Source organism: Balaenoptera musculus, chromosome 8, assembly GCF_009873245.2.
Source record: "Balaenoptera musculus isolate JJ_BM4_2016_0621 chromosome 8, mBalMus1.pri.v3, whole genome shotgun sequence".
Taxonomy (NCBI): Eukaryota; Metazoa; Chordata; class Mammalia; order Artiodactyla; family Balaenopteridae; genus Balaenoptera; species Balaenoptera musculus.
Window position 1 is genome coordinate 74,692,247 of NC_045792.1, and position 141,827 is coordinate 74,834,073.

The following is a 141,827-nucleotide window of genomic DNA, read 5'->3' on the forward strand; positions in this document are numbered from 1 at the left end:
CCAGTAGCTAGGTAAAGCCATGTGAAATTAGTATAGAATTTATAGATCACAAATGATCAAATTTGGGACGTTCATATAATTCAGTGTATACTTAGAGATGTGCTGTGCATAAAGCATCACAACTCTTTACTACCTTTCTTGCTTCCTTACCTTTTCCTTTACTTTCTCAAATTCACAGTTTAACATCCCATAGGTATTGACACTGATTTGAATGGAACATCATTGGAAAGGATCTTGGAAGAATATAAGATACAGTCTTTGCTCTCAGATGACTACAGTCTAGTTGGGAAGAAAAGACACTCACAAAAGAAACTATCAAAGAGCAAAACAATGGAGAGATGCATTTGGATATCAATTCATCTGAATATTCATATGTCAAGCCCTGTGCTTGCCGATGGTGGATGCAGCGATGCGATGCGTAAGAGACATGGTTCGAGTCCTCAGGGAGTAATGGAGGAGAGATTAGTGAACAAATAATTGAATAATCACAGATGTAAAATATGCTCAGAGTGCTTATCTGTTCTTTTTTCTTCTGGCTGAACACCCTACCTGGACAAGTCCTGGTCCTTCAGACCCTGCCCTGGGGTCCATCTGCAGGACCTTCTCTGACCTCGGTAGAGTGGGTGTTGATCAGTAAACTTTTGAAGCAGCTTGTTTTTCTTTTACAGACTCCCATTTCTTCGTCTTTGAAGATGACTTTTCTGGCAATTCTGGGATAGAGCCAACCCCTTAATGTAAAGCAAGTATGTAATCAAGCAGGGTGGGCTCATTTTCTCTGTGAGTGACTGCTTGCAACTACAAATAAGTATCTAGCTTGGGGGAACTAAATAAAGAATGTGATTAAGAACTTTCTTCTTAAAACATGAAATTACAAGCCACAGCAGGCTCAGTTACAAGTATGCTCATGATTTGCGGAGAGTCAAATATATTCTTGATGTTTCTTATGCTACTGCTTAAAACCATGTAGCCTTTGGGTGGAGTACTAGAAAGAGGATTTAATTAGGTAGATAAAATGCCAGATGTAACCACTGAGGCAGTGACACCCTTTAATTGCATTTTCTTTGTACTTATGGTTGAAATTGTAACCAAATAAGGTACTTTGAAAATAGACTAAATTTGCACAAACATATTTTATAAAAGGCCTGACAGATTTTAGTGTACAAAACTGTATGCTTTCACTAACTTGAAGCTCCTGTATTTCAGTCAAGTTTGGTTTTCCATTTAACCCAAGTTTTAAGGACTCCTTTAAAATTTCAATAGTGGGTATATTTTAGGGAACATGAATTGGATGACAGCATATTTAAATCCAAGCATTAAATCATCTTTTAATGGGAAATTACTGTTTCTCAGAAGCTTTTATTTCATTGCCACAGCACAAAAGATCATCTGAACGCTACATAATGGAGCACTTTAATCAATATGTGATTCTGCTGGGTCTTAAGAGTTCCTTCCATTACTTCAAGCAATATTTGTACCGATATTTTTATGCGTGATGCATTTGATTTCAAAATCCAGAAACCTTTCGTTTGCTTCATAGATTACAAAAAGTTTTAGACTAATAAAAATAAATTCCTTCATAGAACTTAAAGGCATGGATATATATTTAACAAAAGGCTCCATCCTCTCAAAAACTTTACCACTTAAAGTCAACTCAACAACAATAACAAATACAATAAAGTGAAAATGGCAACCCATAGTTTAATATTTGAACAAGTGAAAACACATGAGTTATTATATTCATTGCACCAAACAACCCTGTGAGTTAGGAATTATTTTCTCTATCTTATAAATAAAGAAACTGAGGCTCAGAGAGATTGAGTCTCACCAAATATCACATGGTTTAAGAACTGAGAGAGCTAAGATTTAAGATCAGTTTCATCAAACCCCAAAGCCGACACACTTATCCATAAACAGTATTGCTTGATGGGAAGGAAGAGAATCGACTATTAGGCTATCATAGTAATCAAAGATGGGGGCTATAAAGTGAAAGCAGTAGGAGATTACCCAGCATGACTTCCAGCTGGATGAAATAATTTTCAATAACTGAAGAGTGAAACATTTCAAAAGATGAAATAACAAAAAATTGGTAATTTAGACATACATTTTAAAAATATTGCACAAAATCAAAGCTGATTTTAGTTTCCACCTTGAAAAGCTATGTGGTGATTAAGAACACAAATTGTGGAATCAGGTTATGATGGGTCCAAGCTCTCGCTCTTTTAATAGCTACGCAACTGTGGGCAGTTAACCTTTTTAAGCCTTAGTTTACTAAATCATTTTTTAAAATAGGGATAAAAATAATAATTTCATCTTAGCCTGGATTTCCCCTAATAGCAGAGCCTGAGGTAAGACTTATATACAGGAAGATCATTTTGGTAGGTGATCTTAAGGAAGGTTTGGGGGTGGTTTGGGGGTGGGAAGAGTCAAACATGAACAAACATGAAAGGAAGACAAGCCAATCCAAGGGCTAAAGGGGGTAGATCCCTCTGATGAACGCTTGAAGAGCTGTGTTAAATGCATCTCAGAATTGCCCCTCCAAGAAATAAAAAAGGGGAATATTTATCCCTCATTCCCAGTTGGTCAGAGTAGCTTTATGTTGTGTTAACGTTCTCCTACTTAAAGGTGTGCATGTGTGTCAGAATAGTGTGGAGTGGACAAGCATAGGAAACCCACTTCATGGTGATGGAAAAACCCTAGGTCAGGAAGTATGAGATACTCAGTAGAGTCAAAGCAAGATTCTTTCAAATTGCACATGTGCATAACTAATTGCTATAGTAAAAACTGGCATATAAAGGTGAGCCAAAAAATTAGTGATAGAAAGAATATCAGCAATTGCCAGAGGCTGGTAGATTGGATAAAGGGATTGACTACAAATGTGTTGAATAGTTTTGGGAAATGTTCTATATTGTGAATGTGGTGATTGTTACATAACTATATACATGTCACAAATATATCTGATTGCACACTTAAAATTAGTGACTTTAATTATTAATATAATTATAATTACTAATGTACATTATACCTCAGTAAAGTTAATTTTAAAGGAGGGTGAGCCAAGATGTGTAGTACATACAGAGGTGTCTGATAATAAGTACCTACCTCACATCATCATGAGGAATAAATGTAGTCATATATGCAAAGCACATTAATTAATACATATTTGAATAATAGTAGCTATTATAATTACTAATCACCAACTTGAGATAATCCTGGTGACTTTGAAATAAGTGGGAGAGTTGGGAACTTGAACTAGTTTGGAGGAAATTGATTTAGCCTTGTATCTGTTCAAATTAGAGTAATATTAAAACATAGAAGTGACTTAAGACTTTAGAAATTTTCAATAAGCAGTTAGTGTGGAGCTGGATATTTGACTGGGTGCCTCAAAGAATGAGAGAGTTAATAAAAAAAAAAGAGTAAATGAGAATAACAAGGGAGATTTTGCTGAAAGAAGATGAAAGAGGCAAGGAAATCATTGAATGTACAAAAGAAAGATGAAAACTAGCATTCTTTTAATGTATGTTATGTGCCAAGGACTTAGCATTATTATTTAATTTTCATAACCACACTGTTTGTTGGATATGACTGTCTCCATTATACAGATTAGGAAATTAAGGTTTAGAGAGGTTAGCCCACTAGCTAAAGTTTATGCAGCCACTTCGAACTTGGACAGGTCTGCCTGATCCGGAACCTCTGACTTTAACATAAATGCTCTTTCTTCCATATCATACTTCCTAAAGAGTGCGAGAGTCAGAATTATGGATGGAGACTCAGAATGGCACAGGTCTATTGTGAAGATCTGGAAAGAGGCACTGGATATAATGGCTGATACAAGGCAATGAAGGATAACCTTTAAGGGAACAGTTTCTTTCAGTTGCATGACAAGGTTCAAAAAAGATTTGATGGTAAAGAAAATCTAGACCCAGTGGGTGTAGTTTCCCTGATGGAAAACTTTATCTGTGAAAGATGAAAGGGAAATATAGTAATATAGGTATCTCCACTCAAGGCCCAAGATCCAGATTCTTATTTGATGCAGCCAGTGTAGACCATATGGGTTCGTTTGTTTTTTTATCTCCTGTTTACGTGTATGCCAAAGAAAAATAACAATCCTAAGCATCTGGCATTTAAACAAGAGCATGTGATTGCTTTATACCAAAGGACACTCGTTATTACAAGAATATAGTAGCACTAAAGCACAGATGAGTCTTTCTTGCCTCTTCTTGTCATCTGCTGCCACTGCTTGCCAAAGGTCTAGAATATGTCTTCAAAGAGAAGCCAAGAGATTGGTGCTCAGATGGTGAGGCAAAGTCCTGATTTACTGTCTCTATCTCTGCTGATTCTAGTTGTTTCTTTAGGTAAATTTTATGTTTTTTTTCAGAATTAGAAAATTATTTCTCAGAATGGCACTGAGCCACAAGCCGCTGCAAGTATGTAATCAAATTAGTCTCTCAGATTCAGGAAAGCAAGGGAGGAGTCAGCCACTGACTCAGGGAATAGGAAATGTGATGATAGACCTTTGACGTATCATTCATTAAACAAATATTTATGAGAACCTTTCTATGCCAGGCACCATTCTAAGTGCCACAGGTACAACAGAGAAGAAAACTGAGAAAACCTCAGGCTCCATGGATCTTATACAAAAATAAATATGCATCAGCAATTAAATATGCAAAGTCAGAAAGAGATAGCAGCTATGAAGAAAAATGCCGGCTAAGAGGATAGCAATGTGAGGTTATTTTCTTAGGGTGGTCAGCAAAGTTCTTCCCAAGGAAGTGACATTTGCACAGAAAACTAAATGATGGAAGACAGTGAACCACCAAGCATCCGTGTGAAGATCTTTATGGGGACAACAGTCAATGCAAAGTGCTCAGGAAATGATGGGAAAGTGCTCATTTGGTTTGAGGAACAGCAAAAAGACAGCATGGTTAGAACGTGATGGGAGAGGAGGTGGGAAGTGGACTTAGATCACATAAATATAGTGTGGCACTCCTACTGACAAGAAAGGTGTTTAGATTTTCCCTTATATGTGACAGAAAGTCATTGGCAGACTGCAGGAAGAAGGGCGTCATTTGTAATCTCAGTGGCTGTTGCAAACAGGCATGGGAGAGATGAAAACATTCTTGTTCCTGGCCTTCTGCTGAGACAGTCCCTCATCTCTTCAGTCTGGGAACCAACTGCATTTTTCTAGTTACAAGGCATAGGAGACATACCACCCAAGTGCTCAGAATTGTACTGGCTTTTCTGATGACCACAATAGTTCCAGAGGCCAGCCTGTAAAACGAGCATTTTTTTAGGAAAGGGAAGAATGTCAGATGGTAGGAGCGATGAAGGTCCTAGTAAACAGGACTAGGGCTTATTGTAAAAGTCCAGGGCCTAAATAAGTCAGGATTCAAAGAAATAAATATTGCAAATAAGGAGACTTGGCCCCCTCCTCTGAAACCAGTATGTAGTGAGTGAGGAATCTGTGTGGAGTGAGAAAATGCCTGCAAATCCCAGAGAAATGGTTGAAGCAGCATTTTGTTGCAGGGGAAACAATATCCCACAATTAGTATCCTTACCAACTGGTAAATCTATAACTACCTCTGCTAGTCAATAAAACTGTCTCATGTTTGTTACATTTTTATTGTTTCCAAAGTCCTTTCATGCATAAGATTTGTCTGACTTTCCCAACAACTTTGGGAGATGGGTGGAACAAGTTAAGAGCCTTAATATTCACAGATGAGGAAGGAGGGATGCAAAGTCATCCGTTCAAGGTCATTGTGCCTTTTAGCTCATTAAGGGACAGAGACAAAGATAAAATGCAGGTCTTTTGACTCCTGATTCAAAGATCCATACCCTAGAGCATGCTATTTTATATGGATTGTAATGATGTTGAAAATACATGGAATAAATGAAACTTTTAGGGGTTAAAAAGTAAATGATTGCCAAGTAGCCCAAAAGGAGACACTTACTGTAGGAGTTAAAGCCTTGGCATGCAGAGAAATCGAGAAAGCTGACTGATCCAAACCCCACTGGAGCTGCCATACCCTTGCTTTAGATACCAGCAGGGAGAAGGATTCATTAGATGACTTTGCAAGGTCTTTTCTGGCCTCCAGAGTGTAGCTCATGAACTTGTCCTCTTCAGAGTTAAATCCATCTATTTAATCAGGCTGCTAGAATAAAAAATGTTCACATGCAGGTGTTGCTCAGTTTTATACACTTAACTTTCATACAGCTCAGGCTTTCATGCATTATATACTGACACCCCTGAAGTGCTTTCCTACAGAGAATTCATACTTTTACTTACCAGTTGGCAAACAAGTATTTTAAGCAATCATTTGACAGTTTAGTTACCAAAGTATCGCCATTTTTATATCTACAGCTGTGTTTCTATTGTCATTTAAACACTTTTGCATACCACCCTTACTGTCGGACACAAGAGGCAAATTAAAAAAAAAAAGGCACTACCAGATGATGCAATAACATTGAAACAAAGGCTGAATAATCTGGAAACAAAGGCTGAAATTATTTGGAGGGTTAAAAAAGATAACTTTTTGGTCTCAATACAAAACTGTGTGTTCAATTACATTAAAAGAACATGTATTCATTATTCATAACATAATTCTGGAAATGTATGGTTAAAGATTGTGTCTCAAGAGGCAGGGTGTAGCAATGGAGGAAATTGACAGATCCTAAAATGATGAATGGATAAGCAAAATAAAGTATTTCAGTGATAAGAATTCAGAGAAAATTTCTCAAGATCTCAAGAGTTATGGATAAGATACACACCTTTATCAAAAGAACACAAGGAGGAGCCAACTTTTTGTTAACAAAGTTTAGAGAAGTTGATAAAATATTAGCAAATTTGGCATCAAAATATTCCATTTAATTTTGCACAAAATCATCATTAAATGTCTTTTCATATATCACTTCAAATATGGTACAGAATCAAGACTAGAAAACATAATTATATAAAATTATAGAACAATAATTTTATTGTTTTTATTTTTATTTAATCTACATAAAGCAAAGATTGTACCATCTGTTAAATCACAATATCTACAGCACCTAGCAGAGTACCTGGTATATGGGAAGAACATGAAACAAATCACATCGTAAACCTTTTATTCGACTCAAACAATGATTAATCAAGAAGTAAAAACCAAACACTTGTATCATAACTAGCAATTCATTATAATTACATGTAAGTCTATTGCTTGACTTATGTATATTCACATTTCAAACACAATTCCAGAATGCATCAAGTAAGGAATTGCCTATAGTCTGAAATCACTTGACCAGAACTGATATACTCCTAGAGGTTTAAATAGAGAACAGATAGCAATGCATAGGAAAACAAGGTGATTTCCATTTCCACAGTTAAGCATGACCTTCACCAAAACACTTGTCTCAAGGCCTATTTTCTCATCTGTAAAAGGTAATTCTTGGTTCTAAAGTGTCAATAGAAGGGGGGGAAAAAATAGAGTAACATGAAAATTAAGAAAGGTCAAGTCTTCCTTGGTTATGTCCTTATTCTTAAATCATCCCATGCCTGCCCCAAACTCAAAGTCATGCCCTCCTTAGCACTCTCAAGGCCCTCAGTTCAGACCTCTACCTCACCCTTAGTTCATCATCACTTATCTATTTTTCCCTTGTTAGAGGGTAATTCTTCTTATCTCCCAATTATTGGGGAGGTGGCAGTTGATAAGGTCTCAGAAACCTAGAACCAATTCAGAGGAGCCTGTGAAGAGTGTGACCATTCGCTCTGCTTGAGGCTGAAGTTCTCAAGGCACTAAGACACACTTTGAGGTGGAGCAGGGCTCAATGGAAAATGGGTTAGTCTTGATAGCAGCTAAATTTTTAACACATTATGCCCGCACTGTATAATGTGACCCTCAAAAGTCCCCTAGGTGGCTACTGTTAGGCTTACAGAAACTTGACCACAACTTTTAAGGGGCAGAGGCTGAATTCGAATTCACGACAAACATGTTTGACTTCCCACCAACCGTATTAGAAATCGCGTTTGCGTCCCGGAAGCGGACCCTGCCAGCTGCGAAGTTAATACCCACCCGCAGGACTCGGGAGGGAGGGGGCTGCTAGAACCTTGGAGACCTGGCCACACGCGGGCCTTAAGGGGGTGGGGTCGCCTTAAGGAAGGAGGGCTTTTTCTCACCCGACAAAAAATAACTCCTCAACTGGGAAGGGGTTCTCTTCGAGTGCCGCCCATGCTAGGCGGAGGGCTGGGCAGATGGAAGAGGACCAGGCCAACTGGCTGAGGACGCAGCTGGCCCGTCGGCTGGCATCGGAGGATAGTTCAGAGAGAGGGGAGGCGGCAGCCTGGGAGAACCGGGAGAACCAGGAGCCCGGGACGAGGGCCAACCCGGTGGGATGGGACCAACAAGGCCTGTTGAGAAGGGAGCTGCCCGGCCGAGGGGCCCGGGAGACAGCGGGCCCCAAAGAGGGACAGGAGGCGGCGGAGCCGGGGCCGAGTGAGTCAGAGGGCGGGAGCGAAGAGGGGCGGGGTGGCCTGGAGCCCGGCGGACCGGGGGGCGGGGAGATGGAGGCCCCCGTGGAGGACTTGGGGAGGAGTAGAGAGAGGCGGGGAGAGAGCGCCCAGGCGGACTCAAAAGAAGCGCCGCCAGAGAGCCAGAGGAGACAGGGCTCGTGGAAGCCGGGAGACCAGCAGCCCGGCACGTTGCGGGAAACGTACTGGGAGAGGTCCCAGGAGCGCTACAGGGAGAGGGCGGTGAAGCCGAGGGTCAAGGGCCAGGTCGAGTGGAAGTACCCGCTGGAGAAGAAGCCCAGCTGCCTGAAGCCCCCGACGCTGGTGGAACCCGAGGAGAATGAGGTTTATAAAGAGGATCTCTTGATCCCGGCGCAAGTGCGGCGGCCCACGATCAGATTCAGTCTCCAGGCCAGATCTCGCCTCCAGTCGCGGCGGTCGGCAGTCTGCTGCCCCTCCAGCAGTGTCATCAACGAGCTGGCGAAGATGGGCGACCCGGATGTCCTGGAAATGGTGCAGGAGGAAGGTAGGAGCCGGCGGGGTGGCGCGGAGGGGAGGGTCGGGCTCCGTGAGTGGACCGCGCCACTCTAGGCGCGGGGACCCCGGGGGACGTTGGCGGCCCTGCGGCCGGGATCCCGGGGATGTTCGCGTAGCGGCGTGCCCTGCGCGAGACGGGGACTGCAGGCGAACACTCCCTGCCCGGGCCGGGGATTTTTTCGGGCTGCTCCCGCGAGGCCAGCACCTGTTCCGAGCGGTTCCGAGACCGCCCTCCTTGCTCCTCTGGACGCCGCGGAGCGGTCGCACAGTGCAGGGAGGCGAGGCGAGCACGCCGGGCGAGTGAACTGAGGTGCTCGGGCCTCTGAACCCAGGCAGAGGAAAGAAGGAGTCTCCCACCGAGAGAGCCTAAGCTTAGGGCGCATGACAGCAGTTCCCTGTGTGGGGAGCTGGCTCTCGAGTCTTGCTGCCCCTTTCTATTCGCCGACTACTGCTCAAGCTTTGAGATGATCGTTAATTATGGAAGGGCAGACCGAACCCTAAGGTCCATCAGTTTGAGATTCTTATGCACTTGGGGAGGATGCTGTTTTACAAGCTTTCATTGAATCTTTAGTTCCGTTGAAAAATGTTTGCCCATTGTTTGCTTCGGGGTTTCCCGTCTCCCAGTACCCATGATACTTGGACTTTCTTCCTGAGCCATGCCTGAGGCCCCAGGAACCGGCCAGAAGCTAAGCAGGTGTGGGTCCAGGGAAATACCAAGCCCTCTGGGACAGGACGGAATAGAGAGAAGGCCAACTCCTGGAAACTCCCGTGTGGCCACCCCGGACCTGTATTCTGTGGGTCTATTTTAGTACACGCATTTTCCTGAAAATGCATGTATTTTTCTGGGTCTATCTCCATGGCCCTCAATGATACTCAGTTCTCTCAATGACACTCTACTTTCATGTCTTGTTTAGTGTTAGATCTAAACATGGAAACAGTTTTTTTTTAAGTGATAAATGATCTAAGAAGTCATACTATTTAGTCTTCAAAGACACCAAGAAATAAAGTGCATTATTGCATCCTCCTCCTCCCCTTTCTTAACAGCTTGAGATATACTTCATTTACATACAGTGAAAGTCAGCCATTTAAAACATACAATTCAAATTTTGGTATATTTACAATTTTGTGGTCACCATAATCTAATTTTAGAACATTCTCATCACCCCAAATAGAAACCTCTTAGTAGTCATTCCTCCTCCCCACCCCACCTCCCCTACCCTCAGCTCTAGGCAGCATCTAGTCTATTTACTGTCTCTCTTGATTTCGCTATTCTGGACACTTCATGTAAACAGACTCATACAATATGTGGTCTTTGTAACTGGCTTCTTTCTCTTAGCATAGTGTTTTTGAAGTTCATCCATGTTGTAACTTGTATCAGTTCATTATTCCTTTTTATTGCCAAATAATTTTCCATTGGTGCACATTTGGATTATTTCCACTTTCTTGGCTACTGTGAATAATGCTGCTATGAAGATTTATTGCAAGATTTTTGTATGAAAATATGTTTCTATCTTTCTTGGGTATACACCTAGGAGTGGAATTGCTGAATCATATGGTAGCTCTATATAAAACATTTTGAGAAACTGCCAAACTGTTTTCCAAGCGTCTGCGTCATTTTTCATATTTTCACCAGTAATATAAAACAGTTCCAATTTCTCCACATCTTCACTAACATTTGTTATCGTCTGTCTTTTTTATTTATAGCAACCCTAGTGGTTGTGAAATGCTATCTCAACGTGGTTTTGACTTACTTTTTTTCAGTGACTAAATGTGTTAAGTACCTTTTTCAATGCTTATTGACCATTCATATATCTTCACTGGAGAAATGTCTTCAGATTCTTTGCCCATTTAAAAAATTGAGTTATTTGCCTTTTAATTATTGTGTTGTAAGTGTTCTTTATATATTCAGTGTATATGGCTTGCAAATATTTTCTTCCATTTGGTGGGTTCTCTTTCCATGTTCTTGATGGTGTCACTTGAAGCAACTCCCCTTTTTTTAAACAAAAAATAATTTAAAGATAGAGGGAAATACAACTATTGAAAACTTTAGACTAACGGCTCTGCTAAATAATGCAGTAAACTTGTTAGGGAAAATGATTGATGTTCAGTGTGCAAAAGAAGTCAAATGTCTTTTAGACAAATAAAATTAGAAGTCCTATTCTGTACTTATTCAGTGGTTTCCTCCTTTGCAGAGAATTGTTTCCTATTGTAATTTCAGTAATCTGAAGCTCTTAATAGATTTTTTTTTTCATTTGAAGCATTCAGTATTTACTTATAATCAGTCCTTCTGAAGTAAAGCTATGAGAAATATATTCTTCATTGAAGGAAGAGTGGAGGGAAAAAATGTGGAGTATGTAACTTTATACATATAATGAAGGAAAAAATATATCAATATGGCACTACAGAGATTGACCATTACTCTCTCTCAGATGTTAGAAGATCTAATTTAGCCTCAGGATGATTTTGCTTACTAGAATTTATACGTAAATCAGTGTTACTTCAGCTTGAGGTCATACTGAAGCTTCAGTCCATCCCAGGAAGGTTTTAGAACTTTTCCTGAAGTAATTTCAGTTCCCCTTTTCTTGGCAAAGACTTTTGTAATTGATTTATATTTCCTCTTGTTGTGATAGAAGCTTTGCCTCTGATTTGGGTGGAGGTAGGAGAAAAGGATATTAATGTGGAATACATGTATTTGATGGCTGGGTCTCACGAATGCACCCTGCCCAAATTCCTATAACCTGTTTTGTTCATAGATCCAGAATCCAAATAGCAGAAGACAGTGGCATTGGTTAAGAGCAGAGCCTAAGGAGCAGGGTGGTCCAGCCCACTCAGATGACTCTTATTTTTCTAAATGTCTTTCAATATGTTGATTAATTTGCTGAGTTGGTTTTATTGCCCATTATTAGGATTTCTGTTACTTCTAGGGTTATATGAAAAGTGCATTGCAATGAGGGTGTATTTTTTAACATTGGCAGTCACGTGGAATTTTGGAAACCCAGTTCTAAATATATGTTTCTTTCTGGAGTTTAATGACACAGTTATGAAAACAAAAGTGTTGGTTTCAGAAGGCTGAACAATGCTGGGTTCCACAGCATGAATTTTTAAGAGCTACTTTTATTCCTGTGTTTTAAAATACAAATGGATTTCTTAGAGTAAATTCCCCAATATAGGTAAGTCTGGATCTGTGTATTATGTATTTCCTAAATCACCTTTGAAGAGTAAATATGAGAAAGTTAAACAATTGATTTACATGTGATAAAATTTCTTCCCGGAGAGAGAATGTTAACATTGTGTCTTTCAGACATAACGGATGTTTCTAGGACTTGTTATATTTTCTCAGTTTATTTTCTTAACAGTTGAACATTTAAGCAATCAGTGATCTCCAATTAGCTGTTTTCCCACAATCTAATAATTTTTAAAATGAAATTATAAGGGCAATGTGTAATAGACCATTTAAATAGTTATGTAAAGAAACATTGCTAGTAAAATATCAATGTTGCTGAAATTGAACTATTGACTGGTTGACATTGTAAGGAAGTTCTGATTTGAAATATTCTTTCTTTGGCTGATTTATGACACATTCAGCATTGGAAAAGAAAGTTTAAGGGTTTAACATTGGAAAGGGCAGTTTTAAAATTGAATGTAAAGTTGCTTGCGTCTTTACAACTACATCAAGCATTGTATTTAACCAAACCACCTATCCTTTAGTAATATGAATATTTGATTGCATATATGTTATTTTATGCCGCTGGAAGAAGTGTAAACTGAGAAGACCATTTGGTAAGTGCAAGGGCTATTTTTGGGTTCTGGGTTTGCTGCAGTGTGTATTCTTAGTAAGGTGCTTTCAGTGAAAACTCCAAGCTGTCTTTGGGCTGGCTTAAATTTTAGCTCATATTTTATGATTCTCCAAAGTGATTGATATTAAACCCTTCGTAGTTCTGGTTTCTAGCCCACAGGAAAAGTACAGTCAATTCTATTGACTTTAGAGGAAGTTGCAGGAATAATGAGAAGCTGATCTAGAGTTGTTGGCTTCAAATCTTGCCTCTTCAGATAGACCTCTGTTTTGACAGGTTGGGAGATTATGCACAGTTTCTTCAACTTTATACTCTCTGAGTGAGTGTGAAAGTGTATCTGGGTCTATGGCATGTGTGAACATCTGATTGTGTGTGTGAGAGAGAGTGAGTGAGAGTGAGTTAGCACTATGTGTGAGAGGGAGCATGGTGTGTGAGGAAATACATCTATCTTCTTTCATCTTTCTGCTTTTCAGAAAGGGATACGGTTTACAAAGTGCGCTCTACCTGGCTCTCAGAGAGCTTGCAGTCTTGTGGAGGGAGGTATAACTGGGCTAGGTACCCACAAAAGGCTTAAGTTCAGGGTGGTATGGGGGCAGGGAAGAGGCTAATTGTGGGGCAGATGAGGAGGTTTCAGGCAAGGCTTGAAAGGAGGATGTCAAAACCGATATAAAGTGAAAAATAAGCAAGAATTAGCCAAAAAAGATAATCTTGTTAGATCCAGGGCGAGGAAGCAGCAAGTTGAAAGGCGAAAGCATAAGAGAGAACTAGTAGGGACAGGAGATAATCTGGAGGAACTGTATTGACCCCTTTCCACATTCTCAAATAAACGCATTGCATCAAGTTCTGATAGCAGTTTGAAAATATTTTTTAACTAGGTGTTTTACGTTAAATGCAGCAAAAATAATTAGAGGAAGGAGGGGTTAATGCTTCCAGTTTTTCTACTTTCTTTTCTAAAATACAGAATTATAAAATATAACTGTAGCTTAAGGTGTGCATTTGTTTGCTCTGTGCTTGGAACTATATTTAGTTCTATGCACAATAGTGACTGTTTTTGCCCTCAAGAAAATAAAAGCCTCCTTACGTCAGTGTGCAAGTATAATACGTTGAGAGACAAAGCATGTATTTCTTAGAATCCTGTTCTTTATCAACTTATTATAAGAGTTTGCTAGGGGCTTCCCTGGTGGCGCGGTGGTTGAGAATCTGCCTGCCAATGCAGGGGACACGGGTTCGAGCCCTGGTCTGGGAAGATCCCACATGGCGCGGAGCAGCTGGGTCCGTGAGCCACAACTACTGAGCCTGCGCGTCTGGAGCCTGTGCTCCACAACGAAAGGCTGCGATAGTGAGAGGCCCGCGCACCGCGATGAAGAGTAGCCCCCACTTGCCGCAACTAGAGAAAACCCTCGCACAGAAACGAAGACCCAACACAGCCATAAATAAATAAATAAACAAATTAAAAATTAAGAAAAAAAAAAGAGTTTGCTAGATTGGTTTCCTTTTTATTGGAAAGTCCAATGAGAGGTGGTCAAGACATTATGGAATTTTGAGCTGTACATCTAGACAGTATTCATGGGTAAAACCCTTAGATGATGGTACTGCATAATATTTTATATTTTTCAAATAATTTTTACTTATATTTTTAATCTTTTAGATGAGAAAACCTGTACTTAGAAAAGTTGTGATGTGGCTATAGCTATAGTTTGTTAGTTTTCAAGCTTTGCTTATGCTAGCTATTAACTTTTTAATAGATCTTGCAACAAAAAGACCTGAATACAAAAGATATTCTTTCATCTTTATTCTGACACTCTAAAACTCATCCCAAAGAATTTAAAACAGTTCTGAAAATTAATAAAAGAATAGAATATATCCTAATAATAGTAGCAATATCAACAAGAATAACTAATATTCATTGATCACTTCTGTGCCAATGACTGCATGAAGCAATTTACACGCATTTTTTTCATTTAATGCTTGCACATATCTTAGGAGATAGACATTAATGCCATTTATGTGATATTTGGTAACTGAATTTATGTCATATTCGTAAGTTGCAAGGAGGCTAGGAAATGTGTTTTTTCGTTTTTTGTTTTTTGTTCTTTTTTTGCTAGAGCTCTTTGCTGTACCATATAATTAGTATTTTGTTAGTAAAGAACAAGGAAGAGAAAGGATATTTGTGGGGAGCCAACAGCATCTGCTGTGTTAATTGCCCACCATTAATAATCTTCCCCGTTTCATTAAATGAAATCTCGAATTGCTCAAGCCTAGGAGTCTTTACTCTTCTTTGTCTCTCCACCTGCACATCTGAAATTTGATAGCAGTTTGTTTCCAATTTTTACTCAAATATCTAAAATCCATTTATGTGCCTTCATTTGCACTGTTCCAACTCCAGGCCAGACCGCCATCATCTCTTGTGATTCATTGCAGCAGCCTCATAATTTGTTTCCTTTCTCCATTCTTACTTTCTTTTATCCCATTCTCCAGTCAGCAACTAGTGCTTTTCATAAAATTTAAATGTAAATTCTATTTAAAAGCTTTTTGGGGCTTACTATTTCTCTTACGAAAAAATACAGGCATACGAGGTCCTCCACAAACTGTCTCCCACTCCATGCCTGTCCAACATCTTCTCAGGCCTCTCTGCCATTTACCTATTCATCTCTAGCTTGACCTTCGTTTCTTTCAACACCTAAAACTGTTCCTGTCTTACAGCCTTTATGTGTTCTTATGTGACTTGTATCCTCTCAACTTTCACATCTCAGTATAAACATTACTCCCTCAGAGAGATTTTCTGAGTTTCTCATGTCTAATTTGCACCTCCCCCTGTTTCTCTCTCCCTCTCTCTTTGCTCTTTTTGTCTCTTTTATAGCATTTATCACAATTTTTGGTCTGTCTCCTCTACTGTACTGTAAATCTCTTAACAACGGAGAATCAATACATGTTAGCCATTATCACCACTGTCATTATCAACATTATACTGACGATCAATGTCAAGAGCTGTGAAAAGTCTGAGATTTTACCACACATGGAAGTTAACCAAGTAGCCTGTTACAATTTCATGGTTACTGGTAGAAGATATGAGACACCTGGATCAGAGACAAAGGACAGTTTACTATTCACAGCATTAACAATAGGATGAGTAGCAGCGTGTTCCAGTTTCCTGAGCCCAAGTTGCCGCAGATCAATGCAGAGAGGGCCTGCACATTCGGTGGGTGGTTTGCAGTACAGGAGAGCAATCTGAGCTTAGGGAACTTGAGTCTTTTTTATTGGTCAGTAATTTGCCTTCCCTTTGCTCTGGAGGGAGACACTGATCCAGTCTTCCAAGACTGTAAGCGAACGTGTCCTTTGCTCCTGAAGGAGTCTCTATCTCTATCTCAACAAAGATCCTTGAAAAGATAATCCAGAACAAAGGGCAGTCCATGTCTCATTTGCAAGATGTGCAGAAACCTGAAAGACCCAAGGAGAATTGTATCCCAACATCTACCCTTACCTGTTCATCCCTAAGTAACATACTTTGGTTTTGCATAGCTAACTTTATATAACTGAAATATTACTAAATATTTCTGCCTTTTTTGCTGAACTATTTTTGGGAGATTTATCTATGTTTTTGCATGTAATTAAAATTAATTCACTTTTGTTGGTAACTATAAAACATGGTATGATTATACCACATTGTATTGATCCATTTTACTATTTCTGGATATTTGAGGTGATGTTGGTTTTCTAGTTAACCCCAATAATACTGTTATGAACATTCTTGTACGTTCCCATAGTGCATGTATTTCTACTGAGTTTATACCTAAGATAGCATTTTTAAACTTTTTGATCTCAGAACCCCTTTATACTCTTAACAATCATTAGGAACTTCAAAGAGCTTTTGTGTATGTGAGTTAAGTTTATTGGTATTTACCAAGGATATCCACTTTTCCACTTCTAGTCAACATAGTACTGGAAGTTCTACCCAGAACAGTTAGGCAAGAAAAAGGAATAAAAGACATCCAAATTGGAAAGGAAGAATTAAAATTGCCTCTGTTCACAGATGATATGATCTTTTATGTAGCAAACCCTAAAAATCCCATAAAAAACCTGTTAGAACTATAAATGCAGTCAACATTTATAAAGTATCATAATATGAAGTCAACACACAAAAATCAGTTGCATTTTTGTATATAAACAATGAACAATCTCAAAAGGAAATTAAGAAAATTTTTTTACATTAGTATCAAAAAGAATTAGATACTTAAGAATAAATTAACCAAGAATGTGATGACTTGTACAAATAAGACTACAAAACATTGCTGAGAGAAATTTTAGAAGTCATGAATACATGCAAACACATCTCTTGTTCATGGATTAGAAGACTTAATATTGTTGAGATGTCAATACCACCAAAGTGATTTATAGATTCAGTGCTATCCCTATCAATTTTAATTATGTTTTTTGTAGAAATAGGAAAATCCATCCTAAAATTCATATGGACTCTTAAGGGACCCCAAATAGCCAATTGGTCTTGAAAAAGAAGAACAAAGCTGGATGACTCACTGATTTCAAAATTAACTACAAAGCTAAAGTTATCAAAATAGTATGGTACTGGCATAAAGACAGATATATAGACCAATAGACTAGAATGGAGAGCCCAGAAATAAACTCTTACATGTGTATGGTCAAATTATTTTTTACAAGGATGCCAAGGCCATTCAATGGGGAAAGGTCAATCTTTTCAATAAATGGTGCTGGGAAATTCAGATATCCATGTGCAAAAAAGTGAAGTTGGGTCCTTACGTAACACCATACACAAAAATTAACTCAGAATGGATCAAAAAGACCTAAATGTAAGACATAAAACTATAAAACTCTTAAAAGAAAACATAGGACAAAGGTTTCATGACATTGGATTTGACAGTGGTTTCTTGGATATGACACCAAAGGCACAGGCAAGAAAAGAAAAATAGACAAATTGACCTCACAAATATGAAAAAAAATTGTGCCTCAAAAGACACTGCAAGTAAAGTAAAAAGGCAAACCACAGAATGGGATAAAATATGAGCAAATCATATATCTGGTCCAGTTAGAGAACTCCTAAAACTCAACGATAAAAAACCAAACAACCTGATTTAAAAATGGGCAAAGGACTTGAATAGGCATTTCTATAAAGAAGATATAAAAATGGCCAAGAAGAACGTGAAAAGATACTCAACATCGTAATCATTAGGGGAATGCAAATCAAAACTACAAAGAGGTACCACCTCAAATCCATTAGGATGCCTACTATCATAAAAAAAAAAAAAAAACACAAAAGTTGGAGAGGATGTGGAGTAATTGGAGACCTGGTGCACTCTAGGGAAATGTAAAATGGTACAGTGTGGTGGTTCCTTAAAAAATTAAAAAAAGAATTACCATATGATCTAGCAATTCCACCTTGTGTATATACCCAAAAGAATTGAAAGAAGGATCTTGGAGATATTTGTACACCCATGTAGATAGCAGCATTATTCACAGCAGCTAAAATGTGGAAGCAACAGAAGTGTCCATCAGTGGATGAATGGGTAAGCAAAATGTGGCATACATATACAATGGAATATTATTCAGCCTTAAAAGGCAGGAAATTCTGACATATGCTACAGCATTGATGAAACTTGAGGACATGCTATGTGAAATAAACCACTCACACAATGAAAAATACTACATGATTCCACTTATATGTGGTACTTAGAGTAGTCAAAATCATAGAGACAGAAAGTAGAATGGTGGTTGCCTGGGGCTGGGAAAGGGGAGAAGGAGGAGTTGGTAATGGGTATAGTGTTTCAGTTTTACAAGATGAGAAGAGTTCTGAGATGGATGTTGGTGATGGTTGCTCAATATTATGAATGAATTTAATACTGTTGAACTGTTTGCTTGTTAATGGTTAATATGGTAAATTTTATATTATGTGTATTTTATCACAATGAACAAAATTGGGAAAGAAAAAAAAACTATACAAATGGTAGGTTTATATTTTCTGTATTTTCAGAATATATACTAACACTGCCTAAAATTACAGTTACTGTGGATGACTCTTAAGTGGTAGCAATATTTTATTCCATTCCCATTGTGATTTTCTCCCCCAAGTTTTTGACTTGTAAAATATTTCTCAGTGTTTTGCAAATTGGAGTCCCAAGAGAATAAGAATCAGAATTCTATATTTAACAGTTTTTACCGTCAGAAACTTATTTGAAGATGTATTTCAGTCCAAATGACTCAGCACATAACTATCATGAAGACATCTGTGTCAGGAAAGTAATTTGGCCTATTTAAAACTGGTAGTCCTCTGTTAGTACTTTACTTGTAACTAGTGTGGTTCAGTTCCAGGAAAACACACTGATAGAATAATAAATCTCACATGGTGAGAGCTAAGAGATAAGGATGGACATCCCTACTGAATGTTTTCCTCTCAGCAGTTGTGTGGCTATGGAATTACAACTGTATTCATCAGAGTTAAGTTTATTTCTTAGTGGGTGAGATTACAATCTACACATTAGTATTTGATGATTTTCCTCTATATTATAGACAGTTTTTGGTGCTGAATTATTTTGAGTTTGTTTTGAACAACTTAGCTCCAGGAAGATCTTGGGTGTTTTCTTCCAACATTATTTTCTTTGGACTTCTTTTGTTTAAATTTTGAATTCCTGTTTTCTCCTTCTGCAGACTTTTAACATACTGTGATTGATTGGCCGTTTTAACATGATTTTGTTGTTGTTGTTCTTTAATTTAGAGAGAAGAGCCGGTAGTGAAGAACGTTTTTTTGAAGTAAGTGAGGTAAGTTAAATATATGTGTTAGCCTCCTATAAGTCAGAACAAAAAATTGAGCCAAGGTTAGAAATGTACTTCATATGAACACTTAGGTCTTTGTACTCCAGTTATTTACTCATACTACATTCTTAATGTTTTGTCCTCCAACCTATTCATTTTTAAGTAAGTAAAGCAAGTTCCATGTTTCATGCAGATTTAATATTGAATCTTTCTGGATGTTATAAGGGAGCAACCATAAGTTTGGACTTGTTTTGAGGCTTTCTGTGATATAAACTCAGAAATGCTGAGACTTGATATGCAAGAGAATAGTACTTGGCTTAATACTTTGCTTGACTATAATGCAGGTATAATATTTGATAGCTTTTTTTGTTAAAGTTATTAGTAGTATGTGATTAGTGCATTTTTACTGAGGTATAATTGACATATAATATATTAATTTCAAGTATACAACATAATGATTCATACCTGCATACACTGTGAAATATCACCACAGTAAGTCTAATTACCATCCGTCATCATACAGAGTCACAGATTTTTTTTTCTTGTGATGACAGCTTTTTTTTTTTAAACAGCTTCAGTGAAGGCTCCTATTTTTTTTATAAAGTCTTTATTGAATTTGTTGCAATATTGCTTCTGTTTTATGTTTTGGTTTTTTGGCCCTGAGGCATGTGGGATCTTAGCTTCCCCCCAGGGATCGAACCCGCACCCCCTGCATTGGAAGGTGAAGTCTTAACCACTGGACCGCCAGGGAAGTCCCTTGTGATGATAGCTTTTAATATTTATTCTCTTAGCAACTTTCAAATATACAATACGGTACTACTGACTATAGTCACTGTGCTATAAATTACATCCCCATGACTTATTTGTAACTGAAAGTTTGTACCTCTTGACACCTTTCACCCATTTTGCCTACCTCCAGCCACCTCTCCTCTGGCAACCGCCAGTCTGTTCTCTGCATCTGTAAGTTTTGTTCTATTTGTTCATTTGTTTTGTTTTTTAGACTCCACAATAAGTGAAATCATAGTCTTTTGTCTTTCTCTGTCTGACTTATTTCACTTAGTGTAATACCCTCAAGGTCCATTGATGTAGAAATTGGCAAGATTTTATTCTTTTTTTAAGACTAAGAAGTATTCCATTGCATATATATATATATATATATATATATATATATATATATATATATATATATATATACATCTTATTTATTAATCATCCATTCATGTATACTTAAGGTTGTTTCCATATTTTGGCTATTGTAAATAATGCTGCAGTGAACATATGGGTGCATGTATCTTTTCAAATTAGTGTTTTCATATTCTTTGGATAAATAACCAAAAGTGGAATTGCCAGATCCTGTGGTAGTTCTGTTTTTAATTTTTTGAAGAATCTCCATACTCTTTCCCATAGTATCTGTACCAATTTATATTCCCACCAGCAGTGGACAGGGGTTCCCTTTTCTCCACATCCTTGCCAACACTTGTTTTTTCTTGTCTTTCTGATGATAGCCATTCTGACAAGTGTGAGGTCATATCTCATTGTGGTTTTGATTTGCATTTCTCTGATGATTAACGATGCCGAACGTCTTTTCATGTGCCTGTTTGCCATCTGTATTTCTTTGGAAAAATGTTTATTCAGATCCTCTGCTCATATTTTTTAAATTGGATTATTTATTTTTTTGCTGTTGAGTTGTATGAGTTCTTTATATATTTTGTATATTAACCTCTTATTAGTTATATGATTTGCAAATATTTTCTCACATTCAGTAGGTTGCCTTTTCATTTTGTTAATGATTTCCTTTGATATACAGAAACTTTTTAGTTTGTTGTAATCCTACTTGTTTATTTTTGCTTTAATTGCATTTGCTTTTGGAGTCAGATCCAAAAATTATCTCTAAGACTGATGTCAAGGAGATTACCACCTATATTTTTTTTTTCTAGGGTTTTATGGTTTAAGGTCTTACATTTAATTCTTTAATCCATTTTGCATTAATTTTTGTGTATGGTGTAAGATAGTGATCTAGTTACATTATTTTGCATGTGACTGTCCAGTGTCCCCAACAGCCCTTATTGAAGGAGACACTATCCTTTCCACATTGTATTTTCTTAGCTCCTTTGTCATAAATTAATTGACCATATATACGTGGGCTTATTTTTGGGCTCTCTATTCTGTTCTATTCATCTATGTTTCTGTGTTTATACCAATACCATTATGTTTTGATTACTATATCTTTATAATATAGTTTGAAATCAGGAAGCCTGATGCCTCCAGATTTGGTCTTCTTTCTCAAGATTGGTTTGGTTATTCAGGGTCTTTTGTGGTTCCAGACAAATTTTAGGATTGTTTGTTCAGTTCTGTGAAAAATGCCATTGGAATTATGATGGATTGAATTAATCTGTAGATTGCTTTGGGTAATATGGACATTTTAACAATATTAATCTTCCAGTCCATGAACATGGATATCTTTCTATTGTTTTGTATTCTCTTCAGTTTCTTTCATCAGTGTGTTACAGGTCTTTCACCTCCTTGGTTAAATTTATTCCTAAGTATTTTATTCTTTTCGATGCAATTGTAAATGGGATTGCTTTCTTAATTTCTCTTTATGATCTCATTGTTAGTGTATAGAAATGCAACTAATATTTGTGTATTGATTTTTTTTAACATCTTTATTAGAGTATAATGGCTTTACAATGGTGTGTTAGTTTCTGCTTTATAACAAAGTGAATCAGCTATACATATACATATATCCCCATATCTCTTCCCTCTTGTGTCTCCCTCCCTCCCACCCTTCCTATCCCACCCCTGTAGGTGGTCACAAAGCACCGAGCTGATCTCCCTGTGTTATGCAGCTGCTTCCCACTAGCTATCGATTTTACGTTTGGTAGTGTATGTATGTCCATGCCACTCTCTCACTTTGTCCCAGCTTACCCTTCCCCCTCCCCGTGTCCTCAAGTCCATTCTCTAGTAGGTCTGCATCTTTATTCCCGTCCTGCCCCTAGGTTCTTCATAACCATTTTTTTTTTATGTTCCATATATATGTGTTAGCATATGGTATTTGTTTTTCTCTTTCTGACTTACTTCACTCTGTATGACAGACTCTAGGTCTATCCGCCTCACGACAAATAACTCAATTTCATTTCTTTTTATGGCTGAGTAATATTCCATTGTATATATGTGCCACATCTTCTTTATCCATTCATCTGTCGATGGACATTTAGGTTGCTTCCATGTCCTGGCTATTGTAAATAGAGCTGCAATGAACATTGTGGTACATGAGTCATGTGTATTGATTTTATACCCTGCAACTTTCCTAAATTTAATAATTAGTTCTAACAGTTTTTTGGTGGAGTCTTCAGGGTTTCAGTTATATAAACTCATGTCATCTGTGAATAGTGACAATTTTACTTTTCCTTTCCAATTTGTAGGCCTTCTATTTATTTTTCTTGCCTAATTGATCTGGCTAAGAATTCCAATACTGTGTTGACTGAAAGTGGCAAGAGTGGGCATCCTTTTCTTGTTCCTGATCTTACAGGAAAAGCTGAAAGCTGTTTAGTACGATGTTAGCTGGGGGCTTGTCATATATAGCCTTTATTATGGTGATATATGTTCCCTCTATACCCACTTTGTTGAGAGTTTTTAATCATAAATGGACGTTGAATTTTGTCAGATGGTTCTTCTGTATCTTATGATTTTTATCTTTGATATGATCGTATGACTTTTATCTTTTGTTTTGTCAATGTGCTGTATTATGTTGATTGATTTGCTGATGTTGAACCATCCTTGCATCCCTGGAATAAATTTCCACTTAATCATGGTATATGATCCTTTTAATGTATTTTTGAATTTTGCTTGCTAATATTTTGTTGAGGATATTTTCATCTGTGTTCAAGAGGTGTATTAGCCTGTAATTTTCTTTTTTTTTTTTTGTGGTGTCCGTGTCTGGTTTTGTTATCAGGATAATGCTGGCCTCCTAAAATGAGTTTGGAAGTGTTTCCTCTTCTTCAATTTTTTGGAAGAGTTTGAGAATGATAGATATTAAATTTTCTTTGAATGTTTGATAGAATTCTCCAATGAAGCTATCTGGTCCTGGAATTTTGTTTGTTGAGAAGTTTTTGATCACTTATTCAATTTCCTTATTAGTAATCAGTCTGTTCAGACTTTCTATTTCTTTCTGATTCAGTATTGAAAGATTGTATGTTTCTAGGAATTTGTCCATCTCTTCTATGTTGTCCAATTTGTTGACATATAATTGTTCATAATAATCACTGAGTCTGCTTACATTTACATTAATTGTACTTATTGCCATTTTGTTCATTGTTTTCCTCTCTGTTCCTTTCTTCATCTCTTGCTCTCTCCCCTTGTGGTTTGATGAGTTTCTGTAGTGGTATGGTTGGATTCCTTTCTCATTATCTTTTTTGTGTCTACTATAGTTGTTTGCTTTGTGGTTACCATGAAACTCACATATATTAGCCTGTGTGTGTGTGTGTGTGTGTACACACATACAGTTCATATTAAATTGGTAGCTAGTTGTTTGAATACATTTTAAAACTCCACATTTTTACTCCCTCACATGTTTTATGTTTTTGAGGTCACATTTTACATCTTTTTATTTTGTGTATCCCTTAACTAAATATTGTAGTTATAGTTATTTTTACTACTTTGTCTTTTATCCTTCATACTAGCTTTATAAGTGATTAATCCACTACTTTTACTATATATTTATCTTCACCAGTGAGATTTTTACTTACATATGTTTTCTTGTTATTAATTAGTGCTCATATTTTTTCAGCTTAAAGAAGTCCCTTTAACATTTTGTGTAAGTCTGGTTTAGTGGTAAGGCTTTAGAGGCAGCAGGAGAGCACAGGGCTGGGGCACACCCACTGCTTTTAGTGATGGAGCAGGAGAGTGCAGGGACGAGGCACTCCCGCTGGCTTTAGCTGGACAGTGGGAGAGTGCTACTGTGTGCACCCACTGGTGCTAGCAAGGTAGAGGGAGAGGGCAAAAATGGCCCCCACCAACACCTCTATCCCTAGAGAGAGTCCTAACAGGCCCTGCCCCTCTGATAGATGCTTTAAGATTGGCAAATGAATCTTTTTCACATATAGTTTAGGTGCTTTTCAAACTGCTTCTTTTGTGGTGGGTCCCAGGGTGAGTGAGTCTATAGATGAGCCCTTTAAGAGTAGAATCTTAGTTCCCTATAGCCCTTTGGGTCTCCTGAACATAGGCCCTGTTGGTTTTCAAACCATTCATTTTGGGGGCTTGTCCCTCCAGTGCTGGTCCCAAGGGTTGGGGTGCCTGATGTGGGGCACAAACCCCTCACTTCTCAGGAAGAAGCTCCATATTTGTGAGATCCTTCCTGATTATGGGTGAGCCGCACCCAAGAGTGGGATTTTTGGTGGGATTGCATCTCTGTTTTTCCCACCCTCATCATTGTGGCCCTTTTATCCTTTGTTTTGGAGGTGCTAGTCAGATAGTTTTCATTTTTTAGAGGGAATTGTTCCATTTGTAGCTGGAGATTTGGTGTGTCCGTGGGAGGAGGTGAGTTCAGGATCTCCTTCTACTGCCATTTTGAACCTGATAAGTGCTTACTGATGACTATGCCAGGGTTTAAGTTACTCAACCTGAATTAAGTAAATATATTAAATATAATTACAAATAATAAAGTTAAATACAATTTGTAAAAATATAGGATTCTCTTAAGCAAAGTCCTTATTTTATTTATATAAACTTGCAAATAGATACTAACAACTTAAATTTTTTTTTTTTTTGTATACAGAGTGTAAGCATTCTAAAAGTATTTCAGATAAAATAATCTTTCTGGTAGGCTCTAGTTGACTCAGAGCCACACTCATAGAGTTGGATGTCCTTGAATTGGGTTAGGGATGAACAGCCAAATAGAAAAAGTCTCCTTAAAAATAGCTTTTTAGGAGTGACTGAAATTCCCACCATGGGAAACACAACTTACCAGAATAGGTTGGCTGTGTGCTACTTAGCTGGATAAACTGGCTCATTTAGCTGGTTGACTTAAGATTTCTAGAAGTTCTGGGATCCTTTAGAAGCTCAGTGACTAAAATGCTGAGAAAAATAGAATATGAGAATTGAATAAACTATGAAAATCATTTGGTCCGGTTATTTTTACAGTGTAATTTGTAGGCCACCTGAATAAGGATTATATAAAGAATTTCTTAAAAATGCAGACTCCTGGGACCAACCTCAGACTACTAATCAATATTGTTGGGGATAAGGTTAGGGAGTCATGATTTAAAAAGAACACCCCAGGTTATTCATATTGCCATTAAAGTTTGGAAACCACTGTCATAAAGCATAGGCTCCACAACTAAAATGATGTAATATGGCACAGAGAACATACTTATTGAGTGAGTTAGTGAATTAAGACAATTATCTAGAAAATAAAGAACATCAAAAATTAAAGTTTACATGTCTTTGGAGCAGAATGAGGAAAGATTTATCTTATGAGATTGACTAATGCAACTTGAATGATAATAATAATATTGTCATTTTCATTTTGTTCATATTGACATAGCAATAATATACTTCTTGCAGATCTTTATATGTATTGCTCAAGTTAAGTTCAAGTAATTATGAATTACTTCTTATTCTTTGCTTCTTTGTGTGTCTTTCATATTTATATGTATATTCCAAACTTAAACTTCTATAACAAAAAACATTCTCAAGTCATATTTATACTGTTCCTTACCTCTGCACATTTCAAGAGCAATCATAGTATTTTAGAGATAACATGTGTCATAATTTTTAGTTTTGTTTTTTTTTTTTAGTTTTACTTTTATAGGAAGGCAGTAAGTGACAGGGGAATGTTCAACCCTATGAGAATAGCACTATCATACCAAACTCCCTTTAGACTTAACCTATAGTTAGGTCTAGCATATATATTTTTTTAATATAAAGTACGTTGGAATAAAAACAGCACTTCTCCAAAACAAAGATGAAGAATGGCTGATAAGGTTTAGAGTTATTAAATGGGTATATTATTGAATTAGCTCCAAAGTGTCTGTTGCTCTTACTTCCAGAAAGATGGAGTAGACAAAATTTTCTCTATTTCTTTTGCTAAGTATAGCTAAAAACCCTGGACATTATATGTAAAACAAACATAATAAGACTGTGAATGTTAGAGAAGAAGACAAACTGGCTAGGGACTTCGGGACCCAAGGAACAACAGTGAAGTTAGTTCCATGGATTTTCTCTTTGCTTCCTATGTTGCAGACTGGGTGCTTGAGAAGCCAGTAATACAGAAATACTAACTGGCACAGACAAATAAAGCATCAAGAAAAACCTGTACTCCCTAGCCAATGGTCCAGGAACAGGGTGATGCAGGAGGACAGACAATTTTTGGTCAGTAACTGCTCGTTGTAGCCAACCACCACAGGAAAAAACTGTAGTCCTGCCACCATCCCCTCCAAAAGAGCTCACGTGGGGAGACTAGACTTTCACCCCTGCCTGGTGTAACAAGGCGTCCCAACTTCCCATAGAGTTGGTGTCAGAGAAGGCTGAGTGGGAAGCCAAGACTTTCATCCCGCACTGGGTGATAACGTGTCCCTCTCACACACTGCCCTGCATGGTGTCAGTGGAGACAAGGTGGATGGCCTGGACTTCCACTCTTATCAGTGGTAACAAGGTATCAACCCTTTTTTGCTGTGTTGGTGTCAGCGGTGGCCTGGTGGAGAGCCAGGAGTTTTACCACTGTCTAGAAGTAGAAAATCCATTCCCATACCACTCCCTGCCATGGTGACAATGAGGCCATGTGGGGAGCAGCAGGTGGCACCCTTGCCCTTTTCAGTTAGGTTGGGATCAGGAAAGACCTAATGATAAACTTGAACTCCCACCCCCACACAGCAGTAATGGGAGACCATCCCACCACCTCACCACCCGCTGGTGCCCACAGAGGCTGAGTGGGGAACCTGGACTTCTACTCCCACCAGGTAGTGAGGCATCATCCCACTGACCCGACCAGAGTGGTGTCAGAGGAGACTTGGTAAAACAGAAGATTTAAATAGAATCTAGAGTCTTATAATAGCCCCAAAGCCCAGATTTCTGTAGAAAATCACATATAATGCCAAGAACCAGAAGGATATCAACTTGAATGAGAAAAGACAATCTCGAGATACTGATGTTGAGGTGACACAGATGTTAGAATGAGCTGATTAGGATTTTAAAGCGACAGTCATAAAAATGCTTCAATGAGCAATTATGAACATTCTTGAAACAAATAAAAACTAAAAATTCTCAGCAAAAAAAAAGATGTTTTAAAGAAGAACATAGTGGAAATTTTAGAACTGAAGAATAGGATAACTGACAAAAGAACTCAACAGCAGAGGGGAAGGGATAGAGGAATGAATCACTGAATTTGAAGATAGAATAGAAATTACCCAACCTAAACAGCAGAGAGTAAGAAACTGAAGAAAAAAAAATGAACAGAGCCTCCGGGACCTGTGGAACTATATCAAAGGTCAAACATTTGTGTTATTTGTAGTCCTAGGAGAAGAGAGTGGGCTGAAAAAAATTTCGAAGAAATAACAGCTGGAAATATCTCAGTTTGTTAAAAGACATAAACCTTATAGATTCAAGAAGCTGGGGGAACCACAAATAGGATAAACCCAAAGGAATTCATACCAATCAAACTGAAACTTGTTCAGAAAACGAAAGACAAAAAAAAAATCTTGAAAGCAATGAGAGAGAAACAACACCTTAACTCTAGGAGGAAAGTCATTAAAATGACAGTAGATTTCACATTAGAAACCATGGAGGCTAAAGGAAGCAATACAGATTTTTTTCAAGAGCTCAGTGCCAAATCAGAATTCTATAGCCAGTGAAAATACCCTTCAGGAATGAACAGAGAAATCAAGACATTCACAAAGGAAGGAAGGCTAAAAAAAGTTTTCACCAGCACATCTATTCTAAAAGATTGGCCAAAGGAAGTTCTCTAACAGAAAGAAAATGATAAAATAAGGAATTTTGTAGCATGAAGAAGAAGGGAAAAATCAACAGAAAGAGTAAAAGCATGAGTAAATGCAATAGACTTTCTGTCTCGATTTTTCAAAATTATGTTTTGACAGTTGAAGTAAAAACTTTACAATGTCTGATGTGGTTCTCAATATATGCAGAGAAATAGTTAACACAATTATATTATAAACAAAGAAGGTTTGGGATTGTAAAGGGAAGTGAGGGGTTTATACTTCATTTGACAAGTAAAACATGTATACTGTAAACTGTGATAAATAATGTATATATAATGTAATTAATATCAAAGCATCCATTTAAAAAACTATACAAAGAGATATACTCAAAAACTGTTTAGATAAATCAAAATGGAATTATAAAAATATTTCCAATAACCCACGGGAAGTCATGAAAAATAAAACAGAGAAACATAATACAGATGAAACAAACAGAAAACACAAAAATAAAATGGCAGAACTTTTAATTCCTAATACACCAATAATTACATGAAGTGTAAATAGTGTAAACACACAAATTGAAAAGAAAAAAGAGTTTGGCAAAGTGGATTAAAAAATGCAAGTAAAAGGATTAAAAATATACATTATGGATGAAAATAAATGCAAACACTAACAAAAAGAAAGCATGAGTGTTATATTAATATCACATCATTAATATCGATTACACTTTGGAGTAAAGAAAATTACCATGGACAGAGCAGGACATGACATAATGATAAAAGGAGTCCATCCAACAATGAAACATAGCAATGCTAAATTTGCATGCACAAAATAATAGCATCATAATATGTGAAGCAAAAACTAATAAATGGGAAGGAGTAATACACAAATCTATAATTATAACTGGAGACTTCACTCTTTTGTCAATAATAGATGGAACAACTGAATAGAAAATCAGTAAGATATAGATGAACTCACATCAACTAACAGGATGTAACCAACATTTATATAATATTCCACCTGACAGCAGCAAGATACACATCTGTTTCAAGTGCTGATAGAACACATGCCAAGACAGACTATATTCTGGGCAATAAAACAAACCTCAACAAATTTAAAATAATTGAAATAATGGAATGTGTTCTCGAACCACAATGTAATCAAACTAGAAATCAGTAACCATTGTTAACAGGAACATCTCCAACTATTGGAAACTAAACAGCATACTTCTAAACAATCCAAGGGTCAAAGAAAGCCTAAAGGAAAAAACAAAATGGAAACAAACAGACAAAAAAAAAAAGTGACCTGAATAAAAGTGAAAATGCAACATATTAACATTTGACAGATGTAGCGAGAGTAATGCTGAAACGGAAATTTGTAGCACTAAACATTTATGTTAGTAGAGAGGAAAAGTCTTAAATCAATAATAAGCTTCCGTTTCAAGAAATAAGAGCAAAATAAACCCAGACAAAACAGAAGGAAGGCAATAATAAAGATAAGAGCAGTAATCAGTAAGTTGAAAACAGAAAAATATTAGAGAAAAGCATTAAAACAAAAAGTTAGCTCTTTGGTAGATAATAAAATTGGCAAACCTCTAGCTAGACTGACAAAAAGAGGAAAGAGAGATAGGGAAGGAGAGAAAGCGAAATATTTGAGTGATCTCAGGAGTATGTGCTGTGGTGTGTGGGCTCTCATGGAACGTGAAGATTTAAATCCACCGTACACCAAGGGAGGCATCACTATTACTTTAACTACAAGTGGTTTGTGTGTATTTATATCTATGTATGGCTTTTCTCTTGGGTTATAAGTATAAATCCTTAAGAATTCTGGTGATGCATTTTCCAGGGTATTCACTTTAATAATTTCAAACAAATGGTGAAAGGCCTAAATAAGCCAATTAATTCTGTCCTTCCTTTTGGTCCCATTCAGGATTCAGCATCATTAAAAGATTGGAGCTCCTTGTTATTTCTCTGTAATATAGTACTTCTTAATCATTTCTTGTATCTCAGATTTTTTTTTTATGATTTGTTAAAGCTACCTCCAAAATTGTCATTCTTTCTCAAGCGCCCTCTCTCTCTCTCTCTCTCCGCATAAACATATACACACATTATACACCCACACATGCACATGTATACACATATATACACGCAGTTTTGCATCCAATTTCAGGTGCTTCATAGCTCCCCTGAGTTGTAGGTTTAGTACTTCTGCACAGAGAACCTAGAGTTTTTATTGTTAAAAGTTATATACTCCCCACTTGCATTATTATTATTAACAGCGTTCTATCTTCTCCATGGTGCTATTAGCAGGACCTGAGCAGCAGAGAGTCCAGTTTTCTCATCAGTGAAGAACCAAGGGTAAGCAGCCATCTGTACTATACTTTCTTGCATGGACATGATGGGGTGTTTTTTTTGTAGTCAGCAATCGTGACTATTTCTCAGTTCACAGTTGTTTTTCAGGTTCTTATACATGATATTAGAGAATTTATTACTTTGGAAAAAAGTCAGTTTCTTATGGGAAAAAAAATGTCATCAGATACATTAATGAGAATGACACATAAAGCATAGCACTTTGCTAGCATTTTACTTTCTCACTTTTACAGATGAGAAAATGAAGGATCTGAGAAGTTTAATGACTTAACCAAAATGATCCATATGTTTAGGGGGGCAGATCCTTCACTAGATTAGAACTCAGGTTTCCGAGGCCTAATTTAGTATTCTCTCTCCATACATCTTTCTTCTTACCTGTAAGTACATACCTAAGAATAATCATGAAGAAGTACAGTTTATTTAAAAATCAAATTTGAATATCAATTAAGAGGTTAATAAAGGGATTCAGAATTTTTTTTTAGTTGCGTAGTAAATAAAAGATGCTGTTTGGGAAGATGGAGAAATAGAGTTACATTCTTATACTGACAGTTTTGGTACAGATGTTTCCCTTTTCACTAGAGTACTGATCTTTATGTTCCAGAATGAAGGTTGTGGGATTGATCAAATTATAATACTTGAAATTTTGTTGTTTTTATTTTCCTTTTTAATTTATGTTTATTTTTTGACCATGTAAAACATTCACGATTCCAAAGTTGAAAACCGTAGATTGAATAAAGTTTAGTGGAGCCTAAAGCTTATGCCATTTTGGTGTCACTTTTTAAGAAGAATAATGGGACAATAATTTACTTAAAATTTTTACAAAAATGCTTGACTGTGAGAACACATTGCTAGAATCCTTCCTAAATCCTTGAAGGGACTGGTGCAAGTAAGAGGCCCTGAAGCTTAGACTTTATGAGCTTGAAGGTAAATCTATCTCAGTTTGAAACTATGAAACAAAGCATTTCAGAGAAAAATTTCTTCCTTCTTTTTCCCCTTAAACCTTCTGCAGTAAACATTTTTATTTAGTTTATCTTTCCAATGTATCCTTTACTTTTCTGTGTGTGTGTGTGTATGTGTATGTGTGTCTACATACATAAGTATATTTATATTCTTCCTGCTTTTTTTTTTTTAAATAAACTCGTTTACTTTTTTTTTTTTTAATTTTATTTATTTATTTATTTATTTATTTATGGCTGTGTTAGGTCTTCGTTTCTGTGTGAGGGCTTTCTCTAGTTGCGGCAAGCGGGGGCCACTCTTCATCGCGGTGCGCGGGCCTCTCACTATCACAGCCTCTCTTGTTGCGGAGCACAGTCTCCAGACGCGCAGGCTCAGCAATTGTGGCTCACGGGCCTAGTCGCTCCGCGGCATGTGGGATCTTCCCAGACCAGGGCTCGAACCCGTGTTACCTGCATTGGCAGGCAGTTTCTCAACCACTGCGCCACCAGGGACGCCCCCTTCCTGCTTCTTTAAAGGCAGCATACTGTATATACTGAGCTGTTCTTTGGTTTTCACTTAAAAACATATCCTGGAGTTCACTCTATACTGTGTATCAATTTCACTCTCATTTGTTAGTATGTGGCATAGTATTCTATTGTGCAGGTTTAGGATAGTGTATTCATCCAGTCCCTTTACTGATGGATGTTTGGGTTGTTTTTAATCTTGGAAATCTTTTCTATTTTTAGTCTTTAACCCTTGGGAATCAGTTTTATAATATTTTGGCCAAATGTATCTTTCTAAGTAGGATTTAAGTATCAAAAAAAAAAGGCATATGTAATTTTACCGTATATTGCCAAATTCACCTCTGTTTTGCATTTATAAGAAATATATGAGAGTCCTATTTCTCCATAGCTTCATTAACAGTGTATTAATAAGTTTAGATGTTTGCCTGTCTGTTAGATAGATAGTGGACCTTTTTCAGGTGAGAGCTTTTTCAGTTAGCTCTGTATCCTAGGATAGTTTAAACTTTCATTTCTCTCAATATGAGTGAGATATTTTATCTTTTTCTACATTGATGGTCATTTTAATTTATTTTGCTGGGTCATTCTGTCTATATTTCTTTGTCTATTTTCCTGTCAAGCTGTTAGGTTTTCTTTTTTTTTCTTGATTTTTTTGGAGCTGGTCATATATTTATTATTATCCCCTTGTCCGTGATATGTTGCAAATAATTTCCCCAATTAAGTCACATACTAACAATTGAAGTTTTAAATTCCAAATGATTTTAAAGTGGTTTATGGTATTTCATTCTTTATGATGACATTGTCTTTGGTCAAACAGTAAGTTATTAAAATTAAACAGTAGGTTTTCCTTTTTTAATCAACCTTGTAATTTAATATAGTTTTAGATTTACAGATATATGAACATAGTACATAAAGTTCCTTATACGTCAGGTACATTTTTCCCTATTTGCATCTTGCATTAATATGATACATTTGTTGCCAATAATGAACCAATATTGGTACATCATTATTAACTAAAGTCCATACTTTGTTCACATTCCCTTAGTTTTTCCCTGGTGTTCTTTTTCTGTTCCAGGATCCCATCCAGGACACCACATTGCATTTAGTTGTCATGTCTCTTCAGGCTCCTTTTGGCTGTGACAGTGTCTCAGACTTTTCTCGTTTTCAATGACTTTCACAGTTTTGAGGCGCACTCGTCAAGTATTCTGTAGAATGTCCCTCAATTATGGCTTTCCTGATGTTTTTCTCATAATTAGACTGGGGTAGTGCATTTTTGGGAGGAAGACAATAGGAGTAAAATGCTTTTTTCATCACATTATATGAAGGGTACATTGCCTACCCACATGACTTATCATTCTTGATGTTAACCTTGATTGCCTGGCTTGAAGTCATATTTGTCAGCTTGCTCTACTGTGAAGTTTTTCTTTCTATTCTCCCTTTTTATACTGTACTCTTTAGAAGAAAGGCACTATGTGCAGCCCACTCAAGAATTGGGGGATTTTGCTCCACTTCCTTAAGGGTAAATGAATTATTTGGAATTCTTCTGTATGAGAAATAGGTATCATTTATTTATTCATCAATTTATTTATACATTATTTGTATATTTATATCAGTTTGGGCTCAGAGATATTTACTTTATATTTTGCATTATAGACTCAGTACTACTTCATTTACTTTGTTGCTCAAATTGGCCTTGCTTTGATTATTAAGAGCTTTTTTGATTGATCCCTGTATCCCTTTGATATAACCCTATTGATTTTGCTTTGTTTTTAGCTTTTCTTACTTTCTGGCATTACAAGATGCTCTAAGCTCATCTCTTCTTGTACTTTTCCTGTGTCAGTCCCAGAATCAACCATTTTTCCAGGGAAATTTTCTTTTAATGTTATAGAAATATCACAAAAGAAAAATCTGTATCAATCAGGGTCCTATTAGGCATACTCAAAATAGGATAATTTGAGGAGGGCTTAATAAAAAACTTTTACAAATATGGGGTGCCATAAAAGCCCAGTGTGTATAGATCTAGTAACCATGAATCTATTATCACCCATAGAACTGAAGGGAATTGGGAGGGAACAATTATTAGATCCTAGGAGAGAGTCATGTACTTGAGACATTCTTGAGAGGCTTAATGACCTTCAGTGGAAGGATACAACCTTCCTGAATCCAGCCTCAGAAAGGAGGACATTTACACTCTTTTCCCTCCTTCCAATCATTTGTGGGAAGGCAGAAGTCAGAGGAGCTCTTTGATACCTATCAGTATAACCAGTCGCCCTCCCAAGAAAAAAAGCAACGTAGAGATGGATAGAGAAGGGTTCTACTGAGACAAGCCAAAGATATCCAGCAGGATATCATTGGATATATTTTCCTTTTGGAAAAAAATGTAATCCTACCATTATTATGATAGAACTTCACTACTAATGATTCTATAAATACAGAGGAATTCACATAATTTAACCTTTTATTTTAAATAAAGTAGTCAACAGTGGATTTGATTGAGTACCTAAATGGCTAGCTAAATTGCTAGAAGGATGCTAAAACCATTAAATGAAACACAGAAAAATGGAGAAAATTATACCTAAAGGAACCTGTCTCAGAGTGAGTGCCATTTGTGTTGGGAGGAATAATTTGAAAAGTACTTAGTGTTTAAAGAAGGAGGAATGGGAATTGGAAAGGCACACTAGAGGCATGCCTTAATAACAATCAACATGCTGTTAACAGGTTTTGAAGGAGTGTGGATCTTGTTCACCTCAGGGATGGTATTCCAAATATTTAATGACATGCTTGGCCTAGGCACAAGCCAGCCAGAATGTACCTTTGAATAAATGAGCCAGAAGCAATAAGTATGAATACAGATTAGTATTTATAATTGATCTACATTTGTATTTAGATATGATTGCCCTAGGACTCAGACATTTGTCTCCTAGAGATCTTACTCAGTCTCATGGCTTTAAATACCAATGATATGTTGTAACACTTAAATTTAAGTTTCTAGTATAGACATCAGACTTAAATATTAAGACCTTCAGACTTAAATATCCAAGCCATTTCCCCATCATATGCATTTAAATATCTAAAGACATCTCAAGATTTACATGTTTAAAATGTAATTTTTTCCCAGACAAAAAACTGCTCTTTTGAAGTCTTTCATATCTTAGCTACATACAATCTATTCTTCTAGTTGTTCAAGTTAAAAATTATCATCTTTATTGTTTATACATTACATACAATGAAATGCACCCATTTTAAGTGTACGGTTTGACAAATTTTAACAAATCACAACAATCAAGATATAGATTTCCATTACCTCAAATAAAGCTTCCTTTTGCTGTTTCACCCCTGCCCTAGGCAACCGCTGATTTGTTTTTTTAATTTGTTTTCTAAAGTCGTATGTTAATGGAATCATACTATATGATGTATGTAATAGTATATACTATTTTGTGTCTGGCTACTGGCTTTTTCTGTTCAGCACAATGTTGCTGAGACTCATCCAAAACGTCAAATGATACTGATAAATTGAATCTTGTTGAATATATCTGTAGTTTTTTGGTTTCTTTTATTTTGTTTTATTGCTAAGTAGTATTCCATTGTGTGGATATACCAAAATTTGTTTATCCATTCACCTGTTGATGGGTATTTGAATTGTTTTCAGTTTGGGAACCACTATAAATAAAGCTGTTAGGAACATTCATGTAAGAAGTGTTTGTATAGACATATATTTTCATTTCTTTTCATTAATTTCCTAGGTGTAAAATTTCTGGATCATATGAAAAATGTATGTGTAACTTTATATGAAACTGCTAAACTATTTTAAAACATGGTTGTATATTTTTCATTCCTACCAGTAATGCATGAGAATTCTAGTTACTCTACATCCTCACCAGCACTTGATATTGTCAACTTTTTAATTTTAGTGATTGAATGGAGGTTACCTCATGGTTTCAGTGCTCATTTTCCTGATGAATGATAATGTTACACATCTTTTCATGGGCTTATTGGCCATTCATACATCTTCTTCTGTTAACTATATGTTCAAATCTTTTCTGTACTTTTAGAAATTGGATTATCTTTTTATTGACTTGTAAGAAGCTTTTATGTATTCTGAATGCAAAACCTTTGTCAGTTGTATTTATTGCAAACATTTTCTCCCAATCTGTGACTTTCTTTTTCTTTTACTTAACACTATTTCTAAAAATACAAATTTTCAAAGTTTCAAAGTTCACTTTCTCATCCTTTTTCTTTTATGATCCATGTTTCTTGTGCTCTATCTAAGAAATATTTGTCTGCACCAAAGTAGGGGAGATTTTCTCAGATTTTCTTCAGTTTTATAGTTTTAACTTTTACTTTTGGTCTAGGATTCATTTTGAGTTAACTTTTGTAGATGACTTGTGGTGAGAATTAAATTTATTTACTTTTTAAATATGCATATTTAGCACTACCTGTTGAAATGACTGTCTTTTCCTCATAAATTACTTTAGAACCTTTGTGGAAACTGACCGTTTATGTGTGAGTTTATTTCTAAACTCTCTATTCTGTCCCATCATATGTCTATTCTTATGCCAATATTACACTGTCTTGATTATTCTCACTTTATAGGAAATATTAAAATCAGGTAGAGTAATTATTTCTAATTCATTCTTCTTTATCAAAATTGCTTGGCTACTCTAGATTCTTCACATTTCCAAATAAATTTTAGAATCAGCTTGCCAATTTCTAAAAAAAAAAATCTTATTGGTATTTTGATTGGTATTGTGTAGAATCTATAGATCAATTTGAGGAGAATTTACATCTTAACAATATTGATCTTTCAATACATGACCATAAAATATATCTCTATTTTGATCTTCTTTAGTATATCTCAGCAATATTTTCATTGTCAATATACAAGTATTGCACATATATGTTAAATCTGTCCATATATACTTCATATTTTTGATACTCATGTAAGTATTGGGTTTTTTAAATTTCCAATTGGACATTGCCATACATATATATAATTTTTATCTTGGGTTTAAAAAATATGCAGATTTAAAACACATGGCAGAATAATAATTCAAAATTTAGGAGTAAAGGTGTTCACATTAGCATAATGAGAGAAAGATGCTATTGACAACTTCTATGTAGCACCAATAATATAGGTTTTCAACTCTATTCCTAGAGAAGAGACTCTAAAGAATCTTTTTACAAAAAGATTAAAATTAGATTAAATTTAATGAATTGAAAAGATATAGACAAATTATGTTTATGGCAAGTTTATAATATATGAGAATTTATTTTAATATTATGGTAATATTAAAAAGTCAAGAAAAATGTGTACATTAAATATAACCACTTATTATATTAAAAAATTCAGTGCTTAGACAAAACCAGAAGTAAATACACCAATTAGTTATTGAAGTAACAAGGAAATAGGAATGATTTTTAAAATACCTTTTAATAAAAATACCTTTTAATAAAACACTAATAAGTTTTAGTGTTATCCATTTGTAATAAAACATGCACATATTCAGCACATGTTGGAAATATATAATGAAGTTATTAATTCTAAAATTTTAGTCTATAGAATGTTAATTTTATCATTTTGTAATCAAGTCCTTTGGTGATCTTCGTTTAATATATTTAAAATCAAGTTTAAAAAATATTAACTATTAAGTCAGTACTTTTTCAGGACCAATTGTTGATATTGAGCCCATTGGTTTTTGTACCATGAGGGTATCCGGTATTGAAAGAGCTTCAAAGTAACTTGCCATTAGATGTGTTGATCACAAAGGGCTTTTTATCAGTCATTTAGGTAACTTTTTATACCCTGCATTCTCAGTACTCTTAATGTGGTGGCACTAGTTAACCCGTGACTCCAGGGCCAACTTATTCTTTAGGCACAGTAGGCACAGGATACTTTTTGGAGCCCATGGAAATGCTTTAATTTTAATTTCTTTTAAAATCAGAATTTAAAAAAACAAAAAAAAATCATATTATTTTTTTAATTAAAATTTTTTAATAGAGGTAGGGGCCCATGAAAGTCATAATAGGGTCCTATGTGGCCTCTTAGTGTGTGACTCTTTCACTTGCCTTAACAATTCTGTGATGACTTTAGGTAAAACATCTGAGAAAAACAGTAACTTGTGAATCTCATGAAGGATCCCAAGAAAATCAAAGTGCTAAAGTGAAATGTTTCAGCCCAACAGAATATAACAGTTTAAAGTATGCATTATACAATGACCAACATCCATCTTGTTTTTAATCCATCTGTTGTTTTTAAATAACAGCAATATTAACTCATCTATACATAGTAAGCTCATCAGTTTACAGAGCAGGGACTTTCCCACCTTAGTCACCAGTTGCTTGGGTTTCTTTAGCCTATTCCAGGAAAACAACAGTTTAAACAAAACTTTGCATGACAAGAACTGAAGCTCTTTATTGATAATTTCGTTAGATAATTTATCATTTCATTATACTATAAAATACAATACTTGCCTTTTTTGTGCCATAGGTTTTCTTTCAAGTATTATTGATTATCCCAGATGTTTTTAATTAATTGCTTTGGTATTTTAAAAATAATGGTCATGGTAACTGAAGACTGAAGACAACTCAGCATTTAAATAATCAAATGACTTTTCCTTTTTTTCTTCAGTATTTTGGTAGTGAAATATTTTAATGGTAATGAAAGATTCTTAATCTTTTTTGGATCTGATTAAAGCTTTGGAACCTCTTCCTAAAAAAAAAGTAATTACACACACATGTACATGATAATGGTAATTTCAGTGTTTTTTCAGTAATGAAGTATTTTACACTATTGGGTAAACTTTGCATACCATACATGGTCCCAGAATAACTGTAGTAATTTTGCTTTCTTTGTCTGATGTGTATAGGCATACTTAACAGAATACCTATTATACCTATTTTACTTTACATTTCCATTCTCATGTTTTCCTTCATTATTCTTTTTTTTTTTCTTCTTAATCCAGGTCCACAAATGTGTATTATTTAAAGTTATTGTAAAGGGATTTAGGGAAATTTACTTTGAAGTCTCCTTTTTTTTTTTTCTTTCCTTTATTTTTTATTGTTTTCTTCCTATTTTTTTTTGTTCTTTTCTTCTGTCTTCTCCCACCCTCCAATTTAATTATTACACATACACATGCATATTCACATGAGTGATCATATTGAGGGTCTTGTTTGTTTGCGTGTCTGTTTTTGCAGGGGATCTTTTCTTTAATCCTGGGCAGGATTTGCTAACTCTCTATTGATTGCTTTACAGTCTGCAAAGCGATACAATTTGTTCCTGAGGCGGCGTCTTATGGTAACCAGTGCTGAATGCTGCTGCTTATGCTTTGGATGCATTGCTAGTGCTGCAGTGCTAGCCCGAGGCATTTTTGTTGCAATGAATACTACTGATTTGGGGGACTTTGTCACTGATTCCTATTCCCCAGGCAACTGGGGTTTTAGAATGGTGATTCTTAATCTTTTTTGGGTCTGATTCAAGCTTTGGAAACTTTTCCTAAAAAAATGTAATTACATACACACATAAATACACTCACACGCACATACACATATACACACATGCAGTTTACATACAGTTTCAGAAGTTTACGAATCCCCATCAAGAATCCAAGTTTATAAACCTCAGAAAAACGACCTCATTCAATAGCCACCCAGATATTTGCTTCACTATAAACAGGCATTTCCAAGAACAAATCAAACACAAATACAAATATAAATACAAACCTTACACACACTGCAAAAAATGATCTTAATGTCATGTCTTGAGCAAAACAAAAGAATGATGTGTTTTAATAGTGTTCAATTATATGGAACAAAATTATCAGGTTTTTCTGCCCCAGTTGGCTTCAACCAGTTTTTGTTAACAGTCCTAAGACATGTACCTCATGGTGATTTACAAGGCTACCAGTGATTTCTCTGTATTTAAAAAATTTTTTACAGTTTATGGTTAGGGCATGACATAATGATAGAAATTTGGGTTTTTCTAGGTAGCCAAAGGCTACCTTGGCTACCTTTCAGGAGAAGGGAATTACATATACCCATTTTGACTGAACATTCAGGAAATAATTAGATTCAATATTCTAGTTACTTTGTTTGTTCCCTAATAGACAAAAACTCTTGAGTGTGATTTTTGTTGATTTCTATGTGCACATCTTCTATCACCAGAACTTCTCTCTGTGGACCTAAATTTAGCTTGTTCAAACAATATGACCGCTTATAAATATATACTTTTTAAAAAAACCCTCTACCAGACAGAAGATGACTGTCCCAGATTTACAGCAAAAAGATTATTGTTTTTTCCCTCTAATTTTTTGCTTTGATTGTATTTAATCTAATTAGTAGTTTTTTTCCTTCCCCAGTTGGCTCCACAAATTTTGGTGAATTTCATAAGATATGCTAATACTGTGATGATTTACAAGAGCTCAAATAATTTTTTTTGTTTTGTTCACCTTTTTTTAGTGATTTATAATCAAGATATAACATGATAACAGTTTGAATTTTTTCAGGAATTTTTTTTGTTTGTTTTGTTTCACTTTCTTTTAGCAAAAGAGAGATGATTATGTATCCTTTGACTGGGGTGTAGAGAACTCAAACATATCATTTGAATTACTGTATTTTGATATGTAATCTCTAGACTCCCTGAATATTTTTTGTTTCTTCATTCTTTTTTCCACTCATTTCCTCCTGTGCACTGGGAGCTAGTTCTTTCTGAGACACATCAGTTATGCATTCATATAGATAAAATACAGTTATTCTGTTCATAGACCACAGATCAAACATGAGATTTTTGTCTTATTCTTACTTGACTGATCTACAACCAATCCTTTTTATGGGTGATCTGCCTGGCATGACTTGAATGAAAAACAGCATAGAGTACCATAAAAGAAACTCATAAACTAATATAAATACCAGTTATGAAAATTAAAAACCCAGTTCCCCATTCACAGGTTAGCTAAATCAGTTGGAAAGTTGCCTATGTTATAAATTTGCATCACAGGGTTAGAGAGATCACTGACATGCACTGCATCATCTATTTACATCAGTCTAGGTATTATATGTGGCCTATTCCAAATATTAACTATTACATATTATATATAAACTATAAAGAAGGCCAAATCAGTCAAACATGAAATCTCTTCTTTCTGAAGCTCTCTAGTGTTTTTGCAGTTTTGAAAGGGGAGGAATTAATGAACTACACATGTGAAAGCTGAATTTGTAAGTTTGACGATTATACTGAGAGAATTGATAACACAGATTTAAACAGCGGATTGCTTTTAGCTCACTTAGGAAGTTGATGTTGAAAGGAAATTTGCATGAGAGTTTACTTGTAGTGAAGTCAGCTGGCAAGCTAACTTGCTTTCTAATTTTTAACTGCATCTTGATTTCATTTTAACCCTTCAAAAGTTGAATTAGAAAGTAGCAATTTTATGAAAACATACATATAAGCATTTATCATAAGTTTATGTTCTTGCAGTGAGATTCATTAATTGGTCTATAATTAATCATACCCCCAAAGTAGTGTGTGACCATGAATTATTTGTTGGACTAATTGGTACGTTGTTTAATGAAGATAACAAGCCTCTCTGAATATGTATTTTGGATCAATGTATACATGTATTCATTTTGTGTTTTGGTATAATTGTAGCATTTTTATTGTGTGTGCATGCAGTAAATATGCTTAGCTTCATCTTGAGTCTTTGTTGTTTAATATGTAACTTCTTTATGGCATTTCACTTTCTAAAATAAGCATGATCTTCTGTTGATGAAAACTCTGGTTGTCTTCATCTGTCATTTCAGGACTGAAAAAAATTAGATGACCAGTGACCAAATTTTAGCTAATTTTAATCAATTTCAGTGACCAAATTTTAGCTAATCCCTTTCATGTTTTTGCCGTCTGAAAATAAAACTGTAATTTAAAGTTGTGTCATTCATGTCTCCTGCAGTTTAAAAAAGATGAACAAAGCAAAGATTCTATCTTCTTCCGAGATGGGATTAGGCAAATTGATTTTGTGCTTTCCTATGTTGACGACATAAAGAAAGAAGCTGAACTGAAGGCAGTAAGTACTTACGTAAGAGAGATGGGAATAATAAAAAGAAGCACGTTCTATACTTTGACAGGGATGTTTCCTCTGAATTATGTTGTAAAAGTTAGCAGCCCCAGAGTGTTACTGAAAGCTGAAACTGAGTGAAAAGACTACAAAATACGCAGCCTAAGAATGGATGTGTAAAGTCAATTTTATTTTTTGGGTATTTTGGACAGTGACTTCTTTTTCTTCTCCCAAGTGACTGATATATTTTTTATATAGCTCACCTTTGATATTAAATGTGACCTCCAGAATTTGAGGTGTATGTCTGAATATAATATTTATCTTTTGTGTTTACTTTTCATTTCAACTTTCATTAATCCATTTTATCTGAATAGCCTTGATATTATGTTCTTTCTGACCTTATCACTTTCTGAACTTACATTATTTATTCATTTTTTTTACTTGTTTACTGTCTCCAACACCATAAATTAAGTTCACAAAACCAAGGACTTTGTCTTGTTCATTACTGTATACTCAAATGCTTAGAACAGCAGTTAGAGCATAATGGATGCTTAATAAATATTAGATATTTGAAATAATGAATTAATATATTAATTCATATGGGTAAGCATATAAACACACATTTGCTAACATACTTACATAGGAAATAAATGTCACATAAAGTAAAAAACTGTAGCTATTATCCCCATAAGGCCCTGTACATAGCCATTTCTGTCCATTTCTTCCACCCTTTGCCTGGAAACTCTTCCACCAGGCCTCTAAAATTCATTCACTATCATCACCATATTCAGCTCTTCTCTGAATGTCCCCTTCAAGCCTAGCTTCTCGGGTGGGTCTGGTGCCTTCCACAGCAGACCTCTCAAGCGGTGGTGGTTTTTCCCTTACACTTTTTCTGGAGATGGATGAATGCCTGCTCTCCTTTTATCGTTTTGTTGATTACAGCCTATCCTCCCTCACTCAGCCTTGAAGCTCCTGAGTTTTAAATCTCATCGGAGTTATCGCTACCCTGCATTGTTGCTGTCATTAATCTGTCCCTGGTCTTCTGTTCTATTTCTCAACAATTTTAGCTCCTGGATCACTATCACTCTCTCCACAAATACTCCCTTTTTAAGTATTGATTATCTCAATGGTTATCTAGATGATTATTTTGGCATCCTAGCCTCTCTGTTCCTTGAACTCCCTTTTGCAAGTATCTTAGTCTCTAACTCAGCCATTCACTCCCCTAGAACTTGTCATTACTAACAACTACAACTCTTTATAATCTCATTCAAAGTATCCAACTGTCTGACCAATCCCTCGAATATGTCTGACAAATACTCTTCTTCCTTCAACTGCACCAGGACCAGATAAGATACAATTATCTTAACTACCTTTTTACTGCTTCTCCTTATCTTTATGCTCTTCTTTATGCTTATTCAGTTTAAATCGCATATCAAATTATACTCTATTGCATGTGCCATCAAATCCCTTGCCCATCTCTCAATTGTACTTAACTTTGAAACACAATTTTAGTTAAACCCAACTCTCCACCTGCTAATGCTAGAACCATGCAGAAAGACAGGCATACAATTCACTTACTGGTTTTATCTCATATTTGTGCTGATAGACCTCAACTCGGTCCTTAATGCTATCTGGCAGTCATACTTTACTTCCTTAATTTATTCAGTTTCCCACTCTCCTGGGTGACTGTTTTATAACTTTTTCTCTCTCACACCTTCTATGTATCCTCCCCATTTTCAAGCTTAGCTGACCACTTTTCTAAGTCACTGAGAAAACTGAAGCAAGTAGAAAAGAAATTCTTAATTTTCATTACCACATTTGTCTATCTACCAGCATCTTCCACCTGTATAATCTACCTTTCTTCCTTTTACCATAGATGAACTATTTATCCTTCTATCTAAAGCCAACACATTTGCTTGTGTTCTGGATCCCTTTCTTCTTGCCTACCATTTAGGAGTCAACAAGACTACCCCCAGGTTTGCTGACTCACTAAAAGGACTCACAGGACACAGCATGTAGCCATACTCAATGGCTATGTTTTATTGCAATGAAATAATAAAAGCAAAATCAGCGAAAGGAAAAGATGCATGGGGCAAAGTCCAGAGAAAACCAGGAGCAAGCTTATAAGAGTTCTCTCCCAGTGGAGTCACACAGGATGCAGTTAATTCCTCCAGTAACAATGTATGACATCACATTGGAAGTACTGTCTACTAAGGAAGCTCATTAAAGACTCAGTACTGTAGGATCTTATTGGGGGCTGGTCCTGTAACCTTCTGCCTATATCATACCAACATTTCGCAGTCCCGGAAGAAAGCAGATGTTCAGTATGAACTACATAGTTTGTACAAACAGTTGAGGTAAAGTGAGCCACTCTTAGTAGTTCTGGGAATGGTGGGAACCCTCACAAAAACGAAGTTCCCAGACACCAGAACCAACCTTGCAGGCAGGCCTTTCTAAGGATAGCAGTTTCAAGCCTGTTATATTAACTCTTTTCTGCATACCTACCTAGGGATATTGCTTTTAGGATTCTTTCCTCTCTCTTAAAATTGCATTTTGTGTTGTTCTTTACCGGATCATTTCTTTCAACAAATAAATGTGCTGTTAATTCTTCCGTATTAAAAATGAATTAAAAAGCAAGCACGAAAACCTCCTTTTAATCTCAATTTCCCTGCCAGCTAATGTCGATTTCTCAATTTCCTTTTTGCCCAGTTTTCTCTTAAACCCATTCCTATCAGGCCTTAACGTCACCCACTCTGCTCATCTTCAGATAAATGAATCCAATGATCAAGTTTCAACCCTCATCTTGCTTGACCTGTTAGCAGCATTTGCCACTGCTTACCATTCCCTTCTCTACAGTTATGTTCTTCACTAAGCTTCCAGGTCTCCACATTCTCTTAGTTTTCTTCTTATTTCACTAGCCACACCTTCTCAATCTTTTCTTCTCCCTGATTTCTTGTTATTGTAGTGCCTCAGGTTCAGTCCTTAATCCTCTTCTTTCCTCAGCCTACATTGATTTCTTTGGTGATGCATCCTGTCTCACAGTTTTAAAATTTAAAACAATGTTTGTGCTAATTCCAGCGTTTACCTTTCCAGTTTGTACTTCTTTCCCATGTGACTATTCTGCATCTCTACTTGGAAGTCTTACAGAATCTCAGACTCAGCAGGTCTAAAATGAACTCCTGGACTTCCCCTGAAAGCCTGATTCATCTACAAGTCTTCCCCAACTACAATTATTTATCATACATTTCAGTAGTTGCAAAGGATATAATTTATAATATTTTGTAAATGGTCCAGATTTTAGCCTATATCCCTAGAAGGTAAATACCATGGAAATTTGACACTCACCATCATTTATTTTAAAAAATGAATTATATGAAGAAACTTTTTTTTTTTTTTTAAACATCTTTATTGAAGTATAATTGCCTTACAATGGTGTGTTAGCTTCTGCTTTATAACAAAGAAACTCTTTTTTAACACTTCGAATTTTACATCATTTATTTTTCTCCACCTAAAATTTTCCTTCCACTCTCTCCACATAATTTTTTCCTAATTTAAGTGTTTTATCTTTGGGAGTCTTTTATTGTTTGTTCAGTCTTAAGTTTGCTACAACAAATGTGTATATACCTTGAAATGTTTTTATTTCCTTTCACCAGAACAGTCTAAGCCTTAAACTTTTTCTTTTGTTTTGAGGGTTTTGTTTTGTGTTTTACAATTGTACAAGTGTATAATTGATAAAACATCATGAATATACTACAATATTTGACAGGTAGTTATCAAACATCAAAAGTAAGGTCATCCTAAATGCATCAATTAATGAAATGAACACAGGGGCTTTAAACAATATTTTCCACATCTTACTCCTCTGCCATCTAGTGGGAAGCAGACACATAGCACAGGGAGATCAGCTCGGTGCTTTGTGACCACCTAGAGGGATGGGATAGGGAGGGTGGGAGGGAGACGCAAGAGGGAGGAGATATGGGGATAGATGTATATGTATAGCTGATTCACTTTGTTATAAAGCAGAAAGTAACACACCATTGTAAAGCAATTATAGTCCAATAAAGATGTTAAAAAAAACCCAAAAAATAATATTTTCCTTATTCATAGATGAATGAGAATTATTCCTATAATGAGATGGTTCAGCTTCAAGTATATTCTATTTTTATATATGTTTGTATAAATTAAGCTTGTTCGGATAAATAAGTAGATTGGAATAGAAAAGGTACTGTTTTAGCAGTTTGAATCTTTTTTGAGCTCCTGAATTATAGCCCCAAATTACAAAGTGATTTATCATAAAAGTAATGTTTAATGGTCTGTCGCCTAATAATCCTCTTAGCTCGGCCTTCAGTTTTACTGAACTCAGAGAATTGGTGTCCACATGACTTGCAAAAAGCATTTGTTACTACAGTGAGAAGATTTACTTTTTTTAATACTGATAACAATATTTTGAATGTCCCTCTCTGCCCCTTGTTGTTTTGTTTTGTTTTTGTTTTCCTGGATGTTCACAGCCTGCCTTTTCTTTGGTAACCTAGGAGAAGGGCAATTGTGAAAGGGTATCAGAGAGTGAGAATTATTCATAGACATATTCTCACATGTAGTAAACTTTGGAAATGGAGAAAAAGAACCCATTAAAATTATATTTTATTCCTTGTAAAGTTTGAAGATCTCTCAAGGTGGACATATCCATTTGAAGATGTGTCCTGTAATATCCTAGTGAAACCTTTTAAAATTTCAGTTACTATTTTTCACACTTAAATCATAATTTTTTACATTTAAGTCACATTTACAGTTTTTCACACTTACATAAGAGTTAAATCATACTTGAATTATACTTAAATCACTGTTACAATTTTTTCACACTTAAATCATAAAGCCAAAAGATTTTTTGACAATTAATAATTGTTTTAAAGCCCACAGTAAATGATTATTTGCATTTAATTGAATTAAATTTAATTTTACTTTTTCTAAGTGAAATTATTCTTCATGATTAAAAAGTCATGATGATATTTCGGCTTAAAATTGCATTAAATATGTCCTTTATTTGAAGAATACTGATATCTTTGTAGTACTGAATCTTCCTGACTAGGAGTATAATATGTCTCTCTGTTTATCAAATTTTTTATGTTAATTAGTAAAGTTTTCTGCATTTTTTTCAGATAGAGGTCCTGCATATTTCCTGGAGATTATTCCTAGATATATTGGATTTTTATAGTTATACTGTGATTCATAATATAGGTGAAAAGCAGGCCATGGCACTCAGATGGGGGTAATACATAGAGTACTTTTACATACAACCAAGGGACCATCTGGAGGCACAGTCATTGTGTAACAAGTCTGTTTATCGCTGGGCAAATAAAAGGGTTTTACATAATTCTACTAATTTGTTTTTCCATAGGAAAGAAGAAAAGAGTTTGAACAAAATCTCAGAAAAACAGGTCTTGAGTTGGAAATTGAAGATAAAATGGTAAATGTAATTGTTAATCTATATCAGAGTCTTGGTTTTTTAAGTTTTGTTTTCTCCTCTGACCTTTGACTGGCTAGACTTTGTGTTTGGGAGTAAAACAATAGCTTTTTTGGCTACTGACATGTAACTGGGGATGGTAGGACCTGTGGTCTTCCAGGTAAATAAGTAGGTCGGTGCTCTGAATTTGAGATGATAAGGGATGAGTGGAACACTTTAAAAATAGGCATTGGGGGGCTTCCCTGGCGGCGCAGTGGTTGAGAATCTGCCTGCTAATGCAGGAAACACGGGTTCGAGCCCTGGTCTGGGAAGATCCCACATGCCGCGGAGCAACTAGGCCCGTGAGCCACAACTACTGAGCCTGCGCGTCGGGAGCCTGTGCTCCACAACAAGAGAGGCCGCGATAGTGAGAGGCCCGCGCACCGCGATGAAGAGTGGCCCCCGCTCGCCACAACTAGAGAAAGCCCTCGCACAGAAACGAAGACCCAACACAGCCTAAATAAATAAATAAAAGATTTAAAAAAAAAAAAAAAAAAATAGGCATAAATAGTTCTAGTCAGGATCCAGAGAAAGTAAAGACATGGTTTTTGTTTCATATCTGTGTCATTTTGAAGGCAGCCTATAATCTAGCACCCTAACTAGTTAACCTGGCTATCTTGCAACACAACCTTCTAGTTAAGCCAAGACACTTTTTGTGCTCATGAATATGCCAAGTTTTTGGTTTTTTTTTTAACCTCCTACCATTTACTGGTTTTCTAGAATTTCCTTCAAAATTACTTTTAAAGACCTATTTCAGATCCCACCCTGTCCATGAAACTCTAATACTCTCTACTTCTTAATTAATAGTCTCTACTTCTTATTTATCCCTGTTTTTTACCGAACTAGTAAATATGAATTATACCACATATTCTATCTGTAACTTAATTATTCTCCTGTGTAATGAACCCTTATTACCTAAAGTTCCTCCTTTAGGTGTAGGTGATACATCAAAACTGGGTAAGAAGAGGGAGTATATCTTATACTTTGTATGTATTTCTCATATACCCTAAACACAGTTCTAAGCTTATAGCTAGTTGCTAAAAACTTGAGAGATTTCCCAGAACCACATGTGTTTCTATGGACTTCAGACTAGTGTACATTGACCCTGAAATATATTTTTTAAAATATTCTTTGTCTCTTTCTGTCTCTATGTCTCTCTCTCTCTCATACACACACACACACACACATATAGTATACACATATATATATGTAAATATAATATGTATAACTGTTTTGAGCATTTGCAAAGTTTTGCTGAAATTTTTTAATAAATTGAGAATACTTGATGTCTTTAATTTGAGATTTTGTAAAATTTTCTTTCTTTAATCAACTCAGTAATCTTTCTTTTATTTTGCCTCCATTTTATACAGAACTCCGAAGATGGGAAAACTTATTTTGTCAAGATCCATGCCCCTTGGGAGGTATTAGTTACTTACGCTGAAGTGTTGGGAATCAAAATGCCTATTAAGGAGAGTGATATTCCTCGAGCTGACAAAATCCCTTTTAGCTGTATGCTTGGGCCTCTGAAGCTCCCAAGGAATGTGAAGCATCCTCATGCTGAATATTTCACTGCCCAATTCACCAGACATCGGCAGGAGCTCTTCCTCATTGAAGATGAGTCAAGCTTCTTTCCATCCTCATCAAGAAACAGAATTGTAGGTAGAGAAGACCTTTGGGCACATCCCTTGGAGTAAGGGATGTGTGCCTGTGTGTGCTTTTATATGTGTGTGTGTGCGATACTATGTCTATAAGGTGTTTCTGTGTAAATTTCGATAAGTGTTCGGTGGTATTGGGCAGGTTTGAAAGGCTACTTGGACCGCTTAACCCTGTTAACCTCCCTACTTCTCCAGCTGTCGTTTAAAAATGAGTGGTTGACAGTGTGGCCACAGCAAAGAGAGACCTCGTGCAATATTGGGGAAATCACTTAATTGAGAGCCAGAGGACTTTGGTTTTGTAACATTTTTGTAAAATGGTTTTATAAACTTATAGTTTGGTTTTATAAATTCAGTGCATAGCAGAAGGAATATTGGTCATTCCAACTGGAAATGGAATGTTTTAATTTCTTTGTATATGGTGTTGACTGAAAAAAATGCACAACCTAAAAGTTGAGAATTATATTTTATTCAAGGACATTACTGCGAACTCTGAGGAACTGTTATAACAGGTAAGGGAGGAGCCAGGATATATAGGACTTGTTGCTGGAAAAAATACATATAGTGGGACATTGAAAGATTACTGCTAATCACAAAAACCAGATATCTCAAGTTAATGATTTTAGTGCTTTTCTACGCATGGGAAGATGCAAGCGTCTGGGCTCATTGAAATTATTCCTTTGATATGCCTCTTAACTACGTAGGACGTGTATCCTGTTTTTCTCCATCCTGAATCCCCTGTTGTGGGGAGGCTACAGTGGCTGATGGCTTGGTGGCAGGCAACATTCCTTGTTTACTGAAATGGCAGGTGCCATATTACTTTGTTCACAATAGATAGCATTTGAGAAACATCTGAACTTTTTCCTTTCGTTTAAAACTGTTTTCAATCTTTCTTTTTTTTAAATTTTTGTTTTAATTTTTGTTTTCAGTCTTTTGAATAATAATATTTCCTCTCCATTTGTAGTCCTAGGGTCTTGAAATTTCCCATTGATAACCTCTCTCCTAATCACAGTTTCTGTGCCACTGTCTCTTCCTGTTAAGATAGGAGTATTAGCCACCTCATAAGTTACCCCGAGAATTCAATGAGTTAAGGTATGCATGACTTTGAATAGTTTCTGGAACATACTAAGGGTTCAATAAGTGTGAGATATTATTATTGATCTGACTTCATAGGAAAAAAAATTCAGGTTCTTTGTTGCTCTTACTGCATGTATCTGTTACCTATTAATGAAGTTACCAGGGTCCTAACAATCACAAGACCCTTCCCCTTGAGACTACTTACTCTCTTTCCCTGAAGAATGAGAGACTTCATTCCCTTTAGGTTCAGCACTCTTAAGTGTCTAAGAAGGATTTTGAAATAATCATTTTTCTAGGCCCTAGTTATATTTTTTTTAAAAAATTCACTGACAGGAATATTAAACAAAATGTAGTGCCTAGAATTTACATAAAAATTGCAAATCCACAGACTAAAAATTTCCTTCCTTTTCCTACCTGGATTAAAAAGTAGCAGCAGGAACAACAAATATAAGAGGCAACTTTAAGGGAATGTTGAGCACACGGCATGGAATCAGAAGGCCTGGTTTCAGTTAATAGCTCTACTGTCTAAACAAGATAACCTCTTAAAACAGAGAGAATGGTAGACTGGCATTTTTCGGAAGATCAAATGAAAGAATGTACATGAAGCACTCTGCAAACCGTAAATCCTTCAGATATACTTGTTGCATTAAAAAGTTGCTAACAAAAGGCCAGTGAACCTGTAGGAACAACTTAGCAACTTGCTCAAATATAGAAATGTCAGTACTCATTTATCTTTACTTGTTCTTTGTAAAGAGTGCCAATGTCTTAGGTTAATTCAGCATTAAAACTCAACAGTTGGGATGAATTGGGAGATTGGGAATGACATATATACACTAATATGTATAAAATAGATAACTAATAAGAACCTGCTATATAAAAAATAAATAAAATAAAATTCAAAAATTCAAAAAAAAAACCCACAACAATTTCCTCTCCTTCATAGTGGAGCAGTACTGTTCTTGCTCTGTTCAGGAAATTATTTGGAAGATTGATGTAGAAAATACCCTTCCTTTCTTTTTTTTTTTTTTTTTTTTAAACCCCAAACTCCCTGAAGGGTTTCAGCAAAGCATTTTTATTTATTTATTATTTATTTTTTTTTGGCTGTGTTGGGTCTTCGTTTCTGTGTGAGGGCTTTCTCTAGTTGCGGCAAGCGGGGGCCACTCTTCATCGCGATGCGCGGGCCTCTCACTATCGCGGCCTCTGTTGTTGCGGAGCACAGGCTCCAGACACGCAGGCTCAGTAGTTGTGGCTCACGGGCCTAGTTGCTCCGCGGCATGTGGGATCTTCCCAGACCAGGGCTCGAACCCGTGTCCTCTGCACTGGCAGGCAGATTCTCAACCACTGCGCCACCAGGGAAGCCCTACCATTCCTTTCTGTCTTCATCCAGAATACTGTAGTTCACGTATGTACAAATGTACAGTATTACAAGAGCATCTTACATTGGTACAGAATTTCATACTTTACAAAGCATCTTCACAATCATCATGACATCTTAGGCTCATGATATATATTTCTAATATCTAATTTATAGATGTAACATAATTTTATAAAACATTTTCACTTCTGACAGTTTTTGAGTTTGTTTCCAATTTTTCTGATGTTGCAAACATTTCTGCTGTTTACTACATATTTCGGCATATATGTAAATTTTTCTGCAAAATAGATACCACATAGAAAGTTTCTGGATCTAAGAGCATGCACATTTAAAAATGTATATGTGTTACACTATCACCCTTTACAAAATTATGTACTAATTTAGAGTCCTATTAACAACATAGGAGAATGCTGTTTTCCACATATCTTTCTCAACACTAAAGAGTACCAATCTTTCTTTTTCTTTCTTTTTAAACTGTAGCATAACATACATAGAGATAGGCCCACAAGTGTGCACCGCTCTTTGAATTCAATCACAAAATGAACACAGCTATGTAACCACCACCCAGATCAAAAGAGAAAACTTTCCTAACCCTCCAGAAGCCCTAGTGCCTCCTTCCAGTCACTATTCCTGTCCCTCTCAGCAGAGGTACAATCTCACTTGTAACAGCAGAGATTAGCGTAGTCTGTTTTTAAACTTTATAAAATATGGAGTCATACGGTATGTATTCTTTTGAGTCTGGCTTCTTTGGCTCAACATTTATTTGGTTGGTTAAGTTAGCTATGGTTGGTTAATTGTATGAGCTTTTATTCATTAATTTTCATTACTTTCTATGGAAACTTATTTGTGTATGTATCATTATGGTTTAATTTGCAATCTCAAATGAGATTGATCTCGTTGTTTATGTTTATTGGGCATTTAGATATGCACTTTTGTTAAGTCCCTGCTAATGTCTCTTGATTTTGTTTTTCAGTTAGGTCTTCCCTTGTTGATTTGTAGGAACAGTTTATATATTCTTTATTTGAACCCTTTATTCATTATATATTTTACTGATATTTTCTTACTTTGTGCTTCCTTTTTCATCCTTTTTATGGTTTCTTTTCATAAATAGATGTTTTTAATTTTAATGCACACTTGACTCTTGAACAACATGGGTTTGAAATTCAAGGGTCCACTTATACATGGATTTTTTTCAATAGTAAATACTACACTACTACATGATCCATGGTTGGTTGAATTCTTAGATGTGGAACCGCAGATATGGAGGGACCTTGTGTACAGAAGGCAAACTATATATTATACTCATATTTTTGGCTGCCCAAAGGGTCAGTGCCCCTACCCCAACGTTGTTCAAGGGTCAACTGTAGTCTACTTTCTCAAGCCTTTACTTTATGATAAAGCTTTTAACCTTTAACTGCCACCAAGATCATGAAGTTATTTCCTGTATTCTAGAAGTTGTATTATTTTACTTTTCACATTGAGAACTACTGTCCACTTGGAATTAATTTTTGTTCATGGTGCAAAATAGAGCCTTTTCTCCCTCATATGTATAGTCATTTGACTTACACCAATTACTGAAAACATTCAACTTTTCATATTGTTTTACAGTTCCCTCTTTGTCGTAACTCACGTGTCTAGATACTCATAGATCTACTTCTGGGTTTGATTCTGTTGCTTTGATCTGTGTCCGTTTTTGTATCCATACTGACAGTGTTGAACTTTGCCTGAGTTCTGTTCCTGGAAAATCGGGACAATTTAAAGAAATCTCCCACTCTTCTTGTTCTGTAAAACCACTTACTGCAAAGAACCACCCTTCCCTATATGACTTAAAGAATATTCATAGATTAAACCCCCCTGTTTGACTTGACAGCACTGTTTGCCACATAATTTATTCTAAATTCATCTGCTAATTGAAGTGTTCATCAGTATTAGTTGTCTCTATCCCAAATAATAATAATAATAAAAATTAAAACCTCTCATATATCTATGTGGAGCAGGTAGTTACAACTTGGAACCAGGTACCTAGACTACACTCCCATAGAGCCAAAGAAACAGGGATGTTATCTTTCTTGATGTTTACATTTAAAAGAGATGGTCCCTCATAAACTGAAGAAAAACACTCCTGAGTTATGAAACTGGCAAGAGGCTTATTTAGCTTTTAAAAATATTACATACATCTCAAAGAGAATAGAAAAAGAATTTATAATTACAAGTTCTCTAAAGGAAATGCTCTAAGATTTGGCACCAGGGAAATTTCAGTTCTTTCCTTCCTTCCTCCGTCCCTCCATCTTCTTTACTCTCTTTCTTCTTTCTCTCTCTTTCTCCCTTCCTTCCTTCCTTCCTTCCTTCCTTCCTTCCTTCCTTCCTTCCTTCCTCCCTCCCTCCCTCGCTCCCTCTTTCTCTCTCCCTCTTTCTTTCTCTCTCTCTCCCTCTCTCTTTCTTTCTTTCTTATTGATATATTTTAACATGTACCAAACTCATGTATCCAAATTTGTATTCTTCTTAAAGTAATCATATTTGCAAGTATATACTTAATCCAGTGACCCTGCAAATATGTAAAATAATTTTGAGATTCCTAAAAATACTCTTACTGTTAATAATAGCAAACACTTAAATAGCACTTACTATGTACTAGGCATTATTTTTTTTTTTTTTGTACAACATAGTGATTCAATAATTTTGCAGATTATACTCCATTTAAAGTTATAAAATACTGGCTATATTCCCTGTGCTGTACAATATATCCATGTATCCTATTTATTTTATTCATAGTAGTTTGTACCTCTTATTCCCTATCCCTATCTCACCCCTCCCTCCATCCCTCTCCGCCCTGGTAACCACTAGTTTCTTCTCTGTCTTTGTGAATCTGTTTCTGTTTTGTTATATTCATTCATTTATTTTATTTTTTAGTTTCTACATATCGCATTCTACTGTAAGTGATAACTTACAGTAATTGTCTTTCTCTGACTTATTTCACTAAGAATAGTACCCCCCAGGTCCATCCATGTTGTTGTGAATGGCAAAATTGACTTCTTTTTTTGTGGCTGAGTAGTATTTTAGATCTATACTTACCCTTACAGTTTCTTCCTTTTGTTATTACTTTATGGTAATAAAGGTGAGACACAGGTTAGACACATTCCCATTCTTCGTTTCATAAATGGTTAGCTGAACTATGTATCCTCATTGATCCCTTGAAACAAAGGACTGTTAGGTAAATTAACCAAAATTCAGTTGAACTTACTTCCCCCAAAGACCCTAAATTTTTTTTTTTTCATTAATTAATTTATTTATTTTTGGCTGTGTTGGGTCCTCGTTTCTGTGCGAGGGCTTTCTCTAGTTGCGGCAAGCGGGGGCCACTCTTCATCGCAGTGTGCGGGCCTCTCACTGTTGCGGCCTCTCTTGTTGCGGAGCACAGGCTCCAGATGCGCAGGCTCAGTAGTTGTGGCTCACGGGCCCAGTTGCTCTGCAGCATGTGGGATCTTCCCAGACCAGGGCTCGAACCCGTGTCCCCTGCATTGGCAGGTGGATTCTCAACCACTGTGCCACCAAGGAAGCCCCTACCCTAAACTTTGATGCACCCTCAACCTTAGCCAATGTTGGCATGTAAACTAACCCTTCCTTAACACAAAGAAAGACACTTCCTGAACTTGGCTTACTTCTCCCTATAAAAGAAGTCATTTTATGCTTGGCTTTTCAGATGTTCCCAGATCTCTCTATTGCAACAGTCCCCTTCATCCTCTTGCAGTAATCGTTAAAATCTTTCCTAAGTTTGGATTTGTTTTTGTTTAACAACACCATGCTGTATTTATTACCATAGCTTTATAATAAGTCTTAATATCTGGAAGAGTAAAATTTTCCACTTTGTTAGCTCCCCAGTACAGAGTTCTTTTTGGAGAATCTTTTTGGTGAATCTTTCCTAGGGAAATAATCCAAAGTATGTAAAATAGTTAATATTTATCACATTATTTATAAAATTAAAACGACTTTGCATAAATTATCATTTACTTACGAAAACATAATATTAAACTGCCCTTAAAATGAATAACCAGATTAGATAATGATGATTATCTAATGTTTGTCAAGGGTGACAAACATTGCAATCAACAATTCCTTAAACAATAAAATATTTAAAAGGGGAGGTGAAGAGAAGTATATCTAAAACAGTGCTAAGAAGAAGGACCTTCAAGATGGTGGAGGAGTAAGATATGGAGATCACCTTCCTCCCCACAAATACATCAAACACATCTACATGTGGAACAGCTCCTACAGAACACCTACTGAACACTGGCAGAAGACCTCAGACTTCCCAAAAGGCAAGAAACTCTCCATGTACCTGGCCGTGTGGCTGACAGGGTCTTGGTACTCTGGCCGGGTGTCAGGCCTGAGACTCTGAGGTGGGAGAGCCGAGTGCAGGACATTGGACCACCAGAGACCTCATAATATCAATCGGCGAGAGATCTCCCAGAGATCTCCGTTTCAACGCTAAGACCTAGCTCCACTCAATAACCAGCAAGCTCCAGTGCTGGACATCCCATGCCAAACAACTAGCAAGACAGGAACACAACCCAACCCATATGCAGAGAGGCTGCCTAAAATCATAATAAGTTCACAGACACCCCAAAACACACCACTGGATGCAGTTCTGCCCACCGCAAAGACAAGATCCAGCCTCATCCGCCAGAACACGTGCACCAGTCCCCTCTGGGCAGACACCAAAAATAATGGGAACTACAAACCTGCAGCCTGCAAAAAGGAGACCCCAAACACAGTAAGTTAAGTAAAATGAGAAGACAGAGAAACACACAGCAGATGAAGGAGCAAGATAAAAACCTATCAAACCAAACAAATGAAGAGGAAATAGGCAGTCTACCTGAAAAAGAATTCAGAGTAATGATAGTAAAGATGATCCAAAATCTTGGAAATAGAATGGAGAAATACAAGAAACGTTTGACAAGGACCTAGAAGAACTAGAGAGCAAACAAACAATGATGAACAACACAATAAATGAAATTTAAAATTCTCTAGAAGGAATCAATAGCAGAATAACTGAGGCAGAAGAATGGATAAGTGACCTGGAATATAAAATAGTGGAAATAACTACTGCAGAGCAGAATAAAGAAAAAAGAATGAAAAGAATTGAGGACAGTCTCAGAGACCTCTGGGACAACATTAAACAGACCAACATTCGAATTATAGAGGTCCCAGAAGAAGAGAAAAAGAAAGGGACTGAGAAAATATTTGAAGAGGTTATAGTTGAAAACTTCTCTAATATGGGAAAGGAAATAGTCAATCAAGTCCAGGAAGCTCAGAGAGTCCCATACAGGATAACGCCAAGGAGAAACACACCAAGACACATATTAATCAAACTATCAAAAATTAAGTACAAAGAAAAAATATTAAAAGCAGCAAGGGAAAAGCAGCAAATAACATACAAGGGAATCCCCGTAAGGTTAACAGCTGATCTTTCAGCAGAAACTCTGCAAGCCAGAAGGGAGTGGCAGGACATAATTAAAGTGATGAAAGGGAAAAACCTACAACCAAGATTACTCTACCCAGCAAGGATCTCATTCAGATTCGAAGGAGAAATTAAAACCTTTACAGACAAGCAAAAGCTAAGAGAATTCAACAACACCAAACCAGCTTTACAACAAATGCTAAAGGAACTTCTCTAGGCAGGAAACACAGGACAAGGAAAAGACCTACAATAACAAACCCAAAACATTTAAGAAAATGGTAATAGGAACATGCATATTGATAATTATCTTAAATGTAAATGGATTAAATGCTCCAGCCAAAAGACATAGACTGGCTGAATGGATATAAAAGCAAGACCCATATATATGCTGTCTACAAGAGACTCACTTCAGACCTAGGGACACATACATACTGAAAGTGAGGGGATAGAAAAAGATATTCCATGCAAATGGAAATCATAAGAAAGCTGCAGTAGCAATTCTCATATCAGACAAAATTGACTTTAAGATAAAGACTATTACAAGAGACAAAGAAGGACACTACATAAGGATCAAAGGACCAATCCAAGAAGAAGATATAACAATTGTAAATATTTATGCACCTGACGTAGGAGCACCTCAGTACATAAGGCAAGTGCTAACAGCCATAAAAGGGGAAATCGACAGTAACACAATCATAGTAGGGGGCTTTAACACCCCACTTTCACCAATGGACAGATCATCCAAAATGAAAATAAATAAGGAAACACAAACTTTAAATGACACATTAAACAATATGGACTTAGTTGATATTTATAGGACATTCCATCCAAAAACAACAGAATACACTTACTTCACAAGTGCTCATGGAACATTCTCCAGGAGAGGTCATATCTTGGGTCACAAATCAAGCCTTGGTAAATTTAAGAAAACTGAAATTGTATCAAGTATCTTTTCTGACCACAATGCTATGAGACTAGATATCAATTACAGGAAAAAAACTGTAAAAAATACAAACACATAGAGGCTAAAGAATACGCTACTAAATAACCAAGAGATCACTGAAGAAATCAAAGAGGAAATCAAAAAATACCTAGAAACAAATGACAATGAAAAGATGACACGACAACCCAAAACTTATGGGATGCAGCAAAAGCAGTTCTAAGAGGAAAGTTTATAGCAATACAATACTACCTCAAGAGACAAGAAACATCTCAAATAAACAACCTAACCTTACATCTAAAGCAATTAGAGAAAGAAGAACCAAAAAACCTCCAAAGTTAGCAGATGGAAAGAAATCATAAAGATCAGATCAGAAATAAATGAAAAAGAAATAAAGGAAACAATAGCAAAGATCAATAAAACTAAAAGCTGGTTCTTTGAGAAGATAAACAAAATTGATAAACCATTAGCCAGACTCATCAAGAAAAAAATGGAGAAGACTCAAATCAATAGAATTAGAAATGGAAAAGGAGACGTAACAACCGACACTGCAGAAATACAAAGGATCCTGAGAGATTACTACAAGCAACTCTATGCCAATAAAATGGACAACCTGGAAGAAATGGACAAATTCTTAGAAAAGCACAACCTTCTGAGACTGAACCAGGAAGAAATAGAAAATATGAACAGACCAATCACAAGCACTGAAATTGAAACTGTGATTAAAAATCTTCCAACAAACAAAAGCCCAGGACCAGATGGCTTCACAGGCGAATTCTATCAAACATTTAGAGAAGAGCTAACACCTGTCCTTCTCAAACTCTTCCAAAATATAGCAGAGGGAAGAACACTCCCAAACTCATTCTGTGAGGCCACCATCACCCTGATACCAAAATCAGACAAAGATGTCACAAAAAAAGAAAGCTACAGGCCAATATCCCTGATGAATATAAATGCAAAAATCCTCAACAAAATACTAGCAAACAGAATGCAACAGCACATTATAAGGATCATACACCATGATCAAGTGGGGTTTATCCCAGGAATGCAAGAATTCTTCAATATATGCAAATCAATCAAAGTGATACACCATATTAACCAACTGAAGGATAAAAGCCATATGATAATCTCAAGAGATGCAGAAAACTTTTCAACAAGATTCAACACCCATTTATGATAAAAATTCTCCAGAAAGTAGGCATAGAGGGAACTTACCTCAACATAATAAAGGCCATATATGACAAACCCACAGCCAACATTGCTCTCAATGGTGAAAAATTGAAACCATTTCCACTAAGATCAGGAACAAGACAAGGTTGCCCACTCTCACCACTATTATTCAACATAGTTTTGGAAGTTTTAGCCACAGCAGTCAGAGAAGAAAAAGAAGTAAAAGGAATTCAAGTCAGAAAAGAAGTAGTTAAAATGTCACTGTTTGCAGATGACATGATACTATATATACCGAATCCTAAAGATGCTACCAGAAAACCACTAGAGCTAATCAGTGAATTTTGTAAAGTAGCAGGATACACAATTAATGCACAGAAATCTCTTGCATTCCTATACACTAATGAAGAAAAATCTGTAAGAGAAATTAAGGAAATGCTGCCATTTACCATTGCAACAAAAAGAATAAAATACCTGGGACTAAACCTACCTAAGGAGACAAGAGACCTGTATGCAGGAAACTATAAGACACTGATGAAAGATATTAAAGATGATACAAACAGATGGAGAGATATACCATGTTCTTTGATTGGAAGAATCAACATTGTGAAAATGATTCTACTACCCAAAGCAACCTGCAGATTCAGTGCAATCCCTATCAAACTACCAATTTCATTTTTCACAGAACTATAACAAAAAATTTCACAATTTGTATGGAAACACAAAAGACCCCGAATAGCTAAAGCAATGTTCAGAAAGAAAAACAGAGCTGGATGAATCAGGCTCCTGGACTTCAGACTATACTACAAAGCTACAGTAATCAAGACAGTATGGTACTGGCACAAAAACAGAAATATAGATCAATGGAACAGGATAGAAAGCCCAGAGATGAACTCACACACATATGGTCACCTTATCTTTGATAAAGGAGGTAAGAATATACAATGGAGAAAAGACAGCCTCTTCAATAAGTGGTGCTGGGAAAACTGGACAACTACATGTAAAAGAATGAAATTAGAACACTCCCTAACACCATACACAAAAATAAACTCAAAATGGATTAAAGACCTAAATGTAAGGCCAGACACTATAAAACTCTCACAGGAAAACATAGGCAGAACACTCTATGACATAAATCACAGCAAGATCCTTTTGAACCCACCTTCTAGAGAAATGGAAATAAAAACAAAAATAAACGAATGGGACCTAATGAAACTTAAAAGGTTTTGCACAGCAAAGCAAACCATAAACAAGACGAAAAGACAACCCTCAGAATGGGAGAAAATAATTGCTAACGAAGCAACTGACAAAGGATTAATCTCCAAAATATACAAACAGCTCATGCAGCTCAATATCAAAAAAGCAAACAACACAATCTAAAAATGGCAGAAGACCTAAGTAGACATTTCTCCAAAGAAAATATGCAGATTGCCAACAAACACATGAAAGGATGCTCAACATCACTAATCACTAGAGGAGTGCAAATTAAAACCACAATGAGGTATTACCTCACACGGGTCAAAATGGCCATCATCAAAAAATCTAGAAACAACGAATGCTGGAGAGGCTGTGGAGAAAAGGGAACCCTCTTGCACTGTTGGTGGGAATGTAAATTGATACAGCCACTGAGGAGAAGAGTATGGAGGTTCCTTAAAAAACTAAAAATAGAACTACCATACGACCCAGCAATCCCACTACTGGGCATATACCCTGAGCAAACCATAATTCAAAAAGAGACATGTACCACAATGTTCATTGCAGCACTATTTACAATAGCCAGGACATGGAAGCAACCTAAGTGTCCATCGACAGATGAATGGATAAAGAAATGTGGCACATATATACAATGGAATATTACTCAGCCATAAAGAGAAACGAAATTGAGTTATTTGTAGTGAGGTGGATGGACCTAGAGTCTGTCATACAGAGTGAAGTAAGTCAGAAAGAAAAACAAATACCATATGCTAACACATATATATGGAATCTAAACAAAAAAAAAATGGTTCTGAGGAACCTAGGGGCAGGACAGGAATAAAGACACGGACATAGAGAGTGGACTTGAGGACACGGGGTTGGGGAAGGGTAAGCTGAGAAGAAGTGAGAGAGTGGCATTTACATATATACAAATGTAGACTAGATAGCTAGTGGGAAGCAGCCGTATGACACAAGGAGATCAGCTCAGTGCTTTGTGACCAGCTAGAGGGGTGGGATAGGGAGGGTGGGAGGGAGACGCAAGAGGGAAGGGATATGGGGATATATGTGTACGTATGGCTGACTCACTTTGTTATACAGCAGAAACTAACACAACATTGTGGGGCAATTATACTCCAATAAAGATGTTAAAAAAAAAAAAGAAAATAAAGTTTATGGAACCAAAAAAGTAAAAAAAAAAAAAAAAGAGTTATGGTCAGCTTGGGAAGATTGTTTTAACCTCTATTCTCTCCTGCCTTAGAAATAAACTTTTTTTTTGAGATTAAAAAAAAATAGAAAAAAAAAAGTACAGTGCTAAAATGGCCAAATTCAGCAGTCAGAAAAGCAGAAATACTGGAAAGTTCCTGCAAGACAAAAAACAGATGAGATTGAATTGACAAATATACAAAAGCAGAGGACACAAAGCCCAAATTATATAGCGAAAAAAACTGATAAAAATATGTAAATGATTGCAAAGTAGTTGCAGAGGTGTGATAACCTTGAGTTAATAAATTCTGATATCAAGAAAAGGCCCTATTCAAAACATCAGAGTAATTAATGAAAAGTATTCAAGACAGCTTGGCCAAGTGTCAATTCTACTCCACTTTATCCTACCTGAACTGTTAGTAGCAGTGGTATTAGACTCTAAGTTGAAACCCTGATTATAGTATGAATTCTGGTACAAAGGACTCCCAGAGGAGCTTGGGACAGGAGAAGAAAAAAAACTTATATGACCCATTCCCCCTCTCTCCAAGGGAATAACGAGCTCTCATACCCAGGAGGTGAAATACCTGTGACTCCATACAACCCCATCCTCTACGTCTTCCCCCAAACAATAAGGGGAAGGTTCCTTCCATAATCAGAGCCTGTATTGAGGCAAAGTAGACTCTATTAAATTGTGACTTGAAAAAAATATAGAAAGCATAAAGTTCTGAAATGTGTCGTTCTTTATGCTTACCTTATAGGTTTATTATATTCTCTCACGGTGTCCTTTTGGCATAGAGGATGGGAAGAAAAGGTTTGGGATTGAAAGACTGCTAAATTCTCACACTTATTCATCTGCCTTTCCACTCCATGATGTAAGTATGTGCTTGGTCTTGAAATACTGAGCCCGTTTTCCCTTTCCCACATTCAGAGGCTGCCTTGTTGGGAGAAGGAATCTTCCATTTGCTTCCTGTTTTATGACAGGTTGCTTAATCTCGCTCATGTTGGGAAAATCCCCACAGACTTCCTAGGTCCAAGCTGAGAACTATGCTGAAACACATAGTTAATACCTCTCTACGTTGAGATTTCAGTGGAAATTCATTTAAAAATTATTACATTTGCACATGAATTTTCTTTAGAACCCATATTGAAAATAGCAGTTATATTAAAACAACATTTTAGAACATAACTTTTGGAAATTTCTATCCATCAAATCTTTTCTTATTTATAAAGTTTTTAAGTTGTGAAGGGCTTAAATTGCATGCATTCATGTATTCATTCATCAAATGTATAATTGGTTTTAATTACATGTAAAGCATTCTGTTAGGTATTACTGGAACACAACCATGAATCCAAGCTCACAGACTAGGAATTTCTGGGAAATAAAGCATAAGTACAACTTCAAAACAAGCTAAAGACTTCAGTCCATAAGAAAGATTCAGACAAACAACCGAGATTCTGGAGTAGGATTGAGGCTGGCGGATCATGTACAAAAGTATTGAGTTCAACAAAGAAGTGACATTTTATAAGGTGCACCCATTCAACCAAACCTAAAATTTGGCTTGTCAACCGAGATAGCCTAGTTTCTGGGGGTTTCTGAGAGAAACCTTTCCTTTTGGATATTCAGTGTTTAAATTTCATCACCTGTTGTCAGTAGATATTATTTGGCTGAACACATATAAACTAGTTTGGATCATCTCCTGGAACCTTGGTTTCCTTTTTTCCTGTTTAACTCTGCTAATAAAGACTTTTTGATGATGACCTCTTTTCGAGAAACACATTCCTTTGGAATATAAAAGAACTAGGTATTTCTATTTAAACAAGTGGCATCTAAATCATTGCCCTTTTTTTAAATTTTATTTTTTATTTTTTAATTTTTATTTTATTATTTATTTATTGGCTGCACTGGGTCTTCGTTGCTGCGCGTGGGCTTTCTCTAGTTACAGCAAGCAGGGGCTACTCTTCGTTGCAGTGTGTAGGTTTCTCATTGCGGTGGCTTCTTCTTGTGGAGCACGGGTTTCTAGGCATGCAGGCTTCAGTAGTTGCAGTACACAGGCTCAGTAGTTGTGGCTCCCGGGCTCTAGAGTGCAGGCTCAGTAGTTCTGGCACACAGGCTTAGTTGCTCCTCGGCATGTGGGATCTTCCCAGACCACGGATCGAACCCGTGTCCCCTGCATTGGCAGGTGGATTCTTAACCACTGAGCCACCAGGGAAGTCCTGCCCATGTTTTTGAAAATGATGTTGCTGTCATGGTTTCCAAAAGCCCAAAGCCAATCTCTCTCTTTTCCAGCTTTCCTCTGTCAATATTTATTCAACAGTATGTTAACTGTTGACTCTAGGTCTACTCAACATTGGTTAGTTGATTATCTTTGGTATGTTAGCGGAATTTTCCAAAATGTGTGGCAATTCTCAACACTAGTATCAATTCAGGTGAATTTAGCTTGTCTTAGAGAAACTACCCCACCCCGCATACACACATACACACACTTTTCCCTGGGGCAAAAGAACTTCTAGGGGATTATGGATTCTAAATAATGCCACAGCGTTTGATCAGGTAGAGAGATCTATAGCGGGTTAATAAACACTTTGCAACACATTCTTTGTTAATCATTCTTCGAAAAAGGGCTCATTCTTTTTTTGAAGATTTTGAGGATTTTTTTGTTTGTTTGCTTGTTTTTAGGGCATTGATTCTTTTCTTACTCTCACCAGGTCATAGAGCCAAACTGTCCTCAGTCACCAGCAATTTTACTCCATATATCTAGCCTTCCAGCAGAGTCTTCCACGGTCACTAGAAAATCAGTGTTACTGAGCTCTTGCTACAGAGAGCTATCATTTACTATTAATTTTACCTTTTTTCCTTTCTTCTCTCCTGAATACAGGTTTAGGTACTGGATTTTTCTCTTATGTGCTTTAAAGAACCTTTTTTTTTTTTTTTAAAGATACGCAAATCGGCAGCTTTTTTCTTTTTTTCTATTTCATTTCTCAAGATTCAGTAGGACAAGCTATAGAAGAAGACAAAATTTGGAATCTGGATGATATAAAATCTTATACCTTGTCATACAGAGATTTTCATATGTGCTTAATTTTAGATTGGGTGTTTGCTCAGTGTTGTCTTCAGTAGTTTACTTGTCTAGGCAAACAGTTAAAGAGAAAATATTGAACAGCTATGTGTAGACAGTGCCCTGCTAGGCCCTAATTAACTTTATATTAATAAGCCTACTCAGTACCTAAAAATGGGGAAGGAACTTACACGTGAAACAATATTGAGGCTTTTAAGTGCTAAAGTCTGTTGTATATTTTAAGTTCTTTGGGAAACAGATATCAGTGATGGCCAGTGAGGACAAGACAGGTTGCCTAGAGGAGATTCCAGTCATAGCTGTGTGACTTTGGATCATTCACTTAACTTTGCTTGGGGTTCAGTTTTTCCATCTGTAAAATAAAAATGTCAGCCTATTTCCAAAGTTCCAGCCAGTTATACAGTTGTGGGAATCCCTGAGCTGTGACTGTTGGAATTTGAGTAGAGATGAAAGGAGGACTCCAGGTCAAAGGAGCAGCTTGAGTAAAGCCAAAGTCTCAGACTTCAACTTGTGTTTTTAGATAGCTGGGTGTGAAAATTTAATAAATAAAGCACTATTATTTTCATTTATTGTAGAGTGTAGCAAATGTACTACACTCTACAATACATTAAATGATTTAGTAACTTACATCAATAGAATATGAAAATCCAAATCGAAAAGTGAAAGAGAATATTTGCCTCATTCACTAGGCTTTTTATAAAAGCAGTGTTCCTTTATTCACCCTTGTCTTTTGCTTTGTCATTCAGTAATTTCTTCTTGCGTGTCTGTAGGGTCAATACTGGAAGCCATCAGAACCTCCTAATCCTGTCAATGAAAGGTACACACTTTGCCAGAACTGGGCTCGGTTTTCCTATTTTTACAAGGAGCAGCCTTTTAATTTGATTAGGTAAGTTTCTTACACAGAATCAAACTGATTAAAACCTGATTATGTGGTTTTTATTCACAATGGCATCGTATTCCTTTCTTTTTACTACTATTCTCACCCACTACATTTCCCATCTTCCCAGTTTTGTATCTACGCTACCATTTAGTCATTCATTTGTGAGCAAAATGCTGTTGCCAGAATGGTCTTAACCACAGTGCAGAGATAGCTTGATGGTTCAGAAGTTGGGCCTTAGCATTTAGGTAGATGGGGTTCAAATCCAAGCCCTTTCTCTTAGAAGCATATAAATATGGTCAGGTTATTTAACCTCTATGAGACTTATATCTGTAAAATAGGAACAGCAATAGTACTTTCCTTATGGGGTTATTTGATAGTTAAATGATATATGTGTATTTTCTTAGCATGGGGTTAGCACTTAGTGTTTAACACAATTATTTTTTGTTTGTTTGTTTTCCTCTGAGTCTAGGGATTTAGAAGATAGCAGAAAGGTCATGTATGGATGTTTGTGTGTGTGTGTTGATCTCAGAAAGCTGTGAAGGCAATTGTTCTATTATCTCAATTCTTTAGACAGTTTCATTAGCTATGCAAGAAGACTATGGTTGCAGGTTCTTGCTTTGAACCATGACAGTATTACATGCATACAGGATGTTAGGAGACTCCTGCTATGATTTCAATAAAGAAAGCATCAGATTACAGAGCCCTGGTTGCTGGAAGCAGTAGTTTTTCTCAGTGGGGTATGCTTCTACTGCTCTGCTTGCACAGCGTCACAGCCTCCTTTTTGTGAGGCTGACTTTGATGTCTACATCCAAACCAAGTGAAATGTTATTCCAACAGTTTCATTTAAGGCAAATAAGAGGGGAAATTTTTGAGAATAAATAGAAGGCAACTAGCATATAAACTGTGGTTTCCGTAAATCTTTATATGAACTCTTGATTGGATGGATATTTTAATTGTTCTGATTAATGGCCATTTAATTTTTTTAATTATAAAAGTAGGACATGTATCTAAAAAATTCCAAGCAATAAAGAGATGGGCAAAGTTTTAAGTGAAATTACACCTCCATTGAATTCCACAGAAGTAACTATGGCTATTCGGTAATAGCCATTCAGTCTTATTTGTATGTGCATGTGTAGTAAAATACATACACTTTTTCTTTTTTCCTGGAGCAATGGAATCTTTGTTTACTTTTTTGCTAAGATTTTCTTTTATCACTAAATAGTATATTATTGGCATACTTCCCTTTGAGTACACACAGATCTCTCTTGTGCTTTTTAACAGAACACAGGGTACCATGTTATAAATTTTGCGTAACTTATTTGTCTATTCTTCTATTGAAAAAGATTAGGCTGTTTCAAATTTTTCACTATTACAATTAGTGCCCTTGGAGAATATTTTCATGGTATGTTTTCAAAAAAGCAAAGTTGTCAGAATGAGGTTTACATATTTTACATTGTTCAAAATATATTGAGACTATTTAGCTGTCTACAGATGTTTCTGCTGTAAATATTCCCCAAAGGTTTGTACTTATAACCCTTGATATAGACAAATGCATTACATCTCAGGTCAGTACCGTGTTAGCACTTGCTGATTTTCTTTTACAACAAAGTGGAAGCTCAGATTTTTTCATTAGATCGCAGTATCTAGCTTAAATTTAATAACATTTTAAAGCTTTTCATCCTATTACTATAACTTTTCATTTATAGCAAATTATACTGCTTTTCCATTTCAGTAATGAAATAATTTTTTAAATAAATTAAAAATTTTAACACAATTTAATGTAAAGAATTGATAGCTAGGTATAAAGTTTTTAACTAGGTAATCAAAAAGACAAGAAAGGAAACACTATATTATCGCAGAGGGAGGAACTGCAGAAAACAGCTCTTATTCCTAAGGTTTCTTCTCAGTGATTATGTAGGATAATATCCTTATTCTTAGTAATAGACAATAAAGTATTTAAGGGTAAAGGACCATGATGTACATATTCAACCAACTTACTTGCAAGTGGTTCAGAAAAAGGCATATATATATGGGGAAATATAATATATGAAGTGAGATAAAATGCAAATGGAACAATATTTTTACAATAAAAGACTTAAAGGATATATGGGTATTATTTGAATTATTCTTGTAACTTTTTTATATATTTGAAATTATTCCAAAGAAAAATCTTTAATAAAAGGAGAGTCCAGAAATAGATCCACATATATATAGTCAATTGATTTTCAACAAAGGTGCCTGGTCATTCATTGGGGAAAGGATAGTCCTTTCAACATATGATGCTAGAACAAGTGGCTATCTACATGAAAAATGTGAATCTTACTTCTTTCCTGTACAAAAATTTAAACTAACTTGAAATGGATGAGAGAACTAATTGTAAGCATTACAACTATAAAACTTCTAGGAGAACATACAGGAGAAAATTGTATGTGGTTTGGAATTAGGCATGGACTTTTCAGATCAAACGCAAAAAGCACAATTTAAAAAATGTATAAATTTAACTTCATTAAAATTAAAAATGTATGCTCTTTAAAAGACAGTTACAAAAATAAAAAGGCAAAACACAGACTGGAGAAAATACTTGCAACACACATATCAATAAAGGACTTTTATCCAGAATATTTAAGGAACTTTTGCAACTCAATAATAAGACAAAATTTAAAAGAGACAAAAGATAAAAGATTCATCACCAAAGGAATATATTTATGGATTGCCAATAAGTACATCAAAAGATGTACAACATCTTTATTCACTAAGGGGATAAAAATTAAAATGCCATTAAGATACCACCACACACACACTAGAATAGCTAAAATCTAAAAGATTGGCAGCAATAAGTGCTATCAGGGATGTGGAACAACTTGAAATCTCAAACGCTGGTCGTGGAAAGGCGAAATGGTATAGCAACTTTAAAGAAACAACTTTGACAGTTTCTTATAAAGTTAAATATGCACTTTCTATTCTACTTGTCCCAAAACTATTATTAAAATGTTTATCATTGCCTCAGTGATTTGAGGTACCACCTTTATCATATACTCGATTTCTATATGCAGTTGAGTTGCTTTCTGGATGTTCTGTCTATTCTATTGATCTAGCTAACTATCCATGCAGGCTGTTTATTTAATTTAATTTTTATTTTATATTAGAGTATAGTTGATTTGCAATGTTGTGTTAGTTTCAGGTGTGCAGCAAAGTGATTCAGAAGGCTCTTTTAATTGTAGTGGCTTACCTCTAGTATGTTTTAATATCTAGTTGGGCTAATACCTCATCATAGCTCTTACTCTCAGTGTTTCCTTGTACATTCTACATGTTTATTCTTCCATATAAACTTTAGTATCAACTTGTCTAGCTTGTTACTAAAAAAGATGGTTGGTATTTTTATGGGGATCAAATTAAGTTTATAAATTAACTTAAGTAGGCTGGTATTTTGATGATGAGACATTCTAATCAAGGAAAAGTTGTCAAGGGAAAGGTATGTCTTAGTTTAAGCCTACTTTGGGGTTTTTCAGGAGTGTTATAGAGTTATAAAACTTTCTTAAGTTTAACCCTAAGTATTTTATATTTTTGTTGCTATTATAAATTATGTATTTACTTACATGTTATATGTTATTGTCTTCTGAGTGTTAGTTTTATATTCTAATGCCTTGATGAATTCTTTATTGAATTAGTTTTATTGATTCATTAAGGCTATCTAGGTATATTATCATGTAATCTTTAAATAGAAATATTTTACTTTTCTTTACCAATTCTTATGTCTATAGTTATTTTCTTTTATTCAATTCATTGGCTGATAATTACAGAACAATGTTGAATAATAGTTGGTGTCTTTGCCTTGTTCCTGATCTTAGTGGAAATGCCTCTGATATGTCCTCATTTAGTAGGAAATTCTTTTACCTTTGTACATTACTTTATCATCTTGACTTGGCCTTGGAGAGTTTTGTTTGCTTGTTTGTTTGTTTTAAAGTCTGATTGTTTTAACACATTATGTCTTGGAATTGGTTGTTCTAAGTCAGTTTTCCCTGTTCCTGGTGGATTCTTTAAATATGTATCTTTTATTTTGTTTATTTTGTTTGTTTGTTTTTCTGGAAAGTGTTCTTGGGTTATAGTTTTAAAATATAATTATTTTCCAGTGCTTTGATTATTTTCTTTGGACTCCAGTTATCTGTATGTTTGGTCTTTTTTGCCTGTCTTCATATCAAACAATTTTCCTGAGACCCTTTTTACTTCTCTATGTCATTTTCATTCTTTTGATAGGTATCCTGTTTTTCTTATCATCTTTTATTAGATTTTCACTTGGTGTCCATTTATTCTCTCTTGAATACCTCATAATTTCATCATCAGTTCTGACATGATCTTATAGCGTTCTTCTCTTTCCTCTGTTTTTTGGTTTCTTTCATCTCTTGTTTTATTTATTCCTGTTTTTTCCCACTTCTCTTCTTATTTTTATATTTCTGATATTTTCTTGCATTTGCAGTTATTTATTTGAGAACATTTAATTCAGTTTGTACTGCTTTTTTACAGTATTCCTCATGTTCTTTGGGGAGAATTTTCATTAGCTGAAGCTCTTTGTTTCACATTTTCAGTTTTTTTTAAACATAATTTTGTATAGTATGCTCTGCTTTTTTCTGTTTGTGTTTAATTCATGGTGTTTCTAGCATTAGAGTACACTCTTCTGTTAGTTTTTTTTCCTATTCCATGCAGTTTCTTTCATGGATGATATCCTGTGCTTGTCATACGCTTTTTCTTTCATTTCTATAGAATCCTAACTCTCTCTCTTTTCTGCCACTTTTAAGAAGTACCACCCTTTATATCTGATTCTTCCCCAGAAACATTGCTTTTCTGAGGCTGCCACTTCCAGGCTTACTCATTTTCAGATCCCTTTCTTTTAGCTAGTACTATGAATTACCAAGTCCCAACATGTGTTCAGTATTATGGCATTCAGTTAGACTTTTTCCCAGGGATTATTTTGTGTGTGTTTGTCTAATGTCCCCACCCTACTTTACATGTTTTCCCTAGAATTTCTTAAGCATCTTCTTCACTGCTCTCTGTACCTCAGGTATGGCAGCTGGTAATAGGTACTCAGTTGGAACTGGGTTTATTTATTTACTTACAGGTAAGTTGAAGATCATGGTGTTCTCTGTCATGATGCTTGAAGGCCTGTATCAGGTGTGGTTTTATTTCCTCTCCTTGTTGATTTTATGGTTTTACAAAAGATTTTTATGGGAAGACTTGATAAAAATAAAAATATCCTTAAAAGTAGAAAGGAATTGTCTATAGATGTACAATTACAATGCCTACATTTCTTTAATGAGCATTTATTTAGCATCATTAGATATCAGCAAGAGGCTAGGGCTATAAAGGTAGTCAGAACGTGGTTTCCTAACACAAAGATATTTGCAGGAAGACACACAAATGCATAATAATTACAGCAGAGTGATACTCATGAAAGAACAGAGTACAGAGGAAAGAGCACCTACCTTTATGACAACCTCAGGGAAAGTTTCACAGTGCTTATTCTTGAGTGTGTCTTGAGAGAAGTAGCAGGTTGCTAGGTAAACAAGTTAGGTAAGAATATCCCAGGTAGAGAGAACAAGTACAGAGCACTGGGCTAAAGAAGAGCATTGTGCATTTAGTTCTTCATTTAGGAGGCGTGGCTGGTAAGATTTGAATGTTTATCAGTAAAAAATCATGAAGAACACTGCTAAGATGAAAGGACAAAACCTTTGAAGGAGGAAACGGTCATTGTTTAATCTTGTGCTTTAGAAACATTACTCTCTTGGCAACAGGACAGATAGTAGAAGGATGCAAGACCGAAGTCAGGGAAGTAAGGAGGCTGTTAAAATTTTCCAGTAATAGATATTGAAGGTCATATCCAAGGCACTGGTAACAGGAAAGAGGAGACTATGGATTAGAAAAAGGCTTTTATGGGACTTCCCTGGTGGTCCCAATGGTTAAGACTCTGTGCTTCCAATGCAGGGGGTGCAGGTTCAATCCCTGGTCGAGGAACTAAGATCCCACATGCCTCGTGACACAGCCAAAAAAAAAAAAAAAAGAAAGAAAGAAAGAAAAAAAGGAAAAAGACTTTTATGACAGAATTTATTGGACCTAGTGGATTGGATATAGAGGGTTAAAAAAAAAAAGGATGAAAGGATGACTAGGGGTGCCTGGACAGAGATTTAGAATATAGGATTTGAATTCCTAGATTTCACATATTTCATGTTATCTCTACACCAAACTTAAGTTCCATGTCCAAATATTTGTAAATATTTTTACTGCCTTTTGGGTACTGATCATTTTGTCATATTAGATTATATTTTTTCAGGGAGAACCAGGAATACAAAGGTTACCATCATTGGTTTATCAGTCTTCAATTTTATATGCCTTCTGATCCCATTTTTTCTTTCCAATTTAAGAGCTCCAAATAATTTTTCTTTTGATATCATCTATTGGGATGGCTTAATGCTTATAAATAAAATTGATATACTGCTATATAGCAAATAGGTTAGAACAAATATGTTTACAGGGACTATAATGGTGCTATTAAAAGCCAAGATAGCGATTGCTAAGCTAAGTTTCTCAGATGTCCATGAATTCATGATAAAAATGAATCTCTTTAGACCAAATGTTTTTGCGTTTTGTTCATTCATTCCTCAAGCCTGCATTTATTTCAATTCCATCATCATTGTTTTGATTATTTGCTATGTCTCAGACTAAGTACTAAGTCCTGGGAATACAAAATTAGACCAAGGCCTTCTCACAAGATCTCACAACCAAGACTATTGAATGTCTTCTACCTATGAGATGCCCTGTTAAATGTTATGGGGCCACAGATGAGTGCAAAATCTAGCAAGTAAAATGGACAGGTTAAGAAATACCGTAAGTGTAAATAAAAGGCAAATTTTTCTAAAAAATTAATACTCAAAAGAAGAATTTATTCTCCTTATGTTTGATACTTTACAGAGTATCTTATATTATTGGCTTTTTCTCATTTTCTTTGTTTTGAATAATAAGAATTTAACATCTTAAACGTTATTTCAATAATATGTAAATAATATATACGTATTTACTATAATACAAATCTAAGACATGTCTCTCGCTTTTTGCATTCTTAAGAGATGGTTTAGTTGTTAATCTATTATTAAGCTCCCCAAATCCAAAGTTTAGTAAAATTATTTCTATAATTCCATATATAACAAATGTTCATTTGAGAATTTCTCTTTTTGAGAATCTTTTAAATACTAATTAAAGGTCTGGAGTTCTTGAGGACTTTTTTTTAATTCTCAAGGAATAAGATTCTTGAAATTTGAAAGGAAGAAAAATGTAGTTCTTTGAAATATCCAGTTTCTTTATGAATTCCCAAATAATTTTTTGGTTAAGCATATAGCAGTAATATTGATGTTTTACCTTAAAAATTATTGATTCTATAATTTTTAAAACATCAAATGGAAATAGACATGGTGAATAGTAAATTTTCCCAAATCAAATATTTTTATTGGTTTTTTTAGATTTTGATGTTATGCAGTATTATAATAATTGCTATGTTTTTCAGCAAAAATGAAAAAAAGAGAAAAAGCAAGTTTGCTCATCCTGTGTGAGTGAACCTAAGGAAGTTGTAAATGGTAAATTAACAAGGGAATACAATGGAATTATAATTTAATTTCAAGTTTATAGTAATTTGAAAAGCAGAACAAGGGAAAACAACAATGTAAAAATGTTTATTATCACTGAAAATAATGAAAAAATGAAAGAATGAAAGATGGTACAAGCAGAAAGATGCCTGTTTCATTAGAAAAGATTAGAAACTTTGAAAACTGAAGAATGGGAGATTCAATAAAATTAATATTGAGTGAAAAAAAAATTAAAAACCTTCTCATTGGGAAATTAAGTTTATGTTAAGTAAGTTTATGTTATGTAAAATTTAAACCCTTTATGTTTAGATTTGCCTGTTTTTTGAGCATGTGTGGAAATTACAATTTAATAAAAAGTGCTGTAATAGATTTATATATATCATGCTGTTAGAGCCCAAAAGGGATACATCTCTCTGTCTAGGAAACTGTGGAAAGACTTCACGGATTTAGTGAGCTGAGCTCTACGTGAATAAGGGAGAAGATTAACCTATTTTGTGTTGTTTTTTTAAAAAACCTGGTTTTATGAGGCAGAGAAAACCTTGTTCTCTGGTTCTTTGAGAGATTCCTTAAGGAGAGAGTCGGTTTAAAAAACAACAGAAAAAAACCCCTAAAACTTGGTTATAAGACTTGAACATTTATGCCAACTAATGCTGTCACTTTTTAACTCTTTGTAAAGCAACTGCTGAACTGTATATTTTATGGAACTTTATTAAACACTCATTTTTGATTCCTTGGTTTGCTCCCTGTCTTACAATTCTATAAGCATCCATCAGCGGTCCAAATTCAGAGGAAGATGGAAGTTCATACATACAACCAACCACTCTCATCTGTTGTGGTCTGAGTACATTCTTCAATTTTAGAGAGAGATAAAGCAAAAGTCCATGCACAGATTGTGGATGCGATTTTGATTTGTTAATTGCTAGAAGAATGTTCTGCACTGTATTTCAAAACATGTAAACTCTCTTTAAAATTTAAAAGCTTTTCAAATTACCTGATTATTTCAAAAGTAAATCTTAACTTCCACTCAGTTGGCTTCTTACTTACATGTGTTGTCTCTTTTAATCCTTACACCAATTCTATGGATAAGCATTATCCTGCATTTTATGATGTGGAAACTAAAGTTTAAAAAGTTTAGTAACTTTATCAAAATTACACAGCTGGAAAGCAATGGAGCCAAAATTAGAATTCAAGTTTGTCTGAATACAAAACCAAGACTCTCAGAACTGTATCATTCTTACAACCTCTGATTCTCTTTTTACCCTCTTTCATAGGGATTATTACGGAGAAAAAATTGGCATCTATTTTGTCTTTCTCGGATTTTACACAGAAATGCTGTTTTTTGCAGCTATAGTTGGCTTAGCTTGTTTTATTTACGGCTTATTATCGATGCATGATAACTCAAGTAGGTAAGTGCAACTGAGTTGCCCAAATAGAGAATCTTATGCTAACTGAAACTGTTGCTATTATTTTTCTGGAATTTTGTCAGAATGTTTCCTATGGCAGCAGATAATTGATATTTCTGAAAAAGACCCAAACATAGCAGCTAGCCCTCACCTGGTGCTTTATGGAAAATTTGTTTTTAATGATGGGCTCTAAAGATTCTGTTCCTCAAAGCATGATTTGATCTACAAAAAAGGCTAGTTCATTTCCCCTTGTGCCATATGTAAGAAGCTGTATAAAGTTGTTCCAATAAGAACGGCTTTGGACTTTCACCCAAACATGTCACTTTTAAAATAACTTTGCTCTTGGGAATTCTCTGGCAGTCCAGTGGTTAGGACTCCACACTTCCACTTCTGGCGGCATGGGTTCCATCCCTGGTCGGGGAACTAAGATCCCACATGCCATGCCGTGTGGACAAAACAAAACAAAACAAAACAAAAACTTTCCTCTTCCCTCTGCAGCACTGAGATCTGTGATCCTGAGATTGGGGGTCAGATTATCATGTGCCCACTCTGTGATGTAATGTGTGACTATTGGAGACTAAATTCTACGTGTTTGGCTTCAAAGGTACGTATGTATTGTGGTATGTTGAAAAGACTTGCAATTTCCCTCCCTCATTTGATACTAAGTAGTCTTTGTGATGTTGTTATTGTTTTACAGTTCTCCCATTTATTTGACAATGAGTCAACAGTGTTCTTTGCAATATTCATGGGAATTTGGGGTGAGTAAATAGTTACATAAAAACAGCTTTCTCCATGTTATCTGTTTTATGGCCATTCATATAACATATACAGTTGGCATACCTTATAAACCAAAGGTGATTTTACATCTTTATGTCTTTGTTAGCATCAGTACACTGATGGAGTCCACACCAATGGTCATTCGTCTTGATCCTTGGTCCAGAAAGGTCTCCATTAATCATCTGCTCACTTCTCTGAAAAACACTATAATTTTTGAAACTTCATATGTATTCAGATTACACTCTCTCAACACTGTGGTAGAAACAGGCTCAATAAGTGCTTAATTCAGGAGAAATAAACATAAGTATTTGGTGGCTGGAGGATATTGAGTCATGGATACAAACTGGAACGAGACTCAAAAATTGTTGAGGGCTAATACATCAACATTTGAATTTAAATTTCCTGTGTCAAATTCTAGTTCCAGCTTCCAGTTCCATTTGGTAAAAATCTCCCATGTAAGGTGGAATTTCCTTTAATTTTGGAAATGTCCCAGTATCTCTTCTCTTTTGTATCACATGGGAAGTAGAAGTGTCATGAAGTTATTCCCGCCATCAGTGAGGAAAGTATTTTCTGTAAGAGTAACTTGGCAAGAGGAGGCCTAAAGACTTCTAAAACATGTCTAAAAATTTGGGGGACTCTGGGAAAAGATAGACTTTTTTCTCTCCAATTTAACAAAAAAAGTCTTTAACAAGCGCAAGTGTGTGCATTTAAAAACTGGCCAAGGAGGGACTTCCCTGGTGGCGCAGTGGTTAAGAATCCAGCTGCCAATGCAGGGGTCACGGGTTTGAGCCCTGGTCCAGGAAGATCCCACATGCTGCGGAGCAACTAAGCCTGTGCGCCACAGCTACTGAGCCTGCGCTCTAGAGCCCACGAGCCCGTGTACCACAACTACTGAAGCCTGTGCGCCTAGAGCCCATGCTCCGCAGCAAGAGAAGCCACCGCAATGAGAAGCCCACGCACCACAACGAAGAGTAGCTCCCGCTCACCGCAACTGGAGAAAGCCTGCGCGCAACAAAAAAGACCCAACACAACCAATAATTAATTAATTAGTTAATTATAAAAAAGAAAAAAACTGGCCAGGGGAGCAAGGTAGCTTGATTCAGGCAATAGGACACCAACATTTGTGGGGATGTGTACCTGAAGCAGAGGTTCTTATGGGTTTCTGTTACTTCTGCTTGACTGCTATGGTCTGAAGAGAAAAGGCCAGATTGAAAGAGAGAACGGGGGACAGAGAAGTCTTACCCACAATTCTCCAGCAACCTCCTCTGGTTAAGTTAGTATATGGACATCTCTTCATCATGTGGCTACCAAATCCTGCCTCTGTCATTTTTTGGAATTAGAAATGGATGATAGGTACACAAATTACAACAAATGTAGTAGTTTTCAATTCTTTCCATTGACAGAGATTGTACACCAACACTAACCTTATATGTCGTAACAAATAGAGGAGCAATTATGCATGGAACACCCAGCAGCTGCAGTGAACATGGGGGTAAAGATATTACTTCAAGATAATGATTTTGTTTCCTTTGGATATATACCTAAAAGTGGAATTGCTTCATCCTATTATATTTATATTTGTAATTTCTCAAGGAACCTTCATATTGTTTTCCATAACAGCTACATCAATTTACATTCCCACCAACAGTGCATGAGGGTTCCCTTTTTTTTCAGTTTTGTTCTTTTGCAAACGAATATCCAATTTTCCCAAAACCATTTATAGAAGAAACTATTCTTTCCCCATTGAGTATTCTTGGCTCCTTTGTCAAATATTAATTGACCATAATACGTGGGATTATTTTCTGAGCTCTTCATTGTGTTCCATAGGTCTGTGTGTTTCTCTTTATGCCATGCCAAAAGTACCATGCTATTTTGATTACTATAACTTTGTAATATAGTTTGAGATCAGGAATATGATGCCTACTGCTTTGTTCTTCTTTCTCAAGATGGCTTTGGCTATTTGGAGTCTTTTGTGGCCCCATACAAATTTTAGGATTGTTTTCTCTATTACTGTGAAAAATAGCATTGGAATTTTGATAGGGATTGCATTAAATCTGAAGATTGCTTGGGTAGTATGGACATTTTTATATTAATTCCTCCAATCCATGAGCATGGGCTATCTTTCCATTTATTTGTGTCTTCTTCAATTTCTTTCATCAGTGTCTAGTAGTATACAGTGTACATATCTTTCATTTCCTTGGTTAAATTTATTCCTGGGTATTTTGTTCTTTTTGATGTTATTGTAAATGGGATTATTTTCTTAATTTCTCTTTCTGTTAGTACGTGGGTAGTATATAGAAACACAATGGGTTTTTATATATTTATTTTTATCCTGGAACTTGACTAGATTTATTTATTAGTTCTAACAGTTTTTTGGTGGAGTCTTCAGGATGTTTTTTATAATTTAATGTTATTTGCAAACAGAGACAGTTTTACTTCTTTCCTTCTTTCTTTCTAATTTATATGTCTTTCATTTATTTATTTATTTTTGACTAATTGCTCTGGCTAGGACGTCCAGTACTCTATTGAATAGAAGAGGCAAGAATAGGCATTCTTGTCTTGTCCCTGATCATAGAGAAAAAGCTTTCAGCTTTTCACCATTGACTATGATGGTAGCTGTGGGCTTGTCATGTATAGCCCTTATTATATTGAGGTACATTCCATTTATACCTATATTTTTGAGAGTTTTTATCATGATGGATGTTCAATTCTGTTAAATGCTTTTTCTGCATCTGTTGAGATGATTTTTTTTTATCATTTATTTTGTTAATGTGGTATACCATGTTGATTGATTTGTGGATGTTGAACTATCCTTGTATCCCTGGAGTAAATCCCACTTGATCATTGTGTATAATTCTTTTAATATATTGCTGAATTTGATTTGCTACTCTTTTGTTTGGGTTCGTTGCATCTATGTTCATCAAGTATAATTTCTTTACTTGTAGTGTCTTTGTCTGACTTTGGTGTCAGGATAATGATGGCCTCATAAAATGAGTTTGGAAGTTTTCTTTCCTCTTCTAGTCTTTTGAAGAGTTTGAGAAGGATTAATTCTTCTTTACATGTATGATAGAATTCACCAGTAAAGCTATCTGATCTGGACTTTTGTTGGTGGGGACGTTTTTGATTGATGATTCAATATCCTTACTGGTAATTGGTCTGTTAAGATTTTCTATTTCTTTGTGATTCAGTTTCGGTAGGTTGTATGTTTCTAGGACTTTATCCATTTCTTCTAGGTTATCCACTGTGTTGGCACATAATTGTTCATAGTAGTCTCATGATCCTTTGTATTTCTGTGGTATCAGTTGTCATGTCTCTTATTTAGCTTCTAATTTTATTTATTTGAGCCTTATCTTTTTTTTCTTGGTAATTATGGCTAAAGGTTTTCTATTGTTTATCTTTTCAAAATAAAACAATTTCATTGATCTTTTCTCTTGTCTCTTTGTCTCTTTTATTTATTTATCCTCTGATCTTTGTTATTTCCTTCCTTCTACTACCTTTGGCTTACTTTGCTCTTCTTTTTCTGGTTCCTTAATGTCTAAAGTTAGGTTGTTTATTTTAACTTTTTCTTGGTTCTTAATGTGGGCATTTATCACTATGAACTTCCTTCCTAGAACTGCTTCTGTTGCATCCCGTAAGTTTTGGTATAGTGTATTTCAAGTTTCATTTGTCTCAAGATATTGTTTGATTTCTCTGTTGATTTTTCTAAGTTTGTTCAGTAGCATGTCCTTTATTCTCCACATATTGGTGAATTTTCCGGTTTTAACTTTTCCTGTAATTCTAGTTTCATACCACTGTGGTCAGAAAAGATGCTTGACATGATTTCAAACTTTTGAAATTTATTGACTTGTTTTGTGGTGCTAATATATGACCTTTCCTGGAAAACACTCCATGTGCACTTAGAAGAATGTGTATTCTGCTGCTGTTAGATGGAAAGTGCTGTCAATGCCTGTTAAGTCCCTCTGGTCTAATGTGTAGTTTAAGTCCAATGATTCCTTATTGATTTTCTGTCAGGATGATCTATCCATTGTTGAAAATGGGGTGTTGAATTTCCCTACTATTATTATATTGCTGACAATTTCTGTCTTCAGGTCTGTTAACATTTGCTGTATATATTTTAGGTGCTCCTCTATTGGGTGCATAAGTATTTATAAGTGTTATATCTTCTTGTTTGATAGATCTCTATCATTATACAAAGATCTTCTTTTCCCCTTATTGTGATCTTTGTCTTAAAGTCTATTTTGTCTTATATAAGTGTAGTTAATCTTGCTTTCTTTTGGTTTCAGTTTGTATGGAATATCTTTTTCCATCCTTTCACTTTTAGTATATATGTGTCCTTACAGCTGAAGTGAGTTTCTTGTAGGCAGCACATACCTGAGTCTTGTTTTTTTCCCATTCAACTGCTCTGTGACTTTTGATTGGAGAATTTAGTTAATTACATTAAAGTAATTATTGACGGATATGGACTTACTATTGCCATTTTGTTAATTGTTTTGTAATTCATTTGTTCCTTTCTTCCTCTCTTGCCTTCTTCTTTTGGGGTATGATAATTTTCTGTAATGGTATGCTTAGATTCCTTTATCTTTATCTTTTGCATGTCTTTTATAAGTTTTTGCTCTGTGATTACAGTGAGGCTTTTATAAAACATCTTATAGTTATAACATTCTATTGCAAGCAAAGCAAATTAATTCCAAATGCATACTAATGCTCTACTCCCTTCTGGCCTGCAGTTTCTGCTGAAAAATCTGCTGATAGTCTTATGAGGGTTCCCTTATACATAAGTTGTTTTTCTCTTCTTGCTTATAAGATTCTCTCTTTGTCTTTAACTCTTGACCTTTTAAATATAATGTGTCTCAGTGTGGTTCTCTTTGTTTTCATCTTTTTTGGAACTCAGTAGGTTTCCTAGATATGATATTTATTTTTTTCCCCATGTTAGAGAAGTTTTTACCCATTATTTGAATATGCTGTCTCTCTCTCTTCTCCTTCTGGGACCCCCTATAATGCAAATGTTGGTCTGCTTGATATTGTCCCATAACTCCCTTAAGCTGACTTCACTTTTTTTCACTCATTTTTCATTTTCATTTCATTCATTTTTCCTCCTCTGAATGAATGAATTCCACTTCCCTTTCTTGGGGTTTACTGATACTTTCTTCATTTGATGTAGTATGCTGCTGAACCCTTCTTTTGAATTTTACAATAAAATTATTGTATTCTTCAGCTCTATGATCTCTGTTTATTACTTTCTTATATTTTCTGTCTCTTTGTTCAGATTCTCACTTTATTCATGCATTGTTCTCCAGACCTCAGTAAGCATCTTTATGACCATTATTTCGAACTCTTTATCAGGTAAATTGCTTGTTTTCATTTCATTAAGGTCTTTTTCTGCAGTTTATCTTGTTCTTTTATTTGGAACATATTTTCCTTTGTTTCTTCATTTACCTTGACTCTCTGTGTTGATTTCTGTGCATTAGGTAAAACAGCTACCTCTCCCAGCCTTGAAAGTGTGGCCTGTGATTGTCCAAGCTGCCTTCTTTGTTCTTAGTGGCTCCCAGTATTTGGGGGATGTGCCAAAACCCATCAGTGTCCCAAATGGGAAGATCTCAGTCAGCACCTAGATACAGGCTGTTTGGAAGCTGGACCCTCAGGCAGCAGCTTTTAAAGTCTGCAAGTAAATCTCTTTCAAAGAAAGATTGGAAGATGGGCATTTGTGTCTGCTGCCTCTGCTTTTAGCCCTGGGGAGAAAGCCAGTTAGGAACTGTTTGTTTGCTGCAGCAATCAAAACAGTATGGTACTGGCATAAAGATAGACATGGAGACCAATAAAACAGAATGGAGCCTAGAAATAAATCCAGATGTATATGGTAAACTAATCTTCAACAGAATTTCCAAGAAAACAAAATGGGGAAAGGATAGTCTTTTCAACAAATGGTGCTGGGGAAATCTGGATAGCGACATGAAAAAGAATGAAAGTGGATCCTTATCTTTGTCAACTGAAAAAAAATCCACAACCTGCAAGTTGAGAACTGTTTTATTTGGCAGACTTTCTGAGGACTTCAAGCCCAGGTGGCAGCTTCTCAGATAGCTCTGAGGAACTGCTCTGAAGAGGTAAGGGAGGAGCCAGGATACATAGGAGTTTTGCAACAAAGACCAGGTAGTCAGAACATCAAAAGATTACTGTTAATTAAAGAAAACCAGGTACCTCAAGTTAATGAATTAGCGCTTTTCTTTGTATGTGAAGATGCAAGCATCTGGGCTAACTGAAATCATTCCTTTGATATGCACCTTAGCTATCTAGCGCCAGTATCCTGTTCTTTCCCATCTTGAGTTCCCTCAGGGCTCACCATCTGGGCTGTAGTGGCTTGATGGCTGCAACATCCTTTGTTTACTGATATGGCAGGCAACATTTTTCATTCACATCTTACACCATCACAAAAATCAATTCAAAATGGATTAAAGACTTAAACATAAGACCTGAAACTGTAAAAATCCTAGAAGAGAGTATAAGGAAAATCTTTATGACATTGGTCTTGGCAATGATTTCATGCAGATGACACCAAAGCCCAGGCAACAAAAACAAACAAAATAAGCTAGACTACATCAAACTAAAATGCTCTGCACAGCAGAGACAACAATGAACAGAGTGCAAAGTCAACCCATTGAAAGGCGGAAAATATTTGCAAACCATCTATCTGATAAAGGGTTAATCTCGGAAATATATATAAGGAACACCTGTAGCTCAGTAGTTTAAAAAAAAAAAAAAACCTAACCTGATTAAAAATGGACAAAGGACTTGAATAGACATTTCCCCAAAGAAGTTATACAAATGGCCAACAGATATATGAAAAAATACTTAATGTCATTAGTTACCAGAGAAATGCAAATCAGACCACAATGAGATGTTATCTCACACCTGTCAGGATGGCTATTACCAAAATAATGAGGATGTGGAGAATTATAATGAACTCTTGCATACTACTGGTGGGAATGCTAAATGGTACAACTGGAAAACGGTGTGGAAGTGCCTCAAAAAATTAAAATAGAACTGTCATATAATCCAGCGATCCCACTTCTGGGTATTTACCCAAAATAATTGAAATCAGGATCTCGAAAAGATGTTAGCACTCCTATGTTCATTGCAACTCTCTCCACATTAACCAAGATGTGGAAACAATCTAAATGTCCATTGACAGATGAATGGGTAAAGAAACTGGTGTGTGTGTTTGTGTGTGTGTGTGTTTTATATATATATATATATGTAAACTAGTTACATCTATGCCTTAGAAGGGTTATAAGGGAAGGTTTTTCTGGGGGTGTTAGTAATGTTTTATATCTTTTCTGTAAATATCTTATTCTTTAAGTGAAAGTTTGTTTAAAAATTATATATATTGCATATTATACTATATAATATTATATATTATACATATATATTGAGAGAGAGAGACAGGGAGAGAGACAAAGAGAGACAGAGAGGGAGAGAGAGACATACTGTGCTATGAAATGGCTCCTATGTTTTCCTTAAATTTCTCTAAGCCTGAGAATGTGGTACAATTGCTTGAATGATTTCAGTAAAAGACATGCAAACAAAATCTAGGTGTTAGTAAAAAGTCAAGTTTAAATATTATTTCAAATTATCTGAATGAAGAGAGAGAGAATAGCGTGCCTGAAAAAAATTTTTCTTGCATGGACTGCTGTCTAAGAAACTAATTTGTATTTCTATATATGAGTTATTTCAATACTATTACATAGTATTATGCCAGAATTAATAATTTTATAATTTTATCGTCAAACAGTGACAGAAGAACCGTCATACAACCAAAATGATTTTTTAAAGTAAAGAAAAATCTGGTTATTATCTCCTTATTCACTTATTCCTCCATCTCTTTATTATATTTGTCTTTATACATTGCTTTGCCCATAGTCACATTGTTTTTGGAGTTTTGGAAGCAGCGACAAGCCAGACTGGAGTATGAGTGGGACCTGGTGGACTTTGAGGAGGAACAGCAGCAGCTCCAGCTGAGACCTGAATTTGAAGCGATGTGCACACACAGGAAAATTAATGCAGTGACTAAGGTATATTAGGAAACTGAAATAGGCAGCATATTTCAGTGGACACACTGCTGTGGGTGGCCTCTCAAATAATGATGTGTATTTTAATTTGCCTTTAAAATATTCTACAACATATAAATCACATAAACTTGTTTACTCACTTCTAATATACATTTTGAACGCATGCAAAAGTAGGTAGAAAAGTATAGTGAGCCCCAGGATGGAATCATCACCCAGCTTCAATTATTATTATTTCGTGGGCAATCTTTTTTCATTTATACACCTACCCCTCCCTGCCACTAGATTATTTTGAAGCAAATCCAAGTCATCATATCATGAAATACATAATTTTAATACTAAGTGAAATAAAATGAAATGGAAAATAGTGTGCATGCTGTGGGCTTTGTATATAAATATATAGACATGGAAATGATACTAAGTTAATGTGTGAAAATTAAAATAGTACTGTATTAAGGTAGTGGGCTTATGAGTGATTGCTTTATTCGACCAAAGTTTATTCACCTAGTCCATTCTAATTAATTATAATGGGAAGATCATTGCACTGGTGTCTGGAAAGGAAAGTCTAGATTTTGGGATAACTGGCAAACTGGCTGTATGTTGTTGACTGAGTTATTTGACTTCTTGGTACCTAATTTTTGTTTCACTTGAAAATGGAAGAGACTTTGCAGACTCTTGGCTGCATATTCGTAGAGTCCCCACCTTTCCATAATCTATAATCGCCATGTTACCTGATGCTATTAAAAAGAGAATAGAATATGTCTCTAAAAATCTCTTCAGTAGAATTCCCTACTCTGTTCAGGGCACTATTCTTGTGTATAATACTCAACATTCTTCTCACAGTGCAGGCGTTCACTAAACGTTTATTAAATTTCCTTGAAACATTACAAAAAATTCAGTAAATGAATGAAGAGAAAAGTCACCTCAGAAAATACATTAACAATTTGGGTGGCTATTTGAAATTAATAAAAATATATTAAAAGAGATATTGTCATAATAATGACATGATATGTATTTGTTCATACTTAATGGGATAAAAAAGAAAATAAAAGCAGGCCTATTGGCTTTGCCAAACACTGTTGACCAAAAACAAGAGGTACTGAATGTTTACATTTGAAACCAGTTGAAAAACAATATGTATTGATTCACTGTGAATCGTCTACTTCACTTAGCTTTAATGGCTTTGGAAATGAGAGGGTTTTTTTGTTTTCTTTTTACGTCATTGCAGTGCTTCTTCAGTGGTTAAGCACAACCAGAATTCTTACATTTGAGTCTGTTGGGAACACATACATGCAGGAATGGACACACACACGTGCACACACAAATATGCACACACACACGAACACACAGACACATTGGATACACACATGCATACACATGTACATAATCAGACGTATCCACACACTTCCTGGGGTTCAATAGAGCTCTTGGGCAGCCTACCCTGACTGCTACGTTCTGTTTGCATTCAGTCCTTTCTGAAAAATCCTTGAGACTGTACAGATGTAAAATCTTATATGTTAAATAGAATTACATGATTTAGATTTCTGCTGACAACTATTTTTTACTGTATGACAGTATTTTGGCCATAAGATCTAACTACCTCTCGATATAGCTAAAAATATCAGCTGTTATAATTAATATCTTCCATTAATGACTTAAAAACACATAATTGTAGAAAAGTCTGGGCCCTGAACTGTGTGGAAGAAGACAATTAATCCTATAAATATAAAGAAAGCACCCTACTTAATATCATACAGAGCAATTACAGAGCAGTGCATTCAACTCAATTCAATTTAATTCAATTAGAAAATTTTAACATCATTAAGGCATGTCCACTTAAGCAGCAGCCCTCAGGTTTTGACTTTGTTTTTCCTGTCTCCCTCTCCCTAAATACAACTCTAATTCAATACTCAGGAAATAATGTGTATCCTTTATATCTCATATCATTTGTAAAATATTTCATCTGAGAGCCCTAAAGGTTTCTACCTAAACGTAAGGAACCACTACTAGAATGCAGCATTCCATGAGCTGTGGTGAACCCATTGGGGAGGTTTCTACTTTAACGTGGCTTTGTGATTTTGACTACTGCTTGGATCCCCAACTTTGAGGGTAGATTTTGAATTTTGCTGTGATTTCTTCAAAATTACAGGAGATGGAACCTTACTTGCCTCTGTGTAGTCGTATTCCATGGTACTTTTTATCGGGAGCCACGGTGACTTTATGGGTGAGCATTGTTTAAAAACCATTATCATCTATTGATGTAAGATCATACTGGGATTACCTCAGTAGTTTTGTCTGCAATGGCTCGAGTCCCTCTCTTCCCTCCCACTCCACAGTATTCTTTTTTATCTTGAATGGAGCTCTTATATAAAATAAACTGTAATTTACATGGATGTGCCATGATTAAACCTTGGATAAAGAGTTAGGGGGAGAGAGAGGTGCTTTATCTTAAAGCCCGTCCCTCCCCCTCCCCCAGCTCTTTGTTAATTTGGTGATAACTTGAAACCAGAACGGTATAATAAATAATTCGATTTCAGACTATTTGTTTAGTTTTTTAAAAACATTATTAATTTATCTTTTATCCATTTAAAATACTTATACAAAATGAAAAACTTTATACCATTAAGGTTCATTCTCTTGCCAAGATAAATGGAAGAAAATGTTACATCTTCTACATGAAGAATTTAATTAGCATATTCCATTTTTAAGGAGTCAGATTTTTTCCATGCCTTTTACCTGATAGATTTCTCCATCATCATAATCTATTTCCTGCCCTCCCCTTTCAAAATTTATGTCCTCTTACAGTTGACCTTTAGTTTTAGGAAAACAGGCAAGGTTACCCTCTGAGAAGTTAGCCTGTTGAAGTATAAATAATTAGCAGTTGTAGACTGTATTTTAACCTCAGCATTCCATATTGTCCTATAATTTTTTATCTTTAACCTTTTTTGATAAAGGTATTGGTTTTTCTATTTTAATTGTGTGTTTTCCTAGATGATATAACAATCATTTTAGGAGAGATGATAGAATAAAAGAGGGTGATAATCAATTTGGTACTCTCCTTGAAAAATATTCTGGTGTGTGGTTCCAGAAAGATCACTGTCATTTATTTCTAGTACTCATTCAATTTGATTCAGCTCCTTAACTTTCACAATAAAATTCTCCAATCCTAGATATAAAGATCTTTGTGATTTTGTAATATGTGAAGGTATAAAATTTATACAAATATCTAAACTACCAGGAATATCAGACTACTAATGGCACTATTCTGAGGGGAAATGAAATCTAATCTTTAAACGTATTTTTCTTGAGAAAGTAAGTGATCTTCACACTACACATTTAACTACAACCTAGAGCAGAGGTTGCCAAACATTTGCTGTAAAGGATATATTATAGGCTTTGTGGGCCACAAATCATCTCTGACACATAATTGTCTTTATTTTTCTTTACAACCTTTAAAAATGCAAACAAACAAAAAACAATATTCTCACCTTAAGGGCCACGCAAGAACAGGTAAGGCCACAAGCAGACTCTGGCTTGCTGGTAGTTTTCCAACTTGTTCTAAAGGATAGACCTAGAGGATGGTCAATGAATACTTTTTTATTTTCGATTTCCTCAGCTGCTACCATACACTTTATCTCTAACCCTTTTACGTTCCTAGTTTTCATTTCCTGCCATCTATGGTGAGAGGGACTGACTTGGCTTGCTTTCCATGTCAGATCTGCTAAACTTAATATGAGTTGAAGAGAAGAGTATGTTTCAGATATATATGCATCACAGGGATTCAGAGACCAGAGTGACCAGTGTTTGTTTCCCTCCCCCAGATGTCTCTGGTCATCGCGTGTATGGTAGCTGTGATTGTATACCGCCTGTCAGTCTTTGCTACATTTGCTAGCTTCATGGAAAGTGAAGCATCCTTAAAGCATGTCAGAAGTTTCCTCACTCCCCAGATAACCACATCTCTCACTGGATCGTGCTTGAACTTTATTGTCATCTTGATCTTGAATTTCTTTTATGAAAGAATATCTGCCTGGATTACAAAAATGGGTAAGCTGGCCAAGTCATTAGTATGACTCTGAAAAAGGGTTCCTACCAATGCTATACCTCCATTCTGGATAATCCCCAAGGGAGTTCATTTTTTAAAGGCACATTTTAAGGCAGTTTTGCTCTTCAGGTAGACCCATAGCCTGGTACTTCAGAATCCCCTAACAGCTACATTCAGGCCAATTATAGTGGAAGCAGGAAAAATAACTAAAAAGAATTAGGACTCTGTAGATCTTTTTGAGTATTCTTACCTTAATCCTTCCTTGATGGGGTTAGTTGAAGCCTAAATAAAATCCTCACATGTTTCTGAAGACACAGATAATTTTTATTTCATGTGTATGGTGTTTAGAAGGTATTGGATTTTGAAAACCATTGTGAGGAAAACGGAACAATCAGGTCCTCCTGAATAAATCTAAAAGTTAGTGCTTCTCTTCTCAGTTGCCATGTGTTAGAACCTGGATTATTATGTTCTTTTAAAAATCTCTCCTAAAGCCATGAGGGAAGGTGAAGGGGTCACAGGCAGAGTGTTAGGTTCAGTCAGGAAGTCTAGCACAGAGCACAGTTGCTCCTGGCCTTGCCCCCAGCAAGTTGGGGATGAGATCAGAGCCTCAAGTCCAGGCCTCAGCTTCTTCTGGGACTGCTCTCTCCAGGAGCTCTTGCCCCCCTCCTCTAAATCTGTACACTGACAGTGTGCCCGGTGGTAACCAGAAAGGCAGCACAGTATTTCCTCATCACTAGAGTAAGCACTGGGAAGCAACTGTCATTAAATACTATTTTCAAATTTGGAGTTCTTCTCGCTCAGTTTTACTTATTTTTTCTGCTAGCAACAGCCAAAATATAAAAAATTTTAGCAATTAGCACCTACAAACAAAGCACCTAAAAAATATCTCAGCTTTTGTCAATGAGAAAAATCTCTTGTATTCACATTAGAGATTTTGTAGGAATGCAGCTGAATTTCAGTAAAATGGAAGCGTTATCTGTGTCTTTAGAATATGTGTTACTATTTCAGTGTTGCTGAAAATGTCATGGATTTGACTGGATCAGCTTGTGCTCTTGGGAGATCATCAGTTCAGAAAAGCATGGCCCCTTACTCTTTCATGCCTCATGTTGTTTCACTGTGGTGTGAAGAGACTCTAACATCTTCTTATCTTTGGAATTCATAAAATGATAGACCATGATCATGCATTTTAAGATAGATCATGATCATGATCATGCATGATCATGCATTTAAGTGAAGGAGAGGGAAAATATGTACTATTACTGCCACCGTTTGCATGACATTGTTTTCAAAACTGATAAAGCCGTTTAATTCATGAGAGGAAAGCACAATTCAGTTTGAAATCATCCTCTGCCCTTTATAAGATTTACTTTGTTTAAACCTGATTGAAAACAGAGGAGAGAGATCTGATGTGTTTACAGGGTATCAGAGAGTGTTACGGGGATGAGCATAAGGCTCTTCAGTCTAATAGGCACTTGAATTCCATATTTTGACTGTGTGACCCCAGGCAAGTACTTCACCCCTCTAAATGTACTAATGATGGCTTCCCAGACTTCTCTGGTGATTAGATTAATACACAATCTCTAATAGAAAGCCTAGTGCACATCCATAGCTACTTAATATTGATCAGTTATGACCAGAGTGGGGAAGATTTCAACAGACTCTCAGAATAATATGACTAGATATCCACTTATCCCAGGGAGTAAAAAAAATAAGGAGAAGCAGGAAGGTGCATTATTAAACCTTGGTGTTTTTTATTTACCAGAAATTCCTCGGACTCACCAGGAGTATGAGAGCAGTCTTACCTTGAAAATGTTCCTGTTTCAGTTTGTAAATTTTTACTCGTCCTGCTTCTATGTGGCTTTCTTTAAAGGGAAGTTCGTGGGCTATCCTGGAAAATACACATATTTGTTTAATGTGTGGAGAAGTGAAGAGGTAAGAATTCTCTAGAGAGGTGAGGTTTGTGGCTTCAGTAACTCAGTGTTAACTAAATACCTTTAGGTGTGCCCCGCACTAACTCAGATTTTATCAAGTTGCAGGAAAAGTCTAAGACACTGACTCTGTCCACAGAGCATATTGGTCTTAGAATCCTGCTATCTGATAGACTTTCCAGTTCGTTTTGGGCAAGAAGTTATATTGTACCTATTGTTTGGTATAAAATATGAACTATGAACTGGAATAAGTAAGTTCTGTATTCCTGAAGACTTCCATCAAAGGATGAATAACTTTCTAGAGGTACAGCAAAACGGGCTCTACCATGGGTACAGAGTTAGAACAGTTCAGTGGTTTCCAAACCTGGCTGTGCATCCAGATCACATGGAGAAAATAACAACTTCCAGCCCTAATCCAGATATAAAGATTTGGAATTTTCTAAGAATAAGGCCCAGAAATCTGTTTTTAACATATTTCACAGCTGAATCTAATGTAGCTAGACTGGTGATCATGCTTGGAACTTGGAACTAAATATCCATTTATATTTCTTTAATATCTGTTCCAATGCAAATCTTCAGATTCTCACCCTCTGGTTTGGGATTTCTTTTGTTGCAGAAGTCCATCTTTCATCCTTTATTTTTCTCCTTTTCCTTCTTACTAGTGTGATCCTGGAGGCTGTCTAGTAGAATTGACAACCCAGTTGACCATCATAATGACTGGGAAACAGGTCTTCGGAAACATTAAAGAAGCCATTTATCCGTATGTATGACTTACAGGTTTTTGCTTTTTTTTAAGTAACCATGAGAGATTTCCTCTGGAAGAAGATGGAATTCTTTGATTATCATTGTGCCTTTGTTAGCTAATGTTTAAGTCAACAGCAACAAAAAAACTTCACTTTTAATCAACAGTCAAGAATATATTGGGACTTCCCTATTGGCTCAGTTGTTAAGAATCCGCCTGCCAATGCAGGGGACGCGGGTTTGAACCCTGGTCTGGGAAGATCCCACATGCTGCGGAGCAACTTAGCCCATTCACCACAACTACTGAGCCTGCGCTCTAGAGCCCACGAGCCACAGCTACTGAGCCCACGTGCCACAACTACTGAAGTCAGCATGCCTAGAGCCCATGCTCCGCAACAAGAGAAGCCACCGCAATGGGAAGCCTGCGCACCGCAATGAAGAGTGACCCCTGCTCACCGCAACCAGAGAAGAAGCCCACGTGCAGCAACGAAGACCCAACGCAGCCAAAAAAAAAAAATAGAATAAAATAATAAAATAAATAAATTTTAGAAAGAGAACAAATGAATGTGAAAAAGAATTAATTATGTGTAAATGTAAAATCATACTTTAAATAAAGAGAACAATAGATGGGATCAATTACAGATAAGACACAATTGAAGAATGAATTAGTTAATTGGAAAATAGTACTGAGAAATTTCCACATTGTACAGTGCAACAGAGAGACAATGAGGTTAAAAATATTAAAGTGACAGGAGGCTATATAGTGGCATCTACATTAATCTGCTAGTAGTTTCGGAAAAAGAAAATTGAGTAAATAGTGGAGGAAAAAATCCTTTGAATAGGTAATTGCTGAAAATTTTCCAGAAATGAAGAAAAACATGAGTTCCAGAAATGAAAATGAATCCTGAGTATGAAGCAAAATAAATAAAATTAAATTCACACTCAGATATGTTATGGTCAATCTACATAACGTCAGAGATAAATCATCTTAAAATCTTTCAGAAGAAAAAGGAATGCCATCTACATTCAATAGATTTCTCACTAATAACATTAGATGCAAAAGTATTTTCAAGATTCTTAGTGAAATAAAATGTTCACCTTAGATTTCTAGAAGCATTTTAACTATTACATAAAGTACAGGTGAAATAAAGGCATTTTTAGACATGAAAAAACTAAGAGTTTACATTCATAGACCCTCATTGGAAGAACTACTGAAAAAAGAAATGAAAGTGTGGAATGCAAGAAACATTGGTTAGTACAGCAATTGGTAGCTCAAAAAAAATGTAGTACTTTGGTATAAATCTTTAATATATATGAGATTTGTATGCTGAAAACTACAAGTCCTGTTGAAAAAAAAATTACATCTATGCGAGTGGAGAGAAACGTGTTGATGGATTGGTAGACTCAACTTAGTAAATATGCCAATTATCCCCCAAATTGATAAATAGATTTGTTATTCCAATCAAAATATCAGTAGGATTTTAGTAGATATAGACAAGTAGATGCTAAAACTTATATTGAAGACAAATGAACTAGAATAGTCAAAACAAATTTGATGAAGAAGAATAAATTTGGAGGAATTACACTTCAATTTTACGACTTACTATAAAACCATTTAAATCAACGTGGGATTGTTGAAGGGATAGATATATAGGTCAAATGGAACAGAGATTGAAGAAATAAATCCACACAAATATGGCCATTTTATTTTTGACAGAGGTGCAGAAATAATTCATTGAAGAAAGAACAGTCTTTTCAATAGCTGGTGCTGGAACAACTGGACATCCATATGCAAAATAACAAAACTCCACGAGTTAATTCAAAAATTAACTCAAAATGGATCATAGATGATAAAACCATTTTTTTTGAGAAAGCAAGGAAGTGATTACAAAATTCAACATGAGGGTTACTATGTGGGGATCAAGGGGTTTGTAATTGGAATGGAACACATAAAAGCGCTTCTGTGATTCCTAGCAAAGTTCTCATTCTTGAACTGGGTGGTCTCTTTTCCTTTGTGATTCCAGTTACATGCATGCCCATCTTTTTGATATTGTCTCAAACATCTCAGGTGTTCTTTTCCCTTTTTAGCATTCCTTTTTTCTTTGTATTTCGGTTTTGATATAAGCAGAAAATGTGTTCCTTTTAATTCACACATTTGCTACAGTATTTCATATTGTCTTATTTGTTAATTTTTGCCAATTTGGAGGGTGTAAATGATATCTCATTTTGGTCTTATTTTGCATTTCCCTGATTAAGAACATGAATGAGCCTTTTTTGACCATATGTGTTTTCTCTTCAGTGAAGTGCTTATTTGTGTTGTTTAACCATTCTTCTACTTGTATGTTTATCTTTTTCTAATTGATTTGTAGAAATACTGTATAACTCTGGTTACTGCGTTTTTGTTTGTTTGCTTTTTGGTTATATGTGTTGCAAACATTTTATCTCAGCACAAGTTTTGTTTTTTTATTTCTTTAATCACAGTTTCTCATCTTTAATACTATTGACATTTTGGACCAGATAATCGTTTGGTGTGAGGTGCTGTCCTTTGCATTGTAAGATGTTTTGCAGCATCCTTGAACTCTACCCACTGTATGCCAGTAGCCCACCTTCCCCCCAGTTGTGACAGCCCACAAGGTCCCTTTGTGGGCCAAATCACTTCCAGTTGGGATCCACTGCTGTAGATGGACAAAAGTAGATACTTATAGCAAAATTTTTATCAATCTTTTCTTTTATGGTTTAGCATTTTTAAAGTCTCGTTTAATACACCCTTTCCTACCTTAAGATCAAAAACCTATTCTCATATAATTACATCTAAATATTTTTAGCATTTTAACATTATTGTTGCCTTTCTCTTTTAAATTCTTAATATACATGGAAAAGATTTTTGTGTTTGATATGAAGGTCAAATTTAATTTCTTACACACACACACACACACATAATATATATACATATATATTATATATATATAATATATATCATGTTACCATTTATTGAGAAGTCCCTCTTCCCCACTCTCCATGATCTGCAATACCATTTATGCCAAATGGCAAGTACAAGGCTATTACTAGGCCTCCATTCTGTTCCAGGATTTGTTTATCCCTACACCAATACTACATTCTCTTAATACAGCTTTATAATAACTCTTCATATCTGGTGGGACAGGTTTTACTAACTTATTCCTCATCTATAGAATATCTTGACTATCCTTTGTCTTTTGTCTTTCTGTGTAAATTTTAGAAACATCTTGTCAGATTTCACATGGGAAAGTATTTTGGTTTTTTGACTGAAATTACATTCCAGTTGTTTCAGTAAAACAACTGACATTTTATTATGCCAGGTCTTTTTATTCATGAACATTTAGTTTGGACTTTAATGACTTCAAATAAATGTTTAAACTTCGGCATACAGGTCTTATAAATCTTTGGTCAAATCCATTTCTAGGTACTTTTCATTTTAATTGCTATTGTAAATGGTATCTTTCTAAAAATTATATTTTCTACCTGTGTTTTGTGGGTATATAGGAATGCAATATATTGATAAACTCTATTATTATTTCTAATAATTTTTGTCTAACTTCATTTGGGTTTTCTATGCAGATAATCCATTCACATTACTGTTAGTAATCATAGATGTCTCCTCTATTTCCAATTCTTTTGCCTTTTTCTTTTTCATCTTATTGTGCTGGCTAAGATCTCCAGTAAAGTCTTGAATGTGATCATTCACACCCTTATTTTGTTCTTGATTCTAAAGGGAATGCTTCTAACTTTTCCCTATTAAGAATGATGTTGGGCTTCCCTGGTGGCGCAGTGGTTAAGAATCCGCCTGCCAGTGCAGGGGACACGGGTTCGTGCCCTGGTCCAGGAAGATCCCACATGCCGCGGAGCGGCTAGGCCGTGAGCCACAACTACTGAGCCTGCGCGTCTGGAGCCTGTGCTCCGCAACAAGAGAGGCCGCGACAGTGAGAGGCCCGCGCACCGCGATGAAGAGTGGCCCCTGCTCGCCGCAACTGGAGAAAGCCCTCGCACAGAAACGAAGACCCAACACAGCCAAAAATAAAAAAAATAAAATAAATAAATAAATTTATAAAAAAAAAAAAAAAAAAAAAAAAAAAAGAATGATGTTAACCCCAGGATTTTGGTAGATGCTTTTGGTCAGATTGAGGTAATTTTCTTCTTTTCCTACTTTTCAGTCATAAATAGGTTTTAGTAGGTGATTGAAATACATCAAATGCATTTTTCTTCATCAATCAACATGATTTTATATTTTTCTCCTTAAATTTGTTAATATGGTCTCTTACATTGATTGTGTTTCTGATAAAAATAATCTTTTTGTTCCTTAAATAATCCAGTATTATCATGATATATTTTATATAGTATAGAATTTAGTTAGGTAATATTTTGTTTAGGATTATTGCGTTTATTTTCATGTGTTAGATAACCTCTTCCTTCCCTAGTCATACATTTTCTATTGTAACCCACTTCTCATTTCCCCAAGTGGCCTTCTGAGTATCATGACAACATAAAGGTTAGTGAATTAAATAGATAAAAACCATCCTGTAGTGATCCTCTCCTCCACGTGCTCTTTAACAGAACTGTCTCTGAGTAAATACATTTCCCTGCAGAGAGTCAGGGTTGTCTGACTTTCTCAGTCACCCAAGTAAAGATCTTTTGCCCTCATCAAGTACTGTGAACAGAACACAAGGCTCTGACTTGGACTTTAGCTGTAGTCTTACCTGTACATGTTCTGTGATCTAAACTTACTTACCCTCCCTTACCGCCATTTTTTAGATCTAACACTGATTCTCTGACCCCTTTCTTTTAAACCCTATTTCATGTATTTACTTTTATCACTTCCAACAGCTTTGTTCTGAATTGGTGGAGACGCCGAAAAGCTCGAACCAACTCTGAAAAGCTATACAGTCGATGGGAGCAGGACCATGACCTTGAAACTTTTGGTTCTCTCGGGCTATTCTATGAGTACTTGGAAACAGGTAATTTTCAACCACTGCCTTGAAACATGGAATAGGCTGAGTAAAATAAGTATTTTTCAGCTCTTAATATTTCTTCCTACCTTGCACATAGTAGGTGTTCAGTAAATCATTGGCTAGTGGATGAAAAGATAGATGGGTGGATATGGAAAAGATTGGTTCAATATTTCTATTTCCCACCAAATAGAATGCAGAATGAAATTAATTTCAAAACACCAATCTCAGAGATATTTTTCCTATCAATTTAATGTTAATACTGTTGAACCAAATAAAGTAAGAATCACTTTTTTTTGTGGAAACAGTCAAAATATTTATTGACAGATGAATGGATAAAAAAATGTGGTATACATATACATATGATGGATTTTTATTTTATTCAGCCTTAGGAAAAACAAATCCTGCTATACGTGACAACATGGATGAACCTTGAGGACACTATGCTAAATCAAATAAGCCAGTCAACTGTGTGATTCCACTCCTACTCACATGAAGTACTTAAAATAGTCAAACACATAGAAGCAGAGATAGAATGGAGGTTGTCAGGGGCTGGGGGGAGGGGGAAATGGAAACCCGTTCAGATAACACTTAACAAGGGCAGATTTGTTTTAACCTAAAACAGAAGAAATGAGTGCCAGTTACAAACATTCATACAAATCTCCAATGTCAATTCTTGAGAAAGATCTTAATTTAATGCCTTGTTCAACTAGATTATTTGGCTTAGGTTTTTGTTTTGTTTTGTGGCAGAGTCCTAACCACTGGACCACCAGGGAATTCCCCTTGGCTTAGTTTTATAAGGCAGAACACTGTCTCTCCCTCCATGTCCACAGGAGAGAGGGAATGTTGCCATATCTTTCTGAGTCTCTTTTTGTTAACTATGAAGACTTGCATTTTTTAAGGCTAATCTCTGGAATTCTGTTATAAGTAAGGATCACTTTTTAATACCTGTCTCAAATTACTTTAAGTAGCTTTCTCCTTTCATTTGCCTCAGTGACTGCTCATAGAAAGAATACATCGAAAAACATTTACAGAGTCTGACATACCTTTAGTGTATGTCCCTTGTTTCAGGCTGAAAAGAAGAAGGCTAAAATCAGTTATGCAAGGGAAACCCAAATTGAACACAAGAAATGCATAAAATATTCTAAGGATTGAAAAGAGAAGAGACCTTGAGATGAAATTTTAGGAGAGATAATAACGGGGACTGCTTGTGGAGTCTACTCAGGGTGTTTCCTCTCAAATGTCCTTCTCTCTTTCTTTGGTGGAATTAAAGAGGACTGTTTTCCCAACTTATTCTCATGGTCCATAAAAGTCATGGTAGAATAACGGAGATGACCTGAATTTGTTACCGATTCTCCACTGTAACACATACATATGATACCTGGATAAAAATAGGTAAATCAGGACAAATAGGAAGAAGTCTCCAGTTATAAAATTAGGTAGTCCTTGCTTTCTGGAGTGATAAGGCTGTAATTTTTAATTAATTGCTTATGTTTCAAGTGAATTTGTGCATAAATGTATCAGAGATTATAACTGGAATTAAAAGATGAAATCAGGGTTTCATAATAAGATTAACTACCATTTATTGAGACACCACTAAAAGTTAATTTATTCTGGATATTTTACATACATTATCTCTAATCTTGAAACATTCTACAGAAATAGTCATTTTGTCTTAGAGGGTACTGAAACTTGGATAGGTTAAGTAATTTGCCATGGGCCACAGAGATTATAGGTAAAGATCTGGGATTTGAACCTAGAAATTCAAGCTGTTTCTACATAATACTTTGTCTTAACTTTCTATTCCTTGATTCAGTAGAGAAGTCAGGAAGGAGGCAGTTTGTTCCCTTGGTTTAATAGATGACAAGACTGATTCTAATGAGAAATCTTATGAGAAGAGCTGAAATCCAGAAACACTCAAGATCTAACTAAAAATAGAGGACTAGTGGAAGATTCTTTTTTTCTTTTTTCCTTCAATGGAAAGCCATTTTTTATATCTCTTATTATTTTTCCTTCACTCATGTGGGAAGTTTGCCAGCTGCATGGATTCTTTCACCCCAAGCACTGATGGAAACAAAAGAAGAAAAATGGAGAGAGAAACCAGCTTACACAGGTGTTAAGCCTCAGTGAGGAAAGAGAGTAAAACTTATTTAGAAAGATGTCAAGTTAGTACAGAAGATCAGGACCTTAACAAATACCTCATTCCAGGATATGTATGTTTCCTTTGCCCACATAAAATTTATATATATTTCTGATGCTTTATATGATTCATTTCCTGATTTGTTGTCAGATATCTTGTTTGTTCTACCTTTTCCTCTGTTAACATCTTCAAATCTTAAATAATGCATTCGTTCATAAGGCTTATAGTTGAGTGTTTTTATATACCCCAAACATACAAATGAGTAGGTCATTATCCCTGATCTGAAAAAGTACATAGATCAGCAAAATAGAAAACTTGATTACCCCACTGATGTGCCAATACCCATGTAAATGCTAGGCTAGCATAGACCTAAACATAGACCATAGTAAAAGACTGTGTTTTATGAATAATAACCATATCTTATCTAACAAGAATAAATGCTTTCTTCAGACAAGCAGGTCTCAAAAGAAACTGCAGGTATGGAGCTGAGCTGTGCATGACCAGCTCAACAAATAAGTCACTGTGCTTCCTGTAGGGAAGAGGACGTGGACAGCTGGAAAGAGGCCTGGAGTGTTTTGCTGATGTAGATCCCTCCAAAATGAGGGAAGTAGCAGGAGTTAGGCAGAGTGTTCCCCGTTTTCCCCTCCACAATAATGAGTTTGTGAATTTTTCTTTTATCCCTGCAGTTATCCAGTTTGGATTTGTTACATTATTTGTGGCCTCTTTTCCTTTGGCTCCTCTTCTTGCTCTCTTGAATAATATAATAGAGATTCGAGTGGATGCCTGGAAGCTTACGACTCAGTACAGGAGACCTGTAGCTGCTAAGGCTCATAGCATAGGTGTTTGGCAAGACATTCTTTATGGAATGGCTGTCCTTTCTGTTGCAACTAATGTAAGTAGACCTATTTCGATGGAATAACTGTACTTTTTTCTTTTCTTGAGGATGGGGAGATGTGAATGATGTTTAACTCAATCTTTATTTACATTGATTTCATCATGGTCCATAAAGGTAAAACATCCCTAAACTTTTATGTGCTAAACAACATAGGCAACTCTATGACATGCAAACTCTTAGATATACAAGGAAAATTGTAAAAACATGCTTATTAAAATACCATGATATAGTTTCATAGCATGTGACAAAGTAGACAGAAAATAAGTAATGGTATAAAGGATTTAATAATACAATTAAAGCTTGATTATACATAAAGTTGTATACTACAAACAGAATACACAACATTTACCTGTTATTTTTATGGAGCACTTATTAAAAATGATAATAAAACTGAATTCCCAAAAGCAGAAATTTTACAATGAATATTCATCTACAATAATGGTATAAATAATGAAGTTGATATAAGATAGCCAAAAAAGAAAATTTAACCACTTAACATTCATGCTTCCAAGGAAGCTTATTGTACAAAGATGAAATAAAATTGAAGTTATAAGGAGAGCTTAATTAAAATGAAAACCTATCAATATTTTCCTAGCTGATTTTAGGAATCAGCCAGAACCATATTTATAAAAACTGTATACCAATAAATACTTTTATTATTGAAAAAGAAGAAGGAAACCATGAACTGAACATGTAACTTATGAAACTAAGAAAAAATGTAAAACCAATCAATAGAAAGTAGTAAGAAAGAATTAATGAGAATATAAACAGAAATAAATTAGAAAACAAACAAAAAGCAATATAATTGCTAAATAAGTTGAGTTGGTTCATTGAAAAGATAAACAAAACTGAAAATCTCAAACAAAAAAAGAATTACAGGGCACAAGTGAGAAAATTATAAGAATGTTATGTATGCATTTATTCTAATAATTTTAAAATCTATTTGAAATTGTCACTTTTTTAGAAATAAAACTACCAAAATATATTCAGTAAGTGCTAATAAAACATGAAATGGACCAGTAACTATAGAAGCAATATTAAAAGATTTTTAAAATCTACCACTAAAAATGTAGATGGCAGAGCCAAATGGTTTTAAATTGACTTGTCTTACCTAAAGGAAACATGACATTTATAGTATTCCAGAGCTTAGGAAAAGATGGGAAAATACCATTCCTATGGCATCAAATACTGAAATTAATTGCACTGGACTGTGGGAAATTTACCAGTACATGGTCTTCTCTTTCTTCGTTCTCCATTCCCTACACACACACACACACACACACACACACACACACACACAAGTCCAGGCAAGTAAATTTGGTTAAGGAGAGTAGAACTGTGTTATGAAATAATAAGAAATGTAAGAAATAGCAAGCCATGATGGAAAGAGATAGACACAGGCATAGTGTTTTTGGAGACAGATACATTTAGGTTAAGTTTTCAATATAGCACTTTCTAGCTATGAAATCTTGCAATACTGATTATACACTATAAATGAACTATTTTATGTTCTAGGTCAAAGACTCATATATTAACTTGATTAATAATAGCATTCTAATCATTTTGCATCCATAAGACATATGGAACTGAAAGATATACAAATCAGACATTTGTAAAACTGCATTGTTAACTCATGATCTCCCTCTTGTTTTGTCCTTTAGGCTTTTATTGTTGCATTTACATCGGACATGATTCCCCGTTTAGTTTACTACTATGCCTACTCAAAAAATGCCATTCAGCCTATGAGAGGGTATGTCAATAACAGCCTGTCAATATTCCTGATAGCCGATTTTCCAAACCACACTGTACCTTCGGAAAAACGAGACTTCACCACTTGCAGGTTTTCTCTTGTTTTCATTTTGCTTTTTAAATGTATTTCTTAAGTTCTCCATTTCCTTCATGTCTTACAAAAAATATATACTTGGGGCAGTAAAACTCCTGGATAAAGTGCATCAATTCTAGAATTCACACATTGTATGGTTCTGATTTGAAAAAGTAGAATGCCCAAAAGTAAGATAATATTATGGGTAGAGATAATGTCAATTTTGAATTGTTTCTTATTTTCTAAGTTTATTGGAAAAATTTTCTTCAACAAATGCCTCCTTGGTCCCAAGTTGTAATATGTATAATCATACAGCATGGTCATATTTTACGTGCATTTAACCTACTTGAATTTAACTATGTGTCCTCAAAAAGAGACAGAGTAAGGAAGAGAGAAATAACAATATGATTAGTTCACCAGCCATCCCATTTAAAAGGTTTCTTCCATGTAGGGAGTGTGAACTTGGATTTGTAAACCTGCTGCTTTCACACTCAGTGTCTCATGTACTGTGAGGATCTTTTTACTCTAGGATTTAAAGATCATATATATTTATTTATGTATGTGTGTGTATGTGTATATATATATATATACATACATATATATATATATACACATATATATACATATATATATATATATATATATAGTACATCAAGTCTTTTAAACTTAAACCTTAAACCAACTGCTTCATCTGGGATTCCAACAACAACAACAAAAAAACAGCAAAATGTTGCAACACAGGTAGACAAAAGCATTGTTATATTCTATATTTATATAGAGAGGAATCATAGCATGGGCAGCTGTCAGATTTCTTGATGTCATCACTTCCTACCTGAACTAAATCTTTGAACATTAATATCTAGACACTTGCAGAAAAAAATGAACTCACAAATTGAACACCAAGAAAACCCCAGAAGGATAATAAGGAAAACAAAAACAATGCAGTGTCATATAAGCCGAGAAAATAGAGTTTCAAGAAAATAGGAATGGTCAACAATGTCAAGTTCAATTCTTCACAGGTCAAATAAGATCTGGATTAAAATGTTCCTTCAGTTTAATGATAGGAGACAGTTGGTGTCAGTGGAGTGATGATAGAACTAAGTGTGTTAAGGACTAGGAAGAGAGGGAATGGAATGGAAAGAGCAAATTTTGCTGACTCTAGAGAAACTTGTCTCTGAAGGGCAGGAGAGCAGTTTCACTTGTGTCTCCTGCTACATATATACTATACAAAAGTAACATATGGCTATTATTTTTATCTGTATAGGAAAGATAAATGTATCATAATAGCAATTATTTTCCTTTGACTTGACTTTTGTTGTCAACTGAAAGGATCTCTTACAAGAAATAATATGAATTTATACTAGGTCTGTTTGTTTGAAGTTATAGCTTACATTTTGCATTTATTTCCATTTTTTTCAGGTACAGAGATTACAGAAATCCTCCTGATCATGAGGATAAATATTTTCATAGTATGCAGTACTGGCACGTCCTTGCTGCTAAGATGACCTTCATCATAATTATGGAGGTAAGCCTTTATTAACTTTCATGCCAGTTAGTCTCTTTTCTCCCTTTAGGCATATATTTCTATGCATGTTTGTTCCGCAGAAAATTAGCATTATCTCAATAGACTATTTTGAAGGAAGTATTTGTTGTCATAAAAAGTAAGTTAGGAATATTTTAAGTACAGTGGATTGCCTCTTACTCACTTACTCTTGTTGAAGATACCAAGGTAGCAGAAAAGAAAAAGTAAGACCTTTTTCTTTGAGGTGAGTCAGAGGGCAGAGGACCCACTTATTTTACTGAATACCTATTATTAATAAATAGTGGTTCCAGAGGCTATAATAATAACTTTGTAAGTTTGGCTTTATTATTCACCCTTGACAAATGAACCAACAGTCAGCAAAATTAGTTAGTTGGTTTAAAGATAATCGGCTAATATTAGAGCTGGGTTTCAATGCCAGATGTCTCACTGCCAAGCCTCTGCTCTGTCCACTGTATTATGTTTCCTACCTTGTGGAAAAGCTAGGGTAATTATGGATATAAGGCATGCAATACAAAAGAACCAGTACAGAGGGGGTATTTGACTAAGTTACAAATTGAGTGCTACAAATCATAAGACATGAAGGCCAATAAGGGAGAGGTAAATAAATGTTAGGCATTTTTTCACTCGACAGTAAAGGCCAATAATAGACTAGATAAGTCTAATGCAAGAAAACACAAATTCCTATCAGTTTTTGTTTAATTTGTTTTATTTTTATCAAGGTTATACATGTAAGTAATTTAAATCCTCACCCCTCTCAGTTCCTTATGAATTTATCACTTTCATTCCCACATTTTCCATCAGCGGTTTAGATCACCTTTCAGCCTGGTAAATTACAAAAGGAATTCTTTGGAATTTTTGTTTCTGTTTATTTTTTTTGATCATCCCAGGCTCCGACTCACCATCATTCTGGGACTTCTCTTCAACTTCTTTTATACTGAATACTATATTTTCTTCAATCTATTATTCTCCCATTCTTGAATTACTAGCTTATTTTGATAAAGCACATCTTTCATTAATTTTCTGAGGAAAATAATGGACAATTTTTGAGAACTTGAATATAAAATTTCTTCTTTTTCCACATAGATAATTAATTGGTATAGAATTTGATTAAAAGTCATTTTCCCTGAAAATTTTTGAACCAACTTTTTTTAGGTATTCCTGAAATTTTCCAAGACATTGCTCTATTTTCTGTCAGCTTCTAGTGTTGTTATGAAGTACAATACCATTCTAATTTCCCATTCTTTGTTTATGATTTTTTTATGTATCAGTAAGCTTTGAGGATTCTCTCACTAGTCCTTCTTTTATGAAACTTCACAAGACAGTCATGTGACGTTGGACTATTAATATTAATTGTTCTGGACACTCACTAAGCCCCTTTGACCTGCAAATGTAATTACCCTTTAAGTTGAGAAAATTTGCTTGTACTATTTCTTTGATAATTTCCTTCTTTTCTCTGTTCTATCTTTCTGGGACTTCTGTTATTCAGATGTTACAACTGTTTTGAAATTCTATTATAATTATCATTTATTTTCTCTCCTATAAATAGTCAGGTTCATATCTTTGTCTTTTTATTCTACTATTCTCTTGCTCTCATCATTATCTAGGTATCCTCTTAGTTCCTATTCATGTGCTTCAGTCTTACCCTTTCACGTTAGAGACTTTCTTAAGTATTTGGTTGTTCTTGGCAATCTGCTCATATTTAAGAGTGAAGCAAAGAAAGCCGATTATAAGCTTTGTGTGCATACAGGAAGAACGTCACTTGGGTGGGCTTCACTGTAGGGTGATAAAGAGGCCTTTTCATTTGAGACCTACAAAATTTTGATATCTATAATTCTAACTTCTCTGATTAGTTATTTTTCCCAGAGAAAAAAATCCTCCAACCTTCTGTTTGTTGAGCTATTTCATGACTGTGTTGAGAGCCAAGAAAGGCAGGAGGGACTAGAGATCTCATGGTTCAGAATGCTGAATTGCATTGAGTTGCCCTGTTTTCAGTATGGTGCCACACCTCCATCTTTCGCCATCTCTGCTGCCTGTGAGCTCACAGCTCTCTGTCTTAATTTCTGCAGAAAATATAATTTCCTGCAGAAAATAAGGTACTCAGTTGCTGCCAGGGCGGGGTTGGAGAGAAGTAGTTCCTGAACATGGTTGAGAGAGAGGCTCTGAAAATTCATCTGCCCCTTATACAAATTTTTAAATAAGCCTCTTATTTTTAACTCCACCCACACTACACCTTCAAAGTCCTTAGTACCTTCTTTTCTGAACTTTTCTGAACTTTTCTGATGATTTGAAACAAAATTGGCTTTTGTCTTGATTTCTACCATCACTGTATCACCAACTGCAAATTTAAGTGCCAGCTTTCTTCACTCTCTCGAGTCTGTTATCACTGTTTCCTCCCTTTTTTGTGTGTCTTTGTGAACAATACAATTTTTAAATTTCTTTACAAATATTTTATTAGGTTTTCAGGAGGAAGCATAGATGAAGAGTATATTCAATAACCACGTTCAACTGGAATCTCTGTAATCACATATTTTAGTATATATTTATTTGCTTAATGTTGGTCTTTGTAGGAAAGTTCCAGGACAGGGACTATATCTCTTTGTTTTTCCTTCTAGCTACTGTATCGAGCACAGTTTGTTGAACAAATGAAACAATTTGTACGAACATCTGCTGAACATTTGACAACTCTAGCAGTGTGTCTGATTTTCTTTTGTTTCCTCTAGCATGTTGTGTTTCTAATGAAATTTTTGTTGGCGTGGATGATCCCTGATGTTCCAAAAGATGTCATGGAAAGAATCAAGCGAGAAAAGTTAATGACTGTCAAGATTCTCCATGACTTTGAGCTTAACAAACTAAAAGAGAACTTGCGAATGAATTCTAGTGATTTTGCCAAGCATCTCATTATTCAGGAAAACAAAGTACATCTGGCTAAATCAGCAACCTAATCAACATAACAAGTAAGCCGCTGGTTGCCTGTCTGGCTTCACAGTTTTCCCTGGGTTTGGGGCCAGAAGCCAGAAGCTGTGTGTCAATTTTACCCTTTCTTCTTTTTTTCTTAACTCAAAGTTTTTGTACACTCATATAGAGGCCAACTTAGTGGAGGCTGGAAGAATACCACTTGTCTGCTTCATTGGCTGGGCCCTCCCCAGATATTGTTTTCTGGGGTTCTATAAATGATTGTTAAATGTATGTGTGAAATCAGAATATTGGAAGATCATGGGATGTTGCAGTTTAGAATTAAACACTGGATGTGAGCTATCCCATCACCTTCCAGTGCAGCTGCACATTTTCATGGTCTTCATTCTATTGGGTTGTGTTATATCTCTGTCCCATCAAGAAAAGTGTTGGGACAAAAAGAAAAGAAGTGAAGAGGTCTATTGAGCCATATATATATCCTGCCATTTTAGACTATGCAGATGAAAAACCAATATCAGATGAGATAAGAAAACATACATATTAAAAATATTGGGTAAATAGGGGTTTGTTCCCAAAATCATCCTGAATAAGGTAAACTTCCATCAGAATTCCAGATAGTCCTTCCAGGTAAATACAAAATTGATTTTTCAAGAGACTGAACATTTGGGTTTCAGCAAAAGACTAACAACTAATTTCTTTAAATATAACATTTCAGAAACAGTAGTTTTAAGACTGGATTGTCTTATCTGGGAAACAGCATTAAGAAGGTATTAGATTGTTTCAGGTCTTTAAGTAAATGAAAGACATAGAGAAGTGAGTGTGTCTTCTTAGTAGGTAATGAATGCAAGACAGTGTATATTGATTAATTTATTGACTTCAATCTAAAAAATCATTGAATTATTTTTAAAAATAATTTTTCTTCCACAACACCTATTTTGCATCATGAAGCCTGTTTGAGCATTAACTATTTGCATAAGTTAGGTACAAGTTGTTTATGAAATTCTATCTCATTTAAAGCAGTCTCAAATCTTCTAATGAGTTTACAATTTTTTCTATTGATGCACTGCTGTACAATGCTCGGTGCCTTGCTCCTATGCCTTTGCCCCACAAGATGTGGTTGTACTGTTGATTTGATGCGATGTAACATCTCAGGTGTGAGCTTCTTTTAGAGAAATTGTTAGTTTAACATCAATCACAGAGCTTAACACCAAATATGCATCAACCAAGTAAGAATGAGGTGATGGATTTGATAGCCAAGTAAAAAAAATATATTCGTTGAATTATTTCTCTCATACTTAAGCCTGTGGCACATGTACCCCAGTTCTTGTTCTTCTTTCCCTTAAAAAATACTTAATATATATTTTAAACACTATAGAGAGATGTAGTTTAATTTTATAACATTTGAATCTCTAGTTTCAAATTACACTTCATTTTCAAAAGAATAGTGTGTTTTAATTGCACACAAAAGAAGAAACTTTATTACAAGATTTTTTAAAAAGTAGTGTTTCATTTGATCCTAATATGATTTTATAGAATTGCCAGTATTAAGTGTATGTCAGGTAGTATTAACTAATGATCAGTATTAAGCATTTAGAACTGAGGATTATGAATTTATAAAACCATGAGACAGTTACCCCACTATTGGCAGTAACTTATCATCCACTGGGTAGATTTTATGAACATTTTTGCATAATTTGAAATGATCTCATTATTGAAGAATGATTTCACATGTGGAGAAGATTATTTTCTTTGAGAGAACCAGTTAGTGTTACTATGAAATTAGCCACAGATGCAGTGTTTTTGCTTGTCAAAGCAAACTCTGTTACTATGATGTTGTACAGCTCATACTGCTTCCTTCCTGGGAGCTAATAAAAATAAGGAAGAGCATGGAAATCAGTTTCTCAGATATAAGGTTTAATTTTTATGGGTTAACAGTGTTTATAGAGCTAGACTGCAAGATAAATAAAGACAAATTTAATTCACATGGTTATCTGTACATTGCAATCTTAAAACAAAACAACTCAAGTGTCGGGTTTCTAGGATGTACGGAGAAACTAGCAAGGGAAGAAATAGTTTTTAAGATAGGTAAATAGTTCCTATGATAGGTAGATATTTTCCTTTTAAAATGCTGACAAATACTTTCTATTCACATTTCAATTTTCTACCAAGAAGTTTCTCACATCTTAAAAGGAAATACAAGTATCTCTCACTTTCCTAAAAGCTTGATAAACAAAATCCGAAGCCAAATCGATTCAGGTAGATTTGTCTTGTCTAGTTAAACCCATAAGTTATTGTAAGAGGGCTGAGTTGAGCACCTGACTACCAGGTGTAAGTTGATATTTATCAGCATGGCAGATGTTTTTATAATTCAATCAAATCCATAGTTATTTTTTTCAGAAATGTTCCAGAAATCATTTGAGACTTTATTTGAAATAATATGAAGTACAAAATCAAAAAAAAAAAAAAAACTCGTTTCAAATGTCATCTCAAATTTTCACCTTCATCAGTTTTTCTTTGCACAAAAGAAGCAGAATCCATTTCAAAACATTTCTTTTAGAGGAACCCATCAAGAAGAGGGGGGTGTCTTAATTAAATGGAATGCTATCTTATTTTTGCTGCCTCTCGTGACTCCTCTTGACTTTAACAGTCTTCTTTTAACTAAGCCATCAAGCAAATTATCAAGGAAAAGAAAAAGGAAAGAAGAAAATAAAGAAGAGGAGGGACAGAGGAAGGAGATAAGAGTTCCCTCCTTATGAACCTGTGTGTGCTCCTATGGGGAGAGAGGTGTTGTGAGGTGCATTGTGCAGCTGTGGATGCTAAGAAGAATGTCTCTTTCCCAAACCATCTGATGAGGGTGAGAGAAAAGCCAAAGAAATTTCAGGTTGAAAACTATTATATGTCAAAAGTAAAACTTTGATTTCAAAGTGACTTTGTAGTGTCAGCTGCCATGTGTAGCCCTGGGTCTCTGTTGATTACTCCAGTTGAGGCTGAGGAATTTGTGCCGCTGATTCAAAAGGTGAATATATTGTTGTGAAAGAACCTCTTTTGTTTTTAATCGTACCAGTTATTATGTTATCAAAGAATGTTATTAAGGAAAATAGCATTGCAAGAAGTACCATTGGCCAGGCTTAGATGTCTGCTCACATGAATCCCTGTTGCTGTTATTTTTTTTTCTAGATGGTATTTTACTCCACTACTTTATGTGTAATAATTCAAGTATGTCAGTTATTCCAGGATTATGTAAAAATTCAGGAGAATATTAAAGCGTGGTTCAGTGTGTGTTAGATACCTGCTCCCCTCTCCTAAAACTGTTTGACTAGGTGTGTCTTTCCTATGAAAGATTATGTGCCATGGTGTTAACCAAGAAAACAAGTGCTTTCTTTTCTTCTCTTTCTTTCTTTCTTCCATTTTTTTTTGCAAGGAGGGTGGTATGCAGGTACACAGGAAAAGTATCTCTTAAGTTACATATACATAAATTTTATAAATCTCAAGAGATTCAAATATGCACAATGAATAAAATAATACTTAATTTTAAACTACATTTTGACATGAGCTCAGTTTATTCTTACAGTAAAATATTGATATGCTTTTTCTGAATTTGAGTGTTCTAAGAGGTTTTGAAGTCATTTTTTGTTGTCTAGAAATATTAAAATGCATTACGTATAACATGTTTAATTCACAAAATTACATGTTTGTCCCATTTAGAGATGCACATTCCTTGAAGAAAGAGTCTAGATGGTCCAGAAAAAATGGAGAAGGTGGTAATTTTTTGTTGTTTTGCCTTTTTATCTTTTCTACTTTGAGAGGTGATTAAAATGAACAGAAAGGCCCAAGGAGAAAAATAGTGTGTTGAGATATTTTCCAAAATTTTTTCTAGGTCCACCTTTCCCCAAAAGAAATCCACAACCAGCTTCCTTGGAATTGTCTGGGCCACTTGTGAGATATGCATATCCCTTGGTCCTATCCCATATCCCTAGGGACAGAGTTTCTGGGAGAGGAGCTTTTAAAAACCTTCAGGGTTACTTTGGGGGGTGGGCTATAAGACTGATGAGAATTTCATAAAAATGACAAATTCCCTAGCCAGAAGTATTTTTTGTAATAACTCTCAAACATTTATTTATCATTCCAACCTATCAGAGAAATATGTAGACTCAGGATTTCCAAATTTGTCAAACTGTTCTAATCCTGCAGTGTGTAGAAGTAATTGAAATCTTACACCCTCAGAGCCCTAAGCCTGTGTAGTTAAGAAAATAATTACATAAAATAACTATAGAAAATACTTTTTAAAAGAGAGGAGATAAGATTAAATATTTGCTTTTACCAATATATTCAGGAAAATAAAACTGCATACTGGTGAGAAATTAAATGCATCACATTCTAAGTTTTAAAAATGCAAATAGATTCTCAGACAGGATATAATCAGGACAGCAAAAGTACTGTGAATATTGTAGAATAGAGGATTTGTTATAGAGATAGGCCTTTTGAAATTGTAGAAGGAATTGGGAAGTAATGGTCTGGGAGGGAGATTTTGGAGGGCCAGAAGGAAGGTACCATTTAGCTCTCCTGAAATGTCTCCATGTGTGGACACATTGGAGTGCGCACAAACGTCAAGGTGCTGAAGTGAGACTAGGGAGGAAAGCTCAGGAAGAAGTCTGTGGAAAGCTGTGGCTCCTGTGTAGCTACTACTCTGAGCTTTCAGCCAAGCTTCACTCGGGGGCTCAGGGCCACTCCTGGGCAGAAAGATCTGGATGTAGAGTGGAAGAGAGTGTGGACAAGTAGAGCCCACTGGACCCCCTTCTGTGTGTCCCTCCCCATAACTGGCTTCAAAGACATTCAGAAAGAAATAGCTGTGGCTTCCCTTCTGTCTGCCTCTTTTGTAACTCTAACCTGACGCCATATAAGGAAAAGACTTCTGGTAAATGCAGCTTCACCAAGTTGACAGAGCACAAACTACCATGTGGACAAAAAAATTTTAAATAAAAATAAATAAATTAAAATAAACTATTGGTCATTTGAACAATGTGATTAAAAAATAACCTTAATTTACCTTCATGAAATGTTGTACTCAATAACTGAAGAATAGGAATTTCTTTTCATGCAAATTCTAAACATTTGCAAAACCTGACCAAATACCAGGCCATTAAAAACAAACAAGCAAACCAAAATCCCCAGCAATTTCAGTGGGAAAAAATTGATCAGATAATTTTCTCCGTTCACAATAAAAATGAAACTAGAAAACAATAATAAAAAGATAACTAGGAAAATTATATTACAAATTTTGAAATAACTCATAGATCATAAAATGGAATTTAGAAAATAATTTCAGTTACATGGTATTGAAAATACTGTGTAGCTGAAATTTCATGGGTGCACTAAGTACTTCTTGTGGGTGGTTTTTGGGGAAAATGTATAGCTTTTAATTAGGCTACTTACAAAGAACAAAGACAGAAAAACAGTACGCATCAAAAGAAGAGAATAGCAATATAAATTTTTTAAGAAAAGGAAAAGGAAGAAAAAATCAATTTAAGAGGAAAAATTAATGAAAAGCATACAGAAAACATTATTCTTAACAGGAACATGTTAGACTCATCCTGTTTTTAATCAGCAACAAGAAATTACACTTCCATAATAAAATTCTGGGTTTTATTCAGACCACTGAACCCTGAGAACAGCTAGAAAATCTGGGTAAAATGTTTTAAAAATTAATTGAAAACTTCAGAAAATTTCAAGGCAAAGGGGGACTTGCCTTACAGAACCAGTGTCTAGGAAAGAAAAAACAGCATGAGGGAGTTAAGGCGTTTATGGTGATTATTTCCTCTTGAGGAAATTGGAGATTCCAAAAGCAAAAATAATAGCTGAAAAGAAGAGAAGTTAAGCTGAACATTCGACAGACTTAGGGCTTAGGAAAAATAGTTAAGTTTAGGTTCTGCCAAGAATAAGTAGCCCTGGTAAAATTCCAGAGCTTTCTTTTGAAACATTCCATATAAGGACACAGAAAGGTTGAAAGTAACAGAATGGACAAAAGATATGCCAGGGAAACACTAAAGTAAATGAAATGAAATAAAACAGATTTATACATATATCAGAAAAAGAAGATTGTGAGGCAAGATGTAATATTAGAGATTTATATATTTTACAATGAAAAAATGGTAATTTAATCCAAAAATGGGTGGAAGACCTAAATAGACATTTCTCCAAAGAAAATATACAGATTGCCAACAAACACATGAAAGGATGCTCAACATCGCCAATCATGAGAGAAATGCAAATTAAAACCACAATGAGGTATCACCTCACACCCATCAGAATGGCCATGATCAAAAAATCTAGAAACAATAAATGCTGGAGAGGGTGTGGAGAAAAGGGAACCCTCTTGCACTGTTGGTGGGAATGTAAATTGATACAGCCACTATGGAGAACAGTATGGAGGTTCCTTAAAAAACTAAAAATAGAACTACCATACGACCCAGCAATCCCACTACTGGGCATATATCCTGAGAAAACCATAATTCAAAAAGAGACATGTACCACAATGTTCATTGCAGCACTATTTACAATAGCCAGGACATGGAAGCAACCTAAGTGTCCATCGACAGATGAATGGATAAAGAAGATGTGGCACATGTGTACAATGGAATATTACTCAGCCATAAAAAAGAAACGAAATTGAGTTATTTGTAGTGAGGTGGATGGACCTAGAGTCTGTCATACAGAGTGAAGTAAGTCAGAAAGAGAAAAACAAATACCGTATGCTAACACATATATATGGAATCTAAAAAAAACAGAAAAAAAAAAAAAAAAACTTGGTTCTGATGAACCTAGGGGCGGGAGAGGAATAAAGATGCAGATGTAGAGAAATGACTTGAGGACACGGGGTGGGGGTGGGGGGCGGGGAAGGGAAGCTGGAACGAAGTGACAGAGTGGCATGGACATATATACACTACCAAGTGTAAAACAGATAGCTAGTGGGAAGCAGCCGCATAGCACAGGGAGATCAGCTCGATGCTTTGTGACCACCTAGAGGGGTGGGATAGGGAGGGTGGGAGGGAGACACAAGAGGGAGGAGATATGGGGATGTATGTATACATATAGCTGATTCACTTTGTTATACAGAAGAAACTAAACATTGTAAAGCAATTATACTCCAATAAAGATGTAAAAAAATGGTAATTCAAAAACCATACATAACTTCTAAATGTGTGTTATCTAATAACACTTAGGAAAATATATTTTAAAATGTTGATAGAACTAAAAAGGATAGTAAATCCACAATTGTATTTGGAAATGTTTACATTAATAACTGATAGACTAAAGCAGAAAAAATGCAATAAGTATATAGAAGATTTAAACAATGCAATCAGTGTGACAACTGACAGATAAAATTACATCCAACAATGGCAAAACACACACTCTTTTCAAGTGCACATGAACCAAAATGGAACATACCCTGAGCCATAGTGTACACACTTAAATTCAAAGGGCTGAAATCATTTAGTGTATGTTCTCTGACCATAGTGAATTAAACTAGACTTCAACAGAAAGATATTAGAAAAGCCTCCAAATGTTCAAAAATGAAGCAACACAGTTGTCAATGCCATATGGATCAGAGACGAAATCTCAGTGGATATTAGATAATACTTTAAAATGAAAATGAATGTCGATATTTCAAAATTTGTGGGAAGCAGCTAAATCACTGTTTTAGGAGTAATATATAGAGATCTTAATGCTATATTTTTTTAGAATAAATTATGAAAATCAGTTAAGCTGCTGTCTCAACTATATAGGGAGAAAATTAGCAAAATAAGACCCAAGAACAGAGAAAAGAACAAATAATAAAAATATTATTAGAAATCAATGAAATAGCAAGCATACAATAGAGAAAATTAACAAAGACAAAAGTTGATTCTTTGAAAAAAATAACAAAATTGATAAACACCTAGCAAGAAATGATTAAGAGAAATCACAAAATCAGGAGAATATCTTCATGACTTGGGATAGGCAAAACAATAACCACTAAAGAAATAACAGATAAATTTAACTTCTTTAAAATTAAGAAATTATATTCAACAAAAGTACATTGAGTGTGAAAATATATGCCACAGATAAGATATTTCCAAAATAAAGAGCTTCAGAATTTACAAAGAAGTTCTGTATAAGTAAAATAAAGACTGACAGCCCAATTTTACAGGTGGGCAAAAGACTAACCAGACATTTCACAGAAGAGGTTATCCAAGTTGCCAATAAAATATGGAAAGGTAAACAGCATCGTTAGTTATAACAGAAATGCCGATTAGACCAGTACACCCCCCACTAGAATGATAAATATGAAAGGACTGATAATACCAAGTGTTGGAAAGGAGAGGAGCAGCTGGAATTCTCATACATTGCTAATGAGACTGAAATTTTTTACTATGACTGAAAATTGTTTGGTATGAGCTACTAAATCTAAATATTAGTTCACCCTATGATGGAGCAATTCTTAAATACTTATTTCCACCAAAAGACATGTAAAGAATGTTCATAGCAGCTTTATTTATAATACTCCAAACTAGACACAATCTAAAAATCCAACTACAATATAATAATTTTGTTATAGTAATTAAAAAGAATACTAATAGTAATGAAAATGGACTACTCATGGATAAATTTCACAGAAAATAAAAGAAGGTCAATGAAAAGGAGTATTTTTACATGTCCACATGTTTTTGATGTATATAGACTTTAAAAAGAGGAAAAAAACTAACCTATGATGTAAAAATCAGAATTATGATTACTTTTGGGGGGAATTATCATTTGGGAGAACACATGAAGGAGATTCTTGAGGTGCTGAGAATGTTTTATATTTTCATTTGAGTTGTGGTTACACAGATGTATACATAAGTGTAAATTCATCAAGCTGTACACTTACTTATTCACTGTACTCTATGTAAGTTATACATCAATAAAAAAGCATTGAAATTATAACCATGTAATAGAAGATACTTACAATATATATTTTTGACAAAGCCATAATCACAATATTTTTGAAAGCTGCTACAAATTTATGAGAAAGACAGCATGTTGTAAAAATGGTCAAGAGGCTTGAACACACACTTCAAAAAAGATTTCCAAATAGCCAATGATCACATGAAACATGAAAAAGTTCTCTACTTCATTAGCATGCTGGGGAATTAGTATTCAGACAATATCCCTCATGTACATAGATGCAGAAATCCTCAAGAAAATCTTAGCAAATCAAATCCAACAATGTGTAAAAACAATTACACACCATGACCAGGTGAGATTTACTTCAGGTATGCTAGGCTGGTTCAACCTTCACAAATCAATTAAGGTAATGCATCATATCAACAAGCTAAAGAAGAGAAAATATCACACAATCATATCAGTAGATGCAGAAAAAGCATTTTACAAAATCCAACCCTTATTTATGATAAAAATTTTCAGTAAACTAGGAATAGAGGGGAGTTTTCCCAATTTGATAAACAATATCTACAAAAATTCTACAGCTAAAATCGTACTTAATGATGAGAAACTTGAAACTTTTACACTAAGATCAGGAACAAGGTGAGGATTTCCCCTCTCACCACTGCTTTTCAACATCTTTCTGGAAGTACTAACTAATGCAATAAGACAAAAAAGAAACTAAAATGTATATAGATTGGGAAGGAAGAAATAAAACTATCTTTGTTCATACATGACATGATCACCTATGTAGAAAATATGACAGAATGGTGAAAGAAACCTGGAACTAATAAGCAATTATAGCTAGGTTGCAGGATACAAGGTTACTGTACAAAAGTCAGTCACTTTCCTATATACATAACAGGAATGAACAAATGAAAATCGAAATTGAAAACAAAATATCATTTACATTAGCACCCCCAAACTGAAATACTTAGGTATAAATCTAGCAAACCATATACCTATCTATATGAGGAAAACTACAAAACTCTGATGAAATCAAAGAACTTAATACACAGAGAGATTCCATATTCCTGGATAGGCAGACTCAATATTGTCAAGATTTCGTTTCTTCCTAATTTGATTTATAGATTCAATGCAATTCCAATCAAAATCCCAAGTCAATTATATATCAAATGTTGTTAATTCCAACAAGGTATTTTGTGGATATGAACAAACTGATTTTTTAAAATTATATGGAAATGCAAAAATCCAGAATAGTCAACACAATATTGAAGAAGAAAAAACTTGAAGGACTGACACTACCCTCCTTCAAGACTTACTCTAAAACCATAATAATCAAGACAGTATGGTATTGGCAAAAGAACAAATAGATCAATGGAACAGAATAGAGGGTCCAGAAATAGAACTACCTACAAAAATATAGACAATTAATCTCCGACAAAGGAACAAATGCAATACAATGCAACAAAGATAGTCTTTTCAATAAATGATGCTAAGACAACTGGACAACCACATGCAAAAAAAAGAAACAAAAACTATACACAGACCTTACAACCTTCACAAAAATTAACTCAAAATGGGTTGCAGACCAAAATGTAAAACACAAAACTATAAAACTTTTAGAAGATAATATAGAAAATCTAGATGACCTCGTGTTTGGTGATGACTTTTTAGATACAACACCAAAGGAACAATTCATGGAAGAAAGAATTGATAAGCTGAACTTCATTAAAATTAGAACTTCTTGCTCATGAAAGACATTGTCAAGAGATTGGAAAAGACAAGCCACAGACTGGGAGCAAAGATTTGCAAAAGACATATCTGACAAATGACTGCTATTCTTCACAGGAGGAGGAGAGAAGGTGGGCAGGAATAGCAACAGTAGCAGCAGGAGAATATGAGGGAAGCACAAATTTGAGCAATGTTTTCAACTGAAAATGGATGATGGAATCATTTTCAATGTTTAGGTATAATAATGGCGTTATTGCTATAATTTTGAGAGTACATATATTTTAGAGATGTATTCTAAATATTTGCGGGTGCAGTGACATGATGATTATATCCCTCGAAACAATCCTAGATTGGGGAGGGGAGTTTAAATTGGAGGGGATATAAACAAAACAAGATTTCCAGGTGCTAACATTTGTTGAAATTCAGTAATGGGGACATATGTGTTTTTAAGAGCTATTCTTTCTACTTTTGTATATGCCTGACATTTTTCACAGTAAACAGTTAAAAACAACAACAAGCTACACACTGTCTGACCAGCAATTTCATTCTAGGAATAGTTGTTACAGAGATACAAATTTGTGAACTACATATAGAAAAATGTATGTAGAAAGTTGACAGCTCAAGTCTATTCTATTCATTGTGGCATTGTCTGTAACAAACAAATATTGGTAATAACTTAAAAGTAATTAGTAAAGAAATGATTAAATAAGTTAACGTTATGGGATACAACACAATCCATTCACTAAAATCAGTGTGGAGATTTTACAAAACAGTCATCTGATTTGTGTACAGTTAAGCTCACAATTTAACTCACCCTAGAAACTGGGATAAGCAACAAAAATATTATGCTGTATTTTTTTTCTGTAATGACTCTATCTTGATCGCCACCTGCTGGTAGGCAGGGAGAAATATAATTTTTAACCGTTGCTAGGTTTCCAACTCTGTTAGATCCAAAGACATAAACAGTACTTTTAGGTGGGTCTCAGTAATTCCTGAATAAAAATGCTCAGTTTCTCAGAGAGCCTGTCTTCTGTCTTGTTTCTACTGTAAAGATGGTGTTCCAGTTTATTAGTGGAAGGAACTGTGGCACGGGAGAAAGGTCTCTGGCCTCATGCTGATTTTGGTGTGTGTGCTGCTCTCTGCTGTTCTTTGGCAAAATAACCCTTGTCGGTCAGGTCACTGAGAGCCCTGCTGGCATCCCATGGCAACTGAACCTGTAGTATTTTCTAGTGACATCCTATGGCAAGTAAATCTGCAGTAGTGTCTTGGATAATACTCCTTGAGAAGAGCAACTATCTTCCACTTGCCAGCTCTATTCTCTTCCAGGTTTTGCTAGCTAAAAGCCCCTACGTTTATGCCATGTCCCCCACCTTGCTCCTGGCCCAGTGGCCTGCTGCTTTCAGCCTCTGCTAGATAGGGCCCTGAGTCTTCCAAGTGCACTTAGTGGCAATGTCACAGGTTCTCAGCTTAGGATCCCCTATACACAAAAATTGAGGAAGCCTTGAGGAAGATGAGATGTTCCTTCTGATCAGACCCATCTACTTGTTATTATGCTGGACTGATCCATATTAATGTGAAGTCCTCTGTATAACTTCCTAGTTTCCTCCTAGGGACCCCACCCGGAATGGGGGCAATTACTCCCTGCTTTCAGTGTCCCCCCTGCTTATTGCAGAGACTGAAATAAGGATTTGGGTGAAGTACTATATTTAGGATGTGATTCCAGGGAGTGAGAAAGTGAGACAGAGAATAAAGCATGTGTTTATCAGTGGTTACCATTATGGGAAACTAGAGTTCAGTCTCACTGAGAGTCCTCAAAAACTGTGTAAAACAAAGCTCAGAATTATTACACTGAGGGATAAACAAGGTGGGGTCTTTATCCACCAATTCCCATCACTCACTGATTATGGGTTGCTTCTAGGAATAACTCTTATGAAATTCTACCTGCCCCACCAGGACAAGCACATTCCTGCAGCCAGAAAAACAAAATCATTCAGGTGAAGAGATACAAGTATACCAATAATCTTTATGGAAATTGTCCACTGAAGCTGCAGGTAAACTTTAAGTCAGTGAAGAAAATGGTGGGGTACCAATGGCATCTGCTTACATGTCCTCATCTTATTAGGACATGTATTCCTCTCCGGACTGAAGCCTAGGAAGATGAAAATGAGATCCACATCTGACTTTATCTTTCTTATCGCCATCCCCAAAGACACAAGCAGTGGCATTTCTCACTTGTCATACCTTGCTTCTTCCTAATTCTAAATCCAGTCTTGCTGAAGTTTTTTGCTTTTGTTTTTTAATGGCAAACCGAAATTGTCTTCTCTATGAACTGGAAGAACTCCATGAATGACACCTCTAAGTCTGGCTCTTGATTCGTCAAGTGGAAGTCAAATGATTTTTTTGAAAAAAAGCTTTATTGAGATATAAATATACAACATACAATTCAATCCTTTAGAGTGTACAATAGCTGTTAGTATATTCACAGATATATGTGATCATCATCACAATCAATTTTAGAACATTTTCATCACCTCAAAAAAATAACTTTGTATAATTTAGCTATCATCCTTTCCCTAGTCTTAAGCAACAACTATTCTACTTTCTAACTCTGTGGATTTCCCTGTTTTAGGCATTTAATATGAATCGTATCACATAATATGTAGTCTTCCATAACTGGTTTATTTCACTTAGCGTAATGATTTAAAATTTATCTACTTTGTAGCAGATACCAGTATTTTTTCTTTTTATAGATGAATAATATTCCGTTGTGTGGATATATCATTTCATTTAACTGTCAGTTGATGAACATTTTGATGGTTTCCACCTTCTGGCTATTATGAATAATACTGATATAAACATTCATGCACAAGTTTTTGTGTATACCTGTTTTTCATTTTTCTTGGGTAAATACCTAGAAGTGGAATTGTTGGGTTATATGATAAATTAATGTTTAGTTATTTCAGAAACCAAGTGAATTAAGTAAATACTTTTACTATATATAATGCCTGTATTTCAATATTATTAAACTCCTGCAAGATTCTATCATGGATCTTAGAAGCTGAATATTACCCTACACTTTCTCTTTACATTCTTTTTTGAATAAATCTTAATTACTCTAGTTGGACCAACATCTTGTTCTGACTAAGGTGAATATTGCAGGTTTGAAAATATGGATAAGTACACACATAATTTTTGAAATATTATTCTCTTTACAAGTGTAAAAAGTTATATGAGAGTTTGTATGCACCTATAAGTATCTTTGTAAGGATACACAGCAAACTGTCAACAGTAACTTCTAAAGAGTAGGATGAGGGAAATAGGGAAAACATACTTCCATTTTTAACTTTCTGACTTGGTTATTATATGAATTTTATTGCAATGAGTATATAATAAATAGATTTGTTTTTAAAGCCTAGGTGATACGAATGTGTAATGAAAATTAGTCAAAAAGTGATAAATCCAAATATTCCTCTTGGAAGGACTCATATATTTATTTTTAAAAAACTTTTATTGGAGTATAGTTGATTTACAATGTTGTGTTACTTTCTGCTGTACAACAAAGTGATTCAGTTATACATATACATATTTCCACTTTTTTTAGATTTTTTACCATAAAGGTCATTACAGAGTATTGAGTAGGTTCCCTGTGCTATACAGTAGGTCCTTATTAGTTATCTATTTTATATATAGTAGTGTGTATATGTCAATCCCAATCCTCCAGTTTAATCCCTCCCCCCCCCTTTCCCCGCTGGTAACCATAAGATTGTTTTCTACATCTGTAACTCTATTTCTGCTTTGTAAATAAGTTCATTTTTACCATTTATTTAGATTCCACATATAAGTGATATCATACGAAGAACTCATATATTTAGATTTCGTTAAGTGAACTCCTTGTAGTGTTACATTAACTGACTTGGAGTTTTAATTTTTTTCCAGCTTTTTTGAGATACTATTGACATACAGCATATATGTTTGACATGTACAACATGATGATTTTATACACATATATTGCAAAATGATTACCACAGTAAGTTTAATTAACACCGTTATCGTCTTATATAATTACCTTTTTTTGTGATGTTAACATTTGAAATCTACTCTCTTAACAACTTTCAAGTATATAAAACAATATTGTTAATTATAGCCACCATTCTGTACATTAGATCCCCAGAACTTATTCATTTTATAGCTGGAAATTTGTACCCTTTGACCATTTCCCCATTCCCCATACCCAAAGCCCCTGGCAACCACCATCCTACTCCCTATTTCTATGAGTTTGGCTTTTTTAGCTTCCACATATAAGTGAGAGCATACAGTATTTCTCTGTCTGTATTATTTAATTTAGCATAATGCCATCAAGTTTCATCCATGTTGTTTCAAAAGGCAGAATTTTCTTCATTTTAATGGCTGAATAATATTCCTTATATATATACACATACCCTGTTTTATTGCCCTTTGCTTATAGTGCTTCACCAATACTTTGGCTTTTATAAATTGAAGGTTTTTGGCAACCCTGTATCTAGCAAGTCTACTGATGACATTTTTCCAAAAGCATTTGCTCACTTTGTGTCTCTGTGTCACATTTTGGTAATTCTCATAATATTTCAAACTTTTTCATTATCATTATATTTTTTATGGTGATTTGTAATCAGTGATCTTTGATGTTGCTACTATGACCCACTGAAGGCTCAGATGATGGTTAGCATTTTTTTAGAAATAAGATATTTTTAAATTAAGGTATGTACATTCTTTTTTTACATATAATGGTATTTCACATTTAATAGACCACAATATAGTGTAAACATAACTTTTATATGCACTGAGAAACAAAAAAAATTGTGTGACTCCTTTATTGCAATATTTGCTTTATTGTGGTGGTCTGGAACTGAATGCACGTATCTTCATTGTATATATATGATACATTTTCTTTATCCATTCATCTGTCATTAGACTTTTAGGTTGTTTCCATGTCTTGGCTACTGTGAACAATGCTGCAATAAACATGGGCGTGCAAATATCTCTTCGAGATGATAATTCCATTTATTTATCACAAAGTGGGATTGCTGGATCATATAGTAATTCCATTTTAAATTTTTTGAGGAAGCTCCATATAGTTCTCCATAAAGGCTGTACCAATTAACATTCCTACCAACAATGCCCAAGGGTCTTTCTCCACATCCTTGTCAACACTTATTATCTCCTATCTTTTTGGTAAGTAATGTTCTTCAGCTTTGTCTTTCTCAGGATTGCTTTGGCTATTTGCAGTCTTTTGTGTTTCCATACAAGTTTTAGGATATTTTTCTATTTCTGTGAAAATGCCATTTGAATTTTGATAGAGATTACACTGGATCGATTGATGGCTTTGGATAATATGGACATTTTAATACTATTAATTCTTCCAATCCATGAACATTAGATATCTTTCCATTTATTTGTGTCTTCTTTAATTTCTTTTATCAATGTCTTATATTTTCCAGCATACAGATTTTCACCTCCTTGGTTAAATTTATTCCTATATATTTTATTCTCTTTGATGCTATTGTACATGGGATTTAAAAAATTTTCTTTTTCAGATAGTTCATTGTTATTGTATAAAAGCACAACTGATTTTTGCATGTTGATTGTTTATCCTGCAACTTTACTGAATTTGTTTATTACTTGTAAGAGTTTTTTGGTGGCGTCTTTGAGATTTTTCATATATAACAACATATCATCTGGAAACAGAGACACTTTTACTTCTTCCTTTCAGATTTAGATGCTTTTTATTTCTTCTTCTTGCCTAGTTCTTCTGGCTAGGACTTCCAGTTATATGCTGCATAAGAATGGTGAGAGTGGCACCCTTCTCTTTTTTCCTGCTCTTAGAGGAAAAGCTTTCAGTCTTTCAACATTGAATATGATGTTAGCTGTGGGTTTGTCATGTATAGTATTTATTATGTTTACATAATAATTATTAAGTAAATAGTATGATTACAGTTTCAGGAGATTAGTACCTCCTTGTGTAACTTTTTCCTGAAGGTTTAAAGAAAGAATTACTTGTTGTAGGGGGAGAAATGGGGAGTGATCACTGATGATGCTGTGTTGCCTGGGGCTTTCTCTTACGTTATTCCTGCCTTCCTCAAGTGACGTTACCGCAAAGAGGAGGTGACTCGTTTAGAGAAGTTAACATAGTGATATCACATAGGAGAATCACCATAGTGATATATTGCATTGGCCAAAAAGTTTGTTTGGGTTTTTAGGAGTATCAGCACCCACTAAAAACACAATAATTTAGAGAACACATACACTAATAACAAAACTGTTGGACACAGTGGATAATGAATTTAAAATAAAATGATTAATTTGTTTAAGAAAATAAAAGAGTATTTAAGAAACATAAAATAATATATTCTTAGAAAGAGAACAACATAGAAATATTAATAGCTGTGATTAATAATTATAATTAAAGGATATTGATTTTTTTCTTTAATAAACTCTACAGAAGGAATAGCCAACTCATATTTTCTAAGAATCCAGACTGGAAGTTTAAGAGTATGAAAGATTGCTCAGGAAACAAGAAAAATCTCATATAACCTAACCTTACACCTAAAGGAACTAGAGAAAGAACAAGCAAAACCCAAAGCTAGTAGAAGGAAAGAAATCCTAAAGATCAGAGCAGAAATAAATGAAATAGTGATGAAAGAAAGAAAGAGAGAGAGAGAGAGAGAGAGAGGAAGGAAGGAAGGAAGGAAGGGGAAAGAAAGAAAGAAGAAAGAAAAGATTAATGAAACTAAAAGCTGGTTCTTTGAAAAGATAAACAAAATTGATAAACCTTTAGCCAGACTCATCAAGAAAAAAAATGGAGAAGGTCCAGATTAATAAAATCAGAAATGAAAAATGAAAAGTTACAGCCAACACCACAGAAATACAAAGGATCATAAGAGACTAACTACTATGAACAACTATATGCCATAAAATGGACAACCTAGAAGAAATGGACAAATACTTACAAAGGTACAGTCTCCCAAGACTGAACCAAGAAGAAATAGAAAATATGAACAGACCAATTATATAGGTTGATATACTGGGTCAGAAATGATTACTTTTTATTCTCACAAATAACATGAAAGCAAGAGAGAGGATGCTAGCAAAAGCAAGTTGAGGGGAAGTAAAGACACCAGCAAGGGGTTATGGTAAATGGTGTCTTCTATTTCTGATACCAAGAGATGCAACTCCAGTATGTCAACAGCAAGTCCCTTTGGTGGGTCTCTGATGGATTGTGGACCCTGAAATAACAGGGTTTAATATGTGGGAACAGATGTCTGCATTGTCTGTGTCATTCATTGCAGCTGGGAAGAGTCTAGGATAAAGGGAGATGTGGGGTGGAAGCACCGTGCTTGCTGACAGTTTCTTGTCTTGGCAAAATGCTCTTTCTGGGAAGATAGAGGTCACCTTGCATCTTATGGAATCACTAACATATTGAAGGGAGAAAAGAATTACAAGGGGTGAACTGAAAGTTTTAAATAAGATGATGAATGAGGGGTTAGCTTATAAACAAGTCAGATAATATGTGTTCATAACCACTTGCTTTTCATACTGGAACTCCTATTTGTATTACTCTTTTCTTTCTTACATGCTTCATTATTTTTGTTCCTTTGTTCTTTCTTTCACTCTCTCTTTATTCCCTTCCTTTCCTTTTCTTCCCTTCCCTTTCCTTCTCCTCTTCTTTTAATCATTTGATCAGAGTAATCCAGTGAAACTTTTCACAACTGAAAACCATCTCATTCCTTGTTTGGAAGATATATAAGATGTTCTAAGCTGCCTCTCCTAGGACCAATTCTGCAGAGTTAGGAAATAAAGTTTTGAAGGAGGAAAAAAGACATAAAGTCATTCCTTAGTTCTGCAGAAATCTGTCCTGCAGCAGAAGTTATTCACCAGCTTTTTATATACCAAGTTTTTAAAAACCATTTTTAAAATATGTTATATCTTTTGGTGGTCAATACATTCAAAGATAATTTAATATTTTTACTGTCATATTTTATTAAAGTTTTGCCAAGCAATTTATATGAGACAGCAGTATAAAAATTATAAAACAGCTCAAAACAGAGATGAATAAAGTTTGGTGGGAAATGAGGATTAGAACATTCAAGGAAATTTAGGCTTTACCATCATCATAGATGCTGTCAATCTATATTATTGGTAGAGAAATATGAATTCACATACTGTTGAGTGAGTGAGAAAAAAAGCAGGTTACATAATAGCATGCTTAACATGAGCCCGTATCAGTTAAGATAGCTATTTAACTAGGGCACAATGACTTAAAACCAGATATTTATTATCTCAGGTACAGGACGTCTTATAGATAGGCAGTTGCAGGACTTTCTCATTGTTTTAATTATACCAGCAAGAATACAGCTCTTTCTTTTTTCCACTCTATCATCCTTAACTGTTGTTTCTAATCCTCCTTTTCATCATTTCATATTACAAGATGGCTACTATATCTGTAGGTGTCATCATGGTATTTGAAGCAGGAAAAGGGTGTATTAGTCAGGGACCTGAGTTGAAAACAACAAATTCACTCTTCCTAGTTTAAAAGTAATTTGCAGTATATTCAGCAGCTCATGAAATCATTGGAAGGGTGGGGAAAAGACCCTTAGTTCGGCTTTGAGGAGAAAATCTCGAAATCCATCTACAAAACACACCAGAAACTTCAGCCACTGCCATTGCTTAGCACTAAGTTCCAGGAACTTGGTTTTACTGAAACTTGAGTTTATGACTAAACCTGCATCAAGAATGTTACCCTAGTCATAGGGTAACCAACTGTCCAGGTTTGCCTGGTACTGAGCAAGTTCCTGCAGACACAAGACTTTCAGTGGCAAACTGTGAAAGCCCTGGCCAAACTAGGATGAATACGTCACCCTACCTCACCACTGTTAGGAAACAGTCACCTCTGCCACTGATGATACCAAAATCCAGATACCTCAGCCAGCTATCATCCATGATAGCAAGTGGAAACTCCACACAGATCCTGCTTCCTAACAGTGCTCACTTTCAGATCCTTCTCATGAGAGTGTCTGATAGACTGGGCTTAAATTGATTGCCTGTCCAGTTATGAAACGCTAACTTCTGTATCAGGCAATGCAAAAGATAATGAGCTGTCACAAATATGATAAATGTCTACTTCAAAAGGTGAGGGGGCAGTGGCAATCAGTTTGCTCCTTGTGCCTTTCTGTTCTATCAAAAAACAGATAAAATTTCCCAGAAGACCTCATTGGCCAAAACTGGGTCACGTGGCCAACTTTAGCTGCAGGGGAGACTGTAGGGAAAGCCCTCTAGGGGAAGATCACAATAGACAACAGAGACATGAGTTGGAAATGGCCCTGGAGGAGTCAACCAGCCATGTCTGCCACAAGGATACATGTGAATGTGTATACCTTTTCCTATACGGACAGCAAGTGTTGTCTGTAGTAGTAATTTTCTTGCTGTTGTTGTTTGTATTTTTCTTCAGGATATGGTCTGTAGATCATCAGCATCAGAATTGCCTCAGATTTTAAAAAATCTGACATTTTAAATTTAGAATCCTCGACCCACCCTGGATATACTAAGTCACAATCCCTGGGAGCTAAAGCCTGAGGGAGTCTGCATTATTACCAAGCTTCCTCGGTAATTCTGTTGCACATTAAAGCTTGAGAATTACCAAAATGCAGACACATTTTCTAAAATGTAAAGAAAAGTTATATGTGAATGGTAGGATGTTAGATGAAATTAACATTTTTTTTCTTGTTTTACTGTTCAAAATTTTAGAATGAGAAAGAACATTTTTAAAAGCTGTTGTTAAATTTAAAAAGGGAGAATCAAACAAATATATCTATAATTTGCTCAAAGTAAAATAAAAGAAAGAAAGAAGTAATGAAGAAATATATAAACAACACAGCACGCAGAAACAGAATAAAAAGATCCTATAGGAATAAAATCAGTCTCCATAAACTGCTGACACAAAGTGGGAGAGGGGTGGCATAGACCCAGAAGTAAGCTGAGTACGAAGGGCTGAAACCAAGTGTTTGTACAGATTATGGACTTTATATGGTTTGCCTACAAAAGAGAAGGTTAAAAAGTGAAGAAATGGTTTGATCATCATTCTTAATGTTAACAAACATGCTCCTTCACATTTTTAATCATGCATTGTCTTTTACAAAGTCATCGCTCACTTCTTATCCTATTTAAAACTTACAAGCAACTCCATTACAGGGGTGGGTAAGGTATCACTAACTCCACTACATATATGAAAAAAGGGAATATCATGTTTCACACTCTGTGAATTAGCAACAAAGTTTGACCTAGAACATTGGCGATTTGCCTCCCTGCACCTTGTTTCTACCACTGTAAAAACATAGCCGCCTCGTTCCATGCAATGGCACCAAGAAGGGAAAGGGAATTCTACACAGTGATGGATGCAGCTCAAACAGCATCTCCTCCTGAAGCTTATGTCAGTGTCTAGATGGGACAGATCTTTCTCCCCTTGGTTTCCCACTGCCTCTTCTACAGTCCTCTGCCTCAGTTCCCATAACTCATCATTGCAGGAGTTTATTTTTATGTCTCTTTCCTCTACCAGCTGGATGTTTCTTGATGGTAAAGACAGTCTTATTCCTCTTTATATTTCTAGTCATTAGCATAGCACCCAAGACACTATGATTGATTAATAATATTGGTAAATAAAGGGATGAAAAACATAGGTGCAAATAAGTGTACCTTTGTTCAGATGAATCTGAGTTTAGATTCTACCTCAAACACTTAAGAACGGTGGGACCTTGGGTATTTTTACTTTTCTATCTGCAATATATTGCATTATTCTGCTATGAAATATTATATTGGGTCATATCACATCACATACCTACCTCACAGGGTTGCAATAAGGATTAAATGAAATACAATTTATGAAGCATTTCAAACAATGTCTGGAGCTTGATAAACGGTCAATGATATGTAATGCTTTTAGAAAGTAGGATGGCATATTGATGTGTTTTTATCTTTCTAACTAGACTCAAAGATCCATTAGGATGGAAAATTGTCTTGTTCATCCCTTTATCCCCAGAGTCTGAAATAGTCTGATACATAGCATATGCTTATTAAATATTTTTTGAGCAGATGCATGAGTTGAATTTTGATGGAAATATATGGAAGGATCCAAAAATGCCTAATTTTGCCTTAACAATCATGATTTTCCTCGTCTGTGAGTTCACTAAGGGGATTTTATATGTAAGGATTCCAAAGAGGAACCAAAAGACTCCTTTATGATAAGTTTTATTGTGTTTTATTCTTCTTATAAGTTTTATGACAAGTACATCCCTGCAGACCTCTGAGATGGAACATGCAGCTGGAGCTTGTGAACTAAGTGAGAAATTATCCTTTCCTCTCAATCTAGTTATTGGAATTGTACCAACTTTTGTACAAACACGTGAAGAAAGAAAAACAGAAGAGACAAGAAGGCCAAACCTTAATTTCCTCCCTCAGTTGCATTAATGAAAGAGGTATAAAAGGGACAACACAAAGAGGGGCTTGATGCTTTAACCTAGTCACCTGGCCCATTAGTACATGTGGACTAACTGAGGTTTTACATTTCCTCTGGGGAATCAAGTCTCTTTTGAGGGAGGAGTAAGAAGGGAGGTGGAGCCAAGGAAGTCAGGGGCCTCCTTTAAAAATAAAAAATAATTTAAAAATATATAGTGTATGTTTATAAATGAAACCATTTTTATCTATATTCACATATCCTTCCCAGTTATTAAGCACAGTTTGTTACTAAAAGAGAGAGAGAATCCATCTTTCCTGGGTCACCATATAAACAAAATCCAAGGTTGCACTCTTCCCTGTGGAGGATAATAGAACTGTGAACTTGAAATTCAGTGAGCAGAGGAAATAAATCTTCAATGCCCTTCTAGTCCAGGACTTGCATGATGCTGCATCTTATCCTTCAATGGAACAGCTGCCTCTAGTAGGTGAGCCAAGCATGGGGGAAAGAGATCTGATAACCTGTGGCATCAGGTATCAGTTTGAATCTAGTTTTGAATCAGGATTTAGTTTTGAATTCTGAATCCAAAATACCAAATTGCTGTGTTACCCTAGTCAAGTCACCTAATCTCTCTGCTCCTCAGTTTTATCATTTGTGAATTAAGATCTTTGAACTAAATAATCTTTAATTTCTAAAATTATGTGTCTCAACCAAAAAAAAAAAGTCATTGTTTCAGTTTCCTCTATTTAAGGAAATATAAATGACTTCAGCGATCAAACTGCCAGCTCCCCCCACCCCAAAGTAAATTTAAAACCTGTGTGATTCATGACTCATTTTCAAAAGAAAGTGACATTTGCACCAGAGTTTCAAACCAGTTCATTCTGATTGCAAAGCTGTGCCACTAAATTGTCTCTTCTGCTGTGTAGACAATGCAGAAATAAATATTGCTTGCTTTCCAATGGGCATATTTATTCCAGAACACCAATTTATTCTTAGGGTAGTGAATAATTTTCTTTTAAATATTGAAGCTGCTTTTCTTAATGTCCATATAACATTGTTTTTTTCCCCTAGACTGTAGAGAAGCACATTAAAAGCTGCAAAGTCCTGATGACTTTCTATCCCTCCTCACACTAAAGCATTGTTGCCTCCAGACACACTTCACCTGTTAAGGACCCAGACTTGCCTTAGCTGATCTTTTTCACTGCCCTCCTAGAAGTCTTTGTCCATCTCTAAAAGACTACCCTAGGGCTAGAAACAAATTGGATTCTATGGACCTTTTATGTTTTAAATTCTGGTTTTAATGGGATTGTAAAGGTTATAATAGAGGAAATTATTTGGGTCAGAGGTGTTAGGCACCTCTTCCCTTGGGCTTTCTAGCTCCTTTGGTTAGAGAAAATCTCTAATGAGGACAAGGTCATAGGAGCATAGTAAATTGCCACACTATTCTGCTGCACAGGTTGTATTCCTAGATTTGGCCAATAACCTGGCTCATTCATTCAGTATTAATTCATTCACTTCCTCAACTAGATGCCAGAAACTGAAAAAAATATTAATACTAAATAGCCATTTTTAAGCACTTGGATGTACCAGGCACTGTGAGCTGTATGCTTTACATACAGGATCTCATTTGATGCGTACAATTGCTTGATGTAAGTAATGTTATTACAGCCATCTCATATGAGGAAACTGAGATTTGAGCAGATTAAGGAACTCACCCAAGGAGGAAGAGGGAAGGAGCCAGGATTCAATCCCAGGCAATCTGAGTCTGTATCAAACTAAAGAGAGTTCTCCATGGGGAGTCAGATACTAAAGGTTAATTAGCTAAAGTGTATTCAATTACTATTTGATCATAATCATTAACCAGCCATTACACAATTGTGATAAGGAATGAGAAAAGGGATTGAGGACTATTAGATTCTATTGAGATGTCAGAGAATGCCCTCTGAAGAAATGACACTTAAGCCGAGACACAAATATTTAGAAGGAATTCGTCAAGTAAAAAGAGGGAGGGGTAGTGAGATTTCCAGATGGACAGACCTACCCAATAAAAATAAACAAATAAATAAAAGAAGAAACCAAGACTTATTGACTGATTAATAACAACCGGGCTATACAAAGTCCTTTATAAAGCTTATCTCTTGTAATTTACATAGAAACTCTTTAAGGTAGATATTATTATTTATCCTCATTTCACTCATGCAGAAACTGAAACTGGGTATAGTTAAGTAATGTAACCAAAGCCACAATCCAGTAACGGTGGGACAGGGCCTGGACTTAAGCTGTCTAGCTAGAATTTATGTTCTTGATTACAATTTGTTGTAAATGGGAAGGAGCCTTGTACATACTTGTCGTGTGTTGAACAGTGTTTCCACAAAATTCATCTACCCAAACTTTGGAAGGTGACCTTATTTGGGCCTTGAGATGAAATCATTCTGGATTTGGGGTGAGCCCTAAATCCAATGACTGATTTTTTTGTAATAAGAGAGGACACGGAGACACAGAGAAGAAAGCAATGTAAAGATACAGGCAGAGATTGGAGGGACACATCTACACGCTAAGGAACTATAAAAATTGCCACCAAACACTAGAAACGAGGAGAGATATGGGACAATTTCCCCCTCACAGAAGGAACCAATCCTGCTGACACCCTGAGTTTGGACTGCTAGCCTCCTCAACTGTGAGAGGGTCAGTTTCTGTTACTTTAAGCCACCCAATACACGGTAATCTGTTATGGCAGCCCTAGGGAAATAATACAGTACACTTTGCCACAGGGGAGCCTTGTAATAAAGTTTAGGAGGATTTATTTATTTATTCAACCTTGTTCACTGTTTATACTGTTTGTCAGATATTTTGACAAGAGTTATGAAAAATGCACATGATGCAAGTATGGGATCCACCTTCAAAGACTGCAAGGCAGAAACTGATAGGTGTCATATAAAAGTATAGATTAATAATAATAATAATCACTCTCATGTATTAAATACTTATATGACAGGCACTGTGAGTGATGGCTTACACACAATAATTTAATATGCAAAAGGTAGATATAACTTATTACATTTAACAGATAAAGAAACTGAAGCATGATGAAGTTTAATTACCTTCTTCAAGGTTGTACATTTCTGCCAATGTCAGGGCTGGATCTCAATTTCCAGTGAGATGATAAAGGAAAGAACTTAAAGAGAATACGTTTGATCTGGGTATTGAATGATGAATAATGTTGGGCATTGATGAACGAAAGGCAAGGAAAAAGGATGTTATGGGTGAGAGTAACAGTGAGCATAAAGGCAGAAAAACAGAGAATGGGGCTTTTGTTAGCGATGGAGTGCGCCAATTTGTTGGAATGTGTAGTACACTAAAAACGAAACACGGGAAATTGATTTGGAATGGTAGATTCAGACCAGTTGTTGACCCTTGAGCAAGTGTCAGGAGGAACTGGGAAATTATTCTTTGAAGAGATTGAAGTTCAGAAAGATTGTGCTAAAGCAAGTAGAATGATCCGATTGTTGCTTCAGGGAGATGAATCCCACCGGAGTGTGAAAAACGGACTGGAGACTGGCACAGACTGGTAACCAAAGATCCATTTAGGAGCCAAATGTCATAAGAGAGAGGGGCAAAATCCATTCACATTCCTCGGAAAACAAATCATAGTCCAAACCGCACCTGCTCGGTGCTTTGTGTCCACCTAGAGGGGTGGGATAGGGAGGGTGGGAGGGAGAAGCAAGAGGGAGGAGATATGGGAATGTATGTATACGTATAGCTGATTCACTTTGTTATACAGCAGAAACTAACACACCACTGTAAAGCAATTATACTCCAATAAAGACGTTTAACAAAAACAAAACAAAACCTGTTGAGCCTTTCTGTGCTACCCAAGCAGGGATTCATATGAAAATGTCCTGGTTTTACATCATAACTTAAAGGAAAACTTTCACAATGTCTGGAGCCCTTGCTATCCTGCAAATGAAGGAGGAGTTTGTCCTCAAAATTCTTGCATCAGGAATGAACTTAGGTGGCACCAGTGTTGACTTCCAAATAAATATACATCTACAAAGGAAATAGGTGATGGCATCTACATCATAAATCTGAAGAGGACCTGGGAGAAGCTTTTTCTGATGGATTGTACCAGTGTTGCCATTGAAAATCTGGCTGATACCAGTGTCATATCCTCCAGGAACACTGGCCACAGGGCTGGGCTGAAGTTTGCTGCTGTGACCAGAGCCATTTTTATTGCTGTCCACTTTGCTTCCGGAACCTTCACTTATCAGATCCAAGGAGCCTTCCAGGAACCATGTCTTCTGGTGGTTATTGACCCCAGGGCTGACCACTAGCCTCTTACAGAGCTGTCTTATGCTAACCTGTCTGCCATGGCTCTGTGTAACAGATTCTCCTCTGCGCTATGTGGACATGCCATCCTCTGCAACGACAGTGGGTTGGACGTGGTGGACACTGGCCCAGGAAGTTCTGTGCATGTGTGGTACCACGTGAGCACCCATGAGAGATCATGCCTTATCTCTACTTGTACAGAATCCTGAAGAGATTGAAAAGGAAGTGTAGGCTGCTGCTGGAAAGGATGTGACACAGGAGGAATTTCAGGATGAGAGTAACAGTGAACATAAAGGCAGAAAAACAGAGAATGGGGCTTTTGTTAGCGATAGAGTGCTACAATTTGTCAGAATGTGTAGTACACTAAAAAAGAAACACTCTGGTTATAAGCGTGTTTATAACACTCCAGCCCCTGAACTTACTGCCACTCCATCTGAGGTTACAGATCCTGCATCTGAAGGCACAGGTGCCCTCTGTGCCTATTCACCAGTTCCCTAGGCCAGACTGCAGGGCTCAGCCTGCCCCTGGGGACTGGTCTGCAGGTCCCAGTGCTCAGGACACTGAATTGGTAGGAGGAACGACCACTAAGTGGTCTTAAGCTGTTCTTCCACGGGCTCCTCCACAGAAAAATGGAATACGATTGACTGAAAATAAACATCAGTTTCTTTAAAACAAACATACAACAACAAAAAACTAGGACCAGATTCTCCCCTAGAGCATCTAGAAGAATGCAGCCACGCTGGCATCTTGATTTTAGCTTCATGAGAACTGTGTCCAACTTCTAACCTACGGAACTCAAAGAAAATATATTTGTGTTGTTTTAAGCCACTAAGCTTGTGTTCATTTGTTACTACAGCAACAGGAAACTAAAACAGATAAGCAGGAGAAAAGATATTTTTAGGTAGTATTAAGATCTAGAACAAAGAAAAAATTTTAAAGGATAATATCATAGTGAGCCAGTGAAAAGGCCCTCACGCTTGGCCTGTGTTCTTGGTGTGTATAGAGCAAGAATGAGAACCATTAAGATGGAGATAGAGAAGTAGGCTTCATTAGAGAGGAGATACTTTAACATTCTGAGTGAGATCATCTAACTCTGATCTGAATGAGGAAATTTAAAACTGGTGTAGGCTCAGACATTAGAATTTTTTCTGTGATCAATGTTGTGTTGTTTTTTTGTTTTTAAATTTACTTATTTTTATATTTATTTTTGGCTGTGTTGGGTCTTCGTTTCTGTGCAAGCGGGGGCCACTCTTCATCGCGGTGCACGGGCCTTTCACTGTCGCGGCCTCTCTTGTTGTGGAGCACAGGCTCCAGACGCGCAGGCTCAGTAGTTGTGGCTCACGGGCCCAGTTGCTCCGCGGCATGTGGGATCTTCCCAGACCAGGGCTCGAACCCGTGTCCCCTGCATTGGCAGGCAGATTCTCAACCACTGTGCCACCAGGGAAGCCCAAATGTTGTGTTTTATCTATGCCTGACAAAGAGAAACACGGGCCCTGCTTCGAGTTTTACACAGTAAAAGTAGGGATTTCTTTTTTTTTTTAATTAAGGCTTTCTGTAAGAGAAGTTTAAGGTTCGCAGCAAAGTTGAGGAGAATTATATAGATTTCCCGTGTACCCCCTGCCTCCACACACGCACGGCCTCCTCCGTCATCCACATCCCCCGCCAGACTGGTACATTTGTTACAATTGATGAACCTACATTGGCACATCATAATCACCCAAAGTCTGTGGATTACTTTAGGGTTCATTCTTGGTCTTATATATTCTATAGGTTTGGACAAATGTATAATTATATGCATCCAACAATATGATATATTTTCACTGTCCTAAAAATCCTCTGTGCTTCAATTATTCATCCCTCCCCCACAACCCCCCCTACCCCATAACCTATGGCAACCATTGATGTTTTTAGTGTTTCATAATTTTGCCTTTTCCAGAATGTCATATAATTTCACATAATTGGAATCATACAGTATGTAGCCTTTTCAGACTGACTTCTTTCACTTAGTAATATTCATTTAATATTCCTCCATGTCTTTTTATGGCTTGATAGCTCATGTTTTTTTTAGCACTAAATAATATTCCATTGTATTTAAATAATATTCCACAGTTTATTCATTCACCTACTGAAGGACATCTTGATTACTTCCAAGTTTTGGTAATCATGAATAAAGCTGCTAAAAACATTCAAGTGCAGGTTTTTGTGTGGACATAAGTTTTCAACTGAGTTTTGTTTTAAATATAAAATGGACACAGATTTCCAGTTAAATTTGGATAATTGAACATATAGTTTGTGTTCATTTTCTCCAAACGTTTCACTAAAATGATGGTGAAAAAGTTTTTTAAAAAGCTATAAACCCCCAAGAAAAAAGAGAATGGGACACCAGGCAACAATATTTAGGAGATGTTACCCAGCTTTTAGACGATGGAAAGCCGATAGACAAATGCAAAGTGACCTAGAGAGTGGGGAAGGGTGATTTCTAAACGCCTTTCAGTGGAAGCCAAAAGGAACTCGTCTAATTCATGCATGAACTGTGGAAAAGCTTGGGAATTGAAATGACCAGGTAACTCTGAAAGCAGGATGGTTGACTGAGGGTTAAAAAAAGATGATTTGCCACAACTGTATATGAAGAGGAGTTAGACCCACCCCAGCCTGCACAGACAAACAGACAAGCAAATGGACTTCACCTATCATGGAAGAATATGGAAATGTATCTCTGCAGGGTGATCATATAGTCCCAGACCTCAAGGACAGAGGTGTAGCTGAGGTCTGGGGTGAGATGAGATGCCTTACTGAAGTCAGGAGGAAAAAATGAAAGTTTTCATACTGAATAGTAAGACTCTATCCCCAGCTCCTTTCTCAGTTCAGCTCCTAGAATGCTGGTTACCAGATGTTTAATCTTCGCCAGGAAAAAGCTTGGAGAACTCCTGTAGACAGGAGGAGGGGAAATTATCAGGAAGATTAAATAAGAATGTTTCTTGATTTGAAGGACATACAAGGCTCTGCCTCTTAGTGACAAGCACAAAGACAACAAAAAAGTCCCTTATTAAAATTTCAGAATACTAGAGATAGAGTACCCTAATGGTTCCAGAGAAGGATTTTTTAAAAAAACATACACAATGCTTCAGGAATCAGAATGGTATTAGTCTTCCCAATAGCAACATTAGAAGATGGAAAGCAATGAGACAATGCCATCAAAAAATATAGTATCAATACTTAGAATTCATAGAAGCAAAACTATCAGTCAAGTGTGAAGGTAGAAAAAATCAATTTTCACATTTGCAGGGTTTCAAATAACAAGACTTGTTATAAATAAATAGCAGGCCCCTGTTTATATACATAAACAGGCTCCTGGTTCAGGAAACTGTGGGAGTATGTGATCCAGGAAGGTTATAGGATCCAGAAAGCAAGAAGGTGACACAGAAGAGAGATGGAAAGCCCCCCAGAGTGATGGTGACTGAGGACTCCAGGTTGGCATCTATATGACAGAACTAGAAAGCATCTAGTGTAGACTGAAGGGCAGAAAGCTCCAGGAGAAATGTATCCAGGGGAAAAAAAGGAACTAATAGATTACCTGATGAGTTTGATTATATCAAGAGAAATTAGTTCTCTTGGTATGTTTTGAGATGGATTAATGACAGGAGTATAGAAACATAATAAAACAACATCAACACATAGCAGGATACAGTTATGAACTCTAGAGAAAAGAAAATGGTATATAAGAAAGGAAATGAAAGCAAAGTAGCCCTATGGTTTGGCTGTGAGCAGGGAGAGGTGGATGGCTTGAGTTGGAATTCTAACTCTGCCACTAAACTGTGTGATCCTGTGAGAGTTGCTTGTCATTATTATTTTGATTGGTATATTAACATTACATTTTTATTTAAATAAAATTAGTGAGAGAATGGGGGATAGCAAGTGTGTGTGTGTGTGTGTGTGAGAGAGAGAGAGAAAGAGAGAGAAAGAGAGAAGTGTAAAGCAGAATTAAAATTAATTCCTCATCTTTCAAAGGAGGATGTCAATAGACGTCAAAAATTGAACATCAGCCAACAGCAGTGTAATGATTATAATAGCTGACACATGTAGTGCTTACTTATTCTATGCCAGGAACTCCCTTATCCTTTACACACACACGCACATGCACACACACACACACACACACACACTCATTTAATCTTCTCCACAAAAGTGGTACCTCTTAGTAGCAAGAATTGTCAGTAGGTTAAATGAGTCAAAGGACTGCTGCTGTTAAAAAAAAAAAGTTTGACTTCTAAATCTAGTTTCATATATCACTTTGATAAAATAAAAGTTAAACTAAATGTAAAATGTATAATGCATTAGAGATATGTTTGTATTGTCTTACTTGCTATGGTAGAAAAGTGCTTTAATTTCTGTTATTACCAAAATTTTGCCTCCCTAGAATCTGAAGTCATGAACTATTGAAAATTACTCTCCTCTCCCCATCTACCCTCTTCTGATCTTATAGCCTCTGGGATAGGAAGCACTATAAGAAAGCTGAGCTCCATGCAAATAGCTGGGTTGATTTGCACACAATTTGCACATCCTGATATTGTTTCAAGACTCATTTCGACCTTGAGCACTATCCCTAAAAGGAAAATACAGGTGGCCAAAGAATGGGGGTTCATTTGCTCCTGAGTCATCTCAGTCTAAAAGGAGTCAGTCACATCAGATCCATTGTTAGCTGCATCTGTCCTGAGGAGGAATTTTTAGATGGTGAAGGGCCCAAGGGTAGAAGAGTAAGGGCTGTTGAGTGATGCCATTTGCCATTGACATTTTCCTTTTCTCCACTCACTAAATAAATGCGCTAATTTTTCTATTTTAATGTCTGGGGTCATGCCAGTGATGAAACAGGAGAGTGGGGCAGGGAGAAATAAAATATACTTATTAGAAATTAAGTTATCTCACAGAAGCAATCTCCCAATGTCATTTGAGTCCATAATTTTCAAACTGATGTAAACAAGTGTTCTAATGATGGCTCTTTTGTACTATCTACGTGTCTGTGGATAATTTTTCCCCAATCCCTGAATGAGTTAAAAGTCTGATGATCATAGGGGAAAGGAGACTATTTTTAAAAAATATTTTATTGGCTCACACACAGACTGTTACAGTAGTTAGTTTCTGAGTTGAGACCCCTTTGCCTTCATCTTCTCTCCACACAGTTTATCATACTGCTGCCTGATAAATTTCTAAGAACATTACTGTGCTTGATAAAATCATTTCTTTGCTCATGATTAAATTTTTTTTCCAATTATCCATAAGAAAAAAATCTAAATTTCTTAATTAAAATCTGAGGTCTCTGAGAGCAAGATACGTGTCTTATTTATTTCTTCTTCCCGGTATCCAGTAAAAGCATGTAATTATGACTTAGCAATGTTAATAAACATTTAATTGGATTAACTTGAAATTTAAGGCTATCGTTTGTCTTACCCTGTTCTGCCTTTCTAATATTTTGTTCTATAATTATTCTTACATGACCCTTCCCTCTTTCCAGTACTTTTAATTTATATTCTAAACCTTGGATTTGTCTATCTATCCTTTTTCCATTCATCCATTTATCCATTCATAAAATACTTTTAAGGTGATAAATCAAAATACTCTGAGTCATAAGTAATGGAAACTCCAACTCCAATTGGCTTAAGTATTAATTAAATGGGGTTCATTGACTCAAAAATTTGGAAGATCAGTCTAGTTAGAGGGCAGGTTTCAGGTATGGTTTGATAAGAGCTCTGACTCTGCTTCTCCACAATGAATGACCGAACGTATTGGCACTCTGTATCCAGAGTCTCAGTGAATGACCACAGCCTCTCCATTTTACACAATAAAACCTACCCACTGTGGTTCTCACCACGGTATAATGGTGTATTTACTATTATTATAATCCTACCAGCAGGCACAAAAAATTGTGTAAATTGCACAGTTATTCAATCCTGATTTATCAGTGCCCTTTTATTCTTTGTATTAGGAAAAAAGCCATACATATAATATAAATATTATTTGAAACATGTTTTCCTGCTGACTTTCAAATAATTAAAATCAACCAGCTGTAGGTTAGCCTTTTTAGGTCAAAGAAAATTTTCTATTTGACCACTAGAAGGCAGCAGTTAGAAAACATTTCTAGCTGCCATTGCATTTCATTACATTTTTGTTGTTCCTTCTCCAAAATTATGATTAGAGTATGCTTATAGCAGTTAAATATTCTGTATTTTAAATATTCTACCCTATTATCAAACTATGTATTCAGATATTTACTCTGGAAAAGGTAACTTTAAATATTCTAGAAATGAAATCTTTTCACCTTGTGCCTCTCACAGTATAACTTAGAAAACAGTGTGAAGAAGTTAAACAGACAATCTCTAGGTGTTTGCAGCCAAGTGGGTGATTTCAATAATGTTATATGTTTTCTTCCAAGGAATACCATATTCCATAATCTGGAATGATAAGCATAATGGTACCCAAAGGGAATCAGTAACCCAGGATGATGAAAGCAAAATAGCATCCCTATAGGACTCAAAGAGAGAGAGAGAGATTTCAGTTAGGTAATATTTCATCAGACCCGAAGAACATTACATATTACTTGTCATTTAATCTATGTATTAGTCTGTAAAATACCTTAGGTCAGGGTGATCTCTGTTTTAGACTCCTTCATGTTGAAGTGTGTATTTCTTTAATTCTCTTTACAAGTTGCATCTCTTTTCTATTAATTTTTTCCCAATATTCTCTTATACAATCACAGCTTTTACTTTAAGAAAAAAATTTTTTGAGAGCTTAAAGAAGCTAATACTTTCAAAGTCCTTTTGTAATTTATCGCATTGCTGTATGTATATAGTGTGGGATTCAAAACTAGGAATACTTTTCTGGCATTAGAAGAGCAATAGTTGGTCTTCATTCACTTTAACACTTGGGTTTTTCCAAGGCACAATGTTGTGTAAGTGAATGAGAATTTTTTCCCCTTGGGTACACAAAGAAAGAAATGGAATAAAATGTATACATCTTTCTAATGGTAAATTATAAAGAGTAAGATGTACACAAAAAGGACACATTACATATATGACTATATACATGTATTCTGGTAGTTAAATATATACACTTGAGATTGCAGTTTATACTTCCAAATTTTAAATCAGACAGATCACAGGTAAATCAAAAGATAATTTATATTAGGCCATTAAATATAGCAGTGCAAAGTACTGAGTTATGTACACAGATGTGGGTAAGACAAACTAAATTATTTCTTCTATCTCTGTTTCTCAAGAAATTGTATAATCATAATTTCTTGGAAATGTCTCTGAAGCTAACACTGCAAGTTCAAATAAAGCTGAACTAAAAACTGTCCACTTAAAAACCCTTGGTAAGAAAAATGTCACAGATGAATCCTAGAGCTTATTTGTATAGCCTCAACCTGAAAGAAGGGTGTAATTAGAATGAACATTGATTTAAGTATTCAAAGTCAAATAAAGCCATACTATAAAAAACCTTTCCAAAACAGTTTTCTCTTTAGGAATGTGCATGCTGTACAGCTGTTATGAAAAGCTATAAAACTGTGCTGAGTCAACTGGTTTACTATACCCTAGAGAGAACTTAGCCCACAGTGAGTACAAATATCTGTTGAGTGAATATTTGTTGATAAATATTTTTTGAAATAAATTTGCCTTAAAAACACCTTACCAGTGATTTATAAATAGCCTTAATTATAATGCCTTTAAGTATATATAGTATATATATATATACATTTGGTGATGAGAAAGGAAACTTATCAAACTTATATAACTATTTCAAAATACTTATAAAATTATCACAATTTATTCTATTGGGACTGAAAACATTAACCCATTTTTACCCCAGGATTACCATGTCATTTCTAAATCTTAACAGAGTGAAGTTTCTTTATAATCACTCTTTCATTAACTGAGGGACTCCCAGACAACCAAGTTATTTCTAAGGACATTTAGTATTTGGTCAGGTAATTGCAAACATATTGCCCACAGAGGATGCTTCATATTTTTAGGTGTAGATTTTAATTTAACAAGTGCCAAAAAGAAGGAGAAGGAGGAGGGAGAGGAAGAGAAGAAAAGAAGAAGAGGAGGAAGAGGAAGAGGAAGAAGAAGAAGGAGGAGAAGGAGAGAAGAAGGAGAGAAAGAAGGAAGGAAGGAAAGAAGGGGGAAGGAAGGAAGGAAAGGGAAGGGAAGGGAAAGGAAGAAAGAAAGAAAGGAAGAAAGAAAGAAAGAAAGAAAGAAAGAAAGAAAGAAAAACAGTTTTAATTACATAATTAAAGACAATTGCTTCTAAAATAATAACATATCCTTCCACCAGAGGGCAACATTTGCAAGACATTTAAATGATCTCTCAAAAGTATTTCCTAACACAAAGATATAAACAAATACAAACATAACATTGCTATTGGGTAATATCGTATGTAAATTTCAAAGACTACTATGATGACAATTATTTAAACAATTGCTTATAAAACTTAATAATACTCAGTAAAACACAAACAATAAATTGACTTCTTTAAATATGTAAGAAAATAGAACTTTCAGAAAGGAACATATTTCTCTATATCATTGGCATTTTTTTTCAGTTCACTATTAGCTGTTTAGTTCAAATACAATAAAAAAAATCTTACGGTGGAAGAAATGAAGAAAATATTGTTCTACATCAATGAATAGGTTAATGAAAAAGTCATAGAATTTTATAAGTGGAAGGGCTGATAGAGATCACTTACTACAAGCCTTCATTTGTACAAATAAGGAAACCAAAGTTTATTAAAGTTAAGTAATTGATTCAAAGTTGCAGGGATGCTAATCAGCAGAACCAGGACCCAAACGCAGGTGAGCTGATTTCACGTTTCATACTCGACACCATTGACATTCAAATGGTGATCCACTGGTGCAGCCCTGAACGTGTTAGAATTGCTGACTCTTGGGCTCCACTGTAGACCTATTGAATCAGAATCTGTATTTTAACAACATCTTAAATGGTGAAAAACTACTCTAATCCATGCTGCTTCTTCATCACTGGTTGCATGACCTCAGGCAATTCATTAAATCTCATTTCCCTCTTCAATAAACTGGGAATAAAGAAAACTGGGAATGAAATGTTATTTTGAAAAATTATTCCAAAGAATAAATGAGATAATGTAAATGAAAGTCATTCATAAATTATAACACTACACACGTTAGTTATAGTCAATGAAACCTTCTCCTTTTATTGCTAAGAGTGCTTGGATAAAGGGGACAATTCTACTAGAGAAAGAATTGCCTAATAATGTAATGTAAGGCTAAAATTGGATGGAAAATATTAACAGTAAGGGAAGGTGTCCAGAGAATGGAAGACTTTTTCAATGTCCCTAAATTAATGTCATATGTATAACTACTAATATTTCCTTGCATAAAGATAAATCTGGTGAAAGTAAGGTCACAAAAGTACATGTTCAGTGGTTGGATTTGGGGACCATGCATGAAGAAAATATGTTGGATTAGTAAGTAATATCTAAATATATGTCTCTTATATTGGGTGTAGCTATTAAGAATAGCCTAAATTGTAGCCTAGCAACAATTCTTGTAATTTTTCACATACAACATTTTCCCCTTGTTTATGACTTTGCTCAAGATGTCTCCTCTGGCTGGGATCTCCCCAAGTGCCACCATCCTTCCCCACCCAATTTCCTGGGCTGTCATCATTTTTACAGGACTAAGTTTCTCTTCAAGTATTAAGACAGACAAGGAAATATCACCTCCTGAAATCTTTTCTGTACACTTTATATCCCCAGGCTGGGTTACTTAACTTGTTCAATTTCACCCAGAAGTATCTGTCATTGTATTTATGTGTCTATTTCCCATGCAGCTTGTGAGATCTTTCAGGGAACAGCCCCAGAACCTAGTGAAATTTTTAACACTAAATAAATATTTTTAGTATGAATAAATTAATATTAGCAGTAATTCTGATTTAAACACTCACACTTTTATCAAGAGAATGGAGGAGAGAGCCAAATGACATTGATTTCAATAAGGTGAATGTAATTATTTTACTCTACAAACAATGCTTTTGTGTTGGATTTGTATCATTCATATATATGTGTATATATGAATATATATATATATATATATATACACACACACACACACACACACATATATGACTTAACAATCAAGTTTGCCAGTGGTTTAGATCTCTAATCATTTCGGGTGAAACTTAGGCAGGAATGCTTGGAAAAATCATTTTTATGTCACCATCCTAGCTTCACAGATATTTGTTTGACTTCTATTTTTTATATAACTTTCTGGAATTTCAAAATAATGGATATCCCTAAATGAATTAAATTTAATGAATTTGTTCACTAAAGATTTGAAAAACTTAGATATTTTGAAAAACACTTGATGAGTCAAGTCCTGACTAGCTTGAATCTTTTGTTTGGAAGAAAGTAGTTTAATGAGTTTTCTTTTTTCCCTTTTTACAGTTGATCACCTTTGGGGGTAGATACTATTTCGAGGCATTCCAGAGTTTTAGAAAAACCTTGTTCAGTATTGTAATAGGAAATATATATTTTAATGCACAACAAAATAGGA

General features: G+C 35.5%; 1 protein-coding gene across 7 annotated transcripts; it reads left to right on the plus strand.

The window, feature by feature from the left end:
- Positions 1–8,518: 8,518 nt before the first annotated feature.
- ANO5 (anoctamin 5) lies at positions 8,519–108,316 on the plus strand. 7 transcript variants are annotated; one of them, XM_036861223.1, is made up of 22 exons: positions 8,519–9,005; positions 19,553–19,596; positions 30,827–30,877; positions 39,599–39,640; positions 42,285–42,398; positions 47,785–47,853; positions 49,260–49,544; positions 62,711–62,824; positions 65,797–65,912; positions 74,806–74,940; positions 75,436–75,541; positions 75,635–75,695; positions 83,629–83,780; positions 85,924–85,998; positions 87,596–87,818; positions 89,579–89,748; positions 90,407–90,504; positions 95,346–95,476; positions 98,294–98,499; positions 100,164–100,342; positions 101,744–101,849; positions 104,588–108,316. In XM_036861223.1, exons 1-22 carry the CDS (start codon positions 8,534–8,536, stop codon positions 104,807–104,809), a joined length of 3,171 nt encoding a protein of 1,056 aa, XP_036717118.1. In that variant the 5' UTR covers positions 8,519–8,533; the 3' UTR covers positions 104,810–108,316. The 7 variants fall into 7 exon arrangements, with proteins under 7 accessions (XP_036717118.1, XP_036717119.1, XP_036717120.1 ...); XM_036861224.1 differs by having other exon boundaries at positions 30,830–30,877; XM_036861225.1 differs by having other exon boundaries at positions 19,553–19,587.
- The last annotated feature ends 33,511 nt before the right edge of the window (positions 108,317–141,827 follow it).

Excerpts from the sequence above, each read along its gene's own strand:
- ANO5 (XM_036861223.1), top strand. The coding sequence starts at position 8,534 with ATGGAGGCCCCCGTGGAGGACTTGGGGAGGAGTAGAGAGAGGCGGGGA. Across the intron at positions 87,819-89,578 it reads TGCCTGGATTACAAAAATGG|AAATTCCTCGGACTCACCAG; the intron begins GTAAGCTGGCCA and ends TTTATTTACCAG. Across the intron at positions 90,505-95,345 it reads ATTAAAGAAGCCATTTATCC|CTTTGTTCTGAATTGGTGGA; the intron begins GTATGTATGACT and ends CACTTCCAACAG.